We start from the raw sequence: 143867 nt of genomic DNA, 5'->3' as shown, positions 1-143867 counted from the left end.
CGTGCTGTGCAAGTCCTCATGAGTGCAATAACACTGAGTGTAAGGGCTTGCCATCAAAGAGGTGAAATCGTTTTCTGCCCTGGACACAGAGTAAAGTGAATGAGGGGAATTGATAATGGGATTCACTTAATTATAAATTAACAGAACCTTGTTAATAGGATTCTGTTAATTTAAGATTTATTTCCTTATTGATTCATTTACGTTTTTTTTGCAGTGTGTGTAAAATGGTGTTGGAGGATAATTACAAGCAACCTTAAATTACTAAGAATTGAATCTGTAGCACGTCATTAATCAACCTGATGATCATGAATAAGGATGCAGATTTACTATATGCTCACAGTTGTTGCTTGCAGCAGTCTGCAAAACCTAGGTATTCCAAATTGGTATTGATGCAGTTGTGTGAATGTGTAATGCTGATGCATTGGTATAAATTATGCTCAGGCATTTTTAATGATAGATGCATATGTGGATTTCAGATACTGTATATAAAATTTATAAATGTCTGTGTTACAAAGTGACAAATGACCTTTAAATAACATCTATGCGATTTGTTTAGATCAATTTGTTCAGTCAATACACAACAATACTTTTTGAAAACACTCTCTCAGGCCGTCATTGAACAAGCGTTTTAAATCTATAGAAATTCTTGCAGGGAATGTACAATTTATTATCCACCAGCAGTTGTGTAAATCTGCATCAATGCAGTCATTGTCTTTCAGTGTATTCTGCAAAATTTAAATACTGTTTGTCGCAGCCCACCCTCCAGACTCTGTTCCTGTGTTCAGTGCTGCCAGACGGCCTCAGTGAATCATGCTTTTGTTTTTATTTGTCTGTTGTGGCTCATAATCTGGAGGTGTTAGTGGTGGTGGTTTGGGCAACAGGTACTTTAAAACTTACAAGAGGGCATGAAAATATTTGTGCAGAAGCACAGCATCAGTGCTTTTCTGTGAACATGATTTGTGCCAGAGTCACATCACGATGATCTTTGACATCGCCAATGTTGATGAAGACAACAATTCCCATGATCCCACGCTGCCTCACGACGTGACCAAACTAGGTCTTTTGTTGTTGTTTTGATTCAGAGATTACTTCACTGTTGTCTGGATTCAAGACATTGTGATCTTTCCATTAGTCTGTGACAGCCCAAACACAGATATCTAGAGTTACAAAGTGACCTAAATATTTTTTTTCTTATATATATGAAAGCACCAAGCAGGAAAAAAAGTATGAAAAATCTGACACTTTCAATAATGATATCGGACACTTGCATATATGATCTTAAATCTAATATCTGGTTTGTGGCAAAGTGACCTCAGGCTGAACAGTCATATCATATTTCATGCCTCTTTTCCTGCTAGCAGCGGCTGTTACTTGACTTTGACACAGTTAAATTCTGCATGATTTTCTCTCTCTGTGAACCCAGCCATGTAACTGCCCCACTACTCAGAACTGCTCCACAAAAAAAGAAACTTGATTAAACTCTTGGCCCTCTATTTTCTTTTCCCAGTTCCCACTCCTTTCACTGTGTATTTGCATATTTGCAGCCTGTGTCTGCACCAATTACACCAAAGACAGTGACATTATTCAAAGCTGACTGTATAGTTCATGTTTTTACTCTTTTTAGGAGTTACAATAATGGGTTGGATTAAAACCCCCAAAAATATTTTAGGAACTACCATATGGCATACATAATTGTGAGTAAAAAGTATATATTGTTTATCTACGATCGCAAAACAATTGTTAATTTTTTTATAAATGTAACATTGTAAAGAGAATTGCATTGATCGGAGAGATTAAAAGATCATTGGAAAGCACATGTGAACATACCCACTCACTCAAGCAGTCCTGGTTTAAAAATGCAGCTTCAATTTCTATTTCTATCAAACAAAAGTATATGAAATGAAGAGCAAATAACCAATATACAGAGGGCTGAGTCTCCTAGTCCATCCTTGTGTGGAACAGCAACACCTTCTTAACACTCTTTGAAGCAGCGACACAGGTTTTTCACCCCCGAGCAGCAGAGGTCATCACAGTAGGCCATGTCAGTGACACTCTCCTCCTCCAGTCTATTTAAAGAGGACCACTGAACAGACTGGCCTCAGATGTGCTGTGTGTCTACGCCAGTTAACGGGTGTGAATGACGAATCTTGAAAGGGTTCTTATAGAAGATGACGAGGGGAAAAAAGTCCCATTCAAAGCACAATGCTTCCGTCAAGGATGTTGCTGAGTCTACGTATGTAATAGATTCTTTTGATCACACTATAATGATCACTACAGCTGAATGTCATCCACTACAGAAGAACACGCTGAGGATCTGAGAGATAACAGATACTCAGCCATATAAACTTAGAGAAAGTTGGACGACCCATTGAAATGTTACGATTATACCAATACTCAGCGTTCTTCTACAGTTGTTGATGACTTAATGCAATCATCTTTCTTTGGTTTTAATCATCTTTGATATTATTATAATATATTATTATATTCAACCCCTGTGGTTCACATTTGTCAGCGCTGCATTTCAAACTGTTAAAATTCTTGAGTTTTTAATGATCTAGTCTAGAAGTCTAGAAATCTCTGTCTGTCTGTGTATGAAAGCATATCTCGAGAACCATTCATCTTTTTGGCTTTACACTCGGCGTGTGTATTGTGGAAGTGCAGAGGGGAATTTGGTGCAATATGGACATGCGGTATTTTCAGTATTAACAAACAGATGACCAACGCTCTGTAGCAGTGGCGCCTGAGGCTCATCAACGTAATTGACATTGTTGATCACGACAACAGTGTGTTCGTGACAACGGCATCTGATTCTCCAGTTGGGGGTTCTGGGAACTAAGTCGGGTTTCGCCAAACTGTGACTAAACAGGTGAACAGCTATTTTTGTACAGGAGCGGTGGCAAAGCTTCAGGATTTTTTGGACTAAGTCCAGCAGCAAGTCTAAACTTTGTGCAGCTCAGTGACTGCAGGTTACACGGTTTCAGAAAGAAAGTTACACCCAGTATTACCTCGGGCCAAACAAGCAACCCTTTCCAAACGGGCACTGCACAGATAATTATAATAACAACATATGATAGAGAATTTTCATCTTGTAAATCCGCTAAAAAGCTTATTAAAAATATTGTATTGTATTTTACTTAAATACAGCAAAATATAAATTAATCTCAACACTGTATTTATGGTCTATCCTCCTTTTGCAGTTAGCTGAGGCAGTAATGATGCTTTAACAAAGGCAAACAAAACATCAGCATGACAAACAAACGTTTAATGAACGATGCAGATTTTCTTGATAAAAGATTCTCTTTTATATACAATTTTACCCTATCTTAGCAGAGAAACAGATTCACTTTCTGAAGCTCGATGTTGCCCGAGGGTCTACAAATGACTTAAATTCTCTTTTTTTAGTCCATTTAAAAAGCAGAACAAAGGGGCTGATTTTCAGCCTTTGAGATGTGATTCTCTTAATCAACAGCTGAGTCCAGTAAACATCTCTGCCTTTTGACAGCATCCGGCGGACGTCTTTTCGTAGCACAAAACAAGAAAGTGCTCCGGCCGTGAGATTACAATGATTGCTTCGAACACATGCACACCCCCAATTATTTCAGTCAAGGTTACAATCATGGTAGCAGAGAGAACAGGGAGATTTCTGCGAGCCGCCCTCCCTTCAAACGCTCTGCACTCTCTGCATTGTACATTTGTTTTAGTGTCGTCTAAGAACCATAATTTCTGCACTCTGCTGGAAATGATCGGATTAGCCGCACACACTTTATCTTTGTTCTGCTCAAATTTCAATGTGATTATTCACACTGAAGAGACAAACCAGGAAATAAAGCCTGCATGTCGCCGCCATCTAAGGCGCCCCTTATCGCCCCATTCAAAACCAGCTCGAGCTGCAGAACCAGGACTTCTGCAGAGCGTCACCCTAAATGAAAAAGAAAAAGGTTTTAGCCGTCCTCACAATTACAAGGAGACACTGAGCTGGGGTTGGCTCGATTGCCTGAAGTTATAAGCTCACGGTAATTAAGTTTGCATTATTCTCCCTCTAACATCAGAATCATTTTTTTGTGCAGTTCCCTGTCATTGTGGGCAGGGCGTTCACTGGTCTGACCCTTGGAGTTGCTCATGAGCCTCAGTGGGGTTTTGATTGCAAAAATCTTGAATTTCAATGTTTGAACTGCTGTGAGAGGAGTTCAGCAAGAGAATAAAGGGATTATTACTGGTACTAACTATATTTGTTATAAAACGGACTATTTTAGACTTAAGACAATGTTGACTTGGAAGATTTTTTAAGTAAAACTGACATTTCTGCTCATAAAACTATCTATATATCCTTTGTGTTTGCTTTTGACTCAACTACTTGTTCGTTCAAATTTCAGATTGACTAAAAGAGGAAGTTTTATTATTGAGATTTTGGGTTCTTCTAACAATGTCTATACTGAACAGTGATTTGGTTTGAGCAAGCACAATAAATTGTGTTTCATTACTTCAATTCCAACAGACGTACGAGCTGTGACCAGGCTTTGGGTCTGGCATTGTTAGCTGCTGGTCATTCCCATCTGTGATTTGGTCATTTGCAGTCACCACAATTGGAAACATGATGGAGAGCAAGCCAACATAGTGCGGACTTAAACTGAGTGTCCACATTAAGCTGTTTACATTAAACATGTGGACATTTTCTTTATTTCCAGAACTCTATTCCAAATTGTAACTGTGCTTTTTTCATCCCAAAACTGAGCCTTTCCAAAAGTGTTAATCTGAAAACTGTGAAAAATCTGTAAACTCCCATTTTGTGTGCAGCTCAGGAGATACAGAGGGTCGTCCACTAACCAGACGATTAGTGGTTCGATCCTTAGCTCTCTCTGTCTGCATGCAGAATTGTCCTTGGGTAAGATACTGAACCCCAAATTGCCCTTGACGATTGTCTCAACAGTGTATGAATGGTGTGCTGGAAAAAAGCGCTGCATATATAAGCACTGTATGAATGTGTGTCTCCATGCGACTTGTATTTTAAAGCACTTTGAGCAGTAGATACGACTGGACAGTGATATATTAACACATCATGGTGTTTGTGTTTCTGCAGGATGTCATTTCATGTGAAAGGCCAATACAGCCAAATAAATGACATAACATACATGTGTAAGACAGTATCACAACAAAAAAAATAGATAGGCACCATACAGTATTCCCCTGCCAAGGCTAATGTTCTGAAAAAATAAAAAGACACACGAAATCTGGCATCCTATCATTAGCCTGATAGAGAAAATGAAAGTGAAGGGCTATTTGTCAAACTGGTTTACTCTTTGTGTCATTGGTCAATACCTTGTAACTAAGAGTTAAACAATGCACAACATCTCCTTTGGAATCGCCAACATTGTGTTTATGGCTTTGTTTTTTCTCCCTTAATTTATTTTATGTTCTTGTTGTGTGTGTGCATTTGTTTTTGCAGAAGTTAAACTGAAAAAAAAAAATCCTGAATCTGCTGCCTCTTAAAACGTAATGGATTGTTCTTTGGGCCACGCTTGGGTCATGCAAATCAGTTCTGCAATTTTTGAGTAATCCTGCTAAGAGTCAAAAACAAAGAGAATGACTGGTGAATATGTTAAATTAATATTAAATCTCAATTTCATACATATTTAGCTCAAAACAGAAAAGGTATCTAAAAAAGGTAAATCTGTATCGTGAATTCAGCTGCGTTACAATATAACAAAGCTGTGTGTTGAGCCTTGAACCTGGAAGAATAAAGCTTCCAAACTGTTTTCTGTAATTACACATTTTATCATTAAATAATGTTATTGTCCCTTTGGCAGGGTGCCACACCCCTTAAGTGTCAATGTCTGTTTAAAACTCAGACGACGTAATGTAGATGAAGTCTGAGTGTGTGGCAAATGTCACTTTTTTAGCACGAATTTCAAATAATGTAAATCAAAAGTAAAATCTGTTTCAATGCAGAGAAACTAAGTGCTATAATTAAAAGTCACACAACATAAATATCAACTACATAGAAAAAAAACACTGGATGTGTAATATTTATTTCTCATCTAATGATAAGTACACAAATGATTCATGACGGATATTGACATTGGCAAAAAAAAACAACCAATAAAATGAAAATGTTTTTTTTTTTTATCACAGCCTATATATATTGAAACACTTCTATAATTCAGTGCTTCACTCAAAACCTTTTATATGACAGCGACAATAGTAAAAAAAAACCTATGTCTCACATAAAACAAATAAGCCCAGCGCAGGAACATATGTACAGTAAAATGCGCTGGTCCCGCCGAGGGACTGTACGGGCTCCACTTGTTCTGTCAGAGTGGCAGTGAGCCGGCGGAGAAGTCAGCTAAAATAAACACAGCCTTCTCTTCTCACAACTCCGGTAAAAGCTCATAACCCTTTATTAATTCAGAGGCCTTTACAGCATTTTTGGATGACTTGAGGTTTGCGCTGTCAGTGCGTCAGAGCGTGGATAGATGAAGTGCATTTGCAGTTGGACCTGTATACTGAAATGGTAGTTTGGGTGAATTTGACAGTTTTTCCACATTTCTCAGAGTCACAACCTAATAAATACCTCAGGACTGACCTTTTTTCCCTGTTTGGTGTATTTGAAATGAGGATGGAAGATGTGTCTCCACTTCCTTCCACTTTCCAGACATTATCTTGCACATTTGAAGTGAGAGTCTGCAGAGTAGTGATCAGGGGATGGAGCGGCAGTGGCGAGGTCCCGACGATACACATGATGGATAAATCTGGAGTCAGTCTCTGCAGTCAATCATGGTCTTTCACCTTGCTTCATAATAGCATAAAATAAATAACCGCTGAAACCCAAATTTACCACAAACATGAACACCTGAACATACATCAGTGGAATAAGAACTACCTAAAATGGGAGTTTATGACGTTTTGGCAATGTCCCTCTCACCACAACAGCCAGAGACGAACAGGTTGCTTTTCAGCATTCTTTATTAACTTTATTAACTATGTAACTTAACAATCACATGAGCAAACATAAGTTAACTAAACTTCAAGGTCTAAATGTCTATCTTTGCAGCTCAGTCCCTTCCGGTTTCTATCCTGTGTATCTCCTCCCATGTGTCTCTCTGTGTCTCAGTCTTTGTCTCTTGTACCAGAGGATCAGTCAGCCCTCAGCTGCACTCATGAATCCTCTGGTACAGGTGGAGGTGCTCTCCGAGTCATGTGCCCACAGACCAGGTCAAAGTACCAGCCACCAGATACTGTGGCTTCACTTTTGGGAGGCAGTCATGTCGTCCATCTTTCTAAGAACACAATCATGAACACTCTGGAAATTCAGCAAAACTACACAAGGGAACTCATGTGGAGTGAGGGGGCACTCTTTTGGCTTAGTCACAGAGGAGTCTCACAGTCACAGACTTATAAAACCTCTTCTCTAATGGATTGAAGTCTGAGTCAGTGTAGGAGCTGCAGTCATACCTTTTACATTAGTGCAGGTGTAACCAAATGGCGCTGTCTGCCCTGTCCATCACTTTGAGTCCATCAACATCAGCAGAGACCTTCAACCCACATGATGCCCATTAAGTGACAGTCCATTCCTGTTGTGCTAAAACCCTGCAGAAGAAATGCCATGAGATGTCAAACCTGGTCTCAAAAAGCAGAACAAAAACAAAAGAGCTGTTGCTGGTTCATGCATACAGAGTGGTACCGCGTATCCACTTTACTCAGCGTGAGCTTATAGATGCAGCTTAACGAGCAGAGACTCATGCAAAGGTTAGAGGAGCTGCACACAGTTGTCTCCTGCTCATTACCCACCTTTAAAGTGCCCTTGTGTAGGGAACTTAATCTTGACTGAGGCAGTGGTTGAACTGAGAAGGTCCCAGGTGTGAGAGTGTGGAGCTGTTTGTTTGTGCAGCAGGACGTCACAGGGACAGAGCTGCGGTAACCAGCAGACCTATATGGAGATTAACTGTGTGGCTTGAAATAGTGATTACAATAAATTGCCCTGTCACACTGAAAATTCTCCTTCTGGGATGTTTTTTACTTTATGAAATAGTTTTTGGAGAAATATTTTTGTTTGAAATGTCAGCGCTCGAATTGAGTTTGTTAAGTTTGTGTTAACTAGACACATAGAGGTAATGTTGCAGTGTAAAGGTTTGGGTCTATTATGATGGTTTATGTATGATTTAAACATTTCGGAATCTAGAACCCTCTAGTGGTAGTATGCAAAGCTATTATATTGCCATCACAGAGATTGGGAAATGTAAATAATTAGCTGTAAGTTTTATCAATTGTGAGGCAAGTAAATGTATGACAATGAGAATATTAATTTTATTTGCTTTAAAAATGAATTGAATTTGACACTGCAGCATTAAAAACATGCAAATACTTACAGACCCAGTGTTGAGACACAATGTGATAAAATTGTCAAATTTCTCTCAATTTAAAAACACTGATTTCCTTAAATATATACGTATATAATTATATAAAATATGTTATAATGACATGACATACACTCAAAAATCTAGTTTTTTTTTTTATTTAAGACACCTAAGAGTATACAAATTTAATATTTCCTTATTTATAAAGAACAAATAACATAATCAGAGATATAATAAATTAAAACGAGACATCATCCCTCTTGGTTTAAACAGTATATGATCATTAGGCATCAGATAATGCTGTGCTGTAGCAACAGATTAGTGAACCTCTTGTTTTGTTTGCTCTGCTGCCAATATCCCTTTTGTCATTCACCTCTGCCTCACTTTAACTTCCATCTCCTTGGCTCAGAGTGACTCGGCTAAATTATTCAAATAAAACAGACAGAGTCGGGTTCCCACACTGATTCTCGTGTGGATATTCATCTGCAGCTCAGAGGACAGCCGTACTTATTCTTTTAATGTCACAGCTCCAAACACTGTCAGGTCCACCCCACAGTGACAAAAACATGGTGTCTCCTGCTAACCTTTACCAACGTGAATCCTGCAATGATTACAGCTTGCTAGATTTTCTGTAAAGGTTTCCCTATATTGTTCCTGAGATAAAGGTTCTGATATTCATCTGATGTTGTTACTGTAAAACATTTTTTATTTCTTACTCCACAACAGTTTGCATGCAGCGTTGGATGAGAAAGGGCGACGGATAGTGATAACGGGATCAAGTCTTAATCTGCTCAAATACTTCTGGCAGAAGTACAAAAGGGTCCGTGGCTCTTTAACAGTTCATTTGATACATCTGAAAATCCCCTCCAGTGCTCAAAGCTGACAACGTGAACTCTTAACATCACAGTCATTGTCTCATTTCACAGTCAAAGTGCGGAGAGAACGAGGCGAAAAAAGAAACCTCATGATGTTACACAGTCTGAATACTCACAGAGAGCAGTGTGTCTGTCTGTGTACGTATGTGTGTACGTCTGTGTGTACGTGTGTATGTGTCCCTTTGTGGGGACCAGTTGGAGCCTGGAACCTACAAAGTGAGGACATTTTGGGAAAGTGAGGACATTTTGGACGGTCCTCACTTTCTGATCCACTTTTAATCAGCTGCTTGAGGGTTTAGACTTGTTTTTAGAGTAAGGGTTAGAATAAGGTTTAGGTAAGGGTTAGTTTTGATGGTTAAGGTAAGGATAAGGGGCTTGGTAATGCATTATGCCAATGAGTGTGCTCACTAAGATAGAAGTACAAACATGTGTGTGTGTGTGTGTGTGTGTGTGTGTGTGTGTGTGTGTGTGTGTGTGTGTGTGTGTGTGTGTGTGTGTGTGTGTGTGCCATGCAGAGGTTCGCCTGAATCCTTACAGTTGTTCAAACAAAGGCATAAAAGTACTGAAAGGAAGCCCGACCTGAGTTGGTGTAGTGTCTGCCATTGTTCCTGCTCTCAAGGACAAAACAAAACAAAACACCAACATGTATTTATTAGTAGGCTCCATTGTAGCATTCTCTGAGGACTATTGTTTAGCTTTAAGCTGTGCAGGAGGTTTGAGAGGATTCGTGTCTTTTATTGTGAAGACACACAGGCTGTGGAGCCCCAGGTGCCAGGGACTTTGGCAGCATGAAACGCTAGAGCTCAGGAGATTGACTCTGTGGGTTATACGACATTTGCTGCTGAATATGTAGTTCTGTCCCTACTCATGCATTAAATCAATACTAATAGCCAATATCATATTGCATAGACATATTTTGTATGAAAAATATGTTTTATACATTTTAATACAATAGAAAATGATTGTTTAAACTAGAAATATACCATAAATGATTTCAAAAGAGATATTTAATTTATCAAATTAAAATGAAATTAATAAATATGCGACGGAAGAAAAAATGTGTATCTGTATTTTGAATTGACCAATCATTTCTAACCAATGATAAATGTGAATTTGAATGAATTTGCACCAGAAATGTATAATCTGCAGTGGTGGAGGAATAACTCAAATCTTAAATGAAATGAAAAGTAGCACAGTAAATATGCATCGAATTACACATTCATCCATTATCTTAACTTATCCATTAAGGGTTGTGAGGGCTGATCTTTAATGGTGTCCGGACAATATGCACCACTCATCTTTATCCAAAACTTATCACGCGTCCCTGTTTTCAACCACTGCTGCAGTACGTGCACATCTGTGACACCCCAGGAGACATTCATAAATGATCCTGCTACAGATCCCTGGACTCGTGCCCCGTGTACCCGCCTCCCTCTTGGTGGTCCCTGCATGCTTACTCAGTTAATCCACACCTGCCAGGAGACTGCAGGGTTGGTGGAAAGACATCTGTGTGACCTTCCTTGATGAGCGCACACCGTGTACATCACTCCTAGCTGTGCCGTCAAGCCCAGATACTCTGTCATCTTCTCATCATCAGGTCTCCTTTGGCTGGTTCTCCCAGGACAAAGTCAGCTCATTTTTTTTGGTTCCTGTGCGGATATTTTAGACAGCAGCACATTGTTTGGCCTAAGCATGGAAACAGTGATGTGAATTTGAGCTGAAAATACTGCTACACTTTGACACGACTGTCTTAAACTGCTCAGTTGACCCTCTTGGCTGCGGCACCTCTCCTGCTTTGATGAAAGTGGAGCCGTGCAGGCTGGATATCTCGCCTTCAGCACCTGGCTGTCACAGCAGCCATGACTCTCTCCTCCCAGCACTTAGAGCTCAAGATGTCTCACAGTCCTTCTCTTTTCAGGCACAGAGGGCATAATAGTCACCCAGCAGAAGAAGTTGGAGGGGCCATGGAAGACAGAATAAAGTGACTGAAAGTTGAACAAATTGACGCCTGGCCGGTCAGTGCAAGCTCCTGCCTGCTCCCATACCAACCATGCACCTTGCTACTTTATTCCTATCTCTGTGTGACTCTTGCACTGCTGCTAGCACCTCCACTCGGACCATGTTTCAGTTGCTGTTTTCTGCTTCAGCAAACTTTGCTAAATGTGTTCAGATTCCTCCCCACGGCTGGACTCGACTGCATTGGAGGCCTTATCTTCCAACAAATAACCAGCCACCTCGACACAGAACGCAGCTTTTCATGCTCTTGTCGTCGTATTCGATCCTCCTCCGAGAGCGGCATTTTGCAGATAACTCAGGCTCTTGAACTTGCTTTGGTGGCCTGGATTTTCTTATTCACTTGCCACCAAAAAAATGGGTCTAACACCAAACTAATCATCACGATGGATGCTGCGTCCTTCAGGTGGCAGTCAAAGGATGGACTGAATGATGGATGAAATTAACGAAAAACACTTCTCATCTTCAACAGAAGAATTGTACAAAAGATTATCCTTGACCAGATGATGTGAATCTTCAGGCCATAGATTACATATATATCAGACAAACTGAGCTTGATATTTTTGCTGCATTTTGTGATTATGTTCCTGAACTTACCGATGTACTTTCAATTACATTTCCACCATTTGCATGTGTAAAGCAGAAGTGTTAAAAGACATGGCACAGCCCTCGAGCGTTTGCACATGAAGTCATCTTTCTTCATAGAGAGAGAGAATAAAAATCACACACACATAAATAATGCATTGTTCTGAGTTGTTGCAGAGCACTCAGCGAGAGGAGAGAGAAGCAAACGCAACATATTAGAAACATTCCGGTTTGTTCTTGTTCTTGCTCGCCTCTCATGACACAGAGACTATTTTCACACATCTGCTGCTGCAAGAGTCGCTTCTGTCGGAGATATGAAACCAGTTGAGCTCAAGAAGAGCCACCACGAGATACAGTGGGATAAATTATGTCAAAATGTGCTGCTCGGTATTCACAAACACTCAGATTCACTCATCTTCATGCAGCTTTTTGACCCGAATCAATACACAATCACAGCCAGCCTGGGACAGGGTGCATAAAGTAGAAAAATGCCATCACTTAGCCTTGATGTCATAATGTATTTAGCATGTTAAAAATCAGAGATGTGTTTAGGATTCTTGAATTTTGGGAAACAGAATCAAAGAAGGGTTAAGAAGGGTAGAAAAATATGTTTTTGTATTTATTTAAATTCTTGGTTCGTAGCCATAATAAAATCCAAATTATGAACACTGTTTATTAAGTCATTAATTATCAATGCCAAATAAAAAAACTACAAATAGGCCTGTTTTATGAAACGATATTAATATAGCTGCTATTTGTAAGTCTAAAGAGCCTTCAGTCCTGAACGGATTACAGGCTCATGAGCAAAAAAAGCAAATTCTTTATAGGAAATAGACATTTTTATTATAGTTAAAGACATAATACAAGTAGCCCACAATCATTTTGTAGGGATGAAAATTAGTGCTTTCTATTATTTTTTTTTTATCTATACAAGTTTTGTGAGTCACCAACAAATCCCCTGACATTAATTGCTATGTATTAACTCTTTAAAGACATGATTAGAGAGGTTCAGGGACACACCCTAGAGTCACAGACTTGGAAAATCAGATTTCAGATTACAGATATGCTAGTGCCTAGTTGGAGTCTGCAATAGCTAAAGCCAATCAGTGTGCAGGATGGGATAAAGGTGTCATCTAGATGTTTCATCCTGTGAGCAGGATGTCACAGAAGAGCAATGGGATCACCACATTGTGTGTGTCTCTTGTTGCGTGTGTTTTCATGATTAATTCATGTTTTGGGGACCAGTCTTGGGTTTCTCCTGGTGAATGATCATGTAGTGTGTGACCTTGTCGCCAGTCAATCATGTAGTGTGAACTCACAAAGACGACCAGACCCTCAATCACTTGTAGTGTGAAGTGAAATTCCTGGATTCACACAAAATTTGAATGGCTTCTTCGTTGGGTCACGACCCATCCCTCCAAAAAACTTGACTTGAGTTCAGGGAAATCGGTTGTGTAGTTTTTGTGTTATTAACAAAAACATAACATCTTTGGCTGAGGAAATAAATAGCTGCTATTTGTCCAACATATAAGAACTTCTGGCTAACAACTAGTAAAACAACTAATAATAAACTTTGAGTCACAATGTTTCCTGTCAGATTGTGTTTTGGTCCAAACAGAAGTCCTGCCTGTTGTGAGCGGAGCTTTTAAACATTTGCTTGGATTTCTTGTCACAGCAGTTTAGGATCAGGGCGGGCCCCCACAGCCACAGTGTTTATAATGGATGTGGTTTCATCCTCATGCTCCAGAGCGGATTCTTACTCGCTAGTTCATTGCAGCATTTTCTGCTTGTTTTTTTTTTTGTTTTCTCGAAGGGTGCATTCGAATGAAGGAAACGCTTCTGTGTGAGTTAGATTTGCTCAGTGACCCTCCTCACAACACTAATGTTCATTACTGGCTAATGTGAAACTTTGAAGTTCCCCAGATGGTGTTGGTAGTTATTATTCATGCTTGATGTTCAGGCTTCATGACCTGTAAATAATCCTTTAAACTGTGTTGTTTACAAAGATGAAAGTACATGTGGGAGCCTCAGTTTGGAAATTTCCAAGTGTCTCTCATCGGCTCTTTTATATACGCGACCAAACTGACGTAGAATAACAAGTTTTTATTCTTATCTCTTTCATTTTACTTTGGCAAATTATGTTTTCTATCGCACTCATTTATTTTAAGGCTGGTAACATTGAATGAAACGATTGAACGTTGGATCATTGTAGAAATCTGCACTCACAAAACAACAGAGCATTTATACATTAATAAACATAAGAGCACCAGCAGGCCCACTTAGCGTAATAAAGGGAATGCATTGCATTAATAAAGTCAGCTGGTAAAAATAAAATTGAAACAATAACCGTTCAGAGAACGACAAGAGAGAGATACAGAAAATTAGAATTTGGTGACAGTTAAAGTTTGTGGCCCCATAATTCCTGGTCACACACACTTTGGTACTTAGTGTTGTGCAATACCACAGCAAAATTATAACCTGCTGATTCAAAGAGATCATTTATAACTCACCTACAAAATCAATAATGCATAATTTGTTGAAGCTGCAAAGCAAAGTAGTTGGAAACAAATATAAGAAGACACGTAATATCAACAGCTTCAAATAATATGTAATTTATCATTGATCGCTTGGTTTCACTGTGTGTTTCGCTGCAGACAGATAGATAGATAGATAGATAGATAGATAGATAGATAGATAGATAGATAGATAGATAGATAGATAGATAGATAGATGTACTAAGGTATCAGACATATAACACACTAAGCAAGATAGTAAATAATGATAAAAACACACAGAAAGCTTCAGCAACAACATGTTGGAAAAACCAGATGGCATCAAACATTAAAGAATAAAGAAGCAAAATGTTGTTTAATCACATTAATAATATGTTTTTCCCGTAATAACTTTTTTGGGTTTTTTTTTGCTTAAATGAAGTTGAATGGGAAACCCTGCTGTTAAAAATCCAAGCAAAATTCAAAAAGACTTTAAATTTGGATTTTTCTCAAGGGGTTTCAGAGTCAGCACTTATTTCTTATCAGAGCTCATTGGTCATGCTATCCACTGCCACCTTTGGTTCTCCCCATTCTGTTAAATGGATTACTGATAAATCAAGTTTTGTTTTGGGCGCCGCATTCAGCTTATCACTCACTGCAAATTTGAGCTGCGTAAGTAGTATTCTTCTGTCATTTTGGATGAGTGAAGGAGTCTCTTTAGTATGCAGGTGTAGTGATGGTGACTATTAGAGCAGCTTTACACTCAGAAAGATCACTCATGATCCAGACTGATCTCGTGCTCAGGCTCAAGCCTCTGCCACCAGCTCAGTCACTCATCCTTTAAGATACATTTATGCACGGGACCAGATTTGAAGATGTAAATCCATTTTCAGGGTCTTTAAACTCTCTATATAGTCTGCAAAGGCCAGTCTCATCCATTTTAGCTTCATAAGACTACAGTTTTATCTGCCTTTTTGGGCTGTTCGTATTGTTACAGGGTCAGTAAATCTGGCGACCCTGGTTTATAGACGTGTACGACTGAGCAAATTCTTGTTCCAATGGAAAAATCATCAACCTATCTTTTCTTGTCTTTGATGAACATGTTACAAACCTCCTTGCACTCTTTCCCACAATGCACTACAGCCTCATCTCTCTCTACATGCACATGAATACATGCACACACACAAACATTATCAATAAACATGGAGGTTACAAGGCCTAACATTCGCAATAAAAGGGTTGGATTTAATTTTTGCTATTATATTAAAGACTGATTACATCCATTATTATTGTTGGAACATTCAGTGAGGGGTGGACGTAACGTGCTGCCGAAAGCTCTCGAAACTTGATGTCTTTCCAAGTGGATGTCTTTACATCTCCTGTATGGTATCCATCATGTTATCATCAACACGCCAACCTGCTCGCTGTGAAGCATTTTGGACATTTTCCCGCTGTAGTCTCACATGGACTCACTTGGACATTCTCCTGACATTTTACTAGGGGGCTGGCAGGGAAAACTCTGGAGAATATCTGGAACAACACATTTGCTCGCATACACCCCCTCCAGAAAATGTCTCCAGAGTTCAATGCATGTCTGAAAGCAGCTCAAGAGTCTGCAGCCATGGTGGTGATTCCGTGAAGTGATACAGTGGTGCTTTGAGCCACTGGGTCATAAAGGATTTGACAAATTGAAATATTGACCATTGGATGATGATAGTGCAAGATGGAAATTGAAAGAATCACCAAAGATATTATGATTCATTCAGTTTGTTGTCCGTGGGGAAGATGAATATGCCAAATATCATGGAAATCCATCTGGTAATGGAAAGGGAGATCAACAAAGTCAGACAGATTCCTCCTCTGGGGACCATGAATCTCTGGGCCAAATGTTATGGCCGTCCATCTCATAGCTGTAGAGCAATTTCACTGTGGATCAAAGTGATGGACAGAGAGGCCAACAGTGCCATTTATAAAACCAAACCTTCATCATGGCTGTGTCCTCAACGTGTCCTGAGATCTGATCACTCAGACCAAATTGGGAGGTGGTCTATAAGACACATGTGGGCACATTCTTCACCACATAGCGATTCCTACTTTTTTCAAAAAGGCAAACTCTTTCCTGTTGGTAGAGTTGTGTTCATTGATTCATTCAGTACCTCCTGACACCTCTCTCTCTCTCTCTTTCACTCTCACTTGTGCCAACACAGAGACACACACACACAAACCTTGTCACACATCTGTCAATTCAGACTTAATAAAAATTGTGTAATTTGGTTTTCACAATCACAAATGATGTACGTGATTATATTCTTATAGAGCGGGGAGGTGAGATCTGATCACAAGTGGTCACAGGAGACACATTCAGGACACATTTTAATATCAGGTGTGAACAGACTTAGCGCTGTCCACTTGGGATTGGATCTCTCAGGATGGATGTTAATACCAGGTCTGAAACTGGGCCACATAGTCACAGACTAAGAGTAGCAGAGTAACAGTCACAGATGCCAGCATGATGACATAATGTCCCTCATACTGTGTATCATAGTGGTGATGCTTTAAAAAGCTAATGGAGTCTTGTAAAACTGGGGAAAAGGTAAAGCAGCCTTGTCAACTCAAAGGTCTATTCTGTTTCTGTAAAAACAGTGTAAAGGCAGGCTGAAGGGATCACATTTTGAGAACTACCAATGACTAACTCAGTTTTGATAGGGTGAAATATATTTAGAGCTGCAAGTGTTGACTTATGATTTCAATTACAAACTAAAAATGGAGGGAGGGGGAGTTGGTGCATGTCCAGGCTGGCTGCTGGATGTTGCTCTGACAAATCGCTTGTGTAAACTGTCTGACGGGCAAAACAGCCCTGAGATATATTCAAAACTCTGAAGCCCATTAAGGTTTTGTCTGTTGAACCAAACCGGTGAATTGGTGAGTTGAATCTGCTCAGTCATTGAATTGTAATTGTGTTTGCTGATTATTCATTTATTCATTATGCCTGGCCATCTGCTATGTGGCTGTTTTCAATCTCTCCAGGTTCAGATCACTAACAATTAGTGTCATAGCTCCAGTCCATGCATCCATCCATCCATCAATCCATCGTCTGTATCTGCTCTATGCATGGAACAAGCAGGTCAGACCAACACACTGACATTCACACACACATAGGGGGTGTGCGAGGCTGCGGTCAGGCTGACCTGCATGTCTTAAGGCTGAGAGAGGAAGGGAAAGACCTTCACCGAACTAAAGTCAAGTTTATTTGTATCATATAAAATGTCCTAATGGGTTTTGGAGACTCACAGCAGTTCCTGGTCCACTCTGAGCTCTGTAAGAAGACAGGGGAAAAGATAAGTAGTGATGTAGGAAAGGAACAAAAGGAAGAAAGAATTCAATCAGAGATCATCCTCTCACAGCTGGAGAGGTCAATGCCACTCACAAAATGTTTCGTGTCAAACTAACCATAACTAAGCATGTCAGGATTTCTCCTGATAGCCAGTCCGACTATGAAAATTCAAACCCTAGGATTGATTTTAAAACACATGGGGAGGCAGATGGAGGGTCAGACTCGTTCTTCATTCTGGAGGTAACAAAAGAACAGAGGTGCCGTCACTCTTCATTGAGAAAGCAATGAGAAATTTCTCTCCAGAGAGTCAACGAAAGTTTCATGTTATAACATAACAGGTTTGTAGATTGGCATGAAAATATATTTTATTATGTGATAAACATCTTGACATCAACTTTTCACATTATAACACTTTAACAGATCTTTTTTTTTTTTACTATGGTGTTGCAGCAATATGCCTCTGTAGACCGAAACTGCTTAAAGTGGTGGATCAAGATATTTCATAAATATGCATCATCATTTAGTCATGTGTTTAAATAGCATTTTTTATACCTCAAAGCTTATTTTATTTATCCCCTTGTGTTGAACTTTTGAAAGAGTTTCCTGGACTTTTGATGTGCTCTTAACTTTTTGTAGACTTTTGGATTTCTTTGTGGAACTTTTGTTGGACTTGATGTGTTTGTGGACCCTGAGCTTGTTGTTTTCCTCATGTTTGGTTTTTGCATTCATATCTTTGCACTTTAAAGTTCATTATTTCCTGTTTTATTTTGAGACTTCTGTCCTTTTATTTTTAACTTTGTCTGTTTAGTCTCTTCTTCATTCAGGGTCACTTTGTTTGCAATCAATTCGTTTGTGAGTTTCCTTGTGTTTTTCCTCACGTGTACCATCTTCAGTTATTTGACCTTTTCTTCAACCTTTTGAGTGTTTGGATACAACTGCCTAAGACTAAATACAGACTGTTCATAGCCCTTGTTTGACATCTGCATTTGATCCAGACTCTGTAACCTGCTGTGTATATGTATATATTTGCCACATTTATATATATATATATATATATTCATTCATAAAACATTTATTGTCATTGTATCAGCACAATACAACACAATCAAAATGGATGCTCCAGAGATGCATAGACAACAGAATAAAAGCCAATGCACTCAATCCAGTGTACGACCAAAACATAAGCACATGCACACATAAATAATGCACTTAACTGCCCATCGAGTGCATGGAAGAGATTTAACTACATCGTTTAACCTGCTTGTGTTTCTGCAAAAGGGTTCAATTTGATTTATTTAAGTGTCAGTGATTCAACCAACAGCAGCTCGAGATGCATTTAATTCCAAGTGTGTCACAGAGACAAGGGACGGATATCTGCAAATTTGCTTTGGAATTTGAATTTTATGTGGTTGCAATTCTCTCTGATCCTTTCTCCTCATCCATTGTGATATTCAAGCCTTTGAAATATTTGGTCAAACTGTCATTAAAATCATTAAATGGCAGAAACACTGATGTGACGTCAGTGTTTTGCAGGCCGGTGACCAGCTAGTTAAAAGACACCGGCCTGATTTATTTCTGTGAGCAACTACTGAGCAAAACCATAAATGTATAGCTCAAAGCAGCAGTGTGCTCATTGCATTCAAATAGTCTCATCACACCTATAATATTCAGTTTTGTTTTAAAATGAAATGTGCAGCCACTGAAAGAAAGACCTTTACTTGCCTTTATCAGGACCCACAGGAGGCCTGAAATTATGCAGGCTGTCAGGTACAATTCAGGCCACGTGGGGATACAAGTATAAAATGACGGAGATGGCCTCACACGGAGCCTGGAGGATGTCAACTGCTCAGGATGAAGTCATGTAGGAGGAAGACGTGTTTCTATCTGCAACAGCAAGACAACTTACTATAAATTGAAGTTTTAATAGCCGAGCATTTTGATGCAATTAGAAAATTAAATAGATTTGCTCGAGCACCCCATGGATCACTGCAAATAAGAGTGAGACGCAGATGAAACAAATATCTCTTGATGAGATTCTTCTTTCCTTTTTATTTCAAGGGGCAGGACGAGGTGGCAGAGTCAGCCATTACCTCAAATTACATCCTTAAAGAATATCACAGCCACTTAAGATAAAGACAGATGTATCTCGAGTTGTGAGTAGGATTGTTCTTGCAGTCAGACTTGGGAAGAAAAAAAAAAACTACAGCCAGCCATTTCTCGTCTGAAGAAGACACTCCTCCAACAAAGCATGTCTAATTTGAAAAAGAATGAAGGGAGGGTGATTTCAATGAGCCAGGAAATGTAATGCATCTGGCCCAGCAGCTTTGATGGGAGTCTTCAATATTAATGCGATAGGATTTGCGTGGCCGTCCATGTGTCGTGTTCTCCAGCCGAGAGAGAGCACAGTTGTTCTATTACATGGACCAGCACTTCTGTAGAGATCACCTGAGACCTACTGGACATTTTCCCCTCCATGTCCTTTCCCGCGCTGTCACCGCTGTGCCGAATGAAGTGAGGCCAAGCAAATAACACCGACAACATGCAGATGAGACAAAAACCTGGAAATGGCCAATATACTGTTTGTTGTTTGATTCTTAAGAGATTTCATAATGCCATCAAGAGGCAATTATGGGGCTCTTTCACGGCCAGTGAATAGGAGACTGATTTGCAGACATGATAACAGCACTCGGGTTGATTTGATAGGAAATATGTGGATAGTTTCTTCAGAAAATGAAGCAAATTAAACTAATTTACATTTATAGAAATACAAAGAAATGTGTCTAATGCTGTCTCTGTGATATTTGTGACCCTTTTTATGGATTTCAGAGGGACGGCACAGTGGAGCAGTGGTCGCCTCACAGCAAGACCATTGTGGATTTGAACCTCAAGGTCGGTTGGAACCTTTTTCTGTGGAGTTTGTGTGTTTTCTCTGTGTCTGTCCAGATATTCTGTCTTCTAACTTAAGCAGTCTGCTCTGAACTCTGGACAAGGTAAAGTATGTGTTCAAACGACCAATGGAAATAAAACTGAAAACATGACAAATCTCAGGATAAAGAGGTTTCATATATGTTGAAGATGTCAACTCAGAATATGACTTTTATTTAGTATCAAAGTTTGCACATATTGCAGGTGTGCCCATGGACTTGGGGTTGATCCTTGGGAAGGGTCATAAAAACTAACTTTCCTGATAAATAGTTGGGGTTTGGGTGGACAAGTCATCAGAAGACAATTTTTGTTTTTCGGAGACACAAGTCTGCTCATTCCCAAAGCTGCAGCACATTGCAAAAAATCTTATGCATTCCTGCAGCGAGCACCACAAGCAAGCTCTCTTTCGGCGAAAAATAGAATAAGCACATTCATGGCCAACAGCAATCCAAAGTCACTGCTCAAAGATTAACCTGCATTTTCTTGACATTATCTTTCTAATTCACCAAGCATTCAAACATGTGGGCAGCAGTCTGGAAATCTAGGCGTGCACATGTCGACGGGTGTTAAGGTGCAGTGAAAAGCCAGCAGAGGTTGGAGCTCCTCGAACGAGCAGCGACGCACTACACCAGAGGTGGGAAACTGAGGACATGTTGCCAGGGTTATGACTTCAAACATGTAACAGCCTCTGCAGCTCCAAACCTGGGGAACAGATTGCTAAAATTACAGAAAGCCTCGTGCAGCGGAGTATCCTTGACACATGCAACTGTCTATTGGAGTGGACTTGAAGTGGCATGTTGCTCTGGACCACTGAGGGGACCACGCACATCCCACTGCCAATCTGTATTCTGTTTGAACCCACAGACGTCTCCTCTTAGCCCTGCTTTCGTTTTTCAAATTCTGTTCAGACTCTGTGTTTTTGGCTACCAACACAGGTGATTGGCACCTTCTCTCTGAATTTATAACAAAATCAATTCTCTAACAGCATCCCCGAGCACATCAATCTGAGAGAGATGCTTGCTACCCCCCTCATTTTCAGCTTTGCAGGCAGAGTGGTTATAGATGAATCCCTCAGTATACTTACCCGTATCAGCTCCGAGTGCTGTGGCAGAGCGCTGCCTTTAATTGGCAGCGTCAAGTGATGCACAACATGTTAGGAGCCAGCAGCATTGGGAATGACCTTGTTAATTGAGGGCCGCATTTGAAAGATTGACTAATTGATCAAGGCCTTTACGGAGGTAGATAATTCACGACGGCAACACCGCAGGGGGAGGAGGCTTGTCAGCGATGATTCATGCATCTCTGTGAGGACAGTCGGTCTCCGCGGTCTCTTTTGTTCTGTAGCCCCGGTGTGAGGTGGGACCGTATCATCAGCACCTCCGCCCCAACCACTCGCTTCTCTCTCTATATCAGAATTAAAAAGGTAAGGCTGGTGTTGATAGGTTGCCACACATGATGCAGTGTTGTATATCTGTATACTTCCCTGGATGACTGCTGCTCTCCCCAAACACCATCAAGATATAGGGAAGATTTATGGTTGTGTTGTAATGAAAGCATGAAGGGACCCCAAGACACGGAGGAAATGTCTCCATCACACAGGTAGAGAGGTAATCATGCCCCTGTGTACTGTACTGTGGGAAAAAAATGAAATGTGTGGCAACAATGCAAGGAGAGGCTGAAATACATCTGATCAGATCTGTGGACTGAGGTGGAACACTACACTATGTTGTGGTGTAAATACTGAATGTGAAGTTTATTTGTTTCTGCCACAATATCCATACAGTGTGCAGAAGTGATACAGACAGGACAGGGATGTTGGGATGCAGGGTGGATGTGGATATGGTGGGGGTGATGGGAGGTTAGCAGGGTTGGATGGATGAGGAAGATGGGATAAATGGAGAAAGTGGGGGGTGGATACAGATGTTACACACAGTTTTGAAAAAATATATTAAAGATCAACTTTTAATCCCATTAAAATGGAGAGATCAACACTACAGGAGGTTGTAATTCTGGGCCATAAACCTCCATTGTTGTCCAAAAGTGATGATTAAAAACGTATGATGATGATTAAAAAGCTTTAGTGGGTAGTATAGTAGGTACTGTGTAGAGTAATACACACACACACACACACACACACACACACACACACACACACACACAATGTCTTTACACAGATCAAACTGTTTCTGTAGAAGAAACAGGTCATGTAATGTATAAACATAAGCATGTGGTTTGGTTCAGTACATACATGCACTTTAATTCTATGTAGTTAATTGTGCTTCTATTAATAGTGGTGATATTATAAATTGGATATCAAACACATGAACACACTGGTGATGCCCACTGATGTCCCATTACAGCATTTATGACTACGTTTATTTTGAGCCAATCCCATACACACCCCCTCGAATTCAGTAGATGTATTAGTCAAATATGCATTTATTATGAATTCAGCATTATTATATTATCATTTGTGGCAGATTAAACAATTGGCACAATCCAGGCAGTTACCTAATCAATGATTCATTTAGTTACCCAATAACTGGATGAATCGTGGTTATTGAAGGTTTTTTTCTTATAAGTTAGAAGAATAAATGATATCTATATTTTAAGAATTGTTTGGTTTTAGTTTTAGTTTTATTTTGCCCTTCAGCTCAAGGTCTATATGAAATCTGCCTCATTTTTCTTCTTCCTTATGAGCTTCCTTCTGCTGTTTTGTTTTCTCTCCCACAACTGAACTTATCACTTCCAGCCCAAAATTGAGGAAGGGTGTAGGGTCTCTATATTTAATTTTGAGAGACCAAACTCGGGGGAGCTAAAAATGAAATATACTTTTTGCATAGTAATTCAGATGTAATTCCTAGTATTGACTTTTGCTCGCATGTTGCTAAAATTATGAGAAGAGCCTGCATGTATTATCATTTTTATTTTGGGATATGTGATTATTTTGCAGGCACGAGTAAGAATTCAGTGGCTCCTCACTTTTGGTATTGTGTTGTAGAACTCATTTTAAATCACAACACCAAAATATTTTTTCTAAATCAATTTCCACAGTAACCCATGATGACCAGGTGAAAACCTGCTTTTAGACATTTCTTGCAAATTTGTTGAAAAAAAGGTATTCAGACCTCTTTACTGGCATTGTGTAGTAGATTTCAAGTGGAATTTCCCATCAGTCTCCACTCTCTTGTGGAATCCAAATCCAGATGTACTGTAAAAAAGTGTGAAAATATGCATATGGCAAGTGTGCAAATATCAAAGTGCAGTGATTTATTTAATCTGTTAATTGGGGGGGAGTTTTGTGTTTTAGATGGCACACTTTGTGTGTCTGTGTGATGTAATGCCAGTGATGAGATGATGTTGACAGTGACCACATGCTAATGTCTGAATAATTACAAAATGACCTTTGTTTATGGAAACATATTGTGGATATGTTCATCTTCCTCTTGTTTTATTTGAATAAAAAGTTTGGATTTTTTTTTCTATTGTTTTGGAAGATTCACCATATGCAGTGATAAAAAAAAGAGAATCACATTAAGTGAGCAGCTTGAATTAAATATCCCTACCGTGAATCCCTGTATTTGTGTGTTTTATTTAGCATTAGCATCAAGATTAGCGAGGCCACATCAGGGACAGACTGGAGGTTGAGACTCCCAGTCAATCCAGGCTGAAACACAAACTGACGAGTCCTGCCAAGATTTGCCCGGGAGTCAGTGAACTGCCAAATCTCTCACATCCTACGAGCAAAGGATTCATCGCAGCGTTTCAACTGTGGGATAGAAAATGTGGCAACTGGAAATGTTTGCTGTGGCCAGACAAAGAATCAAAGGGTCTTCCCACTCACATTTTAACTGTTTCCACGGATTAAGTCCACAAAGTACATTATTGATCAGCGTAGAGAAGCCAAATCCTCTTTGCTTCCCTGTGAACGAAGGTGGGTTGTGAATCGTGCTGATAAAAGTAATTCTGCAGGGAAGAAAAGAGGAAAATAATTGCAGGTTTTTTATAGAAGGGAGGAGAATATGTTTACTCCATATATTTAGATTGTTAAAGTCAAAAATTTAATTGTCAGCCCCACAGGCACGGCAGGACAAATCTTCCCCACGCCAAATCATCTCTCAACTGGACTCTAATAAATTGGTTTTGGTTTCAAAGTAAATATATGAAATGAGAGAGAGAGTCCTGAGTGAGAGATTTTATTAGTTCTTCTTTCAAAAGATGTATTCATACATTATATGGAAGAGCATATAGACGATTAAACTTTCTCATAAACATATAATTAAAGTGACTAACACAACATATCAAAGTTGGGGATGGTTGAACAATGTGGAACTTTGAAGGACCGTTGCTTCAGTCCTTTCAAACAAGACTGCAGTTTCCAAGGTAACCATCTTTGTTTTTTTTTTAAGGTTGCAGGACAAGGGAATATATCGCAATTTGTTTTTGATGGGGAGTGAAAGAGAGAAGATGAATCTGTACTAGTCTGTTGTGGTGGGTGAGGGAAAAAAAACTGCAGGAGAGCTGGCAACACCACTTTCAATGTATCTGTCCCTTGTTAAATTGTCTTTGAATAAGACAATAAAACAGTGAGACTCACACACACAATGTATATGATTGTGGATTTCCAATAACGGACGGAGGACATTTATTTTCATTGCTATAAAGTCCAGGCGCTCACCCGCTGTGGATATGCAACTCATCCAGACGTATTAAAGATTTATGCAGAGGGGTCAAAGAGTCAGCATGTGAACACAGAAGTTGGATGATGGATCAGCACCCATTTGACAGCTGGATGTGATAAGAGCCCTGGGGCATGTTCAGGGATGTGTCCGTGTATTTGTTCATCGGAGAGGCAGGTGGTCGAAGGACTGAACGATTTCATTCTGCTTTGTTTATGCCTCGGCTTCCTTTAACCCCTTAAAAAAAGTAAAAAAATATATAAAGGTGTAAGAAAAGTGAAATATAAGTATTCACTTTTGCATTTTGAAGAATATTCTGTTATTTATTTGTTTGTGGATTGTTCGTTTGACAGGGACAATGCAGGAACATCTGCTGCATGTAGGATTTTTAGCTTAGAGGCTAATTTGTGATCCTCGTCATTGGTTTGTCTTTTCAAACATCACATTGTTTCATTAACAATACAACACACACACAAACAAATGAGAAAATTAGCTAAATAATCATGAAATAACAAAACATGTGTATGATCAGTGATGCAGGTTTGAAATTATAATATATTATCACCATTATTATATTATCATTTTTAAAAGTAAAGGAATATAGGAGAGTTTTCCATGTACATGCAGCATCTCTGTCACACACAAGCCAGAGCTAGAGAGAAATGAAAGTTCATTGAGTGGAAATCATCAATTATCTACTCCGGTTTCTAAAATCAATACCATGTGACGGCATGTTGACATCGCTCTGCTCTGCCTACGTCTGCCGAGACTGTAGGGATGAGAAAAAAACAAAAACACAACACCGTGCCTCTGAATCCGCCAAGTTTCATCGTCCTCTCTTCCTCCTTATCCACCCAGGCAGTTGTTTGCGACAGAAACTGTGGCAGGTCACAGGTGCCATGAAAATTAACCTTATTCTATCCTGCTGCTGCAAACATGTATTCAGCCATATTCTGACATGCAACTGCATGCATTCACATGGAGCATTAGCTCTCAACGATTTTTTACAAGTAGTAGCGACTGTTGACCCAGTTTGAAGCTGGTAACGTGTGCCAGTAAGACTCCCTCTGTTTTTTATTTGTTCATAAACCCCCAACAGACATTTTTGATTAAATTGTTTTTTTCTCATTTCTGGATGTCACCCTGGTCTTCTGTTGCCCGTGTGAGTCTCTGCAGTAAATACAAATACATACAAATGCATCTTTTTTATAAATCTTAAAATTCACCAAATATAGGACAAACAGAAACAAACATGTCTTCTGGGTTCAACTGTTGCATTTATTGGCCAATTTGTGTTTACAGCTCTGCACACCTTTGTATTCATGAGAAAAAAACATGTTTCTGTAGATTGAAAAGTAGAAAACATAAGATTGTGTTTGTTTTTTTAATAGTGTGTGCAGCTCATAATGTCTTCTCTGTGTTGACGGAGGTTTTGAAGTCTCAATCTCAGTTGTACAGCCTCCCTCTGTGCAGTTCATAGTTCTGACCTGATGAAAAGCCTTTGGAGTCAAAACACTGTCAACAAAAAGAGGGAGAGCAGCAGACACCCCTCACTATCTCTGTTTCCTCTTTGCATAATAAATTATTGAGCCATGATGGGGGAGGACTTTGCTGCCACAACACTGCTCTCTGCTGGTAAATGGACTTCTGGTGTCGGGCTGACCTTTGCATGGTTTCAGGGCAGAGGTGGAGAGAATTAGCATTCAGGTTTACATTAAAAGAAAAAAGAAGAAGGATTTCTTTTAACTGCACAGCTAATTTCAAATCCTTGGATTACTGTACACCGTAAAAAAAAATGCACTTGCTCTATATTTGCATATGTATGAAGAGGGATCAATCCTCAAACCACTGCCATTAATTATTTCTTACCTGCACCTCAGCATGTCAGGGATGCCACAGATTTAAACATGTTCTGTCTTATCTTCAAGCAGCTTCATGATACAGATCCTCCACCCTGTGACTTGCAGATTTACAGACCTAGCGGGAGGGGTGGGGGGGGCAGCTTTAGCAGTGATTCACAGGCGCCCCAGCTGCAGGGGGCTCCCGTACATTTGGAGTAATAGCACTTTGTTCAGCTCCTCTCGGTTTTTGCGCGCAAACGTCACGCTCACACCTTGTCAGGAGCTACGAATTTCCTGCGGAGCCCCTGGAGCTGACCACCCACCTCTTTTCAGCCTTGTTAAAGAACCAAGGGGAAATCATATTTCAAGTTGGATACCCCTCTCTTCATCTACACTATGCTTATTACTGCATCCAAGAAAGATCAAAGCCACCTAAACTACCCTAAGAGCTCACAGCCCCCCCCCCCTAAAGATTCCGCACAGTGCTGGAATAACGAGGTGAAGCCTGTCTCCACTTTTATCTTCGCCTTCCTCGGTGAGTGAGTCACATTTGTCAGAAGTGAGTCTTTTTGGCCAGAAGTGCCGTGCTCCTCTCAGAAATGCACTGAGGGAGAGTAAGTCAAGCAGGAAAACACATTTAATGTCACCATCAATTTATTATTTCCTTTAATTTGTCACTAAAGGGTGAAACCGTGTGTTTCCCCCACTTCCGGATATTGATTTGTGTATTGGCTTCACCCGAAGCTTGCAGCAATAATCAGATGTGACCAGTGTCAAGCGGTGAGTGAGTTAGCAGCCTAACCCGGGGACCCTCTCCCCTCTCCGTCGATCCTGAAACAGATGTTTGAGCTCCAATTAAAGGGAAGTAGCAGGTGTCACCTGAGCCCCAACTGCAGGGGCACACCTGGTTGCATTAATTTGATCTAAAGTGGTTTTGACGGACTGCCTGCACTCTGGCGTCCCACATTAAGCCACTGGGACCGAGCACCTGCTTGCAGCGAGCAGACACTCACACTGCACTGTGGAGTTGGGCCAAGCTGGCAAGCCCACTTCTTCGTCCTCTTCACCATCATCCCCGCCTCTGACTTACAGCGGCAACATCTGTAAAGGAGCGGCGCCACCGCAACGCTGACCTGCAGTCGCACTGAGCTGAGGGCCACGTGCGCCCTGTAGATAATCGGGTGTGGAAACCTCCTCGGAGCTGTAAAGGCAGCTTGTTTCAGATCTCCTGATGATTTCACAGGACATTTAACTTAACACCTCTCATTTGTTTCCTCTTTGGGGTTATTTCCAAATATCCATTACCCTGTTTCCGTGGAATGCAGCAACCTTTAACCTCCACTAGCTTTTATATGTGTGCGTAAATTATCTTGGGGATAAATGTGACACTGCATTTTAGGGCTGTCGCCATGCTGGGGTTTTTTTGTGTGTGTTTTGCTTAATCACACAGGTGACCTTCAGAGCTTGAACAGGGGCAGAAATGTGGGACTTTGGAGATGCAGTTGCAATATTGTTGTCGTCAGAGAGGAGACACAAGAACGGAGCTGCAGCAGGTTGAAAAGGGCCCAGGCTTGGGTCGTGCTGCACTCTCTGTTGCAACAGTTTCTTTGTGCCATGACAATACATTAATTTCATGAGTCATCAGGCCACGACTGGCAGTTTGTGTCGAGCTAAACAGTGTTTAATTGGATTCTGATCCATGACAACACCACCGGAGGCTTGTTTCCTTCTTTTATTTCTGCAGCACCTGGAGCGTAATGGTGGTGATTACATCCCTCCTGTGGTGTCCCGGCAGTTCAGCCCTCGCAGGCCCCAGAGAATACGCCGCTGACAGTCACGGTCCATGCTGCCCCGCTGCCCTGTTTGGCTGCTGGCAAACGCCGAGCAGCTGCTGCCGCCGCTGCTGGGACTTTTTGTCACGGCACTGTTGAGACAAGCCCAGGTTCAAAGGGAATTATGATAATACAAAGCAAATTAATTGTTTACTGCAAAAACTCAGGCACTGTTGAATTCCCAAACAACATATTCGAGACAGGTTCTTGTTTGTAGAGGCGTAAAAAAAAAAAACCTGTTTAACTTCAAAAATTTGAATCTTTTTGAAACAATTCAGTTTTGATTCAAAAACAAACCAAGCACATGTGATTCATTTATTTCAATCATTTAAATGTTTTGTCATCAGAGAGTTTCATTCAGTGACAACTCTGGAGCCTTCAAACATAATCACATGATCTTCAGCTTCTCGGGCAAAATACTGAGAAGGTGACATGTTCAAAAGCTCCTGTGTAAAATTAATTTGTATGCTAATTAGACTTGATTTACTAAGTGTTGTCACTGGTGGAGATGCAATCAGAGTTGAAAATTGTTAAGAAAAAAATCCTACATTAAAATAAACAGCTGATCATTTTGTGAAACAGGATTATTTCCCATATAGTTGGATAAGAAATTCAACACCACTCTCACTTACAGTAAATATAAAGCTACAACTGCTTAGCTTCTTACAAATACTGGAAACGGGGGAAATGGTTAGACCCTGTAGTGCCCCCAAAGCTCAAGCCAAGATTGAATGTGTTTAGAAAACTTAGCAATAATCTTTCAATATCATGAAATGATTTTAAATATAATTTTGACAAACCCACTCAAAATCAAACCTTTCAAAATTTTCCGAGTGACACCGGCTAATGAGGAACAGAGGGAGCGATCTTCCTCCTCCTCCAAGTAAACAAGGGAGAGGTCGCTGACCCCTGCGGATGAAGATTTGGGAGGACGCCCCGCACATGAAGTCAGTGGTGACAGCACAGGCAGGAATAACATTGCTGGGCCTTTGACCTTCAGTGTAGCCCCACACTGTCTCACCACCAGACACTTCTGAATAATACATAGGCCTCTCCTGCCGGGATCACCCCCACAGCTCGCGCAAGCCGAGGTGCACAAGCACAGCATTCACGTCTTGGTGTGAGGATTTCTCCCACAGCATCCCATGCAATAATGAACACAGTGTGTTTGACCATCTGCGGCCAGGTCCCTGTTTTGTCTGCACCACTCTTCACTTTATTTTTTTTACATTTATATTTCTAATTCATGGTTTTATTGAAGTTCCTGCTTCCAAAAGCAATAGCAGAAGCTTAAAGGGGGGGGGTGGGGACAACACGGTGCGGTTCTGGCCTCACAGTAATTTCTCACCTCCGTGCGAGTAAGTGAAGAATAGATCGAGCCATGAGAATTCCGCTGTTTACACAGTGAGAACGAACAGAAATGCATGAAACATTTTTAAAATCCCCTGTGATTCCTGTGAAGACATGCCGTCTCCCTCTTGTTTCCATCTGCTTTACATACAGGGACAGCTCTGCGGTTTGCACTGAGATTATTTGAATTTCATAGAGTGTTTGACATTTGATTATAGTGCCACGTGTTTATAGATTTCTAGACTTGACTGTCGAAGGATTCCTATCATGTTTGCTCAGGCACCCTCCTCCCTGGCAAAACCAATTGAATACGAAAAACTCAGATATCTCCGTGTGACATCAAAAAGACAAACCCAATTATTGTTTCAGCCTCGCGTGAGCAGATACATATCAATCAGTCCTCTAGGAATATCTGTATTTACATAAAAATAAATCCGAGCTGCAGGAGCGATGGAAAGACGATGGGGAAACAAATGTTTGTGTAACAGATTTATATAATGAATATAACGTGCCTTCCTGTGTATGAGCTGTGTTTTATTTCTAGCTGGCTGAGATTTACAGCAGTCGGTCGATAACATGAAATAAAAGAGGAAAAGTCATGAGAGGAGAGAGAAACTGATTTTTTGGGGCTGGAGAGGTTGTGGACAGATGTGACTGTGTAGGAGCAGAGCGTGGGAGGGTGTACGCACGGTGGGGAAACTGGCAACTCAAGACTAACAGGTGTTTGTAGAGTGTGTGTGTGTGTGTGTATGTGGGGGGGGGGGGGGGGGGGGGGGACTGTTCAGTCCAATGATAAGATGTTGCACTGCCCTCTGGAACCATCTTCCCTTAGTTATAAAATATGCAGAGTTCCTCTGTGGTTTTAAGTGGATGTTAAAAACTCACCTATTTTTCACCTAATTTTTTTAATTTGGTCTAGTCCTTTGATTTTGCTTGGACTCTGTGTAGCTTTTATTCTTCTACTGTTTGTGTTATATTTTATCTTGATGCTTTTTTTTTTGTAGTGCACATTGTAACTTTGGTTTTGAAAGGTGCTTTATAAATAAATATTCACTTACTTGCTATTCAGTGCCAATATGCTTATTTCACAGGTTAGGGCAAGAGCAGATTACTGCCCTCTGCTGCACCAGAGTGTGGACACAAATGAAAGATAAAAATCAACACAGACTGCCTCGACACTTTTTAAACCTGTGAGTTTGTGTATTTTAAAATCCTTGTTCTGGAGTCCCTGGTCGCTAACAGGGAACTGGAGTTCCACCACGTCCTCGTTTCCTCTCGGTGTGTTTTTGCTGTGGCACCGGCGGCAGCAGCTTTGTCGCTGGTCTCAGTCTCTGATCGTCTCCTCGTGTTTTAATGAAACTGTGAGGATGTCACGATGACAGATCAATGCATCATTGATAATAGTTTAATTCATCTTTAGCTCTCTGTGTTTTCTATGCCTCGGTTTCCTGGACTTCCTGTAAGTGTAAGTATCAGCGGACAAATCAACACGAACCTGCTCTTGTTATTTATTTATTAGTTTGTTTCACATCTGTATTTTTGGTTTATTCCGCATTTAAATCGTTGTTAGTACTATCAGGTAGATTCGAGCTGAGGTTATTGAGACTTTGTTCGGTAACTCGGTTTTTAAAAGTGAAGATAAAGTTTCTGTTTCGCTTGAATGTACAGCAAAACAACATTTCTATATTTAGTCACATGTGACGCCCGATTATCTCATTTTCATCCATGCATATAACATTTGGATTTTTACATTCATTCATTATATGTTTTTATTTCTCTTTTAGTCATCATATTTTTATTTGCAATATTTTCCTTTGTATATTTTCCCATCCAAACTAATCTACTGTGCAACATTTGTCAAGTTATAAATTCATGTGTTGTATTTGAATCAGACTTCAAATTTAACTTGAATTTTGATTTTTAAAGGTATTTAAATTAGATTTTAATGAGACTGCGTTATAAACAAGACCATAAAGTGGATTCCATGTTTCTTTATTCATGACTTCCTTAGTGGAACACTTCTTCCATACAAATCCTGAATGAATCTTTGCAAAAATAATTGCAAACATTGACGATGTCTTTCAGCTGCTTGGGCTTCAATGAAAACACTTCAGGGTCGTAGCTACCCACAAACACACACACACACACACTCATGATTTTCTTAGGCATGTGAAAATTGCAGCCATTCAGTTTGACTCTGTTCAGTTCACACCAGGCTGTGTTTATGTACTCAAATCAATCAGGTGCTCTGGCTTGGCTGCCTCATATTTTGGCAACGTGCAGCAACAAAAAAGCACCTTAACACGTAGGAAGAGTTGGGAGTTAACAGCCGAGTGTCGTCATTGTGCATGTGTCACACTCACAGCTCTGGCTCAGGATGCTCTCACCTGCGTTTCCTGTAGGTGCCAATTTGGAAATGAGGTGTATTCACAGCAGGGAGGAGACTGTCATAGATGGGAGAAGCAATTGTCCTGTGTGTGTGTGTGTCTCAATCATATATCACTGTAGATAGAGTCAGACAGACACGGAAACGTTAAATCATTTTTTTGAGAGAGACTCCATGAAATTTGAGATGGAGAGCTCCAGGACGTGGGGGCCAGATGCTCCAGGTTTGCCTTTGTTTTATTTGAATTTTTTTGAGGAAAGAAAATGCAGCTGTCCTGTTTGTTGGTATAGAACTTGTGAGATTGGTGCAACCTTTAATAGCCGAGCACAGAACAAGTTATCAAATTACAGCCTTTAAAAAAATGTATTTTAAAAGTCAGTGCACATTGAAATGATCTTAATTTGTCCACCACTCTGTCACCCAGCTTCAATGGCGACCTTCTCATCAATGGCTACACTCTGGTCTAAAATCTCTGCTGCTCTGCCTCCTAATGAGGAACAGTTCCCTCTGCAGTTCAGTGACACGGTGGAGTCGAGTGTGGTGGACGTGTTGAAACGCTCCAGGCAGCAGCTGTACGGCGACTCTACGAGCACCAGTCGCTCGCTCAGTGCTCAGATCATTTTGGATTTTTCATGGGAGAAGCTCAACACGGGAACGTGGCGCCACGTGGACAAAGAGTGGAGACGTGTGTATTCGTACGGCTGCCTGTTCAAAGTAGCCGCTCTGTGCCGTGACGCTCCGTCAGAGAACGAGATCCAGCAGGCTGTCAGGACTTGTGATATGGGTTTGCTAATGGGTGCAGCCGTCATGGATAATATTCTTCAGGTTATAGTTGGGATTCTGCAGGATGAGGTCAGGAAGGCGTCTAAAGAAGAAGATGAACCAGCTGAGGTGAAGGTCAGTGGTGTTTTTATTTAAAAGACACATTATTCTATGAGGGAGTTTGTCACTTGAGTTTATTAGAAGGTGTTTACTATTTCAGAAGTGTTGAGATGTTTCAACAGCATCGTTTTCCTTCAGTTCCTTTTGGCTCAACATAAATTACCAACGCACATTTTCAGTAACTCAAGTTCGAAAAATCGTAATTGTAAAAACCGTATTGTAAATCGTAAAACTAGTTCATAAGATTTCATGCAAGTTTCAGTCGCACCGTTTCGAAGCTGTGCAATCACAAAGCCACTTTTTTTTCTCAGTAATTCAAAGTTTGAACAAACAGTGACAGATGAGGACATTTCAAAATAAGCCTTTCAGAAGTTGTAGAATTGCTTTTCCCCTGTTGCTCTCCATCTTGTTGCTCTTCATCTTGTCGCTCTCCATCATGTGTCACTGAAGATAGAGTGCGACAAACACTCAGATGTCAGATCACTTTGTTCAGATGCCATCGAAACTGAGAAGGAGACTTTCAAGCATTGCTGGCAGGATTGTCGGTAAAAAAAACAAGCATCGATGTCCAGTTGCACATGAGAATAATGCTGCAGCTAACGACTATTTTCATTATCTTTCTGGGTTAATCAATTCAATTGCTGGTTCAGTTAGGGAAAAAGTATATTGAGTTTATTATCACAACAAAATAAGCATATCCATGCGTTTGACAACCAGGAACATGAAAAATGTTGGCATTCTTGCTTGCAAATGACAAAAACCATTAGATTATCAAACCAATCAGCCACTAGAGAAATAATTGAATCTTCCTTTTAAAGAAAGATGAACAGTCATTTGTTTATCTTGTTATTTTCCTCTTGAAACTAACATTTTGAGTGAAAGAATTGACAAACCTCTTTTGTTTTGACATCATTAACAGAGACTGAAGCTGGAGCGGCCACATGTTCCTGCGATCAGAGAAGAGCTTGCGGTTCCCAGGGTAAAGTGTCCGTCGCTGGAGAGCTTCAACACAAACCACCTGCTGCCCCTCAAACCAGTGATTTTAGAAGGGACCATCGACCACTGGCCTGCACTCAACGGACACCGCTGGAGGTTGATCTCCTGACTCTTTTTTTTTTTCCATGTTCAGTTTCAGATTATTTGCATGGTTTGAATTTCTATAAGCTTGCCCTGTATATTTTTTGTCCAGATTACTTCCCCAGGTCTGTTGTTGTGACACATGATCTTAAGATAGATTCTGGTTATAACCTTTGGTTTCACACAGCGTTAGTTTACACATCACTAGTCCTCCACTCTTCTTGTGTTCAGTTCAGTCCTGCTGTGTAATCAGACTGATTCACATTCGTGAGGACAGACGAGTGCACTAATCCAGCTGAGAGGAACATTCTGATTGAGCCTGGTACTCAACGACATGTAACATACAATTTACATCAGTCTAATATGAAGCATTGAGACGATTAGTGTAAGTTTCATTTATTATCTGAAGATGCAGAACAATATACACTGAGTTCAGGCTTTTTTTTCACTAAATCTCTTATTCCTGACTCTTGTGATATGACTGCCTCTCCTTCATTGTCCTCCCCCTCACTCTGACACCTCACGTACACTCATTCATTTTCTTCCTCCTGAAAAGCATAGAATACCTGAGGTCTGTGGCTGGGTGTCGGACCGTTCCCGTCGAGGTGGGATCCAGGTACACGGACGAGGAATGGTCACAAACTCTAATTACGGTCAATGAATTCGTGGATCGATATATTTTGAATAAAGTAAGTGCATCCTCATCAGAGTCTTGCAGTTGCATTTGTGAAGCATGAAGGTAAAACGCTGCAGTTTGATCTGTAACTGGGTATTTTCATTTCTTTTTCTCTGTGGATCAAACTCACCCAGGATGGAGTGAAGGGTTTGGGTTATCTGGCTCAGCACCAGCTTTTTGATCAGGTACACTTTCATATTTTACTTTGAAATGAAACAAAATAATAATCTATTAATTGTGTCATTTTACTAATTGGTTATTCAGCTCATTTTTTCAGCACTTTAACAACTAGAATAGAATTTATCACTAGCTGTTATCATCACACCATATTGCTTTGAACAGTATTGACTGTTTAGTGCTAATTTTACCATAGAAGTCAATACATTGTCTGGGTTGAACTTTACAAAAAGGGCAACTTGTCAAAATAAAAGCTGTTTTTGGGCTGTTTGATAGTTTAGAATGAGGCTAAATGAGGAGGAATCACACTATGTCCTCTTCTGTCAGAAATAAAATCATTCCTTTTTTAAAGTTATTTTAAGTTTTAGTTGTCTTTATTTAATTGTCTATTATTATTATTATTATTATATACATATCTCAGTTGGGATTATATGTATAGTTTGTCTTTTTTTAAATAATATATCTAATGGCACTACACTACGCAGTAAAGTATGTGACAAATTGAAATTCAGGCCGGATGAAGTTACAGTAATAGCTTTATTTATTTAATGCCTTTTGAAGCCAGAGCTAAAAGGTGCTTCACAAAATGAAATCTAAGTGCAATAATCACCAAAGTTATTACAAGTCATTAGTGTAATAAAATTCCTCCTGTTGGATACATAAAACTCTCATTCTTCACAATCCCAGTCAGGTGGGATTGAGCAGCGTACTTAAATGGATCAATTTCTGGGAAATGTCTGCATGTTCAGAAACAACAAGATAATATTAAGTCAGAGCCCCTGATGTAATTTAACTACGTTTGGGTAATGTTTCCTTAGATACCAGAGCTGAAGGAAGACATCCGTCTCCCTGATTATTGCTGTCTTGGTGAGGAAGATGAAGATGATATTACAGTAAACGCATGGTTTGGGCCTGGAGGTACAGTGTCTCCTCTTCACCACGACCCGCAACAGAACTTCTTGGCTCAGGTGACGATGACGACGGCGGCGCAGCATAATGAATCCAGTCCATGTCAAAGTTCAGTTACGTGATGTGCCGTCTGTTTACTACTCGAGATTCCCTCTGTATATACATTAGGTTGTGGGGAGCAAATACATTCGCCTGTATTCCCCAGAGGACACGGACAAGCTGTACCCTCATCAATCACAGCTGCTTCACAATACCAGTCAGGTGGGATTGACAGTCCATAGAGATAGAACATGTTGAGCTTGCAAATATATGCAGCATTTCCAATTTCTGACTCCTTTCAGTGCAGGTGGAGGTGGAGAATCCAGACATGGACCGATTCCCGGAATTTTCCAAGGCTCCATATCTAGAATGTGTGTTGCAGCCCGGAGACGTGCTGTTCATCCCTGTCCGACACTGGCATTACGTCCGATCCTTGGAGCTCAGCTTCTCTGTCAGCTTCTGGTGGTCGTGAATTCAGATTCCATAATGATAATAGAAATATAAATTATTTTTTAATAGTATTCTGCTGTTTCCTGCTGCTGCTGTGTACGGAAATCAGTGTGGCGATTTTAACTAAAGCTAATTCTCATAAATGTGAGGACAACGGCTGATCAAACAAACCTTTGATCCATGAACAATGAACACACTCTCCAGAATGATTAGTTTAATTGTGCTGCTGATGACTGCAACAACATCTATTGTGTGGAAAGCCGACTGTGGAGATACAAAAACAACAAATGAGCGGTTAAAAGTGTTTGCGCTCATTTCATCTCGCATATAATTTACAGAAGGCTGTCGTCTAATTTGATAGGATATGTTTCTCTTTTCAAATTGGCTTATTTAATTGTGCTCTCAACCTTATTCCTACAAATATCCTCAGTTGTGTGATTTCCATAATTCATGGTAATGAGGCGAGTCCTCAGATTTAATAACCGAGTGAGATACAGGTACAAAAAAATGTTGTAATAAACACGGATCTCTGGTTAAACTGACAGTGTGGCAATCAAGCAGGTCACAAATGAGACTTAATAAATTAAATGTATTATTCCTCCGGGGCGCAGATAGACTTCAATTAAAATGGTCTAATTTGTTAAGTACCCCGACACATTTCAACTGTTGTCGAGCAGCAAAAACACAACACCTGACTCCCAAGTTTTTTTATTTCTGATTTCAGCCCCAGTCTTGAATCCTGTCGGTCCATTTCACTTAAACCTGCTCATCACATCCATGAGGTTTGAGGAGATGTGAGAAAAGAAAAGTAGATCAGCACTCATGTTCACTTTTGATCTGCTTTTCAACCAAATTCACAGTGAGATAAAGAACTGTTCAGGGAAATCAAGGAGCTGAAGGGCTTGGGGGAAATTTTAATAAAACAACATCACATGAAAAATCTTGCCTATGAGTGAAAATTTGTGCTCTAAAACTCTAAAAATTGACATTTTAAAACCGCGAAACATGGTTGAAATAAACTCCAGATATTTTGTAAGAAATATAAGGCTGCCCTGCAAGACCAGAATCAGAAATTGTGACATCAAATGTTTTCATAAAAACTTTGCCAGAGAAATGTGGATTTTTATACTTCCTTGCCGGCGACAGGCATTATGTTCTCGGGTTGTCCGTCTATCCCATTCTTCTGAACACGACATCTCAAGAACACCTTGAGGCAATTTCCTCAAATTGGTACAAATGTTCACTTTGAGTCAAAGATGACCTGATTTGATTTTGGTGGTTGAAGGTCAAAGGTCATGGCGACCTCATATGAATCTGGAAAAACAATGTATCTTGACTGAAACTACACTAGTTGGCGGAGGCATACAACTTCCTGCAGGGCAAGAAAGTAAAAATATTATTAAAATTATCCAAAACATAAATATACTGTAGTTGTCAGCTATCAAGTGTCTACAATTAACTTACCCACTTTTTCCTGTTTTCCATGTTTGAAAAATTAGTTTTAATCTTGCTAATAGAATTTGTTGTACCACATAAGAGGAAATGGCTCAATCGAATTATATATGAAGAGTTAAGTAACATCAGATAAACCAGTCAGCCAATGAAACTCTCTTTGCCTCCTCTGAATGGAATGAAAATCACATGATCTCATGTTTAAAGGTCAACTTATTAAAGAGAGAACTGAATAAGGAACAAACACAGTGCTGTATTGAAATTCTTTGGTTGTATTGAGACAATAATTAGTAACAATTTAAAAATATCCAACATCCTCAAACTTTCATAAGGCAGAATGATTTTATTTATTCTTCAAGCAGAATCACCGTTTCCTCTTCGTGATTATTCGCTCATAGAAAAATACTAAATGATGAATTATTGATTCAGTTAAATAATTAATCCTGTTTACACTTTAAATTCAATTCCATTTATATGTTTTATATTTTTTTTCATTTCCTGTTAGTATTGTTTGTTTACTAATTATTCTTTAACGATGTCTCTTTGCCACTGTAACACACGCAAATTTCCCCGTAGTGGGACTAATAAAGGATCATCTGATCTTGTCGATAGATTAAACTTTACAGATTTAAGTGAACTGCTGAGTCACACTAATGAACGATGCTTAACTGAGAAACTACATGGATTCACAAACAGCTGATTTATTATGCATGCCAGTGCACGCTGGTAATAGACTAATCCAAACCCTAGTTACTTCCATTACAAGGTTATCGCTCAACCATTATGAACCCCATCAGAATTTAATTCTGAGTAAATGCTGTTTACCTCACTTGGCCTATCAGTGCACTGTTGTTGTCAAGTAGGGGGCACAATTGACTTAAGATCACACAAAACTGCTTACTCTCATTATAATGTAATCAATAGTTAATTACCAGTGAAGTGATGTGGGACGTCTGGGCCTGTAACCCTTTCCCTTCCACCAGGACCCCTGCCTCCTGCTCCTCTTTTGATTAATGGCCCCGTGGAGTTCAGTAGATCAGGATTTAATCTAGTAAATGTATTATATGTTGTGATACAAAGAAGCGAGTGCTGGAAAGACTCTCGGCAAGTAAAGTAAAAGAGAAAAAACCCCTCAAATCTGAAACACAAACTGATGTAAGAAAAAAAATGCCTTTCAAAGTATCTTGGACGAATTTGTTCTGGAGCTGCAGACTGAACTGAATATGAGAATTTCACTTAAACCTGAACCTTAATAATTCAGTGAATAGGTTCGACTGTGGCTGACGAGGTACAAAGGATCGTCCACTAACCAGGCGGTCAGTGGTTTGATCCCCAGCTCCACCAGTACACACAAGATACTAAATCCCAAATTGCTTATGACGGTGATAGAAGAAATGCAACATACAGTAGTGCTGTATGAATGTCTGTGGTTTTTGGCGTAAAGCACTTTGAGGGGTCGCTTGGTTTAAACACAATTAAACAACAATGCATAGAACTTTATTCATTAACATTAATATGCAACATTTACAAAACAAACCTTAGGAACAGTGATTGTCAAGCATTAGTTAGTAAACATGTTTTTTTCTGAGAGACTATGACAGAAATGATATAATATATATAGACAATCCTTTCTTTATCAATCTGTCAATTCTGAAGAACTATAAACCAATGCATCAAATATTTTCAGCAATGACACTGCATTTAACAACGAACCTGAGCTGGAAGCAGATTAGAGATACTGTACGTGAGTGGTTATTTTCACACCCTACAGTAAGTGCAGTAGAAAAATAGTGTGAATTAGCAATTACACTATGTAGTGTTGAAATTAAGAGAAATAATATGCAAGGTACAATAACCATGCAGCGCAATTCAAAGGTTGTCTAAAGGCAACTTGGCAACAATTTTAAACATTCTAAAGTGTGAATATTTATCCAAATGTGTGCAACCCTCAGTGCATTAAGGTAAAAGAGATTTCCAAATAACGTCTTGAAATAAAACATGCAGGATGGTTTTTTTCGGGTGGCCTCAGTCCCTCCCACCGGGTGTCTATCGCGGAAAACATTGATTTCAACAATGTGTTCTTTTCTAATATTCCTGCAAATCTATGGAGATGTTCTGTATCCGCTCCACCACGAAGAAGCTGAGCGTTCCAACGAAGCCCAGGATGACCATCAGCAGAAGCTGCCACATCAATAGGACGTAGCCGCTGTAGAAAAACGCCACAGCTGCAAATACAGACTGTCGAGGGAGAGGAGATTTTATTTAGTTGTTTAACAGACAGTTTTTACTCTCACATGGCTGGACAAGCAAGACGCCCTTTAACATAGAAAGTAACACTCGCACTTCTTTGTCAAACTAACAGATCCCACTGGTGCATTTACTGTCAGCTGACCATTCACTAAAAGCCTCTCCTGAACCGCAGTTGTCCAAACACAGCTTTTCATCTGGAACTAGCAGGTCTGCCGAGCTTTGTTCAAGGGGCTTAAGTATAAAGAATACACTGTATATTATGAGTCTTTTAAGGGTAGTGTCTTTGTAATAGGCTTTACAAAACAAAAACGACACCAAAAGTGTAAGGAATGGACTAAATCAATAAATGAATGGCTTATTACTTATAACATCTTATTTTGAGGTGATAAAGGTTAGCACTTTAGGATTAGGGATTACACGTTTCAGATGTCAAGATAACGCAGTTTAAATTGTGGCTTCTGTCCAGCTGTTTGCTTTTTCGAAAGGTTTAGACTTCAGTAACTTTAAAGGGATTTGCAAAGTTCTGTATATAAAGATGAACGACATGGGGCTCATCAAAAGTGAAGCCAAATCATGGACTAAAAACTTAAAATTTAAAAGTTTTTTAAAGTAATTTTTCCCCGAGAAGTTTTTAGTCATTTTAGCCAGTTCTTATCAAGCGCATGTATTTTCAAAAGTTAATTTTCAAATAAGTTTGATTTTGATTACAATTATTTGATTCTATCAAAGCAGGGTAAAACTTCATGGTTGACAGCTCGGACCGAGTATATTGGCAGAACCTCGACAGCACGGCTTTGCACCGGAATCAAATTATGTCAAAAGTGCAAGATGGCAGCAGCCACATCTGGAATATTTGGCTTCATTTTTGTACAGAAGTTGGAAATGGAGACGAATCGTCCATCTTTATTTACAGTCAATGACCTCATACATTCAAGCATTAATCCAACAGCATTGACATCTACCTACCTAAGATTGTTTGATGTTAACGCTCAAACAATTCATTCATTGTGCCACAATTGGTAACAGTATAATACTGTAATATTAGGGCTCATTACCTTGCACTGTCTAGTTAGGATCATTTACTGCAGGTGAGGTTGTTAGGAGAATTCATGGGAGACAGCCAACGTTTCATTATTGAACTCATTATTGATTTATACATAAGTTGAATACCTCTTTTATTGGACCCATGCAGCAACATGCTTATTATTTAACAAGTATTTGTTTTTAATATAAAAACTCTGCAATTTCAAGGGTTTATTTCTGGTTAGAGGCCAATTTTGCTGCAAAGACAAAGGGAGAGATTAAGAAGGTGTATGGGGGTCTTGTCTTTCCCTTTTTAATGGTGCTTCAGGTGAATTTATTTTACACCTGACAAGACAACATTTTAAACCAGCTTTGCTCGTCACTGCTAACAACGTCGGAAAATTGGGAACTCAGGATTACCTGGATGAATTTGAAGATAGCGAAAGCAGGCGTGCTGTGTTCAGCATAAACACAGCCTAATATGCTGTAGAGCTGCGTGTTGAAACAACTGTCCCCAAGTCCGAGCAAGAAGCTGCACAGCAGGGCAATGGACACACTGCGAGAGAAAAAATAGATCTTATTTAATTAGGAAAGAACTGTGACAGGCCTTTCTGTTGTTTATACATTTTCATCATTAAATGATCAGATAAATTCGCTACCTCGGTGTCAGATATGGGGTCTTTTGGGTCGTGGTCTTAAAGACGACAGGGGCATCATCTGGGATGTTGAGGAAGATCAAATAGAAAGCGACAAAGTGGACGACCATTGCCAGAAACACCACAGAGGTCCGTCTGAAGCGGTTGTTCTTACAGAGCAATCCGAATAAGCCTCCACCTGATGAGAGAGCCAAAAGACGACGTGAGCAACGTTCTGTGACTGTAAATCAACATTTAAAGAGGAGAGTAAACTTACCCACTATTTCTCCAATGCCTACCACGATCCCAGAGATCCCAATCAAGCCTTTCGCTGCAAGTCCAAACTGCGTAGTTGCTCCAATACATGTCCCATACACGCCGCTGTAGAAAGATAGCTCGAGGCCTGGAGAACAAAGGGGGCAGGCTGTAGCTGCGAGCCTTCACTTGAGACTAAAAATACTAACTCCAGGAAATGCATTATCCATTTTTACTCACCGCTGTATGCCATGCAGGGACTCAGGAGCAGTATAGTTTTAGTCTTCAGAAGTTGCAGAATTGTTTCTAAACAGGAGTGGACACAAAAGGCTGATTTGAATTGCGAAAGATGATATTTAGCACTATTGAGTTCAGATAAAAATGCAGATGCTAAGGCCCCATTTTGACAATCAAACTTCATCGCAGGCACAATCTGAGAAAATATTTCGTCTCAATCAGCCAAAAAGCCACACGGAGACTTGTGCAGTCGGATGAAATTCAGATTTCAAAACAGAAATCCCTCCAGGTTTGTTTGTATATGCCGGAATGCCCTTTCTTGACATAAATCAGCATGCACCTTTGCTGCGCTGACAGCAGGTGCAAGTGCAGCAGAGTTTCCAGTTGACAAACACAGATATAATCTGAAATAAAAACTCTCGCACAGGCAGTTTTCTGTGTACTCTGTTGTAATGCTCGAAAGATTCTTATCAACATGAAAGCAATTTTGGCTGGAACAAAAACAAAGCTGCGTCCGACTGCCTGCTAGTGTCAGACCAACAGCGGTGAAATTGAGAACTGGTGGCTACCTGCAGTACGCCAAGTAACCGAGAAAGACTGGCAAAATAACACACCTCTGTACTTTTTCAGTAGATGTGATATCAGCTGTGAAGAATATGACTCTGATAAATATTTACACAGGAAGAAAAAAGAAGCACTCCTACTGAATGTGCATGTTGAGCCAAACTAACGGCAAGCTAACTTCGTACAGATATTCGTGGTCCCCATATGATGCACTCTAATGAATTAACCTGTAACTTCTAATTACTCCAGAGCCACCATACTCTGTATATAGAGTGGAAGACAAGACAGCTTCTGAAGAGTGACAACACCTCTTGACAGCCCTCTGGTGGCTGGTTGCAGAATAGGTCAAAGATCCTGCCTCTTCCATGTTGGTGGATGGGACATGAGCAAAGTACATGATGAACACATTTTTACCAACAATGCTTTCTGACATTTAAGTTCTAATCACACTCATATATGTCGAAGTGCTATTTTATTTCCAGCACGTTTGGTTGAATCTCCTCTGCTAAAGAAGTCAGTGGTGTTTGTTATTTTTCACTTTCTTTAACAATGCGAGACGGAGAATTTTCAATGAATTGTCAGAGAATAAAAATCAGGCACGTTCAGGGGACTGAGATCTTTCTGTTGCTTCCAGATGTGAGAATATCTTAAATTGCCTTTGTGCATTGTATTAGGTAGGAATATTGTGCATCAACAGCATATCAAAAATCAATGGCAGTTATTATGCACACTGTCTGGTTGGCATATACTTTATTTTGTATCAACTTTTTTTCTAGTGTGAACACACTACATAATGAAAAAGTGCTTAGAATTTGTATGTAGCGTGGATCATGTGGAACACATGAATATGGATACACAATGATTACAGTCAATTCCTACTCATGCAAAGTGTAAATGAACAAATCAAAAGTGTCATTTTAGCAAAACAGTTCATATACACTAAACTTTAATGTCAGTACTCACTGAATTCTGACTTGGCATCTTGCATGGCACTGCTGGCTCTGTGCTTATACCTAAACCACAGAAGATAAAAATGTGTTTAAAAATGTGTTTTACCTTCTACAGACATAATCTACGCACACAAACAATGATGTAATGTCCTTTGAGTGAACACCAAGTGAAGTTATTTACAAATCTCAGAAACTTAGGCTGCAAAGAGATGACAAGACTTCCTGAAAAAAACATCCCAACAGAGAGCAGAACAGCGCTTCTACAGATAAAAAGTTGCTCCCTATAGGATTCCTTGTTATGCTGCAAGACACAAAGCAAATACCTGGATCGAGTAGATACTCAGAATAGAGTCTAAACAATCTGCTACCATAAGAGGGAGGAAAAGGCTGGAGGACTAAGTTTTGTTTGAAATAAAGATGCTGACAAGATTTCAGTCTAATCAAGTGTTTCGCAAACTTAATTTCCTGTCTAACACATAATGTTGCATTTTCTTGAGCTCATTTTTCAGGACTATCACTGGGTTTTGACACCATCCATATTTTTGTTATTTCTGTAATTTGAGTCAAACCTCTTTTCCCAGATTCAAATCATTTCTATGATTTAAAAGGTCAGAAATAACAGGTTTGAAGTGGTTGTGGTGTTTTACCACTGTCACTCTGAAAGGGGAAGTCTTGTTTCCAGCCGTCCAAAATATGCGTGATTGCACCCCACTTGAAAAATGCCTATGATTAGACTCTTCAAAATTGCAATGATCTGTGGGAAAATAGTCGTTGTCATCTTTTGTGAAGGACAAGCACTCCTGCAGAACCGAGGCAATAAGTCATGTTGAATACCCTCATATGATTCAAGGTAGGTTATTTTATGAAATATCAATTTCGTGGGTGGTTTGGTTAAAGGTTAACATGGTAAAGTCGATGGGAGGTAAATTATTAACTTTCGTTGCCTTGCTCACTGTAATATATATTTACCACGTGGCATAAATCATAGTCCACTTCACTTTCACTGTGTCCTTCCAGTCGTCGTTCAGAAACTTTTATATATTCTGATTACGTTGAGAAAGGTGTAATTATCACAAGGATTTACATTGTGTGTGCCGAAAGCAGCAGGCGCCCTTCCTCTTCAGAGAGCATCTCCTCTTCGTGATGGCTCCTCCTCAGCACCAGGAAGCTGAGCGTACCGAGTATAGAGGTGACCAACAGGGACAGGAAGATGTTTTTCCTGCTGCTGTCTGAGAGAAGAAAATTTGAATAAACCACTTTAACTTGAGTGCACGAGATGTACTCACAGCCGGAGCATATTTAGAATAGCAAATCACTCGTGCTCTGTAATGCTCTTGATGTTTTCATCATCTTGCTACATTTTTCTATAATGGCCGTGACATGACTTACTTGAGAGATAATCCTACCTGATATCTCTGCTCTTCCATTCCAGTCAAAGTAAATGTAAAGATTCCCAAACAACATGCTGCAAATGAAAAAATACTAGGTCAAACATGTAAATGATGGAAATGAAGGTGATTGAAAATTTAAAAAAAATTGAAAATGAGAATAACTTTTCAGCTAAGTCAATGAAATGTGTTTTCCATTCACTTTCCATTCATTGTCAATTTTTGCTTCTTTTTTTTCAATCATATTACATGATCTTCATTGGTGGAAATACTTGGTGTCATGAAATTACAGATGAGATTAATAAAGTATTAGCAGATTATTTAGATAAGCGCCCTACAGCTTTACACTTTTGGTTCACTCTCATATCTCAGTTTTGAGCAAAAAATCCAGATCCACACCCTTAACGCATCCTTCCACCATGTTGCGTGGTAATCCGTCATGTGGTTATTGTGTAATCTTGCTCACAAACAAACAAACAAAACAAACAAATGGACAGGGGTGACAACATAACCTAGTACCTTTGTATTAAGGGTTTTAGATCTTTTTAAGTGGATTTTGCCAAAATGACCTTGACCTTTTACCACAAATAACATAAAATGAATGGCTTCATCCTTGACTCCGAGTGAATGTTGGAATTAATTACTTCCAAGCGTTTCTGGGATATTGTACTCACAAGACGCATTACAACGGTAAAGTGTACAATGAACATGTGTTGAGTATGTTGCTCTGTAACTGCAGGATGTGTAAATAAGCGACAGTTGTCTATCAAATTTGTAATATTAACTTGTAAGGTAATCAATATTGTAAAGCCTCAGTAAGCGCAGGTTTAAGGAGGAAGATCATGTCATATGACTTAAAGTCCGAACAACAACTAAATGGACCTTAAGCTGAGATTGTTTTGCCAACTGCTGTTGACCAGAATGAACCAGCTACGGCCTCATGTCAGCTAAAATGTATTTAGCTGACGTTTAGCCTGTCTGGATGACATTTTGGAGACACATAGCTTTCAGCTGATAAGAAACACAATCCACCATTCTCACATCCATCTCGCAGAAAAGTATGATGAACTGTTTTTGACCCCCACTATAAAACAAAGTTGTATTTTGTTGATGAAGTCGCCACTTGTGGACCATCACTGAAGAGATAAATCATCCCACAAGAGTTTGTCATCATCAGGGAGTTGATTTCTGGGATTTTTTAATTTCAGTTAAACACTCTAACATTTAATTAGAACAACCTTGGTACAATTTGTTATGGACAGCGAGTTTTATGGGTGTCAAATCTCTGGGGGGCTTAAAATTTTGTGCAATTATTCTGTCCCAAAGCCTCAATGAGGGATAACAGGGGTTATTCATAAAGATAAGACTGACTGCATTCTGTGTGTGTGCGTGTGTGTGTGTGAAGGCTGTGAAGAATTGATTCATAAGTTTACTGTGGCAGGGATCACCACTGCAGACTCAGATTAGCATTGCCCTGTTGTGAGCTTTGGCGCAGGTGACAGCCAAAGTAATTATTATACTAATTCAATTTGCATATTTTAGCAAATACAAATTAGATGTCCAAGCCAGTGTGCAAGAGCAGCGGGCCAAACAAAAGAGATGAAAAGGCCCAAACTCCTGCACAACGCTCTGGTTTCTGCAGCACGGGTTGGTTTATAATATATTTTGCAGAGAAACTAATGACACACAGACACACACGACAATTTGTTACATGATTTATTAGTTACGCTTTTAAATAAAGCTCACAGTTATATACTATCAGGTTAAAAGTTAAAAAAAAATAGAATTTGGCTGCTGCACTGTAGTGACAGCTTTGATCAAACATGAAAAACATGGTGATGAAATCTGTTTAAGAACTGAATGTAGGAATTAAAGGATTGATATAATGCAGCTAGTTAATTAGTAGCTAATTAAAGAGTTTTAGGTTGTCAAAGAAAAGACAGATACAGATAAATGATTCCAGAGAATCACATACAGTGTAATCTGAGAAGAATAGAATCTGCAGAATACATTGTTTTCTAAAAGATGGTTTCTGTCATTTTAGGTCGTGTCATGGTCTGCACCCTGGCCGCCCCTCCCTCCAGCGTGTGTGTGACTGCTGTTGAAGGAATGAACACTGATTGGTTGAGCATGCTTGGTATGTGTGACTGTGTGTGTGATTGGTTTGGCAGGTCTGGGTGTGGTTTCCCTCTCAAACCTGCAGCTGATTTCCACTAATCACCAGATGCAGTATAAGAACCCTGGTCTTCCTTCCACTTGCCACAGATCCTTCCACAGAAGTTGTTTAATCTGCTGATTGTTGTCTGAGTCTTGCTCTGATGTGTGTTCCAATTATACATTTTCCAGAAAGTTTGATTTGTTTTCCTAATTAATTATGTGATGCTTTAAAATGGGGTGGAATGTCATGATTGACAGACCGACACAAGATTAGTCGAGAGTTTAATCGATGGGATCTCGATTCTGCGGCTCCACACCATGATCCCCACTGTGCAGAATCTGGCTCCAAATGACGGCAGCACCCATATCTGGGATATTTTATATTCTTTATTTTTGTACAGCGGTGGGATGGCCAAAAGCCACTAGCAGCCTACCTGCACTGTAACAGAGCCCAGAACATCCCAGTGTTCCTGTTGATGGTGGAGGCTTCTGAGTTTTCCACAAGAAAGTGTCCTTGAGCCGTCCACAGCACTGCCAGGGAGAAAAGTGAGGGAGAGCAGTCATTTCAGGAGAAAATAAAATTTACCCCGTCAGTTAATTACCCACATGAAGTGAAAAATTATCTTTCTGTGTTGGTAAGTAAAGCGTCTAACTGCACAGTGGCCCAAGCACAGGTTTGAAATTCATCGCACTGCAGCAATTTCAGGCTGCATTAAAAAAACAGCTACAAATCATTTTCTCTTCATTTTATTTTAGCTAACCTCTCAGCAAAGAGACGCTTTCTCTTTATTTTCATTTATATCTTAGAGCGAGCTCAAGGTGCTGCGCACTATTTACAGACACAGCTCTGAATTTGAGGTCTAATTTGGGACAAACTGTTGAAACGCATGATCACATCCCAGTAATAATAATCCCTGTATGCATTATTAAACACTATTTGGATTTTAACACAAATTGAAGCTGCAAAACCAAACAGGAGCTGAGGTGAAATATTCATGTGCCTCAGTGTCTTGACCTATTTTTAACACATTTTTAAATGTAATGTAATAAAATCAGGCATTTGAATAAACTAATGAAACAATAACTCAATTATTCAATTTTAAAATTGACAACTATGCTGATAAAGGAATAACTGTGTCTTTCATGTCTCAAGTAAAAATGCATTTTCTATTTTCAGCTTCTCGAACGAGAGGATTTATTTTTTTCTACGTCATCTTTGGATTTTGATCATCAACTTGAGCTGCGTATACGTCTGAATATGTAGTGAGCATTTTTCACTCTTCTGTAGCATTTGATGGACAAAACGACTAATAAAGAAAATAACCAAGAGTTTAATTGTTGCTAAAAATAATCATTAGTTGATCATTAGTAAAAAAAAAGTAAAGATCAAATTATAGACACCCTGATAAAAAATATTAAATAGACTAATGATAATACAAATTAAATATTAATTGACATTATAAACCAGGTTTCAACTTACTGTGTCACAATACATTGAAAAGTAGAGAGTTGTCTTAAATGATTAATGTAATTTGCAACAGTTTTCTATATTCTATATAGAAATATAGGAATAATTACCAAATACAATTAAAGATCTCAATATTTCCCCTTTCTTCCAGGATAACTATGTGTTTTTTCCCTGTATGCCATAGCTTTAATGAACATGCAACCTTAACTACAGTAACTAATTAGTAAAACAATTTCATATGTGATCACATGTATTCAGGACATGCTACGGAAGAGGCACTTACACGCTGCTCCCATGCCAATGAGTACAGAGGTGAAGTAAAAGGACCATGTTGACGGGATGATGAACACAGCGATGTACCCACTAGACACAGAACATGAGGAACGGTCATTAAAGAAATGTTTCAGGTCTCATCTGTATCAGCATCCTGCAGGACAATGTTTACCTGTAGAGCAGCCCACTTATAAACATGGAAATCTTTGGTCCTATCACTGTAACAACTGCTGGTGCAAGTAAATTTGAGAAGGAGAAGATGCCATAGATGATTCCAAGACTGTAAAGAAGGCAAAAAGAAATATTAAGAGTAATAATAACTTTATTATCAAATCCCATTCTGAGGATGTGATCTTGCCTGACCTACCTGTGGTACCCACTCCCAGTGAACGTGGCATTCTCCAGGCTTTTCACCACTGTTTGCTAAAAGTAAAAACAATAATAAGAGAAGATGATGAGTGAAACACAGAGTTAGACAAGGGGACACACGCCTCACAATTATGTCCCACAGTCATCCATCTGGTTTGATAACTTCACTGGTCATTGAAGAAAATTAGAGACACGAGATGCACATGACACACAAACTCTGATTGACCAGCTTCCTACTGCCCATAATGCATCTGCTGTTGGGATTAATAACTGAGCCCAAAAAAAAGTTCAAGTAATAAAAGCATTAGAATTAGACATCATCATAATTTATTATAATATATTTTTGGAATTCATACGCTATAAACAATACACACAATGGAAATGTTGTGAAGTATTCAAATACATAAGAATATATTTTTGCATGTGTGGGTCTGCAGACTTTTCACACAGTTGTGGAAACAAGCTGTAGTTACACATGTGCGTAATAGTAACAGGAAATGTGAGAAATGCACTAAAACAATAAAATATCTCCTGAGAGTCAGATAGTAACTACTTTATGAGAATAAGACCAGGTTCAAATAAGTAAAAAGAGAAGGTTAAACGTTGTTTTGTTTTTATTTTTTAACTCACTTCAACATTCCCACAAGTGGTGAAGGCGGTGAAAATGAACAAGAATCCAACACCCAGGATCACAACGTTGAAGGTCCTCGTGTCTGCCATGGTGTTATTCTTTCTCAGACGTGGTGTGGTGTGTTTACAGCCTCTGGTAATGTTGTGCTGTCGACTCGTGTGAAGCGCAGATCTAACACAGACTCGTTAGAAACTCCGGTAAATCCATTTTAACGGAGCCGCGCCTGAAGAGCCGCTGCACGAACTGTTGAGGACCGTGAACGCACCACCGAGACAAGGGCGCACTTCCCTCCTCAGAAACCGACCGACCCTCGCATGACAACTTGTGACTTAAATTAAAGGCACTTTCCTTTGCGGCCTTTTTTTTCCTTCTTTCACTTCTTCGTCATTGCTTTCGTCAGTAGCCATCCCCTGCTCGTTCCTCCTCTTCCTCTTCTTCATTTCATTTGCACTCATTTAGCTTTGCTGCCTTCCAGAGGAAACCAGGGGGAATATTCTCCAACGGGGGGGGGGATTGAGCAGTAGTGGAATGTACATGAGTACTTGTACTCAAGTACAAATATGAGGTTTACTTTCTTTTCATGCTGCTTTAGGATCCCACTGCACCAGATTCCCTGATTCAAGATGTTTAATGCCAGTGTGTGCCATCATGTAAAAAACTGAAATAGAACTAGTTGAGTAGTTAAAGAAGCAGTACAAGACAACAACAATAATTAGATGACTATATGCCAAAAATGACTATACATAATAGAATAAAATGTGTATTTTCAAAATCAACAACATACTATATGAAAACTCAGTTCAAAAACATAATAACACATGTTCAGGGAGATATATTTTTTTGTTGTGTTGCATATTTTGCATGCAAAATGTAGTGTGCTTACAAACCATGACTTTTCTTTATCTTACAGCATTTATACAAAGTATTAAAAATGGTTGAATAATTGATTGGTTGAGTTTTAACTATTTGAGGGTATGAGTCATTTTTCACACAAAACTACAGAAACGTGAGGATTTGTTGCTTCTCTAGTTTATCTGCAATATTTTTTTTAGGTGTGGACTATTGTGGGACAAAATAAAGCAATGTTGACGAGTTGCATCAACAAATGACAAGCAAATGCATCCGTGATGTGAAGTGAATTGATCTCCACCATTACTAAATGAATGAGTAGCAAATATTTATAATATAATAACAGTCTGTACCAGTCAAATTGGTGAGAGAGAGAGAACCTCATGTAAATTCAAGACACTGGCATTGACGGAATATAAGAAGTCACATGAATTACAAGACTTTATCTTTTTTTTAATCAAAAGACAGAGAAAACTAAAAGTGCAATGCTTATTATCCCCTTCCAAACATGAAAGAGAATCTGTGGTAGCCTTATCATAAAAACTCAAAATATTGTTTAGTTTGGACAACTGTAAGAAAACATGGTAGTCTCCATAGAGAGGACCTGCTCTATAAAATGTATACATAAACGTATATCAATATAAAGGGCCCATTCCACACTTGTAAAAACTTCACGAGGATTATTTTATATTCAATTTCTGCCAATAAATCATTTTAACCCAAATCTAACACACTGGACCTTTAAAGCTGAATCGTCAGATATACAGCATTTGACAGTATTAGAGGTATTTGTACCTCGTCAGTCACAGGTCTGAAGTGAGCTCACAGGATTCATTGAGTTGTTGTGAAGGTCTGAGGAAGTGCAATCGATAAACCTCCAGTAGTTGGCGACATGGCGCCGTTCACAATCCCAAACGTCACGTTAATAGAAGAAGAAGAAGAGCTTGTCCAATAGCAGCTGAGTGACGTGCCACCTCTCGATGCTGCCACAACAACAAAGAAGCGCGGCGAAGCGAGAGCACTCACTGCCACTCACTTCCGGGTTTGGTAAAAGAAATATCGTCTTCGGTTACATTATGCTGCTCGTATTTTGAACGACTCTACTTCCGATACTCGTCATCTCACGAACCTGAGTTCCTGTGCTGTGTTTGAATTCCATTGATTTCATCATCAATTCAACCTGTTTTTATCATAAAACAACTTTATTTGCACTTACGTTTCACCAGCGCATGCGCGTTGTCTTTCTGTCGCTGCGTTCCGCCGGCTAAGTGAAACTACAAATGTTTTAACGTCGTGGTGAGTAAAGCTGTGCTCGTGATGTCACTTTAAAAACAACCACTGGCCTTTTTTCTATCTGTGTTTTTATTTTTGCTAAATACACGTTTTCTCCAACACGACTCTGGCTCCGGTGGAGTTTCGTCCCCCGGTATCGGATGTCATCCTGCTCTCTACAATCTCTTTGCCACAGCCTACAACAGATTGTACACAATCATCATGGCGACGCAGGATGGTGGGTATTGAGCAGCTTTAGCAGCGTGTCTCCACACTGAGCTCTGTCACTGTTAATGGAACGGCTCATGCGTCTCACCGGCATGTTGTTACGCGCCGCTATCGAACCTGTGTAACGTGAATTTACGCCTCTCCGCTCCGCGTTTCTCTTGAATGTTCACTAGTGTGTGCAGCTAGCTAACGTTAACGGGTGCTAACATCAGTCAGACCCAAGTGATCTGTGGAGGACTGAGGTTAATGTCGATATTGAATCGAGAACGCGTCTGAATTGCTTAGCCCTGGCTGTCATGGCTCTAAATGAACGCGGTTAGGTTATTAATGGTAATGACGAAGTACTAACGTGTGCTGTTTGATTTAACGTTACCACTTGGGTGCAGTTTTGTGACCGCTAAGGCCACCCGTGTTTCCTGAGCCGGACAAATGCAAAATTCTTATTTACCCTCGGAATCACATGTGGTTTGGTTGAGACGAGGTTAGCTCTGATGTGGGCCTCATTGTCAAACACAGAAGTAAAAATACATCTGTGCAGATGACAAAAGAAATGAGCGATGGAAAATACTGGAAAGACCAAGAGAGAGAGAGAGAGAGAGAGAGAGAGGGTGGGGGGGAGGGGGAATAAAAGCTAAAATAGACTCCATGACACACTTCATACTCTTTACTGAAGTTGTGTTTCTCTACTCTGTGTGAAGGTATGAGTTAATGCATATTGGATAAATATAGATATTTCTAGTAATCAGAAAACAGACACTAGAACTGTGAAGAAACTGCTGAATGAGAACCAACCAAACCACAAGTAAAGGCTCCAAACTTGATTTTCAAATTGCACATATAATGTATAGAGTCTAATATAAATGACTACAGTTGATGGTTGTTTAGAATTACAGCTAGATAACGTGACTTAATATGATGAGGTCATGACACTTTTATTTGGGTGAGGGTTGGTGGTTTAGTTTAGTTGGGACTACTTAAAGGTCCAGTGTGTACGATTTAGGTGAAAGGGATCTATTCGCAGAACATTAATATAAAATAATCCTAGTTATTTTTTCATGAGAGTTTTTTTTATCTAAATTGTACAAATTGTTGTTCTCTCTACCCTTGAATAGGCCCTTTATATTTAAATACTTTATATTTACATTGGGAGCAGGTCCTCTCTACAGAGGCCGCCATGTCTTTTACTGGAGCCCAGACTGGACAAACTAAACACCCTTTGAGTTTTATGACAGCTGAAGCTACCACAGGTTCTCTTTCATGTTTGGAAGGTGAGGGTGAGGTGAGAGGGGTACTCAGCTGCAACATACAACTTTACCAGTAGATGTCACTATATTCAACACACTGAACCTTTAAACAATCAACACAATCAATTATTACCATATAAATGTGTTACCTCATTTGCCCTAAAAGTCATATTAACACTTTGTAAAAGTTGAAATTTCTCATGATGTTAGTGGAAGCGTGACCTCATGACACTATATTATTTACTGCGTTTTTTTCTTTCCACTTCTAAGTTGCTCGCTTTGTGAAGGAATGGGACAATGCTAAATATCTAAAACAAATTAAAACAATAGAAGGGCCTGAAACACTTTTACTTCTAATCAATTAATTACAACTGCCTACATATTGGACATATTAAATCACCATTCCGAGGTATCGTATGCCTTTTTATTTGATCGTTTGACCTAAAAGTTATTGTTTTATTTCATAAATGGTTTATTCCTCTTTTTTGTAGATTAGTGGAGGTAATGTTCTCTGTCATTAGTGGTTTAATTAGTTACATATTGCATCTGAATTTTGAACGAATATCCTTCAATGATCATAATTGTTTTGGTTTTTCGTGTTCTTCCAGGAAGTGAAGAAGTCATAATGGAGACTGAGGCGAAGCCAAAAGAAGCTGAACCACTGGCTGAAGATGCTGAAAAAAGTGATGCAGAAACTACGTCTCACTTAGATACAGGAGACGCCACAACTCAGGACTCTAGTATTAGCAATGGGGATGAAACGGACGATAACCAGGAGAAGGTGGACTTGAAGATTATTTGGAACAAAAATAAATATGATCTGAAAATTCCTGTTGATAGCACAGGAGCCAAACTAAAAGAGAGGATCCATTCCCTCACTGGTAAGAGCATGCATGGTAGTTTAGCGTAGACTCAGTGTTACAGTGGGTGGTGTGTGTGAATCACGAAGCTTAATGAGTGTTCACCTTCGTTATTTCAGGTCTTCCCCCGGCAATGCAGAAAGTCATGTACAAAGGATTGCTCCCCGAGGACAAGACGCTACGTGAAATAAAGATTACAAATGGTGCAAAAATAATGGTGGTAGGATCGACGATAAATGATGTATTAGCCGTGAATACACCCAAAGAGGTCGTTCAGGAGGAAGTCAAAGCAGAAGAAAACAAGAAAGAGCCTTTATGCAGGCAAAAGGTGTGATTAATGACATTGCTGCAGAGTAGATTAAAATATTTATGGAGGTTTTGTGATTTTTAAAATCTGCCCTTTTTATCTCAGCAACACAGGAAAGTCCTGGACAAAGGTAAACCAGACGACATAATGTCAGCTATTAAAGGAACAAAGGTGAGAGAAGAGGCAAAGCTGTTGTCACAGATCCACTCTATGTTAAACATGTTTAACCAGACACAGTGAGTAACTGCTTTGCCCCGCGAACAGGAACGATTACCAACAGTGCCTTTATCCGGAATGTTCAACAAGTCCGGAGGAAAAGTTAGACTCACGTTTAAACTGGAGCAGGATCAGTTGTGGCTTGGAACAAAGGGTGAGAATACAGCTGGTCATTTTGCATCACTCTCTGTAACACAGAGATACTCATGACACAAAATTCTCTAATTTTTCTCTGTATGTTCCTCTACAGAGCGAACGGAGAAAATTCCAATGGGCTCCATTAAAAACGTAGTGTCTGAACCTATTGAAGGCCATGAGGACTATCACATGATGGTAAGTGTTGTTTATGGAATAAGAACAAAACAAATGCTGACTGTTGTGCATATGGATCACGCCACTTAAATATCATCATGTAGAAATGAATTGAAATACGTTAAATGTATTTAGTTCATCTGTAAGTGGTGTTTCGTGTAAGTAAACAGTGCATGCACACTGCAGTCACTGCAGTATGTGTACATCAGAGTGACAGGGTCATCATTTGCTGTTATGGGCCTCTGCAGCAGAGCGGTAAATGTCAGTGCCTTCTCTAGATTAACCTTTTATGTCTAAAGGCACTTCTCTCCCTCAATGTCAGAAGAATACAGCAGCTTTCAGATCAGAGCCAAATGTTGAGAGAAGTAGCTGCACTTTATCTTAGTGTCAAAAAGATCAAGATCTGTTTTTGAAGAGGAAATTGTGCTTCATAGCAGTATTTGTATAAAGCATTGTGGCGTTGTATACATTTTACTTCTGGGGAAAACAGTAAATGAGCAAATTAACTATTAGACATGTAAGTGATCTGATAATTGTTGTTCTTGTACAAAGTGAGTAGAGTAAAATGAGATCTGTAAAATGCTTTGAGTTTAAGCATTTATACAAAAACAAATTATTCAGCATCCAAGCTGCGGTAAAAGTTCAATTTACTACCAATAAATTGGTATGTCGCTTTGGATAAAACCATGCCAAATGACATGTAATGTAGTGTACTATAATTTTACCACCTCCCACGACTCATCATGGAAGTAAGCCCGTGTAGCCAATAAAAATGTGAGGGCGTTTAGACAGTTTACTGAGCTCCATCAATGTCGATCATGCAGCGATGTCACTTCCTGATGCAGAACAGCGTAATCACAAGGCTACAGATGGGTGTTTTTATTGTTTTTGGCTCAGAAGTGAAACATGATGTCGACCACTCCCTCAAAGCCTGTCCCTGCATCACAGAGGAGCCGAAAATTTATGAGGAGAAGATAAGGATGATTTAAAATGTCACTGGGCAGGAAGCTTTTATTCCAGTCATTGGTATCAGTGATCCACCTCGAGTGAACCGATGCTGAGTGAATGTGAAAGTCAGCTGCTGCATTGCTGAATGGCTCCTGGGGTGTTAGATGGGCTGTAATATAATGCTAAGGAATTTGTCTTTTTCATTGGAAGATCTCATGAAAAGCAATTTACATGTATTTGAACAATCAGATGTTCTGTCTTAGGATGTGTCTCTTTGTTTGTCTTTATTTTTGTTGCCTTTTAGAATTTATGCCTTGTCATGTGCTTAGCTTTTTTCTCCCTCTTCTTCCATAGGCTTTTCAGTTGGGTCCAACAGAAGCGTCTCAATATTGGGTCTACTGGGTGCCTGCACAGTTTGTTGATGCAATCAAAGACACAGTCCTTGGAAAATGGCAGTATTTCTAATGTGCCTCTTTTTTTGACAATGATGAACTGGGATTGAGAGGAGGAGCCAGTGGCAAATGAAACTGGAGTCAATAGTGAAGCTTACTTGTCGGAATATATTCGAAGGAAACGGATGGATGCCTGTGGACTAATCATATTCTTTTTAGGTTAAAAGTGCACTATGTGGCAGCGTAACATTTCTCAGCCCCGTTGATCATTCAAGGTTTGAAGCAAATCCAAGGGAAAACAATGAAATCGTTGTACAGAAATTGCTAACACTTTTCTTCAGTTATTCTTAATGAAATAAAACTTATTTAATAAAATGAAGTCAGCAGGACATTGTTGTTTGTTCTGTCTGTGTTCAGTGTGGATTCCATGTTGACATCTTTGATCCATTTTGTATGGAACCAAGGTTTTGCATCATAACAATGCAGTAATATTTATGTTTGCAAAACTCTGACAAGAAAATTTGCTCAACGACTTTTAGTGAACAGTAATTTCCTGGTCCGGCCACAAATTGTGGATTAGACTGAAATCTGGACTTGGCCCATAAAACTGGTCTTTTGAAGCAAGTCCTGTTAAGTTTTCTGTTTTTAGGTCAGTTTCCTGCTTAAAAATAAATGTGCCGGCCAGAACTTTCCTTGAAGCTACATTATTATAAGTATAATAGAGCATGACTGATTAATAGAACAGGCCTCTAATATAAAATCAGTATTTTATGCAAATTAGTCATCAATGTGTTTGCTCTTATTACCAATATTTCAATATGGGTCATCCATGTAATTTAAATTTGACAATATTGAGACTTGTTGTAGGTACTGATGATGAATAAAACTGACGAAGCCATACATAGCCACATTTGTTACTCTTTGACTTTACAGCACAATTGATATTTGTAATTCTTCATGCACAGTTCTCCCAAAAAGACTTCTGTATCTTATCCTCAAATAGGAATTGTACACTGGCAAGACTGGACTATCAAATGGGAGAAGCTGGCAACCAAACCACTTGGGACCGCAAATGCCCCATTTTCACTGAATATAATTTGGGTCAAACATAAATTGATTAATTTCCAGTTTGTTTAAAATGTGCTCCTCTAAAAATTAATTTCATCTACGCTGGGTCCTTCATCTTGTCAGATCTTTTAGGAGATTTGGGGATTTTACTGAAACTGTTTTAGTTTTTATTTAACCAAGTTCTGCTTTATGAAAGGTTTTTAGTGTCAAGTAAATATCACAGAGAATTTTCCAGTATCCCATTAATGGAGAACTGTATTAATGTTGCATCCAGCAGCTATTTTATTTTATTATGTTCTCTAATAACTGATAATAGAAATTAATGAAAAATGTCCACTACTATTGAATTCAAATTGAACAATTGCTATGTTTAACAGTCAAAAAACGAAACTAAAACATATGTAAACAATTAGTCTGTTACCTTACAGTATAACCAGTTGATTTCTTTAAATAGAAAAATGAATCATTTAATCTTTGGAATACTGGTTGGTTTCTCGGCAGCTGTATTTATGAACGCTCGAGTTTGAGGTGATGCTTTTAGTTTGAAAGACACTAGGAGGGAAATGAAGGAAAAATAGCCCCGCCCTTTCCGGTGAAGCAGCTACGTGTTGGGGGGACGCGGGAAATGTGAAGTTCACGAACATCAGCTGTGATCCACCGTGAGAACACGTCATGTACAAACCGGAGGGAAGCAGCGTGGAGAGAAAACGTCCTCCGCCGGTTAAAGTGCTCTCCTGTCAGCTGAGGAGCGCAAAGACCCAGGGGGCCTCCGGCAGCGGGGACAGCTGGCTTATCAGACCGGGCAGAGGTCCCTCTCTTCCGGTGTCGCTGGTGTGGATGCAAGGGACCGTCCTGGAGGCGCAGCTGGACCGAAACACCGTCCTGCTGATGGATGAAACGGGGACGTTCGCTGTCCAGGGCGTCAACAACATCCCCAAGGGGAAGTCATGTTTGTCCCAAGGTAGGAAAACTAGACTGAAGCCTGTTGGTTCAGGAGTTGTGGGATAAACATTTTCATTATTAAATATCAGTCTTAGTTTTCTCCTGGAGGATTCACTCCGTGCAATCGACCCCCTGATGATGTTATACAGGCAGGTACGTGATGGTGATGGGTCTCATCCAGGCCGCCTCCCCGGAGCCAGTCGTCCGGGCGGTGAAGATGGCAGATCTCTCGGAGCTGGCGGAGCTCCACAGGCGGATGTGGAGGCTGGAGGTGGAGGAGCTGCAGCAGGTGTTGGGCTGAGTGCAGAGGAAGACCTGCTCCTGCCGCTGCTCCAGACATCGATGATAAATGTAAAGTACCTCAGTGGACTGAAGAAAGGAGGGGAGGCAGGAGGACCAGACTTCTATATGTGCAGTCATGCAGACATCCTTTTTTTTGGATTTAGTTTTTCTACTGACTTTCATCAATGAGACATTAACTTACTTTTTAGGGACATCTCGTCAGCTTATACAGTTGGCATTAGAAAAACAAATATTAATGTGTACAAAGGCTGGGTTTCATAGAGTTCATATATCTTAATTGCAGCAGAAAATAAACCCAGTCAACATTAAGAAAATATTCACGTTTATCTTTGCCTGTGTCATGTTTGTCAGTTGTGGAATATAACTTAACATCATTTTTTAAAAAGATTGTTAAAAAGTACTTCAGATTTGTTTAAGGTATTAGTGTCATGGTACTTGAACATTTCTCACTATTTTTGAGGGAACCTTTGAATGTTTTATATAATTTGAAAGCTACTAATGATATAAATAAATATAAAGATCTTAGGAACCACGTTAACAGCTTCGACATCAAGTCAAAAGCTGCTTAATTATTGACTCAGTTATAGACATATACAATATAATTATCCTGTAGCGGAGTATTTGCTTTGAATTTCTTTTACCATAATTACAAATGTGTAATCAATTAAAAACACAGCAGTTTAAACACAGGTTATAAAAGAAGCTTTATTTGGTGTGGTAACCATTACACTGGTAACAGTATTAGATAAATGGAACATGACCTATGTTGATGGATTAAAATAAAAGACTGGTATTTTAAGTATACCATACTTAAAACTTGAAAAAATAAAAACAAAAGGTCATTAACATACAAACCGCTTCTGAAAAATTTGAACTTTTTAGGTCAACTGTTAAGTATTTGAACATCTCATCACATCTCTGATCAGGGTTTACACATGCTACTTTCATCACCGACGTCAGATCTTCTACTGAAAGGTGCATAGCAAAGCTTAAAGTGTCTGACACTTATAATTTGCTGTTAACCAAAACACTTGTGTAGCTCTGATCAGAGTAAACAAGCCACCAACAGAGGGCCGGTCCTGATCGCCCTCTTCACAACCACGATGTGACCAGGTTACTTCCTGTGCATCTAGAGGCTCTCAAGGATCACCTGATTCAGGGCTGTTGGAATACTGCATTGTCATCAAGTGAGCATGGATAGTGTCGCCATATTATTTGATGTCTTTAAGCAGAAAACTGTATTTTCCAAAGTCATTGTCATTTGGTGCTATAAGATGGTCTTTTCTGGCTTTGGCAAGTTTCATCAAAAGGAATTCCCTGCGCTCCTTCCACTCTTTCAGCTCCTGGTCCCCGTGAGCCAGCTTACAGAAGTCATCCTCTGTGCACGTGCTTTTGAGGAACCTGTCAAAACACCACATACCAAATGTCAACCATCAAAAACCCTGGAGCGGGGAACAAACAATACGCTACGTCAGATAATCTCACCTCTCACAAACTTTGAAAGTGCCTGTGGGAAATCGATACTGCCAGCAGTTCTGGTCGTCCTCAGAGTTGAAAACCCTGTCTTTGTGTTTTTCTGATGTGATGTGCTGCTGCCACTGCTTCTCGCTGTTGCAGTTTTTGCCACAAAGCCAACAGTGATTGCCAGCCTGGGAAAAAACAGAGCAATCTCATTTCCATCAAATACTTATTACCATCTGTTTATCAAAACTACTGAATATATTGTGGTGTATTTTTATTTTAAGTGTCTATTTTCACCCCAGTGAGAACATTCACACAGCAGCTAATGTGCTATTTACACCAGGTGTAAATAGCACATAAGAGGTAAAGGTGCTGCATGCATGGTTTCATTGTCAAACATGAATGACTATGTTTACATGAACAATATTCAGACCGTTGACCTTATTCTGAATAACACTTTCTTTGATTATGAAGTTTCCACGAGTTGGTAATAGAATATTCAATTTATATCCCCATTTACATGTTGGAGACAATATTACATTGATTCTGTGTTAACACGGAGTCTGTAAAATACATATCTACATAATGCGACTTAAGTTGGAATACTCCACAAGTCTGGATTGGTTATTGCTTATTCTGATGTTACCTGTATCTATTATGCTATTTGGATTAAGGTTATTAGAAAATTCAGACTATTGCTAAGCCATTTACATCTTAAACTATTATACACATCAATAGCTGCAAAAAAGGAGCATAAAGCGATACTATTCCAGTCTGGTTGCAAATTCCATTTTCATTATTTTACTGACTTTGCATAAAACTGAATTAAAACATCAAAATCTTACGTTCTATCACACAAGTTAACTATTAGGCACAAATTGTGTTTATTTCATCAACAATTGAGCACAAAAGCAATAAAACGCTGCAGCTAATGTGTCTGTGTTTTCATAACAACCCAGTGTAATAGCTGAAGCCAATTAACGGATAAAACAAAATGGGAAAAGTAAATTAACGTGTTATCCTACAGCATTTTGTCAAATGCAACCTAAACAAAGCCATAGGCTCTTAGTTTACAAGCTAAATACCACAGAGAGGTTTAAACGTGTTACCAGACAAAAGCACGGATGTTCTCTAGGCCTTTAAACTCACCACTTCCTCTGCATAGTCTGTTGGCATGTGGATCTGTTTGCCATTCTCCCTCACAGAGTTACCCGAGGTCTCATCACCCCAGCCAGGTCTCTGAGACTGCAGCCACTGCTCATAAAGCTGATCCATATCTGGAACTGAATAAGGAGGGAATAAAAATGGGTGTGCATCATAAACTTAATGCTATCAAGCAAGGGAGCCCAACTCACTATTGTTTTCCTTCATATAGGTCCAAAGGTCTCGTTCTTCTACACTGTGAGCGAATGTGCAGTTCCCGGTGTACTGACACTTCTTTCCAGATGTGACATGCATGCAAATCTAAGAAAGAAAAAAAAAAAATGGTAATCCTTGCTTGGATTTGTTTTCAGACACAAAGAACAAATTAGGCAAGTTCAGTTTAGAAAAATGTTTTGCACACCTCGAACTGAGACGGGATCGGCTTTTTGGTTGGAAGCGGTCGAACTGTTGTCCACTTTTTCCTTTCATGGGAACTTACAAGCACCACACGTCTGTCTTTCGCCCACCTGAAACATAAAAGACGGATTTTGTGATTATGCACTGGATTACACAGGTTTTTCCTTTAACATAAACAAAGACCTCTGAATACTCACGTGTGTCTTGCCTTGGCTGAGCAATACTTCTTGTTTTTGTCTGCTTCGCTTACTTGGCCATTTCTCCAGCACTGGCCACAGACAAACATCATCTTCAGATTTGGAGGCCCGAACCTCCTCTGTGTGTTGGAAAGCTGCGGATAAGATTTGAAGGGATGGTATAAAATCTAGGCAGCAAATTTGCCAAAGCGATAAACCTGAATGCTTATCGACAAATCAACCAACAAAGCTGCAGAGAACTTATACACTTTAATCAGCCATTCGTGTTGCAATAGAAAGTCTCGCACTGCCGACACATTTAATAACTCTGCCTTAATCCAAGGAAAACTAATTCAAAAACTAAAAATGACAAATGGTTTATATAACAATTTCAATTCACTTCTATTAAACTGTTAGTGGAAATATACTATGATTGTAGTCAAAGTCAATGAGGTTTGTTAAAAGTAACATCACACTGAAGAGTTAGGAAATGCCAGCAGCAAACAGACTCCTGATGACTTACCTGGACTCCCTGCAATGACGCTGTTATATTCCAAAACTTCTTTGCTTCTTGGACAATACTTTCATGAGTAATACCTTTATGATGCAAAATACAAAATACAAAATGAGTAATTATGTTTCATTTAGCGGTGACACAGCAGAAATTGTTCATTTGGGCTTGTGGAAAAGAAAAGAACCCTAGACATGTATTTCAGGTATAAAACCAATTTGAGTGCGGATTGAAAAAGAAAGTCTTACCAAGCTCGTGCTGCATCATCCAGACCTTCAGCTCGATGAGGCTGTGGGCGTAGAAGCAGTCGTCCTCCCTCACGCAGCCGTAGCGGACTTCATGGCGACAGAGATCCAGCTGGCAATGGGGACTCAGCGGTCTGATTTTGGAATATCGGACCGTGTTCTCCTTCAAAATATGGACCAGGCACCTAAAAGACCAACAGAACTTCAATGCTCACAATCATATCCTGCTCTCATTTCATAATCTTATTCCCTCACAGGCTCTTGTTTGCTTTTCATGTATGATTTGGAATCTGAAGTCAAGTCTACCGCTCATACATACTGTTAAGTTAAACACAGAGCTTTTAGAGGTAGGAAATGTGAAATGACTCACTTATGGTCCTCGAAGACATGCTTTGTCACTGGATGAGAGCAAAGTGAAGGGTCATCTTTGTTGGTTTTGCTGATTATTCTGGGTTTGTGGTCAAAGCAGACCTGTGGAGAACATTCAATTTAAAACCAGTGCAAATTTATTTTGGGAATAACAGAAGGCTGATAGGGGCGACATCCGTCACTTCGCTCCATGGCTGTAACACAGCAGAGCTTCTGCTGGGGGAGGTTTCGTTTTAGTCTCAGCAGAAAAGCCAGCCTATAAAACCAACCATGCAGCAGAAAATGTTTATGTATTATTATATTCTATTCTTGCATCCACTTAGAAATCCAATTCTAACAGCTACTAATGAGTACCAGAAAAATAAAGGATTTCACAGAAGAAGAAAACTCCAATAAACACAATTATTCCCTTCATTTTCATATATAAATGCCTTATTTTTCAGATTAAGAGTGAAATTTGGAACAATAATCAATAAATGAAATGAAAAACTATTCCGCTAACGTGCATTGCTTTTAGTAAAAAGTTGATATACCCATGCAATTCTATTAAAATGTACACCACCAAATTCGATTTACTCACTCCGCAGAGAAACATGAAAATCCCATGATGCTCCTGTAAGATTTTGGGTACAGTCAACCTGATGTTGGAGTTGGGTCCAAAAGGATCAAAGAGCAGTTCTCTGGAGATAAAACCTTTTCGCTCCAGAGTCCAAACGTCAATCTCTTCTTGGCAGTATGCAAACGTGCAGTGGCCAGGGTACAGGCACTCTTTTCCAACTGCCACCTCTGAAATGATGCATCGAAGGTTTAGTTCTTATCCAGATACAGCAAAGTGTAAAAAGACCCAGAAACATGCAGACAGAAGAATAGAGGCAGTAAAGGTACACAAGTAAACATACTTAGGGAACTGAGGGGGTCTTTGCTTTTACTTTACTAATGAAATGACAACGTATTTATGCAAATGTTTTTCCTCTGGAGAAAAAAAAGTGTTTGGCTTTAGAGACAGAAGAAGAATTAGCGTCCTGTGGTTATATGCCTCCACCAACCAGTGCTGTTTCCGTCTATATAATTTTGTTTCCGGACTCTGATGAGATAACCATGACCTTTGACCACCCAAACCTAATCAGTTAATCTCTCTAAGTGAACGTTTGCACCAAATTTGAAAGGATTCTCGAAACACTCCTAAGATATTGTGTTAACGGGGTAACTATGTGTGTCAAAGTGTAACTTTGAAGAAATTCCTTCAAGGTGTTCCTGATGTATTGTGTTCAAAACAATGAATGATGATCCCCAAAACATAACGCTTCTGGCCACTGGCTATCGGAGGCATTCAAATAATTTACTTTAAAATCAACGATTTAATATAAAGGGCAAAAAAGGAAAAAAAAAACCATCACATTTGTTAATGTTACCTTTGCAAATGTAATATGGTCCCACATATTGGGTTTTTGTTGGTCTGGGCCGAATGAGCTTCCATGATTTATCTAGCGAATGTTTGATTCTGCCGAGTAATGCATCCTTTTTGCATTTATGCTCTTCTGTATGGAGTGCGTAATCCAACACACTTGGCCCTGTGGATATGAGGAAATGACAAATACAAATTTAAAAACATTTACACCAAACATTATTTCCCCTGTCTAAATAACCCCCAACAAAACAATTCCTCACCAATTCTGACATAGCACATTGAGCAGGCTTGTTTGAATTCATGCGTTTCAGCTAACGGGTTCTTTGCTAAATCCACAGCAGCAGGAAGACCCTTCACCTCAGGCATACCCACTGCCATCCCCATTGGGGTTTCCTTATTGTTAAGCTGTAATAAAAAAAGAAAGAAAAAGAGATGACAAAATATAAGCACGTAACAACACACAGCTGAAGTGCCTAATAATTAATAACATGTAGAATTAATTACCAGTGGAATGAACGGACTTGTAGCATAATCTGAAAGTTGGACACAAGAGAAAAAAGAAAACAATATCAGCCAGCCATTAACTTACTTACTAAATCTGATACTAGATGACTACAGAAGAAAGGTAACAAAGAAAAATACCCGTTTTGAAGTCTGTCATGGTGAGAGTATCTAAGGAGTCCAGTGGTGGGGGCAGGGCCTCAAAAGAGTCCATATCAAAATATGTACTTGTCCCTGATTTGTGATACAGCGGGGGCAGAGTCACAGTGCACTGCTGGAGAAACGGGTTGATGAGAGATGGCATTAGGAATGGACTCGACATGGAACTGCCCGAGGCAATGCTGATCGGCAAAGGAAGAGGCCCCTTCACTGTGGGTATAACCTAAACAAACAAAACAAGAATGGAAACTATTAATTCACAGTTCTCTCCAGATGTCGACACACTCATTTTACTTATCTGATCACTAACCATGTCTGATTCGGGGCCAGCTTGGTCAAGAAGATCATCTAGGTCATCCCCAATAATGTCTGTGTCAAAATCTTGACTGGTTTCAAGTGTGGGGCAAGGGTTCTGGGTTCTGCACCCGTTTACAAATGTGAGCACAGGGAGAGGGGATGATGTGGGCACAGACACAGGCACGGGAATGGACTCGAAGCCCGGAGGTTCAGATGGGGTCACAGATGAGATACTGTTGTTGGGAGGAAATTCGTCCACCACTGCATCATTCAGGGGCGGGTGCACTGCCACTGGAGCTTGGATGGGAGCCAGGACCGGAGCACAAATGCTGCTGTCCTGGGTCAACTGAGGCACTTCTAAAACACATCAGGGGAAGATAAGATGACTGAGTGACCTTTGTCCTGACCTGCTCTGATTACCAAATCATAGCTTTATGAGTATTAAACTTACCAACTTCTATATCTTCAACTGAAGATGAGCCATGGGAAAACTGAAAATGGAAAAGAATTGAATTGAATCATGTTTCTTGGGAAAATACAGATTTGCAATTAGGATTAAAACTTCCTTACCTTGTCACATGACGCATCTTGATAATTTGATCCTCGCATTACATTCAAGGCAGGCTGTTAAAAAAAGAAATTTTAAAAGCAACAAATTTATACAGATTATATTTTGTTATGACCTCAACTAGAACGACTGGTTTTTCTTGGGGAATTCCACTTTTATCTTTTCTAATATGGCTTCTCTTCATTTTACGGGTCATAAGGGTTTGAGATGGTTATCGAAACACACATACCTTGCTCCTCACATAAGCTTTACGGATTTTCAATCCCAAAATTTTGGCAAGGTCCTGAGTCAGCTGTGTAACACTGGGATCCTGAGGAAATAATAACATATTAGAAGCAATTATTCAAAATTTTATTTAAAGTTTATAATATGGATTGACCAGTGTCAAACACAAATTGATTGTAATCGACAATTTCACCAATGGTGGGTCCACAACAGCTTCACGTGAAATTTCTGAATTAATACTTAACCTGCTCATACATCATTCAGAAAACAATCAAACCTGTTGTTGCTTGAGTTACGGAGAGAAAACTACCCAAACTAGTTGTTTTTGGTGCCTCAAATCACAAAGTATCTTCTTATGGCTTTAAAAACTTCAAATTAAATACAAAATATGGGACCTTTAATGACAACATGACTCTACTGAGTGTGCTGTGCCTGCAGGCGGTTCTGTGTGACATTCACCTTTTGTCACATTTTCAGAGATAACAAAGTTAGAGGATTACCGGCCAATTTGGTTAAGCAAACATGAAACTCACGGATCATGCACCTTACCTGGGGCACAACTAAAGAGCATTTGGCAACAGTCTCGTAGGCCTCCTGATGCCTCCCCATCTCCTTCAAAGATTTTGCTTTTCTGTACAGAGCTTTATAGTTCCCCTCATTCAACTGGAGAGCCTTTTCACAGTCTTCTAGTGCTTGGTCGTACAGTCCCTTTAGAAAAAGAGATGTCACAGAGTTATGGAAAGCTATAATGTAGTGGGAAACACAGAGTCAAGGCACTGCTTTTGTTTGAGCCCAGTCATGTGTTCAGTAGTATGATAAGGTATGGGCGTGGTATGTAGCCTCCCATTAAAGTGTTTGTTCACTGCCATGTAACATGAGTATGCATTCACTGACAGGGTGCTCCTCTGACAGAACAGATACAGTGCTGCCCTGTCAAAGCCCATGATCAGTCAGAGAACCTGCAGTCCACAGAATTGAGTGTTCCCTTTTTTGTCAGTCAGTGTGCAGTGAGGTTTAGGGGACAGCCGAAGAGTGAGCCCTTGCTATGTAAAGTGTAGGGCCATAGGGAGTGGGCATTTTAAGGGTTTCAGAGTAAAACTGAAAGAGATTCGAGTCTGACAGTCGTCATCTACTTACTGGAACAACATTTAGGTATGCAGCAGCCCGATTTGCATACAGTGTCTCTAGTAAACCAGTTGGAACACAGATATCCTCAGAGTCAGCGTACTCCGCTATGTTCAAAGCTTCAGTGTACATTTCGATGGATTTTGTCCATTCCCCCTCGTTAAACACATCATTTCCTTCTCCAAAAAGATTCCACACGAGGTCTTTAATGAACACCTGGAAAATTAAAAGAACCAGATTAGTTTAAAAACAGTGCAGTTGGTCTACTCCTTTATTTGTGCAGGCTCACAGGCTTTCTCTGATGTTATGTTGCCCTGTCATTGCCGCTAAATGGGTTGTACTTACTGCAGTACAAGTGTTGATGCTTAATAGTAGGTGAACATTTACAACACTTACCTCATACTGCTCTTGCTTTCCTGGAAATGGAAGAGTTGACCTGAAAAGGAAACAAGGTTTGAGTTACAACCTTTCAAAGCATCAACTGGAAAAAATGACAAAGCTGAAATAGAACTGACGATGAAGATTTTATTCGAGTTCAATCAAACTCATGGAAGCTTAATTCAGAACAAAATAAGATTATACTACATACACAGCATCTTATTGTACAGATCAATAAAAAAATGAATTCAGTAAAATACCCATGTTATTTAAATTGCCACAGCAACATATTTAATTTAATCCACAATATAACTGGTGGATACGATTTAGTTGTGACAGTAAGGCTATGTTTACATTAAAGTCAGGGTCTTATCGATTGGTTTAGGGGAAGTAGAATTTATGGTTAAGGTGAGAATAATACTCCAGGAAATGAATTTAAGAGGGTGTGATATTCCCCCGTGTGTGCCTTTAGTTATTTTGCGGTGCATGCAAACGCTGACTGCATGTTCAGCAAATGCAACATTATGCAAAAATACAATCCCTCCCCACAGACCTGATTCAACATAGCAATGAGAATATTCTAATTGTTACATTTTCATTTTTAAGTTATATTAAGTTATCTGTATGTGGACGCAGAACAGAGCTGACTGTCAAGAGTAATGGCTGCAACTGTTATTACTCACTTGGTGCGCTGTTGAGGATTTAAAGATTTGATTTCATGTGCCATTAAATGTCACAGTGGAATATAGTGTGATAGTCACAGTGAAGTTGTTTTGTTATGAAAGTCGGCTGAAGTCTGGCATTTTAAGACTTGGACTAACGACAACACAAAGGGCTTTATATGCAGAGTAGTTTACTTGTGTGTATATCTAGGTCTTTGTCAATCACACACTATCAGGCGAAAAAATAAAGTTGGGGTTCAATGTCTTGCCCAAGGACACTTTGGAATCTAGATTGAAGGAGTCAGGAATCCAACCACCAACCTTCCGATTAGAGGGGCCTGCCGCTCCCTTGCCTAGAGATAGCACCAGCAAAAAACCGGACTGTACATAAAAATTTGCATTTTTACTCATCTTAAAGCACCTTTGCTTCTCTTCAACACATCTCTGGCTTCATTTAATTCCCCTCAATGTTTTGGTTCAATTAAATTCAAGCGGTTAGTAAATAAAAACAACTCATTAAAAGTGACATCATATTTTGCTAATCCATCTTAAAACTTCACACATTGTGACATCAGGGAAGTTTCACGTTGACTGCACAGTGATAACAGCATTGTGGTATTTTAAGTATCACTTTTGTTTAAGAATAAATAGCCTTGTCAGATTAGATGAAATGCTATGCTGCGCTGCCTGGCACAATTCTGAAACAGTAAGTGGATATTACAGCCAGTCCACCAGATACATGAATACAAACCCACATTAGAAGACAAAACGTCAGTAATCAGCTGACTCAGTGACAACCAGCTAACAGCGCAACATGATGCAACAATGACAGATCATCTCTGGACTGCACTGTCTACAGAGGTGGCCAGGCTTTTTTCTTCTAATGAACTCACAAACACAGACAGCAGTGATATTCAAGGCCCCATCTCAGGCACAGATTTATAAGACAGAAGCTAAAATCAAACAGAATAGTCATTAGACTTTACACAACTGTCATAATGAAGAGTTGAGTTGAATTATCTCTCTCTCTCAAAAGAACAACATACCACTGTTTTAAAAAGATTTATTAAGACTTTTATAAACACCTGGATCAATACATTGAATAAAAAATGTGGTATGTTGTTTAAATCAAAATGCAGACAGAATATGTTACATTGGATGTAATGTGAGAACAACTGTAGGACTTTCAAACATCACCAGTTAATCTTCTTAAGAAAATGATGGATACCTGCGTGACACAGACATTTGCTTGTACACGAAAAACACACCAACGACGTCTGACCTATGTGACACTTACTGGATGAACTGCAAGCCTTTCTGGATCTCCTGCCAGCGGCTCCTCCTGTCCTGACATGCTGCGGACATGATGGCTCCTTGTAGTATCCACTCCTCAGTCAGCACCTGAAATGATGACATGGATCATTATTATCATCATTATTATTGTTGCCAATTACTAAGAAATTAAAAAAACACAAGCAAAACCCCCAACAGTGTTAACACAATCACACCCATTCCTTAAAGTGAATCACCATCAGCAGCAGGTTGTCTAACTGGTTAACGGTCACTATAGCAGCCTGTCGACATGAGCTTCCTCCTCCTCTACTTCAACTTTTATGGCTTCCGCATTTAGTCATGGCGTCGACCGTGCGGATCCGGAAATAAACTTTTTTTAGCCGGGGAGCTAACGATGTCAACAAAACAAGCGCCCACTGATTATTGCCAATAGTTGCAGCAAAATGTGCTAAATATCCGGAGCTGTAGGTGAGAGGGGGGTTCGAATCCTGGACTTAGGGATCTGTTCAAACTGGTGTTTTGACAGACGGATGTCCATTGTCGGACACTTTTAATGTCAGAGTTAGTAGCATCTACTATCTGACAGCCCCAAGTGCTTCCCTGGAAACACGATGAGTGATGCTCATCCAAACAACCCACATGGTTCCTATTAGCGCACATGACGTCATTATTAGCCGTATGTCGTGTGGTGACGTTAAGGATTTAAATCACGACACATAAACCCGCCAAATTAACCAAACCAACACCGCTTCGTTACAGCCACTGTTTGATCGCTATGGTTTGTTTTAACCACGTTACTTTAAAGTGAATTCAAACGGGTCCCTGCACAGAAGAGGATCTGGGTCACAGCAACATTTGCTTATCGACTCATGGGGCAGAGAGGTTGTGGTAACTTCATGTTAGCTAATGGGCGGGTGCGCATGTCCTGATTCGCATGGCAAAAGCCAAAAACAAACTTTAATTCTGAGGAACTTTACTGTTCCCGGAAGCCAAACAACCACAAATACTTACATAGGACTGACAGTTGAAATAAATATAGTAAAGGTGAGTTTAACCAGGAAATAAAGAACTGTCCGATAATGGGTGTATATGCTTAGCGCACGTGTGTTACCAACGGCTGGGGACACTTCTCTTTAGCAGGCATCAGTTGCTAGCAAAGCTTCGCTGTTTGTAGCCCACACACACTTTAACTACTGCCGACCCTCAAATAAAGCGCAACAGTTTCAAACTACGCTGTAAAACACACAGACTCAACCGGAACCATGACGCTACCGGACTCCGTCCACGGGAGAAGTGGGAACGTAACAAAGCGCAGACATGTCCAAGTTAAACTAGTTCCCCAACGCAAACAATAGCGATCTGTACATGTTTAGCTTCCCGACTGAGACCCGGCGAATATCAGAGAAACGAGCCACCGGCGGCCGCTATGCGTACTCACATGAATGGATCTTTATTCCAAACAAACCTTACGTCGGTTATCTAAAAGTAGGAGAAATGTTTTTATTTCCTTTTAGCTAAAATAACTTAGCTAGATGGCTGTACCGAGGAAGGCCGCCCTTTGCATCTTCTTCTACTACGACGGGCGACGGAGCCTACAACGAGTACACAGCGCTGCTGCCCCCCGCAGGCAGCTGTGGGACACGACAGCATCTCGCATACACATGACAATGCAACTTCAGGATAAATTATAAATATAGAGTTTTACATTTGGAAATACACAGATAAAGGTAGAGAAAGGATGATTAAACACACATTAAATTCCCATTAATATAAAAAAGACATGACTTCTGGATGCACAGATTTCCAATTGTATTTGTTACATCGCTGCAGTTGCATTTCATTTGCCCTCAGCATGAGGATCCGCCCTTTGTCGCAGCTTATTACCATCTGTTTGCATGTGTAGATCAAATTTATTTCCCTTTGTGTGTCACTTAATTGCAAACTAAACTAGTTGGGTTACAAGAAACGGCTTTCTAAAGGCACATTGCCACATTGAAAAAAATTGTCCAAAAGCCAAGTCTTTGTTTTAAGTTTTATTTTCTAGAAAATATCTGAATAGTTACTTTCCTCCCCTTTAATAACTATTCATTATTATCTTACCATAATTTAGAAAAGATACTTACCCATTATTTATTTGTTTGCTGATTCATCAATCAGATGCAAGACAACTTTAACCAGTTGACTTCATCTGATGTCATTGTTTCCATTCTTCCAAATCTACACAGCTATTTCACATTAACATTCCAAGCCTGAAGCAACTCAACTCCCCTTCCTTCAAATCTTGGCAGTGAATTTCAAGTTTATTTCCTCTTTGAATTCATCATACTTTTGATACTCTCCTGTTTTTTAACCTGGACTTGGAAAAGATCTTGAAAAATCTAACCAAACTGGTTTGAACTGAGGTTCTGTGGCTTACCACTGAACCTCACACACCTTAGGAGGCCATAAAATCATATACTCGGACTCTCATATACTATACTCTATGAGCTAATTCTTTTTGACATTTTTATATGCATGAAATATAAAAGCAAAGACAATTTTTACATATGTTTTTTGATTCTGTTTCATTCTGTGTTTTAATTAGGTGCACGACTTAATGAGGGTTTACAAAACAAGTATAAAATGTTAGAGCAGCAGAAGTATATCTGTAGATCTGCATGAGGAGGCAGACTTCCAACGACTTGACATCTTCCTTTTAATCGTTTGCTGACTGCTTCTTTTTCTCTTTTCAGATTTATTTGGAGCCGCTGTCTGATTCTCATTCATGTGAAATCCACCAACATCCGGTAGACATTTAAAAAAAAGAAAAAACTGTTCCAATTAAAGTGCTTTTCTTTGTCTGCATTTTGTCAGTCATGTGTGAAATGTCAGTTCCATTATGCAAAAGTGAAAACAGCAGTTTACAAAGAGGAGTCGGTCGGCAACTGCAGCATAGGTTTTTAATTTGTTTTGTGTACCTCAGAGATTTTTTTTTCTACCCTGGCCACATTCATTTGGATCTTTTGGACGTAACAATGTTTGATACGGACACAATTCTCTGAATCCCTCACTTTTTGTTGTTCTCAATTTATCTGAAAGTGTCTTTTTAAATAATTTGTCTTGGTACAAACAGATCTTCCTCAAACTTCTGAGTGGCTATGTTAAAGGAAACTAGTAAAATGAATCAAATGCCTGAGATTTTGCTTACTGCTTGGTTTATTGCACATTTGTGGTGTATAAAGGCTTCATATTGACATGATCTCAACATTGCCTAGATGTTTTTTTCTACTTCAGAGATTTTTACAGTTTGATGTGGACACAGTCAGAAAATGTCTTTTTTTGATCATTTGTCTTCGTACAATCTTAATCACATCATCCTGAACCTTCTGGAAAAAATAACCTCATTACTTGGGCTTTTTCTCTCTGCTCGGTTCATTGCACAGTTGTAGCTAAAGCCAACTTCAGACTGACATTACTGTTTTAATCAGGGTGGGTTCAGCTGATCTCAATGTTGGCTGGGTGTTTTGTTTACTTTAGTTTTTTAATTTTTTTTAATTGACATTTACAGACATTGAGTTTGTTCTTTAATCGAAATTAAGGATGTAATACTGGCTGATACCATAGTCTGAACATAAATGTGGCCGACATGACGTCTAAATCACCTGAAGTCTCCATGTTAATAGATGGGACATGGACCAAACTAAAAGGTCAAAGCACAGGCCTTTTCCCCCCCCTCAAAGATGGTTTCTGTCATTTTAGTTAGTTCTAGTCACACTGATGTTATTATTATATGTTATATGATGCTTGAAGGAGTTAGGTTTGACAGCCCACACTGAATCGAGATTGGTCGAGCTTGTGCACTACCGCGGTTCCTTCCCCCGATCGCTATTGTGCTGACTGGTTCCAAATGTGGAAGATGTCCAGGAATTTTTTTGCTTCATTTCTGGATAGTGGGACTAAGTGAAGACACAACACCTATCTCTATAATCAGTCTATGCAGTCTTCTGAATCTGTCATGTTTTCTTTTGCTCATTTAATCTGATAGTGGCTTTTTAGATCATTTTCTTCACCACTTCCTGCTTCCTCCTCAACTATTTCCTGCTTCCTGCTCAGTTCTTTGCAGATTTGTTGCTTTATCAGGTGTTACATATATATTCAGTGATGGTGGGTTCAGCTTGATATGATCTTATCTTTGACTGGATGTTTTGTTGCAGTGGATTGGCTGAACTGCATATATATATATATATATATATATATATGGATGCAGTACAGTCCTGCTGACAGCTATAATAACTGCCAGGAGGAGGCGCTTATCTCACAGTGTGCAGAAGCATCACTGAGGAACTGCATCAAACACACAAAAAAAGACACTGTGAATGTTTCCCCTGTTATCAAAGCCCAAACCGTGTGTCTTTTTTGATTTAGCTGGCCTGACATTAGCACATTATGGATGACAATGGAGTCCAGTGTGTCAGAGCAGAAAATATACTTGAGGAAACCATAATAAAAAGATGGAAGGCAGAGATATGACAGGATTCATGCCGTTTCCAGATTCAGCTCTGCAATTTGTCAAAGAAACAACCTCGGCTGTTAAACTTAGACACTTGGAGTGCTGCTCGGTAAATCATGCTGACAATAATGATAGCTACAGTATGTCCTGAGTGGTTGTTTAATGGGGACAGGCTCTGTTCTGTTTACCCCACTGACATGTTTATTTACAGCAGGAAGAGATGGGAGAGAGGCACAGGTCGATCTCTTCATCATTATGGAGGAAAAACTGTGTCATTATGAGTGTGATTATTGTTATTATCATGTCTGGTTGAATCTGTTAAGAGGAAGTGAAACTACACTGTGTATTGTGTTGCTTAAAGTAAGTGGCAATAACGAGAGCAACAATTATCTCTGGCGTTGATTTGATTGGTCTGTTTGGCTTTTTTTATACTCTAAGAAAACCTTATTTTAGTTAAAGCTAATTCAAATTTATTGTACCCTGTATATTCTGTATGACTACTGCACTCAGAGACCATATAACTCCACCCAGCGGAGTCCCAGCGGTCCCATACGTATCCTTCCACTAAGTTTTGTGGTGATCTGTCAAGTTGTTTTTGTGGTAATCCTGCGAACTAACAGACGAAAAACACAAACTTCTTGGTGAAGGTAATAAGATATTTGGTAAACTCCAGATCTAAAATTACCATGCGGAGTGACTACGATCTGTTAAGTTTAGATTTTTCTTTTTTCTTGTGTTACATGCTGTTCAGTCAGAGAATCAGAAACTTTATTGGGAGAAACTTTGTTTAAAACCCTGTGTAACATCCCAGAATTTCTGTTTGTTATTTTCATAGGCCACAAAAAAGACAAAAGAACATTTAGGCAGGAAATAATACAGTTGGTTAAAGAAACAAAATAAATTAGAAATGATTTTATTGGAAAGTGACAATTATTCTTTTGCACTACTGTAAAAAATAAATAACAGTAGGCTTTTTCCTGTAGGGGGCGTACTGTTTTACAAACACTGGATTATCCTCTGGCCAATAGTGATGCTCAGGAGATTATTCAAACAGCATCTAAAAAAAGCTCTCCACTCTATGTCCCCACTCGGACTGACAGACTGGAAGTGAACAGTGTGGAGTCGAGCTGCCTGTTGCATGAGATGTCTGCGTTTTACCGGCTGCTTCTCCTGTTGTCTGGTGAGTTTCTCGTTTACTTTGAAGTGAAGATTTTACTGGTGATGAAAAGCAGAGGGCTTAAACATATTCTAAGACCAAAGAAGGGAGTCGGTGAAGTTGAAAGCCTTGAGGGGAAACTACAAGTGACTGAGAGTGTTATTCTAAGGCAGCAAGTGAAAATACATAAAAGCGATGTTGTTTTATACAATATTTATTTTTCCTTCATTTCTACTATGAAGCTGGTTGAGCTTTTCAGGCAGCAGAGTGTAGTTTTTCCTGGTGCTCCTGAGGCGTAAGATGAAGGAAAGTGTTAAGTCTTATCTGAGTCTCAGTTATTGTTAAAGGGTTCATATGTGGAAACACCTTGATTGATTAGATTTAATATGGAGCTGGAAAACAATGATATCTTAAGTCAATACACCTGCAAAAACACACTTTTGTGAGACTTTAATGCTTAAGTAAGATGTTGTGAATCTGCAGTGTTCCTGTTTGTATCACATTTAGCAAATTCTGCGACAAAAAAACAAAGTGCCACATGAAGTGAGACTCATTTTCCAAGGAGCTAGCTCAGTTTGTTCTCCCTCTTCTGTTGTTTATTGCTCTTTGCAGTGGCTGTGGCCTCTGTGGCAGCACGCAGGTCCCAACGGGCAAAGAGAGGGCTACTCGAGCTGGCGGGTGCCATCAAATGTAGCACAGGGAGAACTGCCCTGGCTTACATGATGTACGGATGCTACTGTGGACTGGGTGGTCAGGGCTGGCCCAGAGACAGGGCGGACTGGTGAGGCGGCAGCTTTAAATCGCACTTCTCTCGAACCCGGCCCCGAAAGAAAATACATCTCATGTGTCAGAACACCAGATGATAGCGTGTGCACCAAAATGTAAACATGTTGACACTCTATATATGGCCCACCTATACATTATGTGGAGCATACTATATAATCCAGGAAGCTTTGGTGGTGTTTAGCCCTCCACTCCAGGGTTGGTATGTACACATTATTTTCCTCCTCCTGAAGGCCTTCGACTCTTTTTAGTCATGCTAGGTCCTGGTGCGTACACACAGTTTCCGCTAATGAATCGACTGAACCACAAACGCTGTGCCATGGGATGGAGGGAGGAAATGTCCAAATTCACCCGGCTCACATGGCCCAGTGGTCGATTCAAAATAGGTCCAAAAATTCCACACCCAAATCCTAATTGCCGCCTCCTTCTTCACCGCAAGGCATTGAACCCCCACAAAACCAGTAAGCTGCTAACTATCTGTTGAGAAAACCCATGTGGTGATTCTTGCCCTGCCTTTAAAATAGCAGTGGTGCAGTTTAAACCACAGCATAGTGACTTCACCCACCTACTGCTTTCTTGACCCTGTGAAGTCTAGACAGAGTTTTGACTGCTTCAGCCTTCAAAATAAAACAATCATGCTGTTGCTAATGTTTTTCTGTATTACGTTTAGGTGTTGCCACAAGCACGATTGCTGTTATGGAGATGCAGAGCAGCTGGGATGCCATACCAAAACAGACCAGTATCAGTGGACATGTGAGGACAGGACAGCTGAGTGCGGTACTGCATATTTAATTCTTATCCAACATTTTTGTGTTATGGAAAACAAAATACTTACTAGCATATCTACCTACTGATTCCCTAAATGTCTGTATGTCTGTATGTAGAATACATATCACGCAAACTGTTCATTTTATTGGTCTCACACTTCTCATGTGTATTCTTAGTGGCCCCTGGAAGTGCAGTGCTGGTTTTGGTGTGATATGGACAAATGATACATTCAGTGATACAAAACAGGCGATCAGCCCTCTGCAATGCTGTAATGAATTCAGTTTCATTAAATGAAAAACATTGACCATAAAATGTTTATGCAGATAAACCAGGTAGGATGAACAAGAAGTTTTCTAACTTCACTTTTCACCATAAACTGTCTATAAAAAGTTCTGCACACAACGTCCAGCACACAAACAACAAAAATGTTGCAGTGGGACTCACTAATGACAAGGAATAAATCTGAAGTAGCTCCGGAGCACTACCACAGGACCGGAGAACAGCCCACTCCAAACAGGCAGGTTCAGAGCAGATGCTGCGCTAGTAATTATAAATAGCAACAACCTTGATGAGGTTTACTCATTAAAACACCAGTTATAAAATCTCCCTTGTAGTTTCCTGCTCAGGCACCAAATTTCTCTGATTTAACAATTTCAAAGCAGTAATTACTGAAGTTGTAGAAGTTAAGATCTTACAAACATTAGAACAAGTGATCACAATACTTTTTTTTCTATATCCACGTGGAAACCACTAAAATTGCACGTTTACATGAAAATCCTGTTTCCAGCTTGTCACTGACTAACCCGAACCCTTTTATTGTACTTTCTCCATTACAGATGATTTGGAGGACAACTGTGAAAAGCTGCTGTGCAAATGTGACAGAGACGCTGCCAAATGTTTGAGAAAAGCACCTTTCATCCGAAAATATGCTGTGTGGCCGGATTTTATGTGCGGATACAAACAACCAATGTGTAGTATTTATTGACACAATAAACACATCTGCTCGTACTGCATTGCCTTTTGTAAATACAAAATGTTACGGTGATGACAGTGAAAACAGTCAATGGTTCTAATTTTTATATTTTTAAACTCATTATCTGGGTTGTATTTTTAGGGATAGAACAATATATTGCCTTTTCAAGAGGCAAAACTCCTTTTTTCTGACAAACCCATGACTCTCTGGAACAGTCACAAGAATTTGGAGCTGCAGCAGATTCATGCAGATGGAAAAAAGAAGACTTGAGCATTCCTGTGCCGAGACTCAGTCAGAGCTAAGCTGAGGGTCAGATGTTGATCAGCAGGGGAAAGCTCAGGTAGCTGCTCCACAACAGTCTACTCTTATATTAATGAAATACTATATGCAGGACAGAGCCAGCCTCATAACTCTGAAGCTGCCTCCCTGTGCTCTGGCCTTGTTTTTGACTACTCCTAATTCATTAAAAAGAGTATTTGGAGATTTTTCTACTTTTTATTTACTCTTTAATTCATAAATGAAATATTGCATTAGTAGTTTTATTTTAGTAACTTAGAAAACCACTTTCTGATCACTTTTTTCTCCAACTGATTCAGACCCTATTTAAAAACTAAAGAAAAAATGTTTTTCAAAGGTATTCTGTTCCACTAATGTTTTCCAAGCATTACACAACGGTTTTGGATCATTGTGCTCAAAGAAACTTTCCAATGGAGCCTGCAGGAAAAGTTATAGTCAGTGAAAGCTATTAGGTAACTTTGTGTACTTTCACCAGGGTGTGAGATCATAAGGAAAACTCTCAAGTGCATGAGCTCAGCTTTCAATCCTGCACTTAAGCAAGCAACACGTCATATATGTGACCTTTACTTAGTGAGAAGCCTCCACAGAAAAATGGTGTCATCAAACCAGTGGGGCCTCACCTGGTTTATGATAGCATCTGTAGGATCCAGATATTACCTGTAGATGGCGCCATATTCATAATCACTAAACTAGAAGCCCACCAGCACCAGATCCAAGCAACCATGGGTGCTCCCTCAAACAATTTTTTGCTTCAAAAGAATCATTGCCAACATCAATTTCACAGCTTTTATTTATATATTTAAGTTCTGTTAAATGAGATGCCTGTTCCTTAATGTGGCGTTTAGTGTTTGACACTCGGTCAGTCACTCTATTACGGTCACGCACAGTTGATTTTTGGGTTTGGCTTGGGAACTGCTCTCGGATCAAGTCCCTCCCTGGAGTCAAAACCTTAATTTCCCCTCTGACACCCAGTAAACACTACCGCCATCATGTCCGTAATCACAGTAAACAAAACCCTCCCAGATGTCACTGCTCCACTGAGCTTTTGCACTCCAAAGCCCCGTCTATGGGGCTCGCACAGGAAGACACAGTTTCTTTGTTGAGAGGGTACACAGCTCATGAACGCCGATTGAAACGGGAGTCAATGTTGTGGTGCAGTGTCCAAAGGCCCAGGACTGGAAATAAGTATCTGGGTCATGGCCCACAAACACTTGCTCGATTGTGTCCAACCTTCGCCTGGTATGAGCTCGGAAGTTATGGAAGTCATACGTTCTATCCACCACGAGGCAGACAGAGAAATCAATTCAGGTTATATATTTTCCTCTAACCCCTGCAAATTAGATTTTCCGCTCACCTCTCTCTGCAGTTCTTGCTGCCTTGAAGTGGTTTGTCAAGGATTCCAGCTCTGGACTTTATTGATGATCTCACTTGTCCCCAGTTGTCTTTATATACAGTGCATGTCTTTGTTAGTCTTTGATATTATCTTAAGTATCTTCAGCAGACTGCACCCTCTGTCTGCCACTGTTGACTTAAAGATTGTGAAAGTTCACTTTAAGCCGGAAGAGCTATGGCCAGGGACAAGTAGGTGTGACACAGGTCAATCAGGGAAGCCAAAACCAGGCATACAACAATAAAACACCCGACAACAAAGACATGTGAAATGAATACAAAGAGTCTCAAAAAAAGCACAAAGTGAGATGCAAAGCAAACAAAGATAAAAGACACAGCAAACTCCAGTGTAATATGTTGTCTAATGCTATTAATACACATAGCTATTTATAAATATTATTTCATATTAATAATAGCTTAAATTTGGCTTCCTGCTTTTATTCTCAGCAATGAAGTGTGTTATGAACACCAGCATTTTCCATGTCCCCTGTTTTTTAATGGTGATGAACACTCTGTAATTTGTTTTCCAGTTTCTTAGCGATGACCAAGGTGATTATATAATTTTCATCCTGACATGTTGCCATGTGAAACCCCCAGTGGTACTTCGACACCGGCTGCAGCTGACACATAAAACCCAGTTTAAATGACTCGGCCGACCTCGGTGCGGCTCTCTTGAAGACGTCCTGTGTTTTGAAGGAGGGCTGGTTGTCTTTCCTACATATGCACAACAGCGTGGTTGTCACGGTGAATGAGCGCATTCTTTAATCCCTGCTGTTTGAGCTGATGAAACCTGTTCCACACTAATTGCGTTCTTTAATCAACCATTTGGCTCCTCAGTGAAGAGGCAGATGGCCAACAATGATGTTTTGGTTTAAATTGGAAGAAGCATAAAGATCTTTTTAAACATGCTCATACATAGGTACAGTCCATGTATTTTTGTCATTTTTAAATAACAAGCAACACATTTAGAGTGGAACACATGGTTTGAATGGCTTGTAATCCCTTGTTATTCTCCTTAGAGTTCCGAATGCTGCTGCCCACACAGAAGGAAATCAGTGTGTGCAGCCCATGATGGGCCTGGACCTGCTGCCTATACACTACATGTTACAGACCCTGTTTTCTTCCTCCTCCAATTGGACTCTGTCCTCTTTATGTTTACTCTTTGGACACTCTTCTCACTCTCACACTCTCTTCAGGACTAAACATGGGATAAATGTTTTATCATCTTTTATTAATGATATGACTTTGTCTTTCTTTAGCTGACAAAGAAGGGAAGAGCAACACTGTAGTTTGTGCAAAATCTGCTCACAAACTCAGCAGCTCATACACAAAGTTCTCAAAGTCAAAGCTGTTATCTTCAGCATGATGTGGGCAATATTTATCATTACCTGAGGTTTCCACCAGGGGGCTGCATTATAACAGTACTTTATGCCTTGAGGGACCGGAGACAAGTAATGACTGCACTGCAGTGTGTGTTGTATTTGTTTTTATTGTTCAAATTAATTCCATCAATCCATCAAAATAAGGGGAATATGACAACAAACATGAAGCATCTTAACTTTTCCCTTCCTGGTTGGTTAGCTTCCATTTTCCGGGAATACGTTGTTTTCCCACAGCACCTCGGTTCATAATCAGACAGACAACTCTGATTCTATAATCTTATTCTCCAAGCCTGTACCACATGGCCTCACCGGTGTGAAAAGTGTGGTAAAAGTAAAATCTTTAAAACTCAAAGAATGACACTGTTGCTGTATCTGGAATTTAGACAGCAGGTGTCAAAAGTCGAAACTATTTAGAAGGCGACTGATAATTACTTTCCTATTCCTGTTGGAGGAAACGTTATATGACGCACTGGTTTCCACTAAAGTGAGATTATACTTAAGTTGGTGTTGTATACCTTTAAAGTGCAATCTTTCATTTTGCATGGCTCCAGAATTGAAGACATTTTACTTCTTTTCTCTTCGTGTCTATCGTGACATTTATTTAAAGCTCAATAGCACAAATCCCCATAAACTAATAAACAATAAGCACCTATATTATAATTATATTTTAACATTTTCTTGGATTACGGGGTCAATAAAAATTTAAAAAATCACCCAGGTTACAATGGAAATAAGATGCTGGCACTACAGTGGCTGATGTCAGTCATAATGGCCTTGGTTACATGCTACAAACAAGAGCCTATCTTTATTGCTGATGTGAAATATACTGGTCTAAGTGGGAGCAGATTCCACACAAAGAACCTGCTCTGCACCTCCCTCACAATATGAAATGATCGTTTCCAGCAGCATACATATAGATTTGATTGTAGCTGTGGATGTTGCTGATGAAGATTTTTTATCTTTTTTTTTGCAAACCACTGCAGCAGCATCCAGTTGTTTGTTTCCTTTCACCATGCATCGTTTTAGAAACGAAATATAATGATACACTGCCGCATGAACCAGATCATGAATCATTGATGCTGCAACATAGAGTGTTGCCAAGGAAACTGTACCAGTCTGCTTGATCACTGTCAGCTGAGTTCGCATAATTATGGTGTGATGTGAAAAACATTGCACAGTAACAATTGTGTTTCCTGAAATATTTTCAAAGCCGATTTAGAAGAAAAGCAACCGTCAATGACTGTAAATCTGAAACATTTAGCTGATCACTGTCCTTCTGTGATTTATGTCAAGTTGCTGTTTCTGGACTATATTTCCTTTTGTTTCATTCTTCTTACATTAACGTCTTTCTGCTGTAGTAAGTCTGGGCCTTTTTCCACTTGATTTAAAAGAGGCCAACATCTATTTCATTCTTATTAAGGACTGCTCATATTAATATTACAGAACCATGTCTAATGTCCTTTAAGAAGACACATGTACAATGACATGGACACATACATACACACAGACATGACTGCATGTATTTACCGGACAGTGAATGTGATTATGACAAGTCCTCCTTTTCCTGCCTAGAAGGAAGTGATTAGTGGTGTGTCAGGAAATGCAGTGACACTGTATATTGATTGTGTTTGGATTCTTCTTTTTTTTTCTTTCAAATTTATCCCTGGCATTTCACCCATTCACACCTTATTTTTAGGAACCTTGAATATTTCTGTGTTCTACTTAGTTTTGTCTTGAATTTGAGAATCACTGATACTAGTGACCTATATATCCCACAGTATATTTATAGAGATTGTTATAAAATAAATATTATACTGATTCATATGAACCTTTTACCCCTTAACAATGAACCCACTTAAAATTAAATACAAATAAATTTTACCTTACTGCTCTACTTTTCCACTAATTCAATATGCAGGCCTCTCTGTGAAACATGAGTTGTTGCTATTCTGTGTTAATTTCACATTGATCAGAAAGAGACTATCCAAACATGACCATGCAAAGTTTTTATGTAAGATATTCTGTTAGTGTGTATTATGCCTTGTTTGTAATAGTATCTTATATTGTACTACATGGTGAAGCAGTGTTATTGTAGTGGACCTGATCACAGACAGTAGGATGCATCTTCTCCATTAGAAAGGCTCACAAAAGGCACGGACGGGGTTCGAACCCGCGATCTTCGGTTTACGAGACCGACGCCTTACCACTTGGCCACCGCGCCTGCGCTGTGCCACATTTTATATTTATATATAAAGGTACAGCTACATTCAAGCTCTGCGGATATATAACAGCGGCGGTTTTGGCTCGGTATTGTTTCACACCTTCTGTCAAAGATCAACTTCCTCCTCCAGAGCGAACACGAGCCCCGGAAGCTGCCGAGTTTAACCACCTGAACACATGTGTTGTTGTACTATGGACACAAGGGGACGCTGTTATCTACCGCGTGAGAGCAACTTGTCCGGAACAGACAAAAAGAATGTCAGAGAAGGTGAGGACCTGCCTCACTGTGGATCATCCCCTCTCTATACAGCCTGTGATCATTGCACACAGTCAGCTCTTCAGTGTTCTACAGGGTCATGGAGCTTTAAATGTTTAAAGTTTGATGAGATCGTTTCAGAGACGCGTTGGTTCAACTTCCGGAGGATGCAGTGTGTGTTGCTGCATTACACTGATGTGTTTGTGTTCTGTAGCCTGCCCTCAGTGACGTGATGGCTGCTCAAAGGCTGGAAGGAGAATCCACGTGTCCCTTTAAAGAGGCTCATAATCTGATAGAAACTTCACTTTCAGACCATAGTGTTTAGATAGGGGACACATGGTGGGGACATTAACTCACATTAATATGTCCCTCATGGGTGTGGAAGACATCTGGGCGTAGGTGACTACATACTTGAGAAGACTGTATAAAGATGGACGATGCATCTCCACTTCCTCCCACTCTGCAGAAATGAAGCCAACATATCCTGCATGATTGATGCACTTATTGTAAGTCACTTTGGATAAATGAAATGTAATATAATGTAATGCATACCAAGTCAGCCTCAGCTATTTTGACTTTTTAGTTTGTTCCATGTCCCACCCACTAGCATGGAAGATGTAGCCTTTTTTACCCATACTGCAGTCAGCCACCAGGTGGCGATCAAGGATGTCATGGCCTAACAATATCTATATTTACATGGACACCATTATTCTGAGTATTGACCTTATTCTGAATAAGATTTTATAACAATTATGGTGTTTACATGAGTTGCTAATAGAATATTCCATTAATATTCCAGTTTACATGGTACAGAGCGTAGCCTGATTACGACTCATGCTATTACTTCCACTCTACCATTACATCTGATGCTATTCACCAGTTTTAAAACCTCCACCTGAAATAGTTTAACATACGAAGCTAAGAAACTCCTTTACATTTTTCAATCTTGTGTCAATCTTGTGTGGGCATGTGTCATCAAGCAGTTGGTATCTGCTGTATGTGGATGTCATGAAGTGCAGTGAAGACTGCAATAGGACATGATAATACGTTGAAACATATCTAATTAATTTATCCAAACATGTCTTAGTTGGATTATTGCTTATTCCGAGTATGAGCCTATTCGAGTTAAGGTAAATAGAAAAGGCAGTTTACATGGCAGCGTTTTATTCAGACTATTTTCTTATTTGGGTTTATATCGGAATATTGGTGTCCATAGCAACGCAGTCAATTTCAGGTGTGGTCTAGTCACCAAAACATGGGGAGTCTTCTGGGGACCATGAATATCCAAACAAAGTTTGATGGCAAACTGCACAGTCGGGAAATATTTTGTTCCATATCAGAGCAGAACAGACTGAGATTGAACTTGCATAGCTAATAACTATGAGAACCAGTGGGCTGGCTGTGATTCTTTTCTCAGCAATACAATATGCATGAAGCCAGACTGCAGCTTTTCACTGTCTTTCTTTTCCAAACATCAAAGATGAATGACTGCCAGAGGGGCTTTATTTTTTCTGTCTTTCTTTCTTATTCTTTTCTTTTTTTTGTGTGTGGATCAGATAACCCAGAGGCTGTTTGAAAAATGAATAAGACTCATTTCCATTGGGAATGAGTTAGCAGTGGAAATCACAGATGTGGGATATTCACCTTGACCTGCTTAGTGCACATTTTCAGCGCATGGATAAAGAAGCAGAGACTCTTATAAAGCACATAGGAAGATTTAATTTAGACCTCCTGGAAATGCGGAAATATCACTTAAGTAAAATAAAACAAGCCACAATTTAAAATGATAAGTGAGGTATAATGCTGATTGCTGATGCTAATACATGAACATTAATGAAAAAGATGAATGAAAAAAAAAGATAAATGCTACATCTCAAAGTTGAGGGAGCAGAAGGAATTAGATTCCGATTGATTTATAGTTTTAGCAGCAATATTGGTATCTGCGTTTATGTTGACATTTTATGTAGAAAATCATTATTTTCTTATATTATATTGTATTTATGTATTTTGTAATTATGCCTGAAGTTTATGGTTAAACTGTAAATGATCAAGCCCCAATAGCATTTCTTTGTCATGAGAATTTGAAAACGACATCTTAGGAATCATTGCAAATTGATAATTATTATTTTGAATATATATATATATATTGGAAATGTTTTAATAGCGGGGTCTGCGGTAAACCGAACATAACATCTATTTCTTCTATTCAGGAACAAATTGATGGCATAGAAGTGTGTTGGCAACATTGTGCTTCACTGTAGATGGATGAGTTTAATACTTGCACAATGGAATCCTCAATAAATGGACTAACTGCTGGAGGAAGACAATCAGACTTTAGGTAAAACATTAGAGATGCAGCTTAATCATCATCATGTTCATCATCACATCAGCCTTTAATAAAAGCATATTACAATGTATATATGTTTTCCTCTCTTATTTTAATGAGAATATCCATGCAGCTAAACTCTATCGAGCAGAATGCAGCTCTTCTAATGTCTTAAAAGCAAAGTATCTACAACAATAAAACAGGATAAGAATCTTTAAGTTAACCCATCAGACTTTAGATAACTGGAGTTACTTATAGTTTTCCATTTTTATTCTTCAGCAGCTTCGTTATTAAACCATAAACCTCACAGATACAGTATGTTTCAGTCTGAGATCACATGGATCTGGGGTATTTTTTGTTCATGTCTGGAACACCAAGCTCCTCACTCCCCGAGAGAATAAGAGGTTTTACTGTAGCGACCTATTTAATTATTTATTGTTGTACTGTTTTTAAAAATATATCTTATTTTGGTGTGCTTGTGCAGGAATCCTCATGCCTGTGAGAATATACTGTAAATGTATAATTTTTTTCAAAATTTTTTCTATTATGTAAACAAGAGTGATATGACTAAATCTGTCCAGCAAAATGATGGACTGTACTAATCTGGTAAATGGTTGATTTTACTTGTCTGGTTACTTACCAAGTAGATAATGTTTTCACCCCTCTCAGTTTCTTGGTTGGTTGTGTGTGTGTTTGTTTGGAAGAAAGATTAAATGAAACCGTCTTTAAGGATGATCCCATTCAATTTTTGGTGTGAATCCAGATCAGAGGGCAGATCCAGGATTTCTCAACATTTTCGGTCTCTTGTTGGAAAAGCAGAGCAAAATAATAATCTCTTTGACATCTGACTGTTTATCCAATGATGTCACTCCTGCTAGTCTATAGCAACTTTTTCAAGCTCATCAGTAAATAGTTTTTTACATTCACTCCATAATGCATGTTTGATGCAGACGACCGACAAGTTAAACCCTGTAAATAAACTGTGCTTGAATGCATCTCTGTAAAGGCAAATTCAACTGGCAGCCAACTGCGCCGCTCTGTGCTGGTGGAGTGTGAGGGGAGAATTGTGTCATTGTGAGAAGGCTGTGCTGGATCTGACCCTGACCACGACGAGACGTGCAAGTGTGAAATCCATCTGAAAGGTGAGCAGCTGACGAAGCTACAGAACAAAAGCAATATCATCTCTCCCCCTCTCTCCATAATGTCTTTTCATCCTTCTCTCTCTTTCACTGGGCTGTTTTCACATCGTCATACAATAGAAGTTTCACTAAAACATCATTTAGTGATTTAGTTTATTTAAACAACTTTTGGACTGAATATCTACAAATTCTTTGTTGGATTTAGCCCAATGTAAATCTTTCCCTGTTTCTTAATGTAATGTGTATGAAGCAATTAGGTGCACATCACTCATGCCTGTTGGGTATGTTACCATAGCTACGATACGCTTGTGCACACAATCATCTGGTCCCCGTTTCCTCCAATAGGGTCGCACGGCTGGAGCTGCAATATAAAGTAAAGATGCTCATCTTTCAGCAACACACTCCTAAGAATCTGAAACTGGTGCATGAGTATGAAAAAGTCTCACACAGTGGCAGGCGGGGGACTGCGCCCAGTCATGGCGGACCACAGAAACAAGATCCGACGAGACACACAGCAGGAGAGGAAGGTGAGAGCATCTACCATCTTGAAACGTAACCCGTCTTATTGTTCGTTGAGAGAGTTGGGCGGAACAAAAACTGTGACAGTAAACAAGATACGCCTTCACATTGAGGGCTTTGAATGCTAACAGAGACCAGGAGCAACAAAAAGGAAGTGTCACTTTAAATGAAATGCATCAGTCGGATCAAAGAAGACGGAGTATGTTTATACTTATACATGTACTCCGATGCTGCTTAGGTCAACTATAGTTTTGTTTAGTAGAATATAAAGAATTCCGGAGGTCCAAGGTGGTTTTATTTATGCTACATATGATAGTGTAGCTGGCAATTACAATAAAACACAAAAATAGTTATTGACAGTTATATAGTAATTGTAAATAAATGAACAAAAAAGACAGTATTCATACAGATGTGGCCTCAATCAAAGAGAGCTCCAAATCCATCAGTCAGAACATCTGAGGAAAAGTTGCGTTCAGGGACGATCACAGAGGAGCTTTGAGGCCAGGCTTGTTGAAATCAAAGCCCTGCAAGCTGAAATTATCATTATAATTATTATTATAATTTTTTTTTTTGCGGGCTACCCATATCGCTTTGTGAGAAATAAATGTGGCCAGTTAATCTCCGGCGTGCAAAAGGACAACAGCCAATGCAGCATGTTCAAGCTGCCCCCCTGCTGGGCGGCCCATGAGCCTGTCGATATGGTGGTTTGATGTTGGATGGAAAATAAGAACCCCCCACAACAAACAGAGAGGGCTGGAACAGAGAGACTGGAACAGAGAAAGAGAGGGCAGAAAGGGAAGAACCATCGACAGATGGACTAAGCTGTGATTAAAGATGGCGGCAGTCTTGACTGCAGACTGCGAAGGACTATGCACGATCCATAGAAAAACGCTGGGAGTAGTCTGCGATTCTGCACAACAAAACAAAGATGCACCCAAGTGAGGTTAACCAGCAGGTACGTCTGCTTTTCAATCTCTGAGGATGAAAACCACGGTTACCAGTAACTTCCCATTGTGTTGTTTATCGTTCTATTATGTGTCTGATCGTCTCTCGTGTCAGTGCCACGCTGGTTTTGTTGTCCCTCTCATCAAAACCAAAGCACATCATTTGATTTGACCAGCGAATGTTCATCCCATGACCAGACTACTGAAGACCCCCGATAGACTGAACGATTACATCTATTTGAATTTCTTCAAGCCGGCAGCTGTCTGACAATGTACTTTCACCATTTGATACGTTTTTTCAGATGTATGTCTTTGGTATTATGTCACCGTAGGAAATATGGGCCTTAATAAGATTTTTTCCCGTCCAGCGGGAGTGTGGTCGCTGCAGGAGCTGGAATACCCAGCAAAATAAACTCAAATCTGCAAATTGCTCAATCCTCTGTGCCTAATCCAGTCCAAGCCTTGTTAGTCATGATATATTCAGCCAGGACAAAGGACATCAGCAGGACTCCAGAATACATTCTCCAAAGCTTGTTTGATATGACTCATTTTTAGAACTTAAAATAAACATTCATTAGCTTTTATATTCCCATCACACTTTTATTAAAACCCTCTATAAATGTGTATGTTTTCCATTTCTTGTTTTGACGGGTTTAAAAGATGTCTTGTTTGTTGTTGCTTTTGTTCGTCTTAACTTTCGATGAATTCTTTTGAAGACAGCCAATTCGAAAACATTTGAAATGTCTATTGTGTGGGCTCAAAATGGGAGCATTCATTTTAAAACAAGTGCTAATGGGCTTTTGTCCATCAGAGAGTCTTCAGCAGAGATAAGCCTATTTCAGCCAAGGCCCTACAAGGGAATCTAAATCCACACTGACAGGTGGAACAAAAGAGGAACGTAAGGACTGAATTGGGGAACATTAAGAAAATATTACAAAACTTAAGAATATTTGTTTAATTGTTGCTTTAAAGTCATCCAACATGTGTAAGTTCATCCTCCTTCAGGGGCCATGGTTGTAATAACTCAGAAAAACACAAAATGGTGAATTATTCGAAATGATGGGTGAAAACAGAGGAATTGACAATAAAATGTCAATTCTCTCAGTGAAGGATTTACAGCTATTTCTTCAACTGTTTCATGACAGAAAGCAGATTGTGCACAGTCTCGGCTGATTTCATAAATAACCACCTCTGGTTCATACAGTTCCACCTCAGAGCTTAACAGTGAAATGTCTTCCATTGTTCCTCCGTCTCTCGAGCAGCTCCACCGGGCCAGTTGCTCCAGGCCTTCTTGTTTGTACTTGCTGAGGAAGGGGAGAAAATCTTTCGTTCACTCTCCACACTCAGACGTTTGAAGCTGTTGGAGAGATTCAGTTTACCAACCTCCTGGTCACAGCACTTCTTGCTCTCACATTACTGAATTCTTAACCTGGCAAACCTAGAAAATACTGTTACTTTTCCTGCTCTTTACATCAAACTCAACATATCTTCACATTTCTTTCTTCCAGGAACAAATGGATGGCAAAGACAAACTTTTATGGCAACATTCTGCTTTGGCTGTACATTTTCATTTCATTGAGATGACGGGGATGTTACCGTTACTGCAGACCCATGGGTTTAATAACTGCACAATGGAATCCTCAATAAATGGACGAACTGCTGGAGGATGCATGAGGAAGACAATCAAATTTAAGGTAAAACCTGTTGGTCTTATGTTATTAAAAATAAAATGCTGTTAACACAAATAAGATATAAGTTGATTTGCCTGTAAATCTTTAACATCGTCATGTGAGCCATTTATGAACACACATATGGACATTTATATACACAATATTTCAGGTTTTCAGGATTTATTAAAGAAAATCCCTTTTCAGATCATCTTTAATTCAGTCAAGTGAAAGGCAGTGGCTCCTTCGTCATGACTTGCTGCAGTGGAACTGATCTATTGATAGTATTATCATTATAATAAGAATTGGTTACATTGTCACTTGACATTATTGCAGCGATGTCATCGTACCTGCTTTTTTTTCTTGACTATTAAGGAGGCTGGTTTTGCACAGTTTAAGATATACACAAATGTGAGCAACATTGAGTTGACTTGAAAACTGTGAACTGATGAGCATGTTGGTGACTGACAGAAAGCATCAGTTAGTTATCATTAGTTTTAGATTATTAACAGTTAAACATTTCTCAAAAGTCTTGATCGCCCCCTAGTGGCTGGCTGCAGTGCAGGTAATAAGCCCCACCTCCTCCATGTTAGTGGATGAGATGTGGGCCAAAGTACAAAGTTGACATTTTGATCACCCTGATTTATGTTCAAGTGTTCATGTTTCTGATAAATTTGATTTTAATATTTAATGCTGTAAAGATTGGGTGGAAAGTCATGATTGACAGCTGAGACTGACTGATTGGTCGAGCTTGTGTCTTTGTGGGACCTTGTGGCTCCACTCCATGATCACTACTGTGCAGACTCTGCCTCCAAAAGATTGGCTTCATTTTTTGTACTTTGTGAGGAAGTGGAGACTTGTTGTCCTATATATATATATATATATATATATAATATAGTCCATAGATACAAAGAAAATTGTAGAAATTTGCAATTTTCAAGCAATAAAGGTGATACAGTGCGATTTGTTTTTCCGACCAACAGTCCAAAACACAAAGATATTCTATTTACATCATCCACGATAAAGTAAACAAGAAAATATTCACATCCAAGAGGCTCGTACAAGAGAACCTTAACATTTTATACTTCTCAAAATGATTAATTGCTAATCAAATGAGGCGTAAATCAATCAACTGTTGCAGTGTCTAGTTACTTGTATGGCTATGATAGAACACTGTCTGTGAAGGAATCAGTGTCGTGACTGGAGGTCGATGTGACATGCCGTGAAGGCGGACACATCATCTGCCCGAGGCTCTGAATCACTGTCAAGATTTCCTAGTGGAGGAAATGCTGACCTTTGACATTTTGCAGCAGATCACTGAAATGTGATATAAACAATAACTGAAATACAGCCAATGGATGGAGAAAATGATAGATGTTAGAAGAGTATTTGAGTATCAGGATGTTTAAATTGTTGCTGCCCAAAACCGAGGAAGCTGGAGTGTGCTGTGGCTTTTTCATCTTTTGTGTCACTGGTGTGAACATTGTAAGCGCTGTGTACTTTTCACACTTTAACAGGTTTTGTAGATGTGAGCAGGCAGTTCCGGTGATGTGGTGTGACGGAGTGTGAAATGTATATCCCTGTTCATTCTAGTGATCCTAAATGGTTTTGGTGTGATTACATAATCAAACGCGTACATGGTTGTGATGATGTTCCACTGGCCTTTCATCTTCGACTCAGTAGAACCGTGTGACCGCTCAGTGATTGTCTGGTATGAAAGCACACAAACTGGCAACAGACATTATTGCTGTGTTTGGTCCGTCTCTTAGTCTTTGTATTGTAAATTTAAGTAATGACATGTCAAGTGTGTGTAATGGTGAGACAATCATCAGTTGAACTGAAACATTGCTGCAATAGATGTCTTGCTTTAAAGCATCACTACTTGTAGGTTTAACCTATAAAGGCTGCGTGCCTCAATTTGTGACTTATTCTCAACCAGAAAATAAGGATTTAATGTGTTTCTAAATGTGTGATGGCAATGCAGTGTTTATTCAGTAGAGATGTGTCACTCCTTAACTGGATTTCTACAATAGATTTATTAGTTTTATTCATCAACACACCATGACATGAAGAGAAATAGCTCAGTAAAGTATTTATGAAACAATTGGAAGCTACGTTAAATGCGTACACTCTAAGCTTTTGTTTGAGACATGTAAATAGGACACATAATTATGTAAAATTATGTCCTAAAAAAACAATACAAGATGTTTATTTAAGAAAGTAGACGAAAAAAGTAGCTGGCTACAGTACAGGTCATAAACCCTGCCTCCTCCATTTTAGCAGATGGGAATTGGACTAAACTAAAAGGTCAAGGTTGGTTTCCTTTATTTTAGGTTCTTACCAATTATGTTCAAGTGTTTCTGATTCAATTGGCTTTAATTAGTTATTTGACGCTATAAAACGGGGTCATGTCATGATGGACAGCTGAGACTGGCTGAGCCCATGGGACCTTGATACCGTGGTGCCACACTATAGCCATCTTTATTTACAGTAGATTTACTGTTAACCTGGCGTGCTGCTGGCCAGTTTTCCATTAGTCTGTTCTTGTGCCATGCTCAGGTGATTCAGTTGATCAAAGCACTGCTGGCCCATATGAAGTAATCAGTGGAGCCATCTACTGCAGTCTGTGGTTGGACTGAAAAAATGCCTTTTAAGCACATTGTTGTCTAACCTGCTCTTGCAGGTCAACAGTCAAATGTGAAATTTCTACTTTCTATGCTTCATGCACAGACTGGAAAGCAGCATTTACATCAGCATTGATGTCATCAAGGTGTTGCCAATTTAAATAATTCTCACTACTTGGTAGTCCCATGTATTAAAAAAAGCTCTTTTTATTAACTGGTCAATATGTATTACATATAAAATACTGACATGTAGCCATAGATGTCAAATACATGTGGTGGAGTAGAAAGTATGATATTTCCTTCTGAAATGTAGAATAAAGTAGCATAAAATGTAAATTCTCTGGTTTAGTACCTGTACCTCAAAACAGATTACGGCTTTTAACGATATACATCACAGCACGTACACAATAGACTATACCTACAAGTATGCCTATAATTAATTATATTTTAGAGCCTGACTGATAAGGATTCTTTGGGGCTGATGACGATACTGATATGTTACTAAGATGTCATTATCAAACCCTAATGGCAAGAAATGTAGCTAATAATTTATATGTTATAGTTTAACCATAAACATTATCATCATCATCACTACGAATAAAAAGCAAACACCAATACAACTAAATAAATAAAACATAAATCAATTGGCATTGGTTACGGGACGGGTTAGGGCTAGCTCTCAATCATAACGTTTCACCCCACTTTTTTATGCATTGAAACTAAGCTTACTGGAACAATTATCTCTTGACTATACATCAATATGACCTCCCTAAATTAACAGACATCACATTTCAGAAATTATACTATGTCTACTTTGACCTTTTTAGTCTGATCCGTGTCCCGTCCACTGACATGGATTTTTTTGACTGATACTGCAGCCGGACAATTTGACATGTTCATCTGCATATAAAGAGGTATTGAGATTGATGGTTAAAAAGTGATCATTTCTTGAAAAGGTCCTTGCTTTTAATAATTCATTATTATAACAATCAAAATGTCACCCCCTTGTACAATAGTCTTTAGGGTTTGTGCTATTTGAATTAAGAATTTTTATTTTTATTTAAAAAAACACTGAAGGGGATAGCGACCTCTTTTTCAAGAGATGTATCACCTGAGAAAGACAGAAGAAGAATCAATGTACCACATGAACCCGAGACTAATCGGTGGTAATGTGTGTAGTGAACGCTTGGGGCGCTGTCCATGTTCTGTGGTGCAGCCTCAGCTCCGCGCACAGATAGAGAGAGCTAGAGGGAGGGAGGGAGAGAGAGAGAGAGAGAGAGAGAGACAGCCATGGAGAGGTGGAGAGCGGACTGTTGTCTTTGTTATTTTTAAAGTCCTGCTCTTCGCAGCGGTGTCACTGCCGGCGGGGACTTGTCCCGGTCCAAATACCCGATGCACTCGAAAGCAGCGAGAAGATTTTCACCGGTGAAGTATATGTGACTTTTTCTTCCTCTCCTCCTCCTCCTCCTCCTCCTCCCGGTGCTCTCAGCTCAGAGCTCAGGCACCGGGATTGCGGTGTAGTCGGGAGATAGAAGCGGCAAAGCGATGGCTCACTAAGTGTTTGCGGGCTTTTGATGCGGGATTTCCCTGCGTGTCCTCTGACGGCGTTGAGGACAAGCAGTCCCGGCGGCTCGCCGTGTCGTTGAGCGGCTGTAAGCGGGCACAGCGCGTTCATTAGCGGGGGACTAGTGAGACAAAGTTGTGCACTTGTCGGTGGGCTAACAGGCCTGTCCCCCTCTCTCTGTGTCCGTGTGTGTGTGTGTACGGAGTTAGTTTGTGCCTCCCTTCCCCCACTCGCCGCTGCTGCCGGAGAGGCCAAGACATGGCTGTGATGGGCTTCACCTCAAAATACAACGAGCCGCTTCACTTCTCGGTAAAAACAAAGACCGGGACATTTCCCTGGCTGTTCCCCTGAGCCGCTCCGCATATTCATACGCGCACACACACCTGTGACCGCACAACCGGGAATTTAAATATGCATGCGCTAACCGTGCATGTGTCGTGCCGGTGCATCGTTACGTGCAGGTAACGTGGAGCCAGTTTTTATTTTTGAATTCCCTGAGCGTTTAAACACCGCCATTGTTTGACACGAGACGTGCTCGTGGTCACACTGTCTTTTATGTTTCAGTTAAGCACAGTGCACGTGCTGCTCACGCTTACGGATTGCGCAGAGAATAACACTGTTGGCAGTTTTTGTCTGTGCTGTCTTCGTTCAGTCAGGGTAACGATGAGTGTGTGTGTGTTTGTGTGTGTGTGTTTGTGTGTTGGACAAGACAGGGAGTGGGTGTGCCCTAAAGGGAATGTGATGGCAACCATTAAAAAAGAGATTATTTCCAGTGAAATCACAGATGGAGTAAAGACAGCTGTCAGACCCCCCTATTTTTGCTCATTGAAATCATGAACCCATTTTTTTTTCTCCATCCCCAAACCATAAGCATCAACTGTGCACAGAGCTGTGAATGAGGATGTAATTCAGATTCCAAGGTGAAATCAGGGCATGTCTTTTTCTTCTTCTTTTAATTGGCCCTTTAGTCGTCCATGTTTTAGTTTTGATTGGTCAGAGCCTATACCAGTCACCACAATTGTGTCCTGTCAGCTGTCAAGGCGTCTCAAATGGAAATGTGTTACCCTCTATTACATTTACATTGCACAATTATCACCAACATTATATCCTTACCTGCATGTCGCCTGTGTACAGTCCATAGAGGTGCATATTTGGGCACTACTGTGTCCTTCCTCAGCAAGAAAGCTCAGGGACAATGTGTCCTTGAACTAGACACTCAATCCCTAAAATCCTTACATGTACTATTCTGCTGCCGCCCTTTCTCTACAACAGGAAGGGAGTATAACAAGTATAGAATACTACACAAGGATCAATAAAGTACATTTTGCAGTACTGATTCTATTGTTTAAAAATAGAGATACTAATCCTGCTTTATTATTGAGTTAATAAACCTCAGGAGTATTGAGGTTGTACTGTGGTGATACACTACTACTAATCTGGATGTAACTGGAGTAGCTATGTAAAGTAATGATATGCTTATGCATATAAATCAGTGTGATGTTACTGGGTGCTACATGAACACTGCACCATATTCGTCCTACAGTAGAAAGATGCCTCTAGACTATCAAACCACATTAAAAGCCTGATGACTTCACTTTCTAATTTCTGCTCAGGTTTGCAGATGCTCTGCAGAATCTATGGCCAGAGACCAAGTGCATGGACATCTTTTTCAGTTTAAATTATGAGAATCAAATAACACTTTCCTAATATTGGAGTGTAAACACAGTCTGCCGTAGGGAAGTGTGTCAGTACCAGAAGCTACTGTCTGGTTTTAAAGCTTCATAGTAGCTTTTTCAAATCCTCTGGATTTCTGCAGAATTTGCATTAATTTTAACGTTCAGCTGGAAATTGGCCACATGATGAGTTTTTCATGGAAATCTGATGAAAATGCAAACCGTGCAGGATTTAAAAAAAATTCCCGACAGGATATTAGTTCTTCTTTAACCGGGGGTATGGCACATAATCGATAAACATTTGTCAACTCTAGATGTTCATTTGAATTACACTTGGTATCAGTAAATTGCTGCATGAACTTTCTTGAGAATGAGTATTAAAATATATTTTAAAAGCATTCCCCTGCCTTTCAGTGATGTGATAAAGCTGCCACTCATAATGTATTTCCCCTCCTTGCAGGATTTGTTTTGCAGAGGCATATGTAGAGGTCTGGATCTAATAGTTGTGCAGTGTGGGCTCCACGGAGACGTGGCTTATGGATGCTGGAACTATGAGTGTAAGCGACAAAAGGAGCTACTTAGCGGACCTGGGGGGAGGCTTCACTGAGGATGCTCCCAGGCCTCCAGTCCCAGGGGAGGAAGGTGAGCTTGTGTGCAGTGACGGACGCCAATGCAGCAACCTAGGCTTCTCCTTAAAGAATGAGAGCCTCAAATGTGAGGCATCTGTGGCTACACCCAGACGACCCGACTTGGACCTGGGTTATGAGCCGGAGGGCAGTGCCTCTCCGACACCACCCTACCTAAAGTGGGCAGAATCTCTTCACTCCCTCCTGGATGACCAGGATGGCATCCAATTGTTTAGGATGTTTCTCAAGCAGGAGGAATGCGCAGATATGCTGGACTTCTGGTTTGCATGCAGTGGTTTTCGCAAACAAGAAGCTAATGAGGGTAACGAAGAGAAGAAGCTGAAACTGGCAAAAGCTATCTATAAGAAATTTGTCTTGGACAACAATGGGATTGTTTCCAGGCAGATCAAACCAGCCACCAAGTCCTTCATTAAAGACTGTGTGATGAAGCTTCATATTGATCCAGCAATGTTTGACCAGGCTCAGACTGAGATACAGACTATCATGGAGGACAACACCTACCCTTTATTCCTCAAGTCTGACATTTATTTGGAATATACAAGGACAGGAGGAGAGAGCCCTAAGCTGTACAGTGATCAGAGCTCTGTTTCTGGTAATGGGAAAGGACTGTCGGGTTATTTGCCGACTTTAAATGAAGATGAGGAATGGAGATGTGACCATGAGACAGAGGAGCAGCCCGAGAGTGACCCCACGCCAAGCAACCGGCTTACCCAGAAGCTGCTAATGGAGACAGTACCGCAGCGAGTTGCCAACATTGCAAGATTCCAGGACAGTCACGAGTACAGGTAAATCTTCCAGCAATCTAGAAAGCTTCACATCAGTTCTATCTGCACAGCTTTTCTCCGCAAAGTGCTGAATTAGAAATAAACCTGAAACCCCACACCACCCCATACACTGCCTCAAGTTTGAAAAGATGAGAGTCAGAGAGAAGCACAGGAGACAGCTCAGATGAGAGGAAGATGGTGTGGGGAGTTGAGTCTAAGTTAACTTGCTATTGGAAAGTTGAAGAAGTCTTCTTTGTATTTTCTTGTGCAGGTACTCTGGGAAATAGGTTTTCCCATTGGATAAGGTTCTGAAGTGAAAACACTATATTGTTTGAAGAGGAGCTTTTACAAAAATCACTGTAAGCTTTGTCCTCTTCAACCTCTTAATATTTAGTCTGCATTACTGGAAAATAATATTTTTCTGTAATAAAATGATCAGCTCTCAATCTTGTTTAGGGTTATGACTAGTCATACCCACGTTTATTGATCTGATTTAATAATTCTGGATTTTGAAGCCACATTATAACATTGCTTCAGAATCAATATGGAAGTTTTTCTTAAATCACTTACTCACTTACTGGTGCTTTGGACTTTGGTGTAGAGTATTTGTTGACTATGTTTGCGCAATAACATTTCATCTTTGGCATCTATGCTTTCAAACACCTTTCATTACAGCTGGACTATTTGTATGAGTTTATTGTAATTTGTGGTGTTTTCCTGTCTCCTCTCATTTCAGGTAGTTTAAATCCAATTTGGAGTAAACGTGGCAAATTTGTAGCGGTTGGTTGAGGACCTGCACTACTGATTTGTATTCATATCTGTCAAGGTCAAGGTCAGAGCATGGGGTTCAGCCTAATGCTAATGCATGGGAAATACTTTGAAAGCACATATACAATTGGAATGGTCTTACATTCTGTTGCAGATTGTATTAAATAGATACTTACATATGTTTATCTGTTGTAACATATTTAAAAACACAAAACAATACTGATATTTTTTGCTACACCACACATATACCCACAAAATACCATTCTGCTCATCAGGAGTGACAGGCTCATCAGTGATATGGTGTCTCATTTTGCTGACCTGCATCCCTCCTATTAATTATCAATATATGATAATGTCCCCATTTTGTTTATCTATAAAATAAATTTTACCTCTGCTCAAAAGTGGCAACACAGAAGCAACAGCTGAGCAACTTTAATACTTGATGCTTAAACATTTTTACAGTGTAGCCCATATTGAATATTTAAGACTACATGCAGTGTGGGTGGAGCATCTGTCTAAGTGCATATGTAGATGTCAGTGTGTTACGCTACCGTAGGTTTCACCAGATGTTGCTATAATCTCTGCGGTGCAAAGTCTGCTGATGCCTGCTGATCACGTCTCTGCATTTCCTACGGAATTAACATGTGGCGATGACGACAGTGAAACGTTGCAAGGGGCTGGGGATTTTGAGGGGGTGTTCCTAATAGACTGAAAGCTCAAAGCAATGAACATAAAGAGAGTAAAGTAAAGCAAGAAAAAAATTATTATCCTCAGACATAGACATTTATTTAACAATATTAAGTACTTGCAAAAAATCTCATAAATGACTCTTTGAGCCTGGGTTTGTTCTCAGAGTGAATACCAGACGTTGTGTGAGAGCCATCATGTTTTACTTTATCTGTTGTGGATTAAAATGTTGGGTTTATCTTCTTTAAGTCCGCAGTAGAATGCACATGCCCGACAAACTTAAGTTGTGTTTATAAGCAGTGGAGGGATCTTTTCCCTCACTGTTCTAATGTGTTTTCCTCTTTATGAGATCGAGTATCTGTTGCTTTCAACCTGGTGAGGACTGTCAAGGATTGACCGTCTTAGCCTAACTAATGATTGATGCTGAGAAACATTAGTGTCTCGTCATTTTAAGGTGCCTCTGAATGCATAATAAGGGTTGTACACAGATTTAAAGTCAGTGTTCAGTTGTTTGTTTGATCCAGTGCCAGTTATCCTCAACAGAATATTGAGTGTAACTTTGCTCTATCTTTGTTTTGTCTCCTGTGACAATTGAGTTTGTGTGCATTTTGTTGCTGTGTGTGATTCTTGCAGAACCAGTTAGTCTTTTTTACCTAATGTCTTTGCTTTGCATATTTTACACCTTTGCTGAATTTGACATGTTTAGTGTAAACATTCTCTTCTTCTTTTTCACTCTGAGGCAGGATTTGAGAATAATTCAGTCTATAGCCTGAAGTGTTTTTCACAACTTAACCATGAACCTTTATTTATTCTCTTCCATTGATTCATCAGTTAGTCTTCATATACTCATACATCTACAATAGATTACAATGTGGAAGTGGGACAGGTGGTGAAGAAAAACATTTATTCCGATAAATGTTAATCTGACTTGGTCATCTGTAAGATAATTCTCGGCATTGTTGAGCAGTTGAACCAGTTGAGCAGACCCGGCTATTTTTAATTTGACCTTTGTTGTCTTTATCTCATAGTTTTGTGTGTTCATCACTGGTACTGATCTACACGGTTTATTGATGTTTTAAGTCATGATTTTGTATTTCCTCAAAGAAAAAGTCCTATAGCACTATCGGATGTTTAAACTTTGAGACCAAAATATATACAGACAATAGAAATATAATCAGACACAAAGAAGAAAAGTGTCAACATTTTGACATAACACAGTTGGAGAAGCCGAGAGGATATAAAAAGTGGCAGTGGTTGAATTGCTTTAAACAGCTTTAGTTTCAGGGTCCTAGTGTTACCTATGCTGTCAGTCTGTCACACACCTGTATGAGTAAAGCAGGTTATTATGGTTAACTTGATTTGACACAGTTGCTGGTAAAGCTTGTTTTAATGTTATGGCAGTTCCATATCTGATATCGCAAAAGTTCTGGGGTTATTTTCTCTCACAATTTTTGTCTTGTTAAAAAATTAAGAACAATGGTGAGATTTCATGAGGTAAAAACATGAGCGGGTTCCTCCAGCATCAGAAATTGTATTGTGAAATGAAAAGTGGCATTAAGTTATATTAACTGCTGATTTAAACTTGCAAGCTTGTCACGTACAATAAGGTTTTATTTTCAACAGAGGATCAGAGTTTAGAGTTTAGTACATGTGCAGTGTTTGCATGCTGTTGGGGTTTGTATTTACAGAATACATGAGTCAAATGCCTGTTTGTACAAGATCAGTTCAGTTTAAATAACCAAAGGCAGTTATGTAAACTGTAGTCCCACCATGGTCATTGTTAATGTTGAGTCACAGCCAGATCTAATACATTTCTTTTGTAATAAGACTTCTTGTGTTTAACAAGATATGAGCCTTTCATAGCGGTTTCAGCATTTATGTTTGCTGATATGAAAACTTGAAATCAACAGAAAATGAGAAAATTTGTGACTTTATTTTCTTTTCACATTTTGCATAAAATGTATTTGTATTTTCTTTTTATTTATAGTTATTTGTTTTAAAGTTTATGGTTAAACTGTAAAATAAGAAAGCCACAATTACATTATCTTTGGAATCATTGCCAATTTTCTCTCTCTCTCTCTCTCTATATATATATATATATATATATATATATAAGGTGTCACAATTTGTATTCATGTTTTTTTGTGATATAATGATATAATCTTTGTGATATAATGCAAGAAAGAAAGAGATAAATGAAACAGAACAATGATGTTGATCTCAGTGAAACTGCACTACTGTTGTTGAGCAGCCAGTGTTCTCATTAATTGTTGGGGAACTGTGAGCAGTGTTGCAGGACAGTTTTGCTCCAGTATTCAAACACTAAAGAAATAATTTTTCATCAACTGTATTTTTTTTTATTGTCCCAACCCTTCACCAAACCTCCACTGGAATTATCCAGTGTTTCTGAACATAGATGCTCATGAAAATCACTTGGTCACAAAGGTTTCATGTTGAACTCGGCTTCTGCATTCCAAACAGGGAGAAGGCTTGGGATAAATGCTTCAGGGAATTCCAATTTGAATAATAAAAAAAAAAAAGATGATGCCTAACATCTATAATTCATGTGTACAAGGCCCTGTAAGAAATGTGTTCAGCAGAGTCAACGAATGTAGAATGTAAATTGTGTGATGCTCCCATATTATTCTGTAGATGGGCTGCAGGATGAGGCTGTATAGTCCAGTATACTCCATTTTCCAATATCTGTTTTTATATATTGTGTATTGTGTTTATAAAGCTGCTGTTAGCCGATGCATCATTGGATACGGCAGAGGCAGAGAAGTTGACCAGATGCAAGAAAGGGAGGTGTTAGGGCCGTGGACATATGTAGGCACATATTCTTACCATTGTTCAAAAAGACTAAACTATGCACACATATATACCGGGTCGGGTTGCAGTGCTGCATGATGTAAAATGACTCGTTAATTCTGTTCAACTGTGTGAGCTGGGTCCATGTGGATACTGTATGGATCAACAGCAGCTCTCATCTCCCTCCATCTTCCATTGTCATCATTGCCATATGGTGTGCTGCGGGCAAAAGTCTCTCACAATGTTTGGGATTGGTTTCTAGCACTCAACTGGCTCAGATTAGTTTGTTTGAGGGGAATCTAGTGTAGGTGGTAAATTAAGTTAGTAAGTTAATCGACTCTGTTGGGTTTGTGTTAGACTTTTCATACCCAAACTACTGTATGTTCGTTGGAAAGAAGTAGTCCCTCTCCTGTTTGAATTACCGCATTCTGTGTAATGTTCACTCTCCTTCACGTTTGTTTTTGGCACCTTAATGCACATTTCTTGCCTTTATCTGAGCTTAATGGAAGAAAACAAGTCACCTTCCAAATTATGAAATCTATTGTCATAAAGGATGATTTGTGACAGAAGGAATAAACAAGAAAATAATATGAAACTATCTCCTAATGAAACAACATTTAGATCTGCTGGATAAGGATTTATTTTGGATCCATTATTTATGTCCTGGGATATTAGTGAACACGCCAAAAATTCTCACTATATTTATGAAGAAACATCCCTGGTTACAGCACTTTGTCCAGATCTGCACCAAAATTAGCATGGTTCTTTCTTGGCCAACGTCTCAAAAACATTCATTCAGTTGTTTTTGTTTAATCCTGCTGACGAACATACTAGAACTACTGGGCAAAAATCAAACCTCCTTGGTGAAGGCAACAGTAGATGTTCTTCTGTTGTCACATATTGTCATATTGCACAGGCCTATTGTGTAATTCCATGGCTTTAAATTGGAGCTATTAGACATATCAATCTAACAATCATTATTTCTTCAGCTAAACTACCAAAAATCATTTGTCAGTTCCAGCCCTTGAATTAGAGGATTGCATGATTTTCTTTGCATGATTGAGAGTTAATGGAATACATTTGTAGTTTTGGGCTGTTGACTAAACAAAGCATGACATTTAAAAAAGTCACATGGGCATGAAGGACATTTTTTTGATGTCATGTAAACAGATTTATCATATTATTATAAAAATTTTGAAGGTAACTGTACATAACAGTTTTCTCATAGTCCTCCAACCGAATCGACGGAGATTTGAAGACTTGTTTGTTCTGAAATCATGACAAAACACTGCCCTATCATATTGTGGTCTATTTTGTCAAATTAGTTTGTTTTCTCAGCATTTCCTGTATTTCTTAATTTTTCCAGGCACTCTCCATGTCGGGAACCCATCAACCCGTACTACATCAACACAGGTTACGCCCTGGCCCCTGCCACCAGCGCCAATGACAGTGAGCAGCAGAGTATGTCCAGTGATGCGGACACGATTTCCCTTACCGACAGCAGTGTGTATGTATTTTTCTCATCTCACACACTTTTCTCATATTAAGTTGTGCTAATGGCTAAACAGGCTGCAACTTTGCAAATAATCTACATGGAAGGCAGAACCTACACTAAGCCAAGTATTCCCAGTTGTTATTTAAACGGAAGGCATGCCATGTAAGTTTGCTTTGCTAGAAGAAAGAAGTAAAGGTTTAATTGGCTTCAATTCTTGCCCAGTTCCCCTGTGCTCAAACAACAGGAGCAGCAACTAAAGTCCATTTGCTCATTAGCCAGACCAGTAAAAGCTGTTAGAATTGATCTCTAATACTAATTAGGATTCTTAAAAGAACTCTCTTAGTAGATATTAAGCCATATCTGATTGAATGTATGTAAGTGGAAATCCTAACCTACTGACCTCTTCTGCAAACATGACGACAAACTTTAAATGTGATTCTTTAAACTTGTAGTTCTTAATTTGCAGTGAACAAAGCAAATGTTTGTTTTATTTCTTTATTCTTTCAGGGGCAACTTTATTTTTGTACAAACGAACACATTTTTACCATATGGGCTCACTTGAAGCAGGACTTGTTTTTTAGTTGCCGGGCATGAAACCAGGCATGTGCTAGTGAGAGAAGATTTTAAATAAAAAAAATGAATGTTTTCTAGGTGCAGAGATGGCACCAGGGAATTAAGCCAAAGAAACTTCAAAGCTTTGCACAACTGGACAAAAATGTGTTTGAAGCTGAATGGATTAGAGGCTGTTATCAGCTAATTGGTCCAGAGCTTCCAGCACAGGAGGAGTGTAAAACCCAGCGTGGCCAATACCACATGGAATTATGGACTCACGGATGTGTTAACATGTTACTGTAATCTGCCAGACCACTTGTGGTGTAGCATGGACACAATAAGCCTGGGAGAATACCTGTCCTGCTGTACTGATTGATCAAGGTGTTCATTTTAGGGGGAAAAAAGCAGTGAAAAGCTTTGAGCTTCAAAGCTGTCTGTGTTGTTTATTCATGAGGTTTTATGAAAATGTCTTTGTTGTTAATTCTAGAGATGGGGTTCCACCCTACAGATACCGCAAACAGCATCGCCGGGAGATGCACGAAAGTGCCAAAGCAAATGGGCGAGTGCCACTACCTCATATTCCAGTGAGTTATTCATGGGTTATTACCCTCCCTTCTCACTTACTGCCTCCACACCTCTCTCTCTCTCTCTCTCTCTCTCTCTCTCTCTCTCTCTCTCTCTCTCTCTCTCTTTAACTGTCGGTTTCTGCCTTATTTCTTTCTGCTTTTCTGGAGATGTGCATATTTAAGCTCTGCTGTGTCGCAGGGCCTGTGATGGAGTGTAAGAATAGCTGATGGTGAAAGAGAAGGCTGTCTAAATGCAGCATGATGCTTTCCTAAGCTGTGTGTGCTGATGCCTAGCAGACATGAATCCTCCCCTGTGACAGCCTGATGCCTCCCTGTGCAGCTGAGGCTGTCTCTTGGTAGGAAAACCCCGTCCCTAATTAGGCAGCGGAATAAAGAGTCAAATTAAACTCCACACGTAGCATCCTATTAGGATGCACGGATTGACTGTGTAGTAGAGTACAAATTCCCTAAGCATAACTTTTAAGTTTCCCTGGCCAAACAAATTAATCATGACTTCACTTCACTAAGACTGACGGGTTCTTTTAGGTCGTCTACTTTAATGTCAATTTGGTAAAAAAAAAAATCATAAACTGATTCTAAATCAGGCGTCTACAGCTTTGAATTGTCACGACTGCAGCAGGAGAGGAAATAAATGTCACACACACTTAGTAATGAGACAGTGTGTCATTTAAAATCATGCTTCATTTATTTTCCTTCATTGTTTGTTTACAGAATTATTATGAATATAACAGCTGATGTCAGGATGTAAAGAGTCAGGGTGCTGTCAGGTGACGACAGTGATGCAGTGGTGGCAAACACTGACTTCTCATGACACTTTTTCCCTCAGCGCCCAAACCGGATTCCAAAGGACATTCATGTGGAGCCAGAACGTTTTGCTGCAGAGCTGATCAGCAGACTGGAGGGAGTGCTGAGGGAGAGAGAGGCTCAAGAGAAACTTGAGGAGCGACTGAAGAGAGTTCGATTGGTACGTTTGCTGTATTTTCTAGACCGATGTCGACTGTTTAAAGCACAACCAGAGCTATAGTTTCACTTATTGTGTCGAATAATGAAATCACCTCCTACATAATGAAATCAAAAAAGTTCAGGGAACAAGAGGAAACATGAGAGTTTTTGGGTTGAACTTTCCAGGTTTTTTCAAGGAATTGTTCTGTAAATATCAGTGAAATTATTGATATTTTTACATTAATATTCTAGTAATTACTTTTATTTTAATTGCTAGTTTTCAGTAATTTTACTAAAGGTTTCCTTTATTTTTTCTGGAAATGTCCAATATTTAATACATACATTTCCAAAATTTGGGGGTAATATTTTTCTCAGATTTTCTCATCTGTTAGGATTTGAATATTACCCATGCCCCCCATGGCTAAGTACAATAATAATAATAAAAATAATCTTTAAGTGGCCAGGTAGGAAAATAAAATGTACATATATAAATGTATTTAACGGCTAATTGATTAAATAAACAGTTTTTATTTTTTAGTTTAGTTTGATTTTCTCACATCTGAAATACTCTTCTGGTTAGAGCTGTTACACAGATCTAAATCCTCACTCTTCAAATGTTAAAATCAGAGCACTCATTCGAAACTTTAATAACAAAATGGATTTTCTTTTAATAAAAGAATAATTCAATAGATTGTGACCATAGACAGTGGAAAAGCAGACCGTTTTTTGAGTATCAGGAGGAATCATCAAAGCCCATTTCTAAGCCAGAAAGCGAGATGTGTGCCTGGCCGCTGGGCTTTAAGTTTTCAGTAACAAAGGAGACTTAAATCCGTCTGGCCTTAATGAAATTAATGAGGCCAGCCATTTGAATGGGGAATAAAAACACATTATGAATCATTTGGAGAATTCTGTCCTTGGCCTGTCAGCGATCTGGCTTTGTCGATCAATCAGATGGAGCACCTGCACAATCGCCCACTTGTAAGCTTGGAACAGTGTGCCGCCTGTTTGATGTCACTTGAACGGCGATGAAACGGTCGATGTGAGCACAAACGAAATCTCCCTCAGTACACCAAGCCAAGTATTAAGTCTCCAGGCAGACAATTTATGTGGTTTTGGCCCTGAAAGAAGAGAAGCTGCCATCACACAGTTCGAGGTTCGCCTTATTAAACCTGGAGGCGGCGAGCATGAAATGACTGCCTTCATCAAGTGACACTCTGCGCATTTGGAAGAGGATATGGACAGGGCTCAGCTTCTTAACCATACTGCCAGATGTTTTATACTATCATGATGCATGAAGAGTATCTGCGGCATCAAATCAGATTTAACTAGAATGGCACAGAGTCATGTGCAATTCTCCTCCAAGGCCCAAAAGTCTCCTTCAATTCAATCAAGAGGCACAATGGGCCCTGTAGTCCAGCTATGCACTGGATGATTCACATACACGAGAAGTGTCATGCTATTCATATGAGTATACCAGTGGCTGAAAGCTTGTCTGGTTTTAACCAGATTACAGAGCGGTATTGTATTAATGAGCCGGACTTTTGTCAGTAAATCCCCTGGAACCACCTGATGTGGAGCCTCAAATACTGTATCTGCGGTTTTTTGTCAAGGATTTTCATTTTCAGAAGGAAACAGAGGGAGCCAGTGTAAAAATGTGCTCAAATGAAGAGGTCATGTTTGAATAAGTTGCTTCCAGTAGGCTCAGCTAACACAGATTTCTTGATCTTGGTGCAGAGCCACATCAGATATTGAGATAGCATGCCAACAAATATTTGGCTGCATATGACGTCTTTTAAAGCATCGCTGAATTTAAGAAAGCAGCGGGCAGAGGGAAGTTCAGACTTTGTGGGAAGAGGCTGAGAATCCCTTTGTGCTGTCTTTCATGTGGTTATAGCGAATAGATGGCGAGCACGGGGCAATAACAAACTCCGTTGTTTTGGCGTGTTCACAAACAAAGGTTTATTTAATTATTAACATAACTGACATGAAAAGTGTGGGAACGGGATGGCTAAAAAATGAAAGTAAAACCCTTGCCTACTGTTGTCTGTCCACTATACCTCTTTGTTCCCTCCCCTCCTTTCTCCCTCTGCCAAAGTGTTTCTAACTTTACACAGGACGCAGCACAGATGAAAGCTCTGCCGTATGGTGCTCATCGTACAGCTGCATTAGAAACGCTGCACATTGTGATGGAGAATATAGATTTCACATATTGTTTTCCTTATTTCATGTTTTAAATAAAATACATTTTGTATAAGTACATGTTTAGGTTAGAATGAAAAATTTGATTTGAAATTACTTGTGGTTTGAGGTCTCTGAGTCAGTTAAGGATCTCAGTTTGCCCAGTTTTAAATGACTGATTTCCTCCATCGACCACTGTGTTGTATTTCATCACTGCATGTCCTCCACCTCCTCCAGTGCCTACTTAACAAAACCTCCTCAGAATCGAGCCTGCAGCACCTTGCCCCTTGAAGAAGACTGACTCTGTTAGAGCTGTGGCTGTATTGGTTCATTATAATGACACATATGTACTGTGTATGTGTAATACCCTGGATCTTACTGGTACGGTTGTATTTCCATTTGTCTCTAAAAATCTGCAGTAAGGGGAGGACTCATTTTAGCATGTGGTAAAAATTTGCCATCTGCTGGTCGAAATGAGTACAATCTTCATTCTTATGAAAAAATCTTAAGTCCTGTCAAATATGTCAGGAAATAAATTGTCAAATTAATTTTATATGACTTGGTTTTATGTGGTAGGGAACATATATATATGCCTCAGTTATTTATTAATTCCCTTTCCCCATAAATTAGTTTTGTTTTTCCAGATTTGTATTTTAGATTTAATATTTTTTCTCTAAAAGATGCTTTGTGTTTGTGTGTTTCTTTACTAAAGGAAGAGGACGGTGATGAAATCCTGCCCACAGCCACAACATTAGCTGGTCACAGGTTCCTCCCTGGTGCCTTCCCGCAGAATCACAACTCCCGCTACACTGACGTCACCTACAATGGTGCTTTTCTGAGAGACGCTCATGAAGAGAACCCAGAGAGTATCCTGGATGACCACGTCCAGAGGGTCATGAAAACCCCTGGCTGCCAGTCACCTGGGGCAGGTCGCCACTCACCCAAGTCACGCTCACCCGACAGCTTCCCAGGGGTCAAAGGGATTGGACTTGGAATGCCGCTGTCCTCAGGCCAGGGCAAACACCCATCCAGGCATGGCCTGAAGGGAGAGAGCAGCCACCTGTACCACCACAAACACATGCATCACATCAACCACACAGGCATCGGAAAGCCCAAAGAGCAGGTAGAGGCGGAGGGAGCCATGCGTGTGCACGGCACCTTTCCCTGGGGAGTGGAGACGAGTCATTATGGATCAAGGTCTCGCAGCTACGCTGATGGCATGGGATCCAGCTCCATGGAACATACAGGGTTTGTGTTACTGTAATGGCTTTAATTCACAGAAAATGCATTTTGTTCTTTTTCTCTTATCAGTCGTTTTCTTCCATTGTACAGTAGCAAAGGTGGCACACAGTGTAAAAAAGTGTACAGGAAAGGTGAGGATGTGCGACCTTATGACATGGTGGGATCTGGAGAAGAGTTGGAGAAAAACCAGAAGATCCTTTTGTGGCTGATGGAGGGACAGAAAGAAATGGTTCAGCAGAAGAGAAGCCCGTACGGGTCAGTGAAGTCAATTAAGTTTATGATAGCAAGACGTTTTTTCTCCACCTTTGCTTGGTGTGGTTGTGTTACCTTGGCAGTTTTGTCTGTTTTGTTTTTTTTCTATTTTTGCGTAAGAAGGTCAATTATGTGTATGTTTTGTGTTATAAATGTTTTAGGAGCACCACTGGCTCCAAGAGGACCACAGCCCACGAGGGATCCCGTCTGAGCTCTGTGGAGAGACCAGGCTCGGTGTACCCGTGCGGTGGCGCCCAGCTGCGGAACAACGTGCAGCCATCACACCCTTTCATCCAGGATCCCACCATGCCCCCCAACCCAGCTCCCAGCCCCCTCATCCAGCTGGAGGAGGTTTGCCGGCGGCTTGAAGAGGAGAAGATCAAATCTGGAACTCTACAGCCCAAGCAAAGGTAAGAAAGCTGACATGTCCCATTACCATAGTAACATGTCCAGTTAATAAAAATTTTTCAATAGAATCTATACAACTTGGGAGAAGTCAGATCTGCCCTCTCAGTCTTTTTGTCAGAATGAAATAGTTTTGTTCTGCAGCGTGTGTTCTCCTCAGGGTCAGTTTGTTTCTAACTGCTGGGGGTGTTCGGTCACTCAGGTACGTGATGGAGGTGATCCAGAGGGGTCGAACCGCGGTGAGGCCTGCACTGTTCCCTCCACTCAGCGTGGTGCCTGCCGTTTCTGACAGCGAGCTCTCCGAGCCTGAGTATGTTCACTGTGTCTTACCAGTAACTTTTCTCACTGTCTCCAAATACCACAAAGGTCACAGCAACCCACCATACCTCCTATTCTAATCACTGGCAGTGTAGTTACCCAGAGCAGTGTGTGTTATTTGAACTACAAGAGATTTAGAAATAAGTAACTGGAGATTTCTTTCCCTAGATACTGTGCTGAGTCCTTTACCTAAGTGTTTACAGCGTGAAGGACATGCTCTTTAACAGTTGAAGATCGTCGCTGTTGCATTGCATGTTGTATGTTAACCAGTTTTGGTTATTGAGCAAGCAATAATGTAACATACAATGTCAAGAAGATGAAAATAATGGATATGAAGCTGGAAAAGAACAGTCAATAATGCTTGAGATGGATGCCCACTGTGGAGCATTATCACAGCTAAATTAAATAATCTAAATATTATATTAATATAAAAGCAGCAGTTATGTACAACATAAACAGTATTTCACTTAGAGAGATATTTTAATGAAGTAGTTACAGTTAATATGAAATTTCACCTGAGTGAAATTGATTTTATTTTGATTGATTTTCCTCTGTCACTTTCAACTGGCAACTACGAGTCTGAGACTCTTTTAAATGGACGCAGATTCACCATATACATAACTTGGATCTGACTTGATGATGAAAACATATCTTTTTCTTGTCTTTTAGAAGCACCCAGAGGAAGTGAAAGCATATATTTCCTGTGCTTGTGCAGAGGCACACTAGCCAGAGTATATTTTCTGGATGTTTTGTCAGAAATGTGTTTCTGTTTGATGCTTGACTCTATGTCTCAGAAGGCCACTTAACAGATGGAGGGGAGCGGGGGAACTGTGAAGATGAAAAGCGGGTTACGTTGTGCTGCCAGTGGGTTAAGCCTCTGGTCAGACATGTGAAGACTGAAGTTCAGTCCTTCAGTTCCTTGATCATGAAGACTGACTGAACCTTTGAGTGTCTCCAGTGTCCAAACTAGAAAATGCCTGAAAGACGGCTCAGAGGTTGAAAAGAGGATTAAGATATGAACGAACATGGTGGTGGTGTTTGTTTAGCCAAAAAGAAGGCAATAAAGAGTGTTAGATGGAAAAGTATAAAGCAGCAAATTGATTTTAATTTGAGTAGAAATATGAAATATACTAATAGATAATGCATTATGTATTTATTCATTACTGCATTGTGATTATCTACACCAGAGGTTTTGTAAGTGTACAAATTGACCTTCAGATAAGGTTTAGACAACCATTCACATACACCAATTAGCTATTAGCAAAGTCTGTTCGCAATCTATCCATGGTTGTACTGAAAACTACCACTGGATTCTTCTGATTCTGCTTGAAAGACGATGATTCACCGGCAGGTCCTGGAGTTATAAAGAGCTACTGCTTTTTTTTCTATGGTTTCTAAGTGTATTTATGGATGTTTACTCCTGATGGACAGAGATAACGATGTCCTCAGGAAGCGTACGTCACACTGAATCAAAAAATGTGTGTATCATGTCGGTTAGTGAGATATCACTCTGCTCGATTTTACCCAAATTGCAGCAGTTAGGCGCTGAGGGAAGCTTTCAAAGTGCTGTAATGACCCCTGTGAGCTGTTTGTCACAGCCACTACCATTTAAATACCTCTGATCTGCACCAATATTAAAAAGTCTGAAGCTGAATCTCCATCACAGTTTCCTTCCATGAAAATGTTTTTCTGACAAGTGCAAACCAGGCCACCTCCTGCAAGCTGTCATCTTGTTCAGGACACATCCGTGTGATGATGTTCAATGTGTTGACTAATTTACATTCATTGACATCACAGCTGAGTCAGTTTTTTTTTTATCCAGTGTTAATTTGTACAAGAGTCAAGATTGTCACAAAGATGTCAGGCCTTAAAGCCTTTGAGAGAGAGTCAAATGTTAACATCTCTTTTTGCTCATCATCATTTCAGACCCTCTCCCTGTAAGAGGAAGTTCCCCCATTGAGTTAAACTTCCCCCATTAAGTTAAACTGCCTCACCCGTCACTACTGAACCTATATGTCCGTTAACCCACACTGCCAAACAATCTGGCACCTCCATATGATTGAGGAGCTTTATTTTGGAGCTCTAAACATCTAAAAATCAATGAATTTGAACTCAACAGCAGCCGGAAGAGATGTTTCTTAATTTGTATATTCTGTTGAGACAGCGCTCAGTTTGTATTTTGTCTATATTAGACAGCCTCAGACTATTGAAAGTAAACCAGAAAGCATGAGGACATTAGCCTTGTGGTACCTTTTCACAATGTCCTTGTATTTGCTGGTTACTGAGTTCAACCTTTAGGATTTAGAGTTTGGAGTGACGTCAGCCCTCAGTGCCTCATTCCCTGTGAGGTTATATAAAAGACTTTGAGTAAAAAAGATGAGCTACTGTCTCTGGAACCAACTTAAGAATCATAACTCATTTTGTCATTGACCTTGTTACCACTTGTGCTTGTCCGGTCTTAATATATAAAAATAAATCTCATTCTAATATCATGTTTTTGTTGATTACATGAATTTCACTGATTAATTTATATTTCCATCCTTTTCAAATTTCAAATTTTACATCAGTGTCATTGTTTCCCCAGTCTTAAAGTTACTTATGAACATCAGCATTTAAATGTCATTCTTTAAAGTTTCCGATTTTGTAAATTAATTTCTGTTTTCCTTTTTCAGACATAAAGCCAGTAAGAGGCAGCCGTGTGAAAACACAGTGGTGGCGTATTACTTCTGTGAGGAGCAGATTCCATACAGGACGTCTGTCAAAGGCAGAGTCGTCACTCTGGGCCAGTTCAAAGAACTGCTCACAAAGAAAGGAAATTACAGGTGAGGTTCATGATGCTGATTGATTTCTGTGGAGATTTATTATTCAGGAGCTGTTAAAACACCAAATAATCTGAATTGAATCAATTATCAGCTCGTGGGACTTCATTAAGGTTGTTTTTGAATGTCATGAGAGCTGTATTTGTCTGGGGGACATGCTGATGATGATTTATTGTAAATTATATTCAGGTCATAACATTTTCAGTCAACCTTTTTTCTAAAAACCTTCCTGTGTGGTGGCCAAAGACCTAACTGGAGGCTTGAAGATTCAAGGTCACACAGATTTTGTAACATGATTTATGAGGAACATCCAGGAGAAAATTGTTTTAGCTGACATAAACATTTTATCAAGATCCAGGATTACCCGATTCCAATTAAGGTCAAAGATCAAAGGTCACTGTGACTCCACAAAACATGTTATTTGCTCATGAACGTGATATCTCTGGGATGCCGTGAGGAAACTTCTTCAAATCCGGCATAAAGATGACTCAAAGGAACATTTATCAACTGAATATATTTTGGTGGTGCTTATTATAATAAGAAACACTTAATTCCATTTACAGAATTTCTTCAATGTCCTCACTACACAGCATTTATTATGAGTCTGGACAGACATGTGTGTAAACTGCAACTTGACTGGTTAGCAGAGGGTTTAACTAAGACACATGATGATTTATGCCATGATTAGATCATTTGATAATTATTTTGTTATTAGTGAATCTCAAATTTAAACCTCATCATCATATTCATTATCTCAGACTGCTTCTGATGTTATAAATTGTATACGACTTATTACCTTGTCCCGTCTGTTGAAGAACCTTCTTTGCCTTTTCCAGGTATTATTTCAAGAAGGTGAGCGACGAGTTTGACTGTGGGGTGGTGTTTGAAGAGGTCCGCGAAGATGATGCTATCTTGCCCATTTTTGAGGAGAAGATTATCGGGAAAGTAGAAAAAATTGATTGAAGTGCACGTTGAAAAGGAGGAGGAAGTAGAGAAAGGCGGCGAGTGATGGAACGAGGAGCGACTGGATGGTGAAGAGGAAGTTTGATGAGATGAAGAACGTTGGAGCAGGGAAGAAACAGATTCGGTGGAGAGAAGAGTGAAGCAGTGGCCTCAGCGGGCGTAGCGCTGCTGCAGAGACTAGAAAAAGACCTTATTCACTTCTTTGTAAGTGTGATGTAGACTTGTAAAGTTTAATAGATGAATGAAGAACAAAAGTGCTTCTAAAGCTACATATTTTTGATAAAATGTATCAGAGGGCGAGGGAGTCCTTTTTAATATAATCACACTTGTATGAATTTTTATATGTATTGGTACCGGATGTGTACAGTTTGTGTTTAAAGATAACAAAATTTTATATCTATTTAACTATTTAAAAGAGCTCATTTTCAATCATATTGAAGCAGGAGTTTGGCCCCTGTTGAAGACCATCAAAGTTCTTTATAGAACTAAGTTTTGTTGTTAGTCAGTTAGTTTTGTTCGTCGTTCACTGGAAGGGCCCTCTGGACTCTAAAGTGCTTTTAATACTTCACTTCAGATTTTTAATTTGCGGCTGCACTTTCATTGTATTTATATACCACTGACCGTCTCAGTTGAGCCTGCAACATGATTTACCTAAAGGACACAACACTGAGTGACCAGAAAAACAGAAACTCCTGTGCAGTTGAATGCATTCCACAATAAGAGCACAGCGTCGTATAATAGTGCTTTTTTGAAGCTTGTAATCATTTTTGAGATTCAGACCTTGTGTTGCTGTCGTAATGGATTCAAAATACCACTTTTACATGTACCACTTTTATACATAAAAATATAGTCTCATGATAATAGTTGGCGTAGTGTGAAATCAGTCCCTCTCTGACACACTTTCAACATAAATCTAATAATTGATTGCTGTTCTATTGGGTTGCATTAATGCACATTGCTCAGGTTATTTTATTTTTCCGGTCGGTCAGTATAATCTGCATGTAAATGGAGCTGATGGCTGTGTTTGTGTACAGTCACTCACTGCATTGTTTTCACCTACACTCAGCTGAAAATGAAGTTTAAAGAAAGCTGCCTTCAACTTAAACACCATAGATGCAATAATACTTAAAAACATGATTGGAAATTACAAGGTGAATATCTATGCAAAAGATGGTTTGTGATTTTGTTGTTGCCCTGCTCTAAAATCTACACTGGAAATCCATTGTATTTGATGTGTAACATTAGAAAAGTGTTCAAACTAGTTTGACCAATTCACACAAATTGCGTATCGTGCTGATTTTAGGTGAAAAGTTAAAACTATCCTTGCAAAAGTTAAAACTATCCTTGTATCCTAGCACAGAGCAAGTTGAGGCTCTGGTGCGTATTTGTGGAATCCAGAAAGTGTCTAAAAGTTTTGCCTTCAACTTCTACTGATCATTGCAAATCTGTGGCCTAAAGGTTTCTAAGAACTTGTGCAAGATCAGTGGGTGAAAGTTCCTTAACTGAGAAAAGAAAGTTTTTATGGATACAAAAAGCAAGCTGGGTTACCTGCAAATTGGTTTGGATGAGTTCTGAGTCTTTTTGTATATTTAGGTAAACAAATAACAGAGCATTTACATTTTAAGACAAATTTTAATGTCAATTACAAAATTTGCCAAGTGGGGCCCAAACCTCAGCATAAAACTGTAAAAACAGTCAGGAAATTAAAAATCCTGTTCAATTAAATGTCATATGGTAATTCATGCATTACTTTAAGGTAATACCTCCGTCTGTTCATCAAGCTAAATTGTATTTGGGTTGATGTCTGCAGGGATTCTCTACAGGTCCAACTCTGCTGACTAGTAATTGAGTAATTTGACCTTTATTTTGATATAATTATTCTGATCATGCGTGTTGTTAAATTACTATTTGCCGGATACATTTATTTGAAGATATTTATATATTCTTATTATTTACAGATAGACATCAACAATTATAATTAATTTGCATAAATGAAAAAGTCACATCCGGCATCAGAAGTTGATGAAACAGAAGAGCAGCATTTCCACTTGTAGACTCACTGTTAAGGTCCCGCATGTTGTGCAGAGAACGTCCTTGGCCCGAGGTCAAAGTGTTCAAACACGAACTTCTCCAATCCCCAAGTCTTACCACCTTAAACCTTCAATCACAGCTTCTCATCAGCTGAGAAAGGGCTGCACTGAGAACTGATTTCTAATCTGTAGCCTTCTCTTGTTTATCACAGCTCCATCTTGTGCCTGACAGGAATGAATTGTTAAGTGCAAGTTTCTGATCTACTCCTGATAGATCACATTACACCAAAGAGAACAAAAGCAGATGTTAGGAGTAGTTCTGAATTACCCTTATTACACTTATTGCTAGAATTGATTCTTAGCAAACCTTGAATGCATTTTTTTTTTTTTTATGCAAGGAGTGTTCGACTTTGACATTTTTGGTGCATCGTGACATGACCGTGAACATTTAGATGAATCGTGCACATAGGACACGTAGATCTAGTTATTATTACAACGTCCCAGACAATTTTTCTCTGATTGGAAATGTGAAATCTTTTGCACTGTAATAGCACACGAAAAAGAAAGCGATGGCACAGAGTTACCGGGGAAGCTACATGACAATAAGATGCAAGGTCATGTATTTTTCATTCTCTATTTCATCATTGTTGCTGAAGACCATAGTGAGGAACGCTGTTATAATGAGAGCCCTTTATTTGCTGAGGAATAATGTGCAGAAAGATGAGTGAACCCTCAATCCAGAGTGCTGTATTGTATGTGTTGTTGCATAGAAACCCAGTGTGGGGAATATCATTATTTAATGTTTGTTTGAGATGCAGTATTTGAATTTCCTAACTTAAATCATAACTTTAATATATTTAGTGCATTTGCCTCCAGTCGGCCTTTGTACCAGATCCAGTGAAATACTATTTGTTGTTTTCAATTTATTTTGAAATTGTAGTGACAAATCTGTTGTGAATCTTACTGTGAAAGCCCCAAAAGCGAAATTCCCTTATTCGAGATCAATGACATGTATATAAACATCAGAGTGCCTTTATTAATATGCTAATGATGTCTGCAGTTTGACTTTCAGACACGTGGGGGATATAAATGCCAGGGACTAGCTTTATTATCAACTTTATTTTTTTGTTTGGACTTTTCTTTTTATTATTATTGTATTTGCAAACTTGCTCAACTGTCACTATTCCATTTATGTAAATATGTACAACGTGAATCGTCATCAACCAGCAGCCCAGTTAGCACAATCAGTACCCTGGACCTGTTTCTGTTCACTAGCATGGTCACCGTTGGTACCTTGACAATAAATACATGCAGTAAACCAGCGCTGGAGTTCTGTCGTGTTCCTTTAGTGCAGCCGAACGCAGGTTCAACCCCCTGTGGTGGTGCAAAGCCAGATCGCCAAGAACCAAATGTGTTAAAATCATATTTTTTCATCATTTATTTTTATGATTATTTTGATAATTTAAAGGATCTACCTAGACATGTTAAAATCATCGTATTTATTCAGTAAGATCTGTTTTTAAATTATGAATTTACCCTGATAGAAGAATCTTTGACATGTCAATATATCTTTTTTATCTGATAAAATTTGTATTAATATAGAAGTTTTACTAACATAAAGGATACCCTGACATGTTGAAATTATCTTTTTAATCTGATAGAAGTTTTTTTAATTTAACACTCAAAGACATGTTAAAATCACACAATGCTACGACACATTTTGTTTTGAGGTTGATAACTGTAGTGTTATGCTGCAGACTGAAGGTGGCACTCTAAGATGCCCGGTAAAACTAATCCTCAGCACATCGGGTGATAAACAGGAAAAGATGAGCTGTGCATTTGTGTGTTGACTCAACATAAATACAAATATGAATGGATTTTCTTTGGGCATAAAGAAAACAGAATAACCTGCATTGATCCATTATAGGCTGAGAGGAGGTGAGCATTGTAAATTCTGCTCTCACCTCCTCTGGCGGTTTCCATATTGATTTACCAATAATGACAGTCACTTTCCTGCAGATGCAGCTATTGTGCTGCTTTAAACTTGGACTCATACGAGCTAATTAACACTTCATACTTGGGTGAGTTGGAGCTAACAAGGCTGTACACTGCTGCTGCTGCTGATTGTCCTGTGTGCTCCCTCGTATTCATGTCAGTCAAACTCTCAGCCGGAGCCTCGCTGTGACTAATGACTTATCACTCAACAACAACGCCTCTGTGTGGAATGAACTGTTTTTCTTTGCACCAACAACATTAATAAGACAGTTTCTCATGCTCAATTAAATTGCTTGTGCCATGTACAGCTGTGCAGCAGCATTGTCAGTGTTTTACTCCTCTCAGATACGCCTCATGAACCCACGCTGCTGCCAGTTGTCTCTGTGTGTTGCCTGCAGGCACCACTAGCTTCACTCACTCCATTCTGTGAGTCACCAGGAGTGTGTTACATTATCGATCCATGAGGCAACAGCTGGGATATAAGAGAAGTGTTTGTCTGCAATGAAACTATCCAATGACCTCCACAGAAATGTAATGGAAGATGATCTCATATGGTCAGTTTCCTGCAAACCTGTTGAGTCAACATTAAATCATCATCATCATCATCACCATCCTTATCATCATCTTCATCATCATCATCCTTATCATCATCTTCATCATCATTATCTTCATCATCATCATCATTATCATCATCATCTTCATTATCATCCTTATCATCATCATCAACATCGTCATCATCGTTGTCGTGGTCATCATCATCATCATCATCATCATCATCATCATTATTATCATTATCATCATCATCATTATCATCATCATTATCATCATCATTATCATCATCATCATCATTATTATCATTATCATCATCATCATCATCATCATCAGTTCTGCTGCTGCAGGTAAAGTGTATAAAAAACAATGGGATCATACAACTGATGAGTAGAAAGTACAGATATTTGCTAATATGTAGTGGAGTAACTGAAAACTACCTGAAAATAAACTACTTAAGTAAAGTACAGATACATGAAAAAGAATTATAATTTAAGCCTTGTGTGGTGTTCGGGTGTGGGACTCGCTTTCAATCCTCAGACTCATTGACCTTGGCTCATTTTCTGAGAAGAACAAAAGAAGGAATACATTTTCAATGACCACTGTACAGCCCCCTCCACATTTCCATTACATATGTGGTATCTGGGTTCCAGTGGATTTCATGCTATTCACACACAAGGTTGCAACATTGTTACAATTCTCGCTCTGACATCTTTCTACTGCCACAGTCTGACACATTTCCATTCTATATTTTCTCACAGCGGGGTGGGACCATAGACTGTATATAAAGATGGTTGGGATGGGTGGGACACAACAAATAAATAGCTTTACCTGGCTCCTTGTCACAATCAATCAAGATGGTGGAAAGATTCTCTGCTGTGAGCCTTCAGAAATGATTTCTGAAGAGAGAGAAGCTTTGGAAGAGGATGAACAGGATGAAGAGGAAGAGTTTTCAGAATATGAGGATCACATTTCTGTCAATTCAGAGTGAGCTTGAAAAAGAGGATTTTGGAGGAGTTTGACATCAGCCAGCTCCAAAAAAAGCAGCCTGCCCCAGGACCAGGCCATCGGCAGCCGGCCCCAGGCACAGCCCCACAGCAGCCAGCAAGTGGAGAAATATGGATGTCAAAAAATGTTGAAATGTAATTTTGCCCAAGGAATGAGCCACTCTGCATGTTTGCCAATGTGATAAGAATGCAAGCAGGGCCAAGACGGATGCCGATTACTCATGTGCAAGACATGGCAAGTCTTCTTGAAGTTTTCATCCCGGATGCCATCCATAAAATATTTTGTGGTTGGCATTGATTTGGAGGAGCAGGAGAGAGGGGGAAGGAAATGGACCAAACAAGGAAGCGACATTAAGAAACGCTGCAATGTGTGTGGACCCAAGATGGACAGGAAGACACAGTATGCATGCATCAAGTGCAAGAAATACATATGCAACATACACATAGAGTGATGTCAACACCATGTTTCAAGTTTGGTTTTTCCAATTGATTTTTCACAAAAACAAATAGCACTTTTATTCATAAATGTGATCTAACAGGCAAATATTTTCTGTATGTGCACAGACTGACACAGACGTTCCAGACAAGTATGTAGACAAGATAGAGGTGTTTTTGTTTTATAATCTTGAATCAGACTTTGTTAATTTCTGAAATCTTAATAATTAAAATTATTTTAACGTCTTTAAATTGTCACTCGTTTGGAAAATGTTTTGTGATCCACATTTTAGAAAGGTATATAACAGATCAGTATCCAGTGTAGCCTCAAGAAAGACAAACCACACTTAAAATACAGTATATCAGTTTATTCTACAGTTAGACGCCCCTTTTTTCATTTAAAAAAAAATCTGGTCATTTATCTTTGATAAACGATGTAATGCTTGTGAAGATGAGACATGTTTTTCCTTGTGGAGATTTTACTGCCTCTGACACATTAAAACAGAGCGCTTCACAAAATGCATTAAATTCATATCAAGTCAAGAGTGTTGTGTTTGTTTATCCTCCTGACAAACTGATCTAAGATTGAATTATTTAGTGATATGCTGCTTAATAACCTGCCTACTGCAGAATGATCTCTGTAAAGATTTCATATTAAAGAAACTCTTGAACATTAATAGAAAAACCTCTCTGGAAATGTGAAGCTCCTAAATTTTTTTTGGACAAATCTAAGTCGAACTGTTTTAACTCCACCACTGGCTGCTTCATATCCTCTAACCCTGCAGTTCACAGCTGTAACTGCATCTTCAGCCGTCCTTAACAACATCTTTGAGTCGCTTCCCCTAATGTTTCTCCCTTTGCTTTTATTTTAGGTTATTACTTGCTACAGGGCGACTCAGTCTCTCATCACCGCTGCTCAATACAATTACTCTTCAGTTACATCTGGTAAAAGAAAACTAAACAAGGTCTTTTTTTTATTCTTCTGCTGCTTAATTGTTTTCCATTCAGTCAAGGTCTCACAGGTCAAACCTTCCCTCTACCCATTGACCTCTTGTCACATGTTGTATAGCTGTGATACGTTCTTTTCTACAGATTCCATATCGTCGCAGAACAGATCCGCTAAAACCTCTATAGTCAGAGTAAGTAGAAGTTACATAAGTGTTCTCATAGTCCAGATTCTAATAATATGTTTAGCTGATGAAACACTGCAGCTGCCTTTAGGCCCTTGTCTCTCTGGTTAATTTCACCATGGTTACTGGAGAGCACCAACACAGACCCTGCCAAGGTTATCACATCTAACATCACATAATTAATTTAGAAAAAGAAGAACAATCACTCAGTCCACACTTTGGAGACGCACACAGTGTCAGGTTAAGTGTAAGACGAGGGTTTCAGTACAAACTTCTCTCCCTCAGCAGCCGAACATTTATCTTAACATTAACCTTTAACGTTTGTGTTTTTACTGACAGCCAGTGGCCAAATGACTCCATTATCACAGAATAAAGATTTTTATTAATATTATTATTCTATGATGTATACAATGGCCAGATAACACTTGTGTTTATTGTAAAGTTTATTTAAGAATCAATATTTGACTGTAAATGAATATTAAGTATTGGAAGGATTTTATATAAATGTATTATATCAGTTATAATAGATATGATTATATCTATGTATCTATTATATCAAGGTATGAGTTTATTAACCATTGACATCACAGAATAATTCTATTGCGGTTTTGACAAAATGAAGCTTGTCATGTTGAGATTTATTTTTCCAGTAGATTTTTTTTCTGCCACACATGCTCAGCCGAGGTGAAGTGTTGTACTGGGCAGTGATCTCTCAGGGATCTGCTTTGTTATGCTGCACAGGCATTTTAACGTCATGTCTCATTCCTGCAGCAAAATAAACAGCAACAACACAAGGCTACAATATACATGAATATGTAGTAATATGTTCGCATAGAGATAGATAGATAAATAGATAGATAGATAGATGGATAGATGGATAGATGGATAGATGGATCAGAAGTCAATAGCTTATATATATGCATGTGCCCAGAGTTCAAGTGTAAGTTAATCTGTTTTCACACATTTATGCAAATTGTCAATTGAATAAAACCTTCACTAAAAACTTCACAGCAAAAAATATTTTATTTGGTCATTGAAGTGCATATTACATTGTGTTCCAAATAATTGTTCTATGAATATCTATTTGAATATATGAATATATTGAAATCTAAAGGCTATTACACGTGAAAACTGTACAAGGTGAAACAAAACAGACACATGTTGAATATGTATAATCCGTAGATACAAAGGGCACAGTAAACACACTGGTGGTAAATCAGTCTGAGCACGAGAACGCTCTGTTGGGAAAATTGCATCTTACACAAACAGAATAAAACGAAGAGAAGATGTTTTTTTTTCTTTTTAAAACTCTGAGGTAGGACACAAGCATATACAGCGAGAGAGAGAGAGAGATGCTGCGGATCTGTAAACAACGTCAGTGATCATAATCATTTCACAGCTTTAAATACATTGAATACACACATTTTAAAATACACAACTCTTAAATGCACAGGTGCACTCATTGATAGACATGTTCATTTAAATATATAATCATTTACTATAAAGAGAAACATGCTGTGAATACAGTCATTGCAAAAAGCAGGTAAAGCAAGAAAATCATCAGTTCTCAAGTTGCTCCCGAAAAAGACTTGAGTCTTCCCAGATGACTTTTAATTCATATTATTTATCAAATATATAAACTCTTCTTTTTCCTTCTTCTTTTTTTTTCATCACTTTTGATTCTTCACACCAGAATGTATCAAACAACAAATTTAGACATTTTAAATATGCTGGAATATATTTTGAATTTGTTTGTAAACAAGATATAAGTTAAAACATACATAATTCAAAGATACCAGTAATATCTTGACAGGGCAGAGCAGCATCTGCATGCACGGTGCAAAACAGACACACTAAAGAAAATCCTGCTCCATTTAGAGAGAAGAATATACAACTTCAGTAACAGAGAAGGTTGAAATCATGTCAAAGATCATCATGAGACTGAAGATTTCGGATGCAGCAGCTCATGTTAGTGGAAACAACAGTGTGGTGGTGACAGTCCTGCACAGGATGGACCCACATCAGTGGAGGTAAAGCTTTGATTTGCAGAGTATTGTCATTCCTTCTTGCTTCTTAACTTAATGTGCATGAACAGTGACTCTAACCCTGCGTCAAACCCTGTATAGTGTCAAAGCAACAGCAAATGGTGTTGATTGGATGAATTTCCCTGCACAGCTAATACCTCTCACTATGTGAAGCTGAAAAACACTGTAACACTATGAGACAGATTTTGCGTTGCTATGAACAAGGACTGTTAAAGTGTCGATTCTCAGATACTGAAGAGTTTTTAAATAAATACCAAAGTGTGTAGTAATCATGGTTAAGGCAAATGATTGACAGATGAAATACTGAGAAACTTTCACTCGTAGTACAAACACATGGACTGTATATAATGATGGACGACATGACAGCTCTTCAAAAGTGAAGCCAAATCATCTGGATGGCCCCCTGGTGGCAGAAACCCGCCCCCTCCATGATAGCAGATGGGACATGGACCAAACTGTCATTTTAGGTGGCACAGGATCGAATGTTTCTGTTTTGTTTGGTTTAAATGTTTTTGATGATAAGGAAAAGGGTGAAATGTCACACCACAACCACTACTGCACACACATTTCCAAATTACATTAAAAGCTCAACAGGGTGGGACCCACATCTACGATATTTTATCTTCATTAATATACAGACGCTTCCATCTTTATTTACAGTCGATGGTAAAGTAAAAAAATATGTGTAATACTGTATGTTTGTGCGTGAATCATTTGATTATCTATTCCCCTGTTTGCCACCAAACATTAGCATATTGTGAATTTTACACATTTCTGTTTAAAATATTAGCTGCAATGTTTTTGTTCTACTAAAGGCAATCTGTGCTGAGCCTGTAAGCGAAGCCGAATCAGTCGTCAAGTCTGCCGCTGAAAGGGCAAATTGAGTGTCACCGTGGCCTCTCTTGGCTCCGCGATCGGCCTGTTGATCATCTCACATTCATTCTGTCGTATGTTCTCCTCGTTCATCTGCGACACCTCCGTGGAGCCCGCCTCGAACCCGGGTACGGTGTTGGCCACGTGCACCACGTGAACCTTATTCCTCCCGTTTTTGCTGAGGATGCAGCTGAACACTTTCTTGAAGCCCTTGCGAAAGTGCTTGGACACCAGAGCGTACACGATGGGGTTGACGCAGGAGTTGGCGTAGGCCATGCAGTGAGAGAGAAGCCTGAAGGCGTAGGTGGTCTGATTGAAGGGGAAGTCCCCGTAGAGGTAGCACAGGATCACCACGTGGTACGGCAGCCAGCATATGCAGAAGAGCACGGTGACGATGATGATCATTTTGGTGACTTTGCGTTTGGCCCTCTTGGACTCCGACATGCCGTCCAGAGGGTCAACGGCCGTCCACAGGTACTTGATGGTCCGCGTGTATGAGAGGCTCACGATGAGCACGGGGATGACGTAGCCGACCAGGAAAGTGCACGTGTCCAGCACCTTACGGTTCTGCTCCTCCCAGCCGGGGATGCACACGGTACTGTTGGCGAAGTCAATCAGGTCGTAGTAGCTGAGGTACGGACCCGCAAAGACCAGCGAGAGACCCCAGATGATCACCATGGCAACCACAGCGTTACAAGGGGTTCGTAGTTCTCTGGAGCGGAGTGGGTAGCGAATGGCCAGATACCTATAAAGAAAACAACAAAACAATATGCTGAGCAGGTGCTGTGCTGTCTTTTAGGCTAAGAAGGTGTAATTATTGTAATTCCAAGATTAAAGCTGACATTAAAGTATAAATAATTGACTTAAAACAAATGCCTTTATGTCCTTGTAAATAAAATGACAAAAACTACAGCATATAACAATGTATTAGTCCATTAGCCGAGTGATGTTGACTACAGGGGGCGCCCCTGAGGACCTTTCATGACTCTGCTGGGGCACCAACATCTTGACAGCGGACAGGAAGAGATTTGTATTCCAGCTCGGTTTTATGATGCCCTCTCGACCCAGCAGAGGAGGTGGGAGGGAGGAGAGTGAGAGCTAAGCCATCAACTCTGATTGGACACCAGTTCCACTCCCTGCAGGACACCATCACACACTGATTGACCTGAAGTGTGTGAAGGAGAGGTTTTTCAGGTGGTTCCTTCCTGCTGCTCCAGACTTTTCGACCAGTTCCTCTCCCAGTCGACCCCAATCACCAGAAAACTGATAAACATCTGCACTGTGATCGAGTTTAAACTGTGCAATTCTTCCACTGTCTTTGCAATTTTCAAGATTTTTGTCTTTGCAATGGCAATATCTCTCCAAGTGCTCTCCTTAATCTTGTTTGTATTGTGAAAACAATTTTTCATATTACCTTGTGTTTATATTGTTCCATGCAATACAAGGGCCCTTGTGAAAAACATTTCAAAAACAATGTTGGACACAAATCACTGGCAGTCGACCACTACCAGTTTCCTCGGCAACAAGCGACAGACTGATTTTCTGATAGCCTCCCTCTAACATGACATGGAGCCTAAATTATGACTTTTGTCTCATGGTATTATGATTTTATTCTCTTGATATTACAACTTTGTTCTTGTATTATTACAACTTTTTTTCTCATAATATTTCAACGTAATTCTTGTAAAATAACAATTTTCTTTTCACGATATAAGAAATTTATTTTTTCTCAAAATATCACAACTTGTAATGTTCCGACTTGAAATCTTTCCCTTTAAGTGACCCTAATATACTTAAATACACCTTTAAACTCATGATATCGTCCCTATCCCCATGGATTGTCCTCTTGGATACATGCTTACAGATTTCTTGCTTATTAATTGATATTAACTAAATCATTTTTTATGAAGTCTGCTTATTTAATTTGAGATTCATTCAATAAAATTTAGTCTAAATCCAGATTAAATCATCACTACAACTCCAGCACACATTTCCTTTTGTTTTCTGGATTCAAAGTCTCACCCTGTATTGGATACATCACACATAGTGAATGGACGTAAAATAAATAGATTTTGGTTTCATCAGCAGTTTGATGTGTATGAAAAGAAAAAGCACTTAAGGATGCTGCCACCTCCACATTCACTGTTACAAGCAGAGAGCTCACACCGGAGCCTCTGTGTTGAATCATAATCATTCACGCTGCAGCAGTTGGTGGGTTTTATTGAATGAAAGCCACCTTTGGGAAATATGTCAAACTGACTGCAATATACACAGAGGGGGGGCTTTTTCAGGCATTTCAATAGGATCGGCTCTCGCTTGCATTGCTTGGTAAAACTAGGACAATGGCATCGAACATGACCGAGCCGCCGTGTGCTTTGCTTTTGATGTTGCCGAGCAGGTGGGCGATAAATCCCAGCGCACACCGCATGCTATCATGAGGCTAGATGTTTTTTCACATCTATACCTGCTGGTTTGTTCAGCTTTCCACCTTCAAGCCTGAAGTTGCAACTGGGAGCGCCCCCTCAGCACCTCACCTCACCACCCCCAACTTCAAAATCCAAGATGGCCGGTCCGTGTATCAACAGTAGTGAAAGCTATAGTTTTTATTGTTTATTGGCACTTCTGTCATTAAATGTGTCGCACACATAGTACTGTACCAATTAAAGTCTCTGGATGTGTTACTACGGTGTTAGTATGAGTGAAAAGCAGCATAATGCTCTATTATGAACTGGTTTTGTCAACAAATCCCATTAACTAGGGTTATTCCGAGGGCTGAGCTCCGAGGTGAAATGGAACGCAGCATTAAGCTGCTGAAAATCCATGTCCTCCCTGTATGTCACAACTGCAACTGGAAAATCTCCAGGAGCAAAGAAAATATTCTCTCCGATCAGTGACAGCTCAGTGAAATGGGACCAGAGACTTTGCCTTCAAGATGAAAGGCAAAAAGAGACACTTTGAACCTACTCGTCACACATGGCGGCTCAGCGACTTTTGGGAACTGCAAGCACTCAGATATTTCTCTGTACGCTTGACTGGACTTTACAGCTTTACACAAAAAACATGAATTAATTGACAATCTGTTTCACTTCTTTAATTATGTTTCGCTGAATCCGAAACCAATTAGTCTGTGGAAAAGCAGACTGGGACATGTGGTGAATGAGAGGACAGACGTCTCTTTATATATTGTAATTGCATTCTCAATGCACTTTCATTGTTTTTATGAACTGATTAATTCTGCATAGTATATGTATGTGTGTTTTTGTGCTGCTACACTGGATCTCAAGTATTTGTTTACAGATGGTGAGTGCAAATGAGCTTCCTGATTAAAGGAAATTAAGCTGTTTGTTTTAAATGGAATCATTTTCACGGTGGATATATCTGTTACAAAAAATCACTGTAAACATATGATGCGCCTCAGGGTAGCACTCACAACATATTATTTACCATTAAAGGAGTGTGTGTGTGTGTGTGTGTGTGTGTGTGTGTGTGTGTTGGGGGTTGAACATTGAACACATTGAACATTTGCACATTGAACATTTGCACAAAAATGTCTTTTTTTACCTGTACTTAAAATACTATTTTGCTGTTTTACTGTTTTACTGTATTAACCGTACTTACCTACCTCAATTGCTGCTAGTCCCAATTCTGTTCTTTTTTTTTTACCCAACTCTTACTGTATATATCTTATTTATTCAATTATTCCACTTTACATATGCACAGACTCTGCACTTTTATTGCTATTTTGCACTCTGGTTAGATGCTAAACTGCATTTCGTTGTCTCAGTACCTGTACTCTGTACAATGACAATAAAGTTGAATCTAATCTAATCTAATCTAATCTTACGATTAGGGTCTCCAGAAAAGAGAGAAAGTTGATGTAGTAGTGAGTCCCTTGGGTGACCTGTGTGTGTGTGTGTGTGTTTGAGTTTGCTAGGTGTATACGAAGGTTAAGGTTAGGGTTAGAGAGAGGTTAAGTCTCCAGGAAATTAATGTAAGTCTATGTTAAGTCCCCACGGTGACCTGTGACAGTGTGTGTGTGTGTGTGTGTGTGTGTGTGTGTGCGTGTGTGTGTGTGTGTGGGAACTTGTCTTCCTGATGCGGACAAAAAGCACAAGATAGATCATAGTCTTTTAAGTATTTTAAGTTGAGAACATGTTTTAAGGTTTAGTGTAAACAAGTAGTAACTATGGTGTAAGCCTTCAGGAAATCAAAGAAAGGCTTCTCAGCTGCCTTGTTAGAATATATATTGAAGTCTTCAGAGGGAGCAGAGGGCGTCTGCTGCAGAGGGCAGCTGTGCACTGACTCTGTCCATATTGACCGAGCTGATAATCTTGCCAAACAAATATAATGACGGCCCAAGGCTCACACTGAGAGAGGGATATCATTTTCAGCTGAGGAATAATGCATGATTCTCTCATTTGATATTCAATTACAGATTCAGCATCTCTTTTAATAATTCTATTAAAAGTGCTCCTCTGGGCTCTTGTCGTTCTTGATGTTACCAGAGTTTTTCCTTTTAATCTTCAGATGAGAAAAATATATGCAATTGCACGCAACTCTGAGTTCATGTGATAAAGCACAAGAGTCAAAGAAATCAAAATGAACAAAGTGGGGACAAACAAAACTTGCCGTATCAAGCCTCACATAAAACTACTGGATTATTCAGAACACGTAGCTGTTGATGACCAAGCTGAGAACAGATCGATAAAAATGGATTACTATTTTTGGAAGAAAAAGTACTGCTCTGCTTTCAGACAACACTGATCCAATGCTCGGATCTCGGTGGCACATACTAGAATGGCATAGAAAGTTGTTATTGAGATTGTGTAAGAAAGCAGTACAATAAACACTTCTGTGTAAATTCAACAATTGTGAGCAACATGACTTATTCAAGTGTATTGAGGTTTACAGTAAGTCTCGTACCTTTTGTAGAAACTGTTTCTCATTGGGTGTCTAAAAGCCTCTGTGATGTTTCCACTAGAATATCTGCTGAAGTGACGCTGATCAAACAAACCTTTCAAAACTTCTCTCTCAGATCTGTACTCGTGCCTTTTAGTGATTATCTCCATTCAACATCTTAAGTCATTTCCTCCAGTGTGTACTCTCTGGAGAACGACTGTTTGCCCTTTACCACACCAGGACCCCGAAAACAACCTTTTGAAAAACTGGACGACGGATGCATTAAGATCCTTTAAGGTGTCAGAGATAAGACGATATTTTGTGCAAAGTAAGTCCATGTATCAGAGTTTGAAATCAATAAAAAGAAAAACATTGTGAGGGTGAAGAGGATACAAAGACCAACGTAATGAAGCTGATGACTACAGCTTTGTTCTGAAGGAATTAATTAAAGTGCATTTAGTGATCCATTCCCATGAATAATAATTCAGATTTAAGAATGAATTGATTCAAGGGAAGGAATTACTGTATTTAATCATCAAAACAGACGTATGAGTGCAATTATTAATCCTCTCAGTGAGTGACTTTGAGACCAGATATTTCCTCCTCACATTGAATAGTAAAAAATGCAAAGAAATAACTAAATAATCCAAATAATATTAATTATTATTATTACAATTAATAAACAAAGTCTCTTATTGAGCAAAAAAGTATAAATGAGGTTCCATCTCATCAGAAAGAATTATATTATGTGTCATAATTAGCTGCAGCCCTGGTTGTATTAACCCTGCAGCAGGGAGCAGAGGGCCTTATGGGAAATTTGGCCCTAATGTAAAAAAAACAGCACAATCAATACAGGCCATTATCTCCACTGCTCTCTCATTTACACGTTGGACTGGAGTATGCTAATTAATGTGCATTGTCTGTTTAAAATACATAAACAAACCACACTCGCCATTATGTACATGGATACATAATAGCGTACATCCATGTACGATAATTTGTTCAAATCATTTTGAATCTGCATATAAGAAATTACCACCTTTTTCGCTGTGGTTGTTATTGGGTCACAAACCTGTCAACAGAGACGGCGGCGAGCGTGAAGCTGCTGGCGTACATGGTGAGGTTGATGAAGAAGTGCACCACCTTGCACATGAAGGAGCCAAACACCCACCCCTCCAGGGAGTAGATGGTGGCTTGGAAAGGGACGCAGAAGATGATGAAGAAGAAGTCGGCCACGCTCAGGTTGAGTATGAAGAGGTTGGTCGTGTTGTATCCGACCTGGCCGCTCCGCAGCAGCACGGCCAGCACCAGGCTGTTGCCGACGGTTCCCAGCAGGAAGATGAGGGAGAAGACCACCGACACGATCACGCTGGTGGGGTTCAGCTGGTAGCTCTCAGACATGTTCGCCTGCCCCCCCGGCTTGCTGAAATTCTCAAAATCTGACATTTTGAAAGTCTGAAACAGGAGAAGAGAGAGGCACCTGTGTCAAGAGGAATTTAAATCACTCTCCTGGAGCTTTAAGAAGTTGTCAGGGTAGAAATCTTGAAATCAGGGTGCATGGTTTGTACGACGAGGGAAGGGACGTTTATTGACACATTTTTCAAATAAGGCAAAAAGGTGGACAATGGTGCACGTGAATGTCAATCAGTACAAACCAGATTTGATTTGGATCTGTACCAAATTGCACAAACTCACAAATATCAGTCCCCTAAATATGTCAGTTTTTTTTTTTTTCATCTCGATCCATGAATCATTCTCTGAGAAATCGAGGGAAGGGTTGAAAAATGATTCATCTCACAAGGCCAAGGTCATAAGACAAGAATGAGAAGCTGCTGTTTATTTGCTGCTGACCTTTTATCAGCTGCCTGCTGGGAATATTTTATGTTTAACAACAAGTAAATTTCCAATGCAGGAGACACATGTGTCTTAATGTCATCTTTCCAATGGGAATGTTGCTGCTATATTCCTATTTTACTGAAAGTGAAAGAGAGTCACATTTGAAATGAAGATTTCACACACTACCGCAATTTGTTGGCTTTAAATAGAAACCCTGATCATTTTCGTGTAAGTGGGCTCAGCCACTTTCAGCAGCTGTTTAAATCCCACACCACCTCAACCAGGAAATGATCTTTGCTGTGGGCCCTCTGCTTTCAGTCGAGAACACATCGTAATTGAGCGTCTATACGGTGAGCTTTGTCTGACCGGTTACCATTGTTGTGTAACAGCTTCTGAGACATCCCAGTTTTACAGAATGATGTTCCCGATGACGTCAGTTTCCACTCACAGGCTTTTTTGGGGATTTGTCAAACCCTCATTTTGCTGAATGGTGAGTGGTGCAAAATTGGAGCTTCAAAGTAAAGAGCTGCTCTTGATGGTGATGACGATAGAGACACGCACACACACACAAGGCAGTGTGTCCAAACACTTGATTCAATCTAATCCATTAGAGTCCAATCTGTGGCACAGTGGTTAAATCATGTGGCTTTGGTTTTTTCCTGGTCGTGACTCGATGCTATTGTCAGTGTGTTGGTTCGGTCTCCATGGAATTTAACCATGGCATCATTTAGGAAGCCACTCAGTAAAATAAAAAAAGTAGAACAGTAGAACACAAACCTTCTCCAAGGCCTGAAGTCTCCTTAATTCACTTAAAGCTGCAACAAATGTCCCACACTCATCAGATACTGAAATGTGCCTCGAGATCCATGAATTATTCTCAGAGAAATAAAAGAAAATGTTAAGGAAAGGGATAAAGAAGTTCTGTTGACTCATACTGTATCCTTTCGCCGAATTTTGTAGTTCTGTAGTTTTTGTGTAATCTTGCTTACAAACAAACCAACCAACCGACAAAAAACAAAATGGACGAGGGTGGAAACATCACCTCCTTGGCGGAAGTAAAAATTCTGGATCAGATTGGAAATTGAGAGTGAAATAATCAACACCACGCTATATCCTTCAAAACACAAGTTGAACAAGTATTTACCTGAGGTTTGTCGAGAGCAGGCTCCTCCACAGTGATGTCGAGATCACAGGAAATTGCACTCCATATGCTTTGGTGTACCAGAGATAATGAGCAACTGGAAGAAGATGCAGTGTACTTAGTTCAAGTGTGTTATCATCAGCTCTTCAAGCCTATTTCTAGAGAAAAACAGGAAGACATTATCCTGCTCTGTATAGACTTCAAAGCAACACTTTTATCCATCGACAAATTACTTCTCCATGTTGTGTCACCTTCAAGAAACAGCTCTTAGAAATTACATTTTGTTGTCAGGGAGTCAAAACAAAATCTATGCAGGCATTTTCGCTCACGCTGTAAGAGTTAGTGCCTCCATCTCCAACACAGATGTTGTGTTGTGGTTGCAATTTCCAGTCAGGAAACAATTCAAACAACATTTCTGATGATCTGAAGGTTTTTAATGCTTATTGTTCCATCTAAATGAACCACTTTTATTTACATAAAAGCCACGCTGTATGATAACTTAATGCCTCATTTCAATGACAGTACAAAAAGATTTTTGATGCTCAGGCTGCAACAAAGCCACTTGTAAATAAATCAAAAAATAAATCAATTTATTGTTACATCATTCCCCAAGGCTTTTTCTGCCTCCATTTCTCAAATCCCAGCAATGATCTATCTCCAAATTAATTATTTAAACATTATTAAACTTTCAACATCCACCGAGTATTAACACTTCTGCCAGTCTCATAATCAGAATTGTGACTCAGGGTAAAAATTAAGAGGTTGACAGCAAATGAAAGATGCTCTAAAGTGAGGATCAGGGAAGAGGGACTGAAAGCTGGTTGCTGCTGCAGAGGAATTTTTGCTTTGTTCCCACGCCTGATTTCAGCAGCAGCGTCTGATTGTCCTCCTCATTGCAGGCCAGGGATAAAAAATCTAAAGTGATATTAAATCTCTGACTGCAATAAGGTATCAAGGCTGGGAGACTCCAGCCTGTGCAGACATGTGCCGGGGTATCATGAGGGATCAGAGTAAACAGGGATCGACACCGAGGAGCTTTATTAGCTTGTCATGAAGTGTGGGATCTGACAGGTTGTGGGATTTTTTTTAGACTTTGGCTGGAGTAGCTGTGTTGGATGTGAGCGTATAATTGGAATTTTCTGAAACAAAACAAATGAGGGGAAACAGCGGTGCCAGAGGAGGAGGAAGAGGAGGATAAGGGAAAACATCTTCATTTTTTGACAGGAGAGGATTCTGCATTAAAACAGCAGCCACAGATATAAGGCAACACACTGCATTGCCACATTCATCTTAATCCATGAGTAACAGAGCTACAGTAAAATACAGGTTATCTTATTTTTGTGATGCATTCCACATCAGACAAACAGCAATCATATGTCTGTGTGCTGCAAATGATTAAAAAAAGAAAACACTGACAATGTGCATCATAGATCTGAATTGCAAATGTTAAAGATGTTCTCAGATGTTCTCAGATGTTCTTAGATGTTCTCTTTCCTGCAGGAGCAGCTGGATGAGGATCAGCATGCAGAGCAGGCACTGTGATAAACCTACCGGGCTGGTGATGATGGGTGGACAGCATCCACAACGCTCTTCTCGGATCAGGAACGACACTCCCTGTGTGTTAAGACGCACATACTCCCCACACTGAAGCCTCAGAGTGCACTGTACACGGTCTGCCTCTTTTGCTGGTATCTCATTCTCCTCCACCCCCTCTCCCTCCTATCAAGACTCCTCCCCCCCTCCTCCAGCATATTCACTTTAATTCTCACACTTCACTGCAGGAAAAAAAAAAAGGATTGCACAGTGCAGGTATGGAGGGAAGCTGAGACAATCTATTCACAGTCAGCTGCATTATCAGGGTTCATTGACAAATAACCTTTGAGCAGCATTCATTGTACGAAGAGAATGCACATGCATTCAAATCAGACGATCTACACAAAAGGCTGTGCATGAATCTTTAATACGGCTTGTTGAGGAACTAGTGAAGCCATCGCCTGCAAGCTCAATTTATCAAATCAATTCAATGCCCTGCCGGCACAGGAAAAACAACAATATTGTCTGTGTGCATATTGTTAGAGCTTTAATTAGAAGGTAATGTCAGTGTCAGGTTTTTAAATGTAAAGGAGGCAGGTGACATCACTGATCCCAGCTCAGTCACAGAAAATCAAACCACCGATCTCTACTAATCCACTAGTACTTTTAATTATAAAATGATTCATGTTCACATTATAACCTCCTCTAGTTCCAAGCACAGATTACTCACAAAGTTAATGTTTGTAACACTTTTTTAAATGAAGGTGCAGAATTTCGTCAGAATGATCCCGGTGTGGTTGTCAAATCTTGTGTTTCAGGCTATGTTTGCTTCTTTATGCACATTTAAAAAATATAAAAATAGGAAACAAAATGAAATATAAAAAAAGTTCTATAAGCACCAGGGGAGGGATTGTGCAATACGGTGTAGAGACAATAAAGTGTGGTGGCGAGTATTCAGATGAGTCAAGAGTACACAAGCAGCAAGAAATGACTCATTCTACACAACATGTGACAGGACCATCATCACTGAGTGTATTCAAAGTTTCGATTCATCTCGTCATGATCACAGACTGAATTTAACATGGATGACGTGACTGAAAAATGAAGCCAAAGCATCTCTATCGCCCCCTGATGGCCGTCTGTAATATGGGCTCATAAACCCAGCCTCCCCCATGTTAGTTCATGGGACATGGAGCAAACTAAAATGTCAAAGTACACTCCAAATAAGTGTTTTCCCAAGATTGAAATGCGATTGTTCAACCATGTGTATATGTGGGATCTCAATAATGCGGCTGCAACCCCTGATCACTACTTCACTGACATCATGGGGAAGATGGCCCCATTAATATTTTAGTTTTCAAAGAGGATTTCTGTCATTTACAGATTTTCAGTACGTGTTCAATTCTTTTTAATGATTCACAGCTTAAACTGATTGGGATTTCTTGAGCACATGTAGCGATGTATCAGCAGGACCTACATTGGACCGGTGTTTCATCCACCAATTGCTACGACGTAGACTTTGTCTTAAAATTACGTCTTTAGCACAAGATGGCGACATTCGTATCCAGGATATATTCTGGCCTCCTTTCTGGGTAGTGGGTGGAAGTGGAGACACGTCATGAATCTTTATAAACACTCTGTGGTTTAATTAGTCTTAAATGATTTTCTATCAGATTGTAACATCCACACGTAGATGTGAGCTCCTCGTGTTTTGTTCTGCCCCTATTATATCAGTCATTGCTTCTCCTGCCACCCACCCATCCATCAAACTGCCAAAGCTAATGAAGGATCTATGTTTCTTTTTTATTTATTTATTTGATAGGGACAGAGCATGTTAATGAACATCAATTTAAAAACACTACACATAAACATGCCAGATTCTAGCAAGAATGCTAATTTACTTCTGTGCGCACGGATCCCTAATTAGAGTGGAGAGCAACCTCATGCAAGAGAGAAGCCGCAACAAGTCAACCACCCGCTGTTAGCTGAAGCACTGAGTTTCATCTCTTTTTATTTACTCACTGGTTCCACTGTAAACTGAGACAAGAATAAAAACAACTTATCACGACTCAACAGTGTCTGGCGGTTGTGTTCTCTCCCTGCAGCGGCTGACTTGGCTGAGGATCCTGACTCCTGAGTAACATGGAGATTCAGCCTCACGACCATCAGTCTGACACATTTTATGCCTCCTCCTGTTCCAAACATGTTGTCTTCACTGCTGTCAGCTCTCATCCATCAACAAACTCTGTGACACGGGCAAAACTGCAGGGACGGAAGATCATGTCCACACTGAGCCGCTACCTGTAAAAAGAAAACATGCTTATTCATCCATGACTTCACATCATCTTGATTTATATACCACTATAATTGTGAGTTATTGTCACACTGACTGGTTTCTCCATATTCTGTCTTAAATGTATTTTAAGAAATGTACTGTATTGCTCAAACACACAAATAAAAACCTTTAATCTTTTTCATTTTCAGCATCTTATCGTTAATGCATCAACAGCCTCTGACAAAAAACAAAAAGAGCAAAGTTAGTGGGTTCATTCCAGTTAAAATAAATCCATCTTTCCACTGGCTCCTTATGTAACAGCTCCACCCTCTTTTTAGAGGGATAGAGAGAACAGAGGCTGAGGCAGACGGCTCAGTTCTGGTCGATGATGGATTTCAGATTTTCGGCCTGAACAGCAAATTAACATTCAGGAATACCTCTGGGTGTTGTTTCGTGTTGGGGTTTCCATGGCAACCATGAAACCATTGATTTCCACCTCGGAACACAAGGACCGTTGTGACGGTTTACAAAAAGGTCTGGGATATAGGAATACTATGCATTAGTGAATTATTCAAAAGCAGCTTGAGGCTGAGTGTATGAGACAATATATTTCTTCTGCTAGATTAAAACCTCACACTTAACCACAGTCTCTGCTTGCCAGCAAAAGTAAATTGCTCTATTGCTCTGTTGCTCTATAATTGAAATCAAGGATGTGACAACAGTTTTCCATCCTTTTAAGATTAAACAAAGAAAATGGCAAGAGTGAATCCTTTAAAAAAAGTTTTATTAATTGCAACTAAAATTGATTTATTGTCCTCAGAGATGCTGTACCAGAACAGGTATAGAATATTTTTGCAGTGACATGCAGCCACTGTGTATGTGGCATGTACGAATAACAGCATCAGTTTTGAACAGCTCTGGTAATAAAAGTGTGCCAAAAATACTGTCAGACTCAATCACTTCAAGATGCAACAGCTCCGAGATAAAAAAAAAAAAAAAGGATGTCCTCAACTCAATTACCTGGAACAGACATTAATTAGACATTGTGCCATCAACACAGGCCATCCCTGGAAATATAACACTGTGCCTATATGCATTCAGCCCACTGCATACAGTGGAATTCATATATAAAATGTGCTGAAGGTATTATTTTAGAATTTGACTGTAATTTTAACAATGGAATTTGTGAATGAAAAATTCAGCCCTTATCAATGAATAACTTAATATTTTAATAATGGGTAAGATGGTGAATAACCATTGTACGTTTGAAGGTCTTCTGCACAAAATAATTTGCCAACTACCAGTAGGTGTTAGCAGGTGTCAGCGACCACCAGACGATGTTAGGGACATAACTTTAGTTGTGCACCTTAGTGTCATCAAGTGTTTTGGCCTTGTGATCATTGTTACAGGCTGAACTTGAGGGTTCGCTGAGGCTAAAGGTAAATCTGAATGGATACTATCTTGCATGGCAGTACTATGAAAGCCATTTTTTTATGCTTCACTGTGCAATTTATTTTATGTAGCATTATGTGAAGTAAAAAACAACATTTCCATCTCATGTGTAATAGAGTAGAAGTATATGCAATGGAAATAAGTTTGTATTAATAACTCAGTCTCTTGTTCTTCTTGTATCACATCGTCTCTCAGAGCTGAGAGAGACACAGTGATTATGATGCAACACACTGCGGGATGAGCAGTTAGTGTGTTCAGGATACGTGGGAGTGTTTGAGCCGCCTCAGTTCTAGGTCTTTACCATTGGGAAGAAGTAAACTGACTGTGAATTGAACTAAAACAAGGCCAGCACAGATCTGAGTGGTTCACATGCATCGATTTATAACATCACCACTTGGAATTTGAATGTTGGAACTGTCTGTTGAGCACAATGGAATCTAACCACAATGTTGATGATTCATAACATTATTCATTCTGAAAAGAAAAGTCAGTATTTACGGCGTTCACAGTCAATTCTATTCAAACCAAACTGAGTGAGAAGCTCTCAAGGCTGCACTTGCTGTGAATGATGACTCACTCAGAATGAGAAAAGTGTCAAAGAATTAATAGTGCCGGTAAATTTTAAGATATTGAAACGTGGTGGATGGCAGTAAGAGTAAGTACGCTGTTCAGGGCTGAGCGAGAAATATTAAGAAAGAAAGTAAGATGCACGTGAACCAGGATCAGGAACACACTGTACAGGTATTTGAAACAAATGCACAGACATCAGAGATGCTACTTCCAGAAGTGCATATACTGGATCGGTTTCTATTAACATAAGAACAAAATGTCACAGAAATAGCAAAGATTTCACAATGCTTACAAAAACAACAACATTGAGAATACTTTTGCAATAAGGTTCAAATATTAAAAACACTAAAATAAAGATAAAATTTTGGATTAGAAAGAAGGTTTGATTTCTTGACTTGTCTGTGATTTTTGTGTGCGAGCGTGGCACTGCACCTCATGAATCTGAACCAATTTAAGCAAAACTGAAGAAATGATCGGTGAATGGGGCCCATTGACTCTAAGAATGGAAATCTGTGGACGAACCTCTGCTGGTTATTCCCAGTATAACCAACAGATTTCATGTGCTATTTCATAGAATCAAATAATATTTACATAAATGTGCTCGGGCCCTTATGAGATAAACAAGCATTAATGCCTACGTTCATACCAACAAGCCATTTAGAGACATCCACAGCAAAACAGTGATTTAGGTTCAGAGGTCTTTTCGCAATAATAAAATGGGTTTGATTGCATATTGAAAATAACAGTGTTAAATTGTAGATTGCTGCCATGGGTCAGTCCAACTCCCTGCCACATACATACAAGGTTGTCATAGAAACCGTTTCAGATGATGTTGTGTACAAAGTTGTCATAAAAACCACTACAGTCGATGTTGTATACAAGGTTGTCATAGAAACCTAAAGAAGATGTTGCTTTTGGTAAATCTTTTCAATTACCACCTCTGTGCTGTTCAGGGGACACTTCTGACAGATGCAGATGGGAAGTTCTGGGATCAAACAGCCATCCTTCTGGTTAGATGACGGCCGCTCTACACCCTCAGCCACATGCGTCCCACATTTGTGCCATTCATCATTTCTGAATTTCACCAGTTCCCAATATTGAAAAGTGATGGTTCACATGCAGCAGATGATGCTAACCCGTACTGTGCTCACTCCGTGGGGCTCAGGCTGAGCTGGAGAAATGCCACCATCTACCCGACATCAGGGAAACAGTGGCTCCTCAGATTAAAGCCCCATGTGTGTAAGAGTCTCACTCATACTAAACCCCCAGCTCCATGGAGAACCCTTCAACAAATCACTGACAGTAATTGATGGACAGGAAAAGGAAGCAGTCACACACACCACTTCAAACAGGAAGATGAGCACAGTGTGACTCATACTTAATTTATGATGATGGAAGATTGGATGTCAACACACGGGAAATGTTCCAGTTCTTCAGATCACTGCCTCAGTTTGAAAACCAAAAATTCAAACCTCGTCATTTAATAACATTGAAAATCATGGAGAAATAGAGCTTCTGTTGTTGATAGAAATTATGTTTGAGTGTTTGATCACTGGACAGTAAGAATCATAAATATTGAAAAAAAATGATAACCTAAGTTCAGTCAGAGCGCAGTAAAAGTGTATCTGTGATATAGTTTAATAGAAAATCTGATAGTGAACATGAAAGATTGTGTAGGTTGGAAAAAACACTCCTGAGCCTGAAAGGAATCCATTTAATTTTAGCATGGATAGAGATTTAGTGGCTCAAGAGGTAGGGTGGATGGTCCACTAACCAGAAAGCTAGGTTCAATACCAGATTGCTCATGACTGCATTCTGAAGTATACTTGGGTAAGACACTGAATCTCAAATGGACCATGACAGATGTGCCTTGCATGAATCTGAGAATGTGACTTGTACTGTGAAGCACTTTAAGTGGTCGCTGACACTAGAAAAAGTTATTTTTGTTATATCTCCACCTGGCGTGTCGGACTGTTTGGCCTTGGCGGAGGAATACACTACAACAAGTGCAACTCAAGTTTGTATTGATTCTGACTTTACCATAAAGAAGCATATGTTTGGTTCCTCATATGATTTAACACTTCACCAATCACCAATGAGCTCCGCAGATTTATACTACGCTAATTATTTTTCTTTTGCCCGATGGTATTTGTGATGGTCGCTGAGAAATAGGCTTCTTTTAGACGTTGAAAACAAAAGTGACGGGGCTCCGGGGGCAGTAATGTTTCTTATCTGGTCCACACGCTGTTTTTAGTCACTGAGAATAATCTCTGTATCTTCTGTAGTTTCAGAGCAACAATGAACACTTCAGTTCTTCTTACTCTTTTACACCTGAGAGGAAACGGCTGCTGCAGAAGCACAGAGGTCTTCATACTCAGCGGAACCCTCTGTAAATGAAAGATACACTTCACCCCTGGGAGCTGCTCTATTGCTTCAGCAAACCCAATGTAATGAAACCACTTTGAGGCAGAAGAGTGGATAAAAAAACATACATTAAATATGCCATCGCACCAAATGTTACAGCTATTAAAAGCAATTTGCTTCCTGTTTCTCTGCGGTGTACATGCATTACTTGCTGTGCCATCTCCTCGCTCCTGCCTGAACCTGAATGACCTGAACTGACTGATTCTTTTTGATCGCTGTGCAGCGCTGACGCAGATGCACTGGGTCTCCATGGGCCTGTTGAAGTGTGAATGTGGTGTTGGTGAAATGAGGAGCACAGGTTACTGCAGAATGACGACTTGATGGATGAAAAGTGAAGTGGAGAAATAGGCAACACTCAGAAATCCATATCCTCAGACTTGACAAATACCAGATAAACCATATAAAGCACTAAGTATGTGGGTTTTGAAAAAAGCTGTATAAATAAAGTTTAATATACGTTATTATATTATATATATTGAATCTGCTTGTCAATGCCAGGCATTGCCTGAAATCAAATTGTTGGTCGGTGTTTGTTTGTGCTGTCAGGAGCAGAAATGGTTCAGCGGTGTCAGAGGAAACTGTCTCTGTGTCACACTCTGACCTGCTTTGTTCTTGCTCACCGCTCTTCAGTTCAATGACTGAATTGTTTTCAGTGAAAAACAGAAAAAGAAAAAAGCTGCTGAGCTGCTGAGCAGACTTCTTCTTGTTAGCTTGGTCGCAGTACTTTTCACACAAAGAAGAAAATAATACTAAAAGATTTTAAGCACTTGCATAGACATAAATAAAGATGGACGACACGTCTCCACTTCTGTCCACTATACAGAAATTAATTCTCCAGGACAGTCAGAATCCGGGAATGGAGCCAGTCGCGAGCCAGTCTCAGCTGTCAATCATGATGTTTCACTGAATATCAAAGCATCAAATAAAAAATTAAAACCAAACTTACCACAAAAATGTTCCCTTGGACAAACACCAATGTGATGAGAACTACCTAAAATGATAGAAACTATCCACTAACATGGAGGAGGTGGGGTTTATGACTTCCTGGTGGCTGGCTGCAGTATAGGTCTTAAATCCCACCTCCTCCAATGGTTGCACATGGGATTTCTCTTTTTTTCCCACTGCTTATTGCTGATAAAACAGAAATGTTGTTGTTGTTCCTTTTTGCAGATTTCCAAACTAGGTCACCCTCCTGTTCCGCAGCCAGTGTACAGGGAAGATGAGGAATAAAAGGAGCCGACTCAGCTGTGTTGGGTTAATGGGCCGTCTGTGCCAAACCAGCAACCATAGGTACATGCAAATATGAGCTCACCAGTTACTTGCACATTGTAAAGTGAAACTATCAAATTGCCACTTAAAGGGATAGTTCACCCAAAAATCAGAATACATTCATTATATACTCACCACTCCTCTGTTATCCTCCAGAGCCAGGTTCACACATGGATCACAGCGGACATTAAGACTAAAAACAGGGTGTAAATGATCATTTCAAGTCAAATTAGAATGTCATGGCTTGGATGACACCACAGGAGCAGTATGGAGGCATTTCCTGTTTTTTTTCTGTTGTTTTTATACGTCTAAAGAATCGGTCACCATTTACTTCAATTGTATTGAGTTTGCCTGCAACGCTGTTTACCCCCTAAACTCCAGAAGTGTTTGACTCAAACACGTCACCCACCCCTCCATCAGCATAGTGGGGAGTATCATGAGTTTATTTTCACTTTTGGATGAACTATCCCTTTAATAAGTCTGTTTCAAACTTTTTCTGGTTGTCATATGAATTTCCCTCAAAAGCAAATCCAAAAGAGCAGTGGATGAGGTCAGCACTTGTGTCCGTCTCTGTTGCTGTAGACCTGCATCTCACAGCCTTTCCATTAACGAGGGCACGTTGTGGAACACTCTCCTGTTTCCCTGCTGTGCTGTGAAGTGACTCTTGTCACACAGAGAAAAACTGAAGCCGTGTTTTCTTCCTCAGGCCCCACAGTCAGAAATCTTCAGCTGAGAATCTGAATCAGAACTGAAGAATGATTCAATATTTGGAACTTTACACTTGACATACCTGTATTAATACAATGCTCAGTGTCTTTACTAAGCAAAAAGCAGCATGTTGGCAAAGTGAGAGGAGTATTGACTCATTTATCTGTTCAGAGATGTCCTGAAGAATTTCAGCACTGCTAATGAAACTCTACTAGTACACGGTCATATTACAATGATCCTGTGAAGTCATTCAATGATTCATCATTTCATGGCCAGCAGGGCTGAGCAATGTTCTCCCCACACACAGAATCATTGGCGTTTATTCCGAAACATCTTTCTAACAACGGTTAGTCAGAAAGCCTTGACAGTGCACTGAAACAAATCCATCCGTATGTCCCCACCCTTCACTGATACTGATACTGACTTGAGTGGATGCTGTTGTGATGAGCCTCAACAACCCTCATCACTACGAGGGCCATAAGGAGCAACAGGCGAGAGGCATCTGTCTCCAACATGTCAGCTGCTGCATCATTTCCTCACCCAGAGAAATGGCGTTTGTAGCAATCACACAGAAACTGAATCATTTTTGTTAGTATTTCTAAAAGTCAGTATTTCCCTTCATGACAAGATTTGTATAATACAGGAGATTCCAACTGAATCCTGTTATTTTACAGGCAGAAATCAAGGAAACACACAGATGTTTCAATCTCTCCTCTCTTCCTTAGGAACAGTGTTTGCACAACTCAGAGGAGACACAATGTTCTTTTGAGACACCAAACAATCCTGTGGAGTATAATGAGTAAACTTCTCTGGTGAAAGCAGGAAGAAATAAGGTATTGATGTGAAATGAAAAGTAGAAATTTAGTTTTTTAGCCAGGAAATCATTTTTTAAATCTAAAACTTCCTATAATCTTATACACTGTATTATTTATTATTACATGATAATATTAGCATATTTAACTATGAGCTTCTGATCCTATGCAAATGGTAAAGAACAAATTTATTTTATATGGCAGATGTGTTCACGCATCTTTTAGAGCATACATTTGTTAAATAGTAAGGCTTGAACACAGGTATTACGACATATCATATATATTATCATATAAGATATACATGATGTGAAGTTACAAGCCAACACCAGCAATTATTTATTCTGATGGTGTGAAAAGACAAAGGTCACATCTGATGAAGGTAATTAGGTGTTTTTTTGTGGCACATGCTATTTCCAGCAGGTTGTGGAGGTCTTGTCTGGCAGCTGCACCCCCGTCAGCTCTGCTTATTAAATATGACTATGTAAATGTCCCTGGTCAGCTCGAGTCACAACAGACTACTCTCCAACGTGGCATTTCCACTGCAGGCATCTCCTCCAGCAGCTCGGTGGACTTTCCCAAAATCTGCTCATCAAGCAGACGGCAGCAAAAAGTACGAATAAATCATCGAGGATGAGGAAAAAAAGCAGCATTTGTCGAATGAAGACTCTGAATGTCTGTGAGACTAATCAAGAAGAAAATGGACACATGTTCTGCCAAACATCTAAATTGTAAACATGCATCCTGCTGTGGTAAATTACATATCATCTATGAAACAATGCTGCCCTCTGCTGTACAAACCTCAGCTACTACAAAGTAACGTATTTCCATCATCTATCGATGTTTGTCATATTAAGTTTGTGTATGTGAGACATTCACTTCACAAT

At 39.6% G+C, this 143867-nt stretch overlaps 8 protein-coding genes and 1 non-coding gene across 19 annotated transcripts; 5 read left to right on the top strand and 4 right to left on the bottom strand.

The window, feature by feature from the left end:
• Positions 1-31525: 31525 nt before the first annotated feature.
• On the top strand, positions 31526-37813 carry kdm8 (lysine (K)-specific demethylase 8). Of its 2 annotated transcripts, none has more exons than XM_020111857.2 (8): positions 31526-31742; positions 33088-33560; positions 34465-34637; positions 35179-35311; positions 35433-35483; positions 36294-36443; positions 36553-36645; positions 36731-37813. In XM_020111857.2, the coding sequence occupies exons 2-8, from the start codon at positions 33093-33095 to the stop codon at positions 36893-36895; spliced, it is 1233 nt and encodes a 410-aa protein (XP_019967416.2). In that variant the 5' UTR covers positions 31526-31742; positions 33088-33092; the 3' UTR covers positions 36896-37813. The 2 variants fall into 2 exon arrangements, with proteins under 2 accessions (XP_019967416.2, XP_019967418.2); XM_020111859.2 differs by having other exon boundaries at positions 36726-37813.
• A 1987-nt stretch (positions 37814-39800) lies between these two features.
• Positions 39801-51379, bottom strand: LOC109634122 (UNC93-like protein MFSD11). Its single transcript, XM_020094416.2, has 13 exons — positions 50525-51379; positions 49893-49948; positions 49698-49805; positions 49536-49615; positions 48219-48315; positions 45646-45704; positions 45324-45468; positions 44253-44302; positions 42729-42794; positions 42511-42636; positions 42258-42432; positions 42019-42154; positions 39801-40563 (listed from the first exon to the last, which is right to left on the bottom strand). Exons 1-13 carry the CDS (start codon positions 50612-50614, stop codon positions 40411-40413), a joined length of 1341 nt encoding a protein of 446 aa, XP_019949975.2. The 5' UTR covers positions 50615-51379; the 3' UTR covers positions 39801-40410.
• An 870-nt stretch (positions 51380-52249) lies between these two features.
• On the top strand, positions 52250-57532 carry ubfd1 (ubiquitin family domain containing 1). 3 transcript variants are annotated; one of them, XM_020094134.2, is made up of 8 exons: positions 52250-52670; positions 52843-52884; positions 54727-54999; positions 55098-55306; positions 55391-55456; positions 55550-55655; positions 55752-55834; positions 57116-57532. In XM_020094134.2, the coding sequence occupies exons 2-8, from the start codon at positions 52869-52871 to the stop codon at positions 57224-57226; spliced, it is 864 nt and encodes a 287-aa protein (XP_019949693.1). In that variant the 5' UTR covers positions 52250-52670; positions 52843-52868; the 3' UTR covers positions 57227-57532. The 3 variants fall into 3 exon arrangements, with proteins under 3 accessions (XP_019949693.1, XP_069380747.1, XP_019949698.1); XM_069524646.1 differs by having other exon boundaries at positions 52356-52670; positions 52789-52884; XM_020094139.2 differs by lacking the exon at positions 52843-52884 and having other exon boundaries at positions 52403-52670.
• A 1253-nt stretch (positions 57533-58785) lies between these two features.
• On the top strand, positions 58786-59782 carry rmi2 (RecQ mediated genome instability 2). Its single transcript, XM_020094680.2, has 2 exons — positions 58786-59182; positions 59313-59782. Exons 1-2 carry the CDS (start codon positions 58894-58896, stop codon positions 59462-59464), a joined length of 441 nt encoding a protein of 146 aa, XP_019950239.1. The 5' UTR covers positions 58786-58893; the 3' UTR covers positions 59465-59782.
• Positions 59783-60153: 371 nt separating this feature from the next.
• zc3h7a (zinc finger CCCH-type containing 7A) lies at positions 60154-72069 on the bottom strand. 3 transcript variants are annotated; one of them, XM_020094679.2, is made up of 23 exons: positions 71947-72069; positions 70409-70512; positions 68468-68507; positions 68084-68287; positions 67496-67654; positions 66951-67031; positions 66724-66777; positions 66605-66644; positions 66167-66510; positions 65839-66079; positions 65701-65729; positions 65457-65601; positions 65201-65359; positions 64369-64574; positions 63790-63890; positions 63423-63604; positions 63187-63260; positions 62685-62818; positions 62492-62597; positions 62283-62391; positions 62077-62210; positions 60952-61115; positions 60154-60867 (listed from the first exon to the last, which is right to left on the bottom strand). In XM_020094679.2, exons 1-23 carry the CDS (start codon positions 72052-72054, stop codon positions 60678-60680), a joined length of 3108 nt encoding a protein of 1035 aa, XP_019950238.2. In that variant the 5' UTR covers positions 72055-72069; the 3' UTR covers positions 60154-60677. The 3 variants fall into 3 exon arrangements, with proteins under 3 accessions (XP_019950238.2, XP_019950237.2, XP_019950235.2); XM_020094678.2 differs by having other exon boundaries at positions 71843-71991; XM_020094676.2 differs by lacking the exon at positions 71947-72069 and adding an exon at positions 70641-70998.
• A 3849-nt stretch (positions 72070-75918) lies between these two features.
• On the top strand, positions 75919-78608 carry pla2g10 (phospholipase A2 group X). The gene is made up of 4 exons (XM_020094476.2): positions 75919-76073; positions 76662-76830; positions 77503-77609; positions 78437-78608. The coding sequence occupies exons 1-4, from the start codon at positions 76037-76039 to the stop codon at positions 78583-78585; spliced, it is 462 nt and encodes a 153-aa protein (XP_019950035.1). The 5' UTR covers positions 75919-76036; the 3' UTR covers positions 78586-78608.
• A 5182-nt stretch (positions 78609-83790) lies between these two features.
• Positions 83791-83862, bottom strand: trnat-cgu (transfer RNA threonine (anticodon CGU)). Its single transcript has one exon. It is a non-coding gene; the product is annotated as a tRNA-Thr (tRNA).
• A 4113-nt stretch (positions 83863-87975) lies between these two features.
• axin1 (axin 1) lies at positions 87976-114177 on the top strand. 6 transcript variants are annotated; one of them, XM_020094795.2, is made up of 12 exons: positions 87976-88109; positions 90554-90739; positions 97034-98005; positions 103614-103754; positions 104782-104878; positions 105708-105845; positions 108714-109249; positions 109334-109498; positions 109657-109905; positions 110103-110210; positions 112891-113040; positions 113874-114177. In XM_020094795.2, exons 3-12 carry the CDS (start codon positions 97110-97112, stop codon positions 113998-114000), a joined length of 2607 nt encoding a protein of 868 aa, XP_019950354.1. In that variant the 5' UTR covers positions 87976-88109; positions 90554-90739; positions 97034-97109; the 3' UTR covers positions 114001-114177. The 6 variants fall into 6 exon arrangements, with proteins under 6 accessions (XP_019950354.1, XP_019950358.1, XP_019950353.1 ...); XM_020094794.2 differs by lacking the exons at positions 87976-88109; positions 90554-90739 and adding an exon at positions 94572-94761; XM_069525168.1 differs by lacking the exons at positions 87976-88109; positions 90554-90739 and adding an exon at positions 94572-94766.
• Positions 114178-122158: 7981 nt separating this feature from the next.
• Positions 122159-133666, bottom strand: galr2b (galanin receptor 2b). Its single transcript, XM_020094458.2, has 3 exons — positions 133492-133666; positions 130036-130418; positions 122159-124809 (listed from the first exon to the last, which is right to left on the bottom strand). The coding sequence occupies exons 2-3, from the start codon at positions 130407-130409 to the stop codon at positions 124047-124049; spliced, it is 1137 nt and encodes a 378-aa protein (XP_019950017.1). The 5' UTR covers positions 130410-130418; positions 133492-133666; the 3' UTR covers positions 122159-124046.
• Between the last annotated feature and the right edge of the window lie 10201 nt (positions 133667-143867).

The sequence above is a fragment of the Paralichthys olivaceus genome, chromosome 5, assembly GCF_024713975.1.
Source record: "Paralichthys olivaceus isolate ysfri-2021 chromosome 5, ASM2471397v2, whole genome shotgun sequence".
Classification (NCBI taxonomy): domain Eukaryota; kingdom Metazoa; phylum Chordata; class Actinopteri; order Pleuronectiformes; family Paralichthyidae; genus Paralichthys; species Paralichthys olivaceus.
The sequence above is the reverse complement of the archived record's forward strand: the minus strand, read 5'-3'. Positions and strand labels throughout refer to the sequence as shown.

Excerpts from the sequence above, each read along its gene's own strand:
- kdm8 (XM_020111857.2), top strand. The coding sequence starts at position 33,093 with ATGGCGACCTTCTCATCAATGGCTACACTCTGGTCTAAAATCTCTGCT. Across the intron at positions 35,312-35,432 it reads ATCGATATATTTTGAATAAA|GATGGAGTGAAGGGTTTGGG; the intron begins GTAAGTGCATCC and ends AAACTCACCCAG. Across the intron at positions 36,444-36,552 it reads AACAGAACTTCTTGGCTCAG|GTTGTGGGGAGCAAATACAT; the intron begins GTGACGATGACG and ends TATATACATTAG.
- LOC109634122 (XM_020094416.2), bottom strand. The coding sequence starts at position 50,614 with ATGGCAGACACGAGGACCTTCAACGTTGTGATCCTGGGTGTTGGATTC. Across the intron at positions 49,949-50,524 it reads CCACTTGTGGGAATGTTGAA|CAAACAGTGGTGAAAAGCCT; the intron begins GTGAGTTAAAAA and ends TTTTACTTTTAG. Across the intron at positions 49,806-49,892 it reads ACTGGGAGTGGGTACCACAG|TCTTGGAATCATCTATGGCA; the intron begins GTAGGTCAGGCA and ends CCTTCTTTACAG.
- ubfd1 (XM_020094134.2), top strand. Across the intron at positions 55,307-55,390 it reads AGCCTTTATGCAGGCAAAAG|CAACACAGGAAAGTCCTGGA; the intron begins GTGTGATTAATG and ends TTTTTATCTCAG. Across the intron at positions 55,835-57,115 it reads ATGAGGACTATCACATGATG|GCTTTTCAGTTGGGTCCAAC; the intron begins GTAAGTGTTGTT and ends CTTCTTCCATAG.
- rmi2 (XM_020094680.2), top strand. The coding sequence starts at position 58,894 with ATGTACAAACCGGAGGGAAGCAGCGTGGAGAGAAAACGTCCTCCGCCG. Across the intron at positions 59,183-59,312 it reads GAAGTCATGTTTGTCCCAAG|GCAGGTACGTGATGGTGATG; the intron begins GTAGGAAAACTA and ends GATGTTATACAG.
- zc3h7a (XM_020094679.2), bottom strand. The coding sequence starts at position 72,054 with ATGCTGTCGTGTCCCACAGCTGCCTGCGGGGGGCAGCAGCGCTGTGTA. Across the intron at positions 68,288-68,467 it reads GAAAGCAAGAGCAGTATGAG|GTGTTCATTAAAGACCTCGT; the intron begins GTAAGTGTTGTA and ends TTAATTTTCCAG. Across the intron at positions 67,032-67,495 it reads GCTCTTTAGTTGTGCCCCAG|GATCCCAGTGTTACACAGCT; the intron begins GTAAGGTGCATG and ends TTATTTCCTCAG.
- pla2g10 (XM_020094476.2), top strand. The coding sequence starts at position 76,037 with ATGTCTGCGTTTTACCGGCTGCTTCTCCTGTTGTCTG. Across the intron at positions 76,074-76,661 it reads GCTGCTTCTCCTGTTGTCTG|TGGCTGTGGCCTCTGTGGCA; the intron begins GTGAGTTTCTCG and ends TGCTCTTTGCAG. Across the intron at positions 77,610-78,436 it reads GGACAGGACAGCTGAGTGCG|ATGATTTGGAGGACAACTGT; the intron begins GTACTGCATATT and ends TCTCCATTACAG.
- axin1 (XM_020094795.2), top strand. The coding sequence starts at position 97,110 with ATGGATGCTGGAACTATGAGTGTAAGCGACAAAAGGAGCTACTTAGCG. Across the intron at positions 105,846-108,713 it reads GACTGAAGAGAGTTCGATTG|GAAGAGGACGGTGATGAAAT; the intron begins GTACGTTTGCTG and ends TCTTTACTAAAG. Across the intron at positions 113,041-113,873 it reads ACAAAGAAAGGAAATTACAG|GTATTATTTCAAGAAGGTGA; the intron begins GTGAGGTTCATG and ends TGCCTTTTCCAG.
- galr2b (XM_020094458.2), bottom strand. The coding sequence starts at position 130,409 with ATGTCAGATTTTGAGAATTTCAGCAAGCCGGGGGGGCAGGCGAACATG. Across the intron at positions 124,810-130,035 it reads GCCGCCGTCTCTGTTGACAG|GTATCTGGCCATTCGCTACC; the intron begins GTTTGTGACCCA and ends TTTTCTTTATAG.